Source organism: Pongo pygmaeus, chromosome 18 (assembly GCF_028885625.2).
Source record: "Pongo pygmaeus isolate AG05252 chromosome 18, NHGRI_mPonPyg2-v2.0_pri, whole genome shotgun sequence".
Taxonomy (NCBI): domain Eukaryota; kingdom Metazoa; phylum Chordata; class Mammalia; order Primates; family Hominidae; genus Pongo; species Pongo pygmaeus.
In genome coordinates, this window is record NC_072391.2 from 43,503,560 (window position 1) to 43,628,572 (window position 125,013).

The following is a 125,013-nucleotide window of genomic DNA, read 5'->3' on the forward strand; positions in this document are numbered from 1 at the left end:
GTCTCATCAGCAGAGGTTTATTGAGCCAAGATTTGAGGCTGCACCCAGAAACTTACACAAGTCATAGGAGCATCTGTACTTTTTCAGCTGGGGATGAAATCATGGAGGTGTCTAAAACTGTCTCTGCAAAGTCAGTTCCTGGGAGGGGGTCTTAGGACCAGGTGGCATCTCTTGGTCTGCTGAAACACTAAATCAGAAAAGTATCTCAAAGACCAGTCCTTTAGGTCTCACAATTGTGATGTTATCTATAGGAGTGGTTGGGGAAATTACAAATCTGGTGACCCCCAGTTACATGACCCTGGGGCAGTAAACAACTTATAGAAAACAAGCTAAGCAATGGCAGGCACGGTTTAACCATCCCTGTTCTTTACAAACTTCACACCCTACCATAATTCTCATCTTGTCTTATGAATGCGTCTTCGATCTCTGAATGAGGAGGAGGTCAGCTTTCTTTGCTTCAAAGTTTAACTATACAGTAAATTCTTCTCATGGTTATCTTGGCCTTTATGATAGAATACGCAAAAAACAATTTAACCTGTGAGGTTAGAAGCAAGATGGAGTCAGTTATGTTAGATTGATCTCATGACTTAAAATTCTACAAAGATGGTTTCAACTTCCAACAGGGCTTGGCCACGGGTATGTGGAATTAGACTGAAGATTTCTCCTGGGAAACAGGTGGGAGAATGGACCTTAAAGATGAATGATAAAAACTTGCACAATGGGGCCAGGTGGGGTGGCTCACGCCTGTAATCCCAGTACTTTGGGAGGCCGAGGCAAGCAGGTCACCTGAGGTCAGGAGTTCAAGACGAGCCTGGCTAACTTGGCAAAACCCTGTCTCTATTAAAAATACAAAAATTAGCCGGGCATGCTGGTGCACGTCTATAATCCAGGCTACTCAGGAGGCTGAGGCAGGAGAATTGCTTGAACTCGGGAGGCAGAGGTTGTAGTGAACCAAGATTGCACTACTGCACTCCAGCCTGGGTGACAGAGAGAGACTGTCTCTCTCTCTCTCTCTCACACACACACACACACACACACAAAAAAAATCCTCCACAATGGGAGGGGGTTTGCCCATAACCCAGGGTTGGTAGGTTACAGCCACCCATTGCTAGGCCTTGATCCTCATTCCTCCTTCTTTTGAAATATGAGCTCAAAGACACCAACATAATCTGTGTAGCAACCCCCTTCCTTCACTCAGCCATGCCCAAGAATGACATAAAGTGAGACATCAGCCTCCAAGCCAATAACTGACAAATGGTTTAGTGGGGTTTCCTTGGTTAAAAAAGTAGAGAATTATTTTTGCCTCAGATGGACAAGTGTCTCAGACATGCTCCTTCAGTTTGGAAGTCACAACGTAACAGTGGATGTGTTGAAGAAGCCCTTTAATGAAAAGAAGCTCAAGGCCATGTCAAAAGCTCCAGCTTCCGAAAAGCTTTCTGCATTGGAATAAACAGTTGAATCAAGTGTATTTGAATGCATCGACCTGGCCAGTGGATCTGGGGAGAAAGGCAAGGGGTTTCATTTTAAGGACCGAACTTGTCCCCAGGAAACCATGCATGTGTAGCATTGAATTGATGTCTTGGGCAAAGTGGACACAGTGGCAAGATATTTGAGGATGAGATGAGACTCGTTCTGGGACTGCACTCTTATATACCCCTCTTCACGGGCCTTTCCACTGTGACTCTGCCTGAGGGCAGAAAAGATATGGGTGTGGACATGGGGCTGGGGTGGGGCAGGGACCATGTCAGGGCAATAGCTGACTGGGTTAAAGGCAGATGACTCCCTATTCTGGGACAATTCTGTTACCACTAAGCTACCAGTTGCTATGAGGACTTCCTTTTTCTATCTTTTTTTTTAAAGACCTGAGTCTGAGCTATTATGTATGTACATTTTTATAGCCGTGTTTTCACCCTGTTGCCCAGGCTGGAGTGCAGCAGCTATTCACAGGCATGATCATTGCACACTACGGCCTCAAACTTCTGGCCTCAAGGGATTCTCCACTTCGGCCTCCCCAGTATCTGGGACTACAGGCTGGGACTACAGGTGTGTGACACCATCCCCATCCTGATCTACTGCAGATTCTCTTGATTTCTGGGTAAACAGACTGACTGCACCATCCTATCCTGTCAAATCACTTGCACAAATACTTCTACTTTAAGAGTTCTTCCACCTTGTCCAGAACCATAATCCATCAACCCCATTATTTGATCTCTTAAAAGAATAAACAAATGACACACTGACCCATCAAAACACACATATCCTTTCCCCAAATACCAAACACAAAAAACACAGCTGGTCTTCTTCACTTCACCCACTTGAGAGAGTCACTTTCTTATGAGTATATTTAACTCCCTGATTTACTGCTGTGCTTTTTCTGGCACAATCCCATACCTGGATGAGCCCCACACTATGTTTCTTCAATGATGTCACTCAGCTGAGCCAGATACAATGTAGAAAAGTGGCCAGGTGGTATCAACACAAATTCAAAACTAGCTACACACCAGATTGGCCATAAACACTGTCCAGAACTTAGTAAGTTCACATTTGGCTGATAAAATCCTTTCCTCAGAAACCCAACATCTCTAACAATCTTCTCCATGTCCTTTGAACCTTTACTCATGTGGCTTTTACCTGGTATCTTGCCCAATAATTCATACAAAAATTAGATCCCACGAGGCAAGAACTGCCTCATCTTTCTACCATCTCTAAAGATAATATGCACAGGTCTGTACCTTTCTAGCCTTCTTTATTTCATCATGTCAGTAAAAAGATACACCATAGATAAGAGATTTGAGAAGACATCCAGTCTCATTTGTAAGGTAATATTATAATGAGATTACATTTTTCTTTTTTTTGTTTGTTGTTGTTGTTGTTTGTTTGTTTGTTTTTTGAGGTGAAGTCTCACTCTGTCGCCCAAGCTGGAGTGCAGTGGCATGATCTTGGCTCCCTGCAACCTCTGCCTCCCAGGTTCAAAAGATTCTCCTGCCTCAGCCTCCCGAATAGCTGGGATTACAGGCATCCGCCACCATGCCTGGCTAATTTTTTATTTTTAGTAAAGAGGGGTTTTCACCATGTTGGTCAGGCTGGTCTTGAACTCCTGACCTCAGGTGATCCACCCGCCTCAACCTCCCAAAGTCCTGGGATTACAGGTGTGAGCCACTGCGCCCAGCCCACATCTTTCTTTGTGCCATTATTATTTCTTCATGAAATCAGTGCTTCATTATGCAAACATGGTCCCATGGACTATCTTTTTAAAAAACGGCATTAATATGGTCCGTTCCTTACAAAACTAAACATGCCCTTAGCATACAATTCAGCAATTGTGCTCCTTTTTCTTTGCCGGAAAGAGGTTTTTTTTTTTTTTTAACTTTTAAGTCGGGGGTATATGTGCAGGTTCCTATGTTCCTATTACCTTGTTATATAGGTAAACTTATGTCATGGAGATTTGTTGTACAGATTATTTTATCAGCCAGGTAAAATAATCTGGGAGGCCAAGGCGAGAGGATCACTTGAGGTCAGGAGTTTGAAACCAGCTTGGCCAACATGGTGAAACTTCTTCTCTGCTAAAAATACAAAAATTAGGCTGATGTGGTGGTGCATGCCTGTAATCCCAGCTACTCAGGAGGCTGAGGCAGGAGAATCACTTGAACCCAGGAGGCGGAGGTTGCAGTGAGCCAATATCATGCCACTGCACTTCAGTCTGGGTGAGAGAGTGAGACTGTTTCTCAAACAAATAAATAAATAAATAATAAAAATTAAAAATCTACATATTTATTTTAATTAATTAATTACTGCCGTCATATCTCTCGCAGAACACTGATCCAAGAACAACAAAAATAATAGGGATGATACTCTCTGCTAATTAAGCAAATTTCCTTTTTTTCTTTGTGAAACCAATTGACAAAATTCTTCAGTTTTTGGTTTTTAGGAATAATTTCTACTAATTTATTTTCAGTGGAGTTTTGCAGATGCCCCAAACAAAAACACCAACAATGACCAATTTCACTGGGAAAGTACTAAATTTAACAAACTTTATTTTTTGATCAATGAAGACTCATTTTTAATTTTACTTAAACATTTTAGATTTAGCCTTGGATAATAAAATTAATTAATATAAGGAATGTTTACTAACATATATAAAGACTTGTTAGTTAGGATGTCAATTTAATATTGATCAAAGTTGCCTGACAAAAATAAACTTTAGGTAAACTTAAGTTTGATGCATTCTGTTTATAATCTTTTACCTCTGTTTTCATTCTGATTTGGCATGCTGCATAGTTGGGTTTTTTTTTTAATTTCAGGTGGATTATGGCCACTCTTTTCCTCTCTTAAGTCTTAGTTGATTGTTCTTCCAGAAACAATTTTAAAATTTGCAGAGCTGCATCTGGATCAAGCAGTTGGGTTGGAGGAATTTGAACCCTTAAATCACAGAAGAGCTTATTTTCAATTGTCATAGCTAACATTGAGTCTATGCCTAATTATGTAAGCAATGTGGATATTGGAATGTCTTTGAGTTTTGTATTCATTAATTCTCTAGCTCATCTGTTGATACTTAAGATGAAGAATGAGTAAAAACCATGTCAAACTCTTCCAGAAAATTGAATTTATCTTAGAATTCTTTGTAGAAATAAATTCTGTTAGATGGAACTTGGGAAACTTTTCCTGTAATTTCTTGAAATAAAATTTGACAGTACATTGTAGTCTGATCATTCTGCATTCTTCATTCTGATTTCCCAGCAACTTGCTTTTTGTAAACTGCTTAGATGTTGGATTTCGCAATAAAATAATCACAACAAAATAATCTCCTTTCTTTATAATAAACATCACCATTTCAAATCCAAAGCCAGAAAGCCCCCTTGACATGGCTTGTTGAGAATTATTCAGAATCAAGCATGATTCAAGATACTGATGGATGTGGGGTATTTGAAAAGTTAGTATTCCTCTGGTGGCTAAAATGCTTTGAAGATAATGTTTTTTCAGCAGTCATTCAAGATTCAAGGCTTTCCAGTTAATTGATTGTCCAGTGAGACCACAGTTCCTGTGATAGTAGCAGAACATGTCCAGCAAGGAGTTAGCAGCAGCATAGTTGGCTTGTATTGCATTTTCAATTAAAGCAGAGACTGTTGAATAGTACTCAGAATTATCAAGTTTCTGCCCTCTTGTCAAAAGGTGAAAATGTACTACTCCATCTACTTTGGGGCTTAACACTTCCTCCACTCAAGAAGAGATGTCAAGAGCTTCCAGGGGCCCATCGTTCAAGACTGTGGCACTAAAACAATACATCTAAGATTTTACTCGGGAAAGGTATTTACTATTAAATGCTCTGCCTTTTTCACCTCAGAAAGAAAAATGATATGACACTGTAGCCTGATCACTTTGCATTCTTCACTCTGATTTTCCAGCAATTTGCATTCTTTTCAAATGCTCATAAGTTGGATATCTCAATGAAATAATCACAACAGGCCCATCTCCTTGAACAGTTTGAAGGTTGCTCAAAAAACTAAATATTGATCTGCCATATCAACCATATCATTGAACAATCTCACTGTTTGGTGTATACCCAAAAGAAAGGAAATCACTTTATCAAAGAGATATCTGCACTTTTATGTTTGCTGCAGCACTGTTTATGATAACTAAGATTTGGAAGCAACCTAAGTGTCCATCAACAGATGAATGGATAAAGAAAATGTGGTACAGATATACAATGGAGTACTATTTAGCCATAAAAAATGAAAGCCAGTCATTTGCAAAAACATGAATGGAACTGAACATCATTATGTTAAGTGAAATAAACCAGGCAAAGAAAAGACCAACATCACACATTCTCACTTATTTCTGGAATCTAAAAATCAAAATAATTGAACTCATGGACATAGAGAGTAGAATGGTGTTTACCAGAGTTGGGAAGGGTAGTGAGAGGGTGGGGGGAGGTAGGAATGGTTCATGGCTACCAAAAAATAGAATGAATAAAACTTACTATTTGATAGCACAACTGGGTGAGTAGTGTCAATAATAACTTGATCATATATTTGAAAATAACATAAAGAGTGTAAGTGGATTGTTTGTAACTCAAAGAATAAATGATTGGGGGGATGGATATCCCATTCTCCATGATGTGCTTATTTCACATTGCATGCCTGTATCAAAACCTCTCATGTACCCCACCAATACTATGCATCACAAAAATTAAAAATAAAATAGAAAAAAGAACCATCTCCTTTCTGCACAATAAACATCACAGTTTGAAATCCAAGACTAGAGAGCCCCCCGATACAACATACTCTCCATTTGCCTTGAAGAGTTTCCCCTTTGCTCTATACAAAGGTATTTGTAGAAGTCGACATTCTGGAACATTGACTTCTAACACAGCGAGACGGATAGCCACACATGTGAGATATAATGACAGAGCAAGATTCACCAGTACATTCTGTTGAAACAGTGAGCAAGCCAAATTCAAGTTATTTTCCAAACTCATTGATTGTAGCCACTTAAAGGTCTGTGGGACACCATCAGAGTTTCTGTCAAACCTGGCTAAGACTTAGAATGTGGACTTGAATGTGATTGTGATCATTATGTAATACTTGCTATAAAAACTCAGGTTGGTGTTGGCCACATATGACTGTAACAGTCAGCGGGGGAGAGTCAAAGAGTGTTTCTTTGACAAGTTCCTCTATAGGTGGCAGTAAACTTAATGCCTTTCAGTGTCTCCTTTCTGCCATAGACCCAGAGAGAGCGAGAAACATTTGACAACCCCAGATTACTTCCTTAGCAGCCAAGGCCAGCATTTTACCTAGAATGGATTTTTGCTGTAGGGAGAACACGGCAAGCATGCAGAGATGTTTGGCATTTGGTAATACCTGGGTGAGAGTCTTCCAAGCTCTTATGAAGTATATGATGTACAAGGCCCATTTCTAAATATTGGAAACATCTTGCTGTGAAAGCACATGATGTCAGGAGTTAAGACCTTTGATGACGCCATGCACCATCACCAGTCTTTTCCTCTTGAATGGGCTTGCACATGGCTGCTCCTGTACTGCTGAAGTCCAGTGCCAGTAGTTTATGTTTCCCCATTATTTCATCAGCCCAATATAAGTTATTGTCAAAATTACACCCGGAGGTGCTAACAGGAAAATAATCTTCTGAGTAAATGCATATTTTATGAGTCTCAACTTCCAAAAATTGGTCATCGAACAGTGTGAGTTAGTGTCTTTCTATCTTGGCTGTCACCTTTATTATATTGTAGGGGTCTGAGGTGTGTAGAGTGAACACCTCAGAGTTCCAGTTGCCCTTGTGGGTTTTGCTATCATAAACCCTTTCAAAGCACACATGCCTGATTGCAGAAATGAATATTGTCCCAACAATCAATATAGAATTCTGGATCATTCTTCCCTTTACTTTTCCTAATAGCTTCTGCTAAGCTTGCAATATTCTGTGGGATTATATCACATGTATCTGTCATCTGAAATGTGATGCAAGGCACTTCTATCAAAAAGGCCCTTGTCATGCCAGAGAGAACAAATCCTAGATTGAGGTAATCCACATTTCTTATTGTTCTGTAAGTGAGCACTGTCACAGAATAATCAAGATTTTGGTCTTTTAAGGCCAAAATAAGTTGAAATGCCTCAAGGCCAAAATAAGTTGAAAAATGCCTCATGAAAATGCCTCAAGGCCAAAATAAGTTTAAAAAATGCCTCATGAAGAAGTGTTCCTGGGATCTCTTCATTTAGTTTTTGAATTCTCCACAGAATAAAACATAATGAAAGCCCTTTATTTCCATTCTCATCGTATCACTCATTCTCATCTCAGATGTGGACTTGTTTCTCTTTCCTGAAATCCAATATACTTGGAGTCATAAGGCAAATATTTAGCTATTTCAGATGTGTTGCCTAGAACTATTCATGGAGGCACTTCACCAGGGTTTCCAAGCACCCGAATTGTGATATTTGCTTCCACGTTTCCTAGAAACAAGTTATCATGAGGTTGTGTTTGTTTACTATACATGAACACAAACTGTTCAAGTCTTGATAAAATGGAGCCATATTTGTTTGCAAAGAAGCCACACACTTCACAGTGGCTTTCTGTAGATAGATTTGATGAACTTTATGTATATATTCATTTCCCTCTCCAGATTTTTGGAAACTATCAATTTGCCCATCTTTGGTGGAAAAACAGCTTTTCCTTCTATCTTTCTGCATCTTGTGGCCATGACAAATGCCATTTGCAAAAAACAGTCTAACAGCACTGAATCGATACGATATTCGTACATTACCCTCTGGATATCTTCATTGACCTTGCTTGTCGTTATGCCATCCTTTAGCTCACTGCAGAATAAAAAAGTGGCTTTTAACTGTTTGAAAATGATATCGTAGTAAAATCCAACATGGAAGAGGCATTCAGAAAGTTCATCACTCTTTGAAATCAACTTATACTTTCTAGCAACTCTACAAGGCATCTTCTTTCTTTAACTTAAGAATTTTGTAGATGGCAACTATATTAAAACTCTTTCAAGGTATCTTGTAGTGATTATGGATTCACGTCTTTGTATCTTGAGAGAATCATTTTTAATCTCTTTTATTAAGTCTAACATGATTTGGCAAACCATGTCTCAACAAGGGAACTAAATCTGCCTTGGAACTATACATTAAGTTTAAAATAAACTATTTTTCAACTTATCTAGAAATACTAAAAATAAACACCCCTTGACTCAAAAATCTTCCCTGGCACCACATGTGCATTTATACCGTCTTTCATTGTCATCTTGTGAAATGATATACTACCCGATTTTGCTGGTAAAAACTAATTAGAACATTTATATTTAAATCGTGCTTAACAGTTTACAGAAGTATTTTTCATTTTCTTCTTGTACCCAGTGGCAGAATTTTATGATTCTGAAGCACTTAGACTCTCATCATCTTTTTGCAGAGAAATAAAACAAAACTAACAATATGATTTTTAAAATCAGCAACTAGGATTTTGTAATTTATGTATTAAAACAAGCATTTAATTTGTTCTCTTTTAAGCTATTTGGCTGCAATGCTTTCTTAAAAACTTTATAGTTTTGCTCTTCTGTGATGTGTTGGGACATGAACCCAGATAAAGAAAGAAGGTTAGGCCTCATTTAACATGGGTCTATTATTACTTTTCTGTGCATTAAGATCATAAAAACACCATCAAAACTATAAGCCAAAGTGCATTGACTGAATTTTTAATAACAATGAGACACAAAAAACTAGTTACAATTTACTTATCTATTTTTGTTAAAACAAATATTTTATAATTTTTGTAATCTTTTCAAGAGACAGGGTCACGCTATGTTGCCCAGGCTGCAGTGCACTATCATTTCACACTACAACCTTGAACTCCTGGGCTCAAGCAATCTTCCTGCCTCAGCATCTGGAGCAGCTGGGACTACAGTTGTGTGCCATTGCACCCAGTTTTTGTAATTTTCCAGTGGTTGAAAGATGGTCAAACCTCAGACAAAGTTCTTAAAATAAGTCAAGCATAGTTGAACTATTTTTTTCCTTACCAATTCTATAATTGATACACCTTGTCATTATTGGATTCACTTTGAGATCCCCAGAAATGAACTCCTACTATGAGTGAAGTCACATGTTGATGCTACCTATCTGGCGTGATCCAGAGTGTTCTTGGTTGTCTTCTTCAAAGAAAGAATTCACTCAAAAGACCAATTAGTAAAGCAGGCAAAAGTTTTATTGGGGAAGTAAAAGTACACTCCAACAGAGGAGTGGGCTGACCCTGCTGGAAACAGCCCCAGGACATTCTGCATTTGATATTCTATGGTCTTGCTTCTTTCCTTGCCCAGTTCTCACCAAGGCTTGGGGGGATCATCCCTTACTGTGGTTCATGTACATGCACTGGACGCAGTGATCAATACAAATCCCACCCGATGGGGACGTTGCTCATTACTGCCACCCAGGAGGGTCATATAGCCATCAAATTTGTACTCATTGCACCTGTGTGGCTCTCAAGAATTCTGCTTTTGCCTTTTTTCTCCCTTATCAGGATCTAGTTAACCACATTTTGACAGTTTGACCATAGAATGAGTACTGGGCATCTTAAGAGGTGTTCTGGGCTGTTCCTTCCAACATGGGTACCTCCCCTTCTGCCTGCTAATATCTGACTAACTGCCTCCTTTTACGTTTATCCCTTAAGGAGTTGGGACCCAGAAATATTTTGGGAAATAGGGTGGAGGTCATTCTTCTGTAGCTACTTCCTGCTGAAAAGGGGCGTCAAGGGTCTTCTGGTCCCTCCTCCTTGCTTGCTGTCATGGCAAGAGGGTTTCAGAGGTTGTTGTTGTCTCTCAAAAGGTTTGACCCACAGTGTCCAGAGGAGACATACAGAAACTTGGTTGTCCTCGAGGGAGGAAAGAAGTTGACATCCTTGTCACAAGACCATTTGAAGTCTGATGGCTTCTAGATGGGATGAAATAAACTTAGTTAGTAGATTCAAGAAGCAAGGCCCAGAAAAGAGAAGAAGGAAGACAGAGATCAGGGGTCCCAGGAAGGGGAGGAGCCATGAGAATCAGAACCAGGTGACACCCCAGTAGCCCCTTCCCAAAGGTGAGAAGCCTAGTTTATGAGATCTCAAATGTGCTCCTGAGCCTGCCCTGACCTCTTAACCCAGATCAGCACTCTTCTCCAAGCACAGCCAAGTTCCTCCCTGAGCTGCAGCCAGCATGTCAAGACCTCTACCATGTTTGAGAACTGTAGCTGTGAGAGAACTGACTTGCCACTGTAACTCTGTTATAGCAAGAAGTCATTTCTATCTCTTGAGCCAATTCCAGAGACAGGCTGTGGTAGGTTCAGGAGTAAGTGCCAATGCTGGCTATTCCTATCATGGCACCTGTGGTGATGCCAAGCCCAACGAGAAAGGGAATTAATTAAATTGCTTGGTGGGCCCCAGTGTGAGGTTATAAATAAGAGCAAGGGCAGAGAAGCATCACCTGGGGCAATGAGATGCTAGGGGTGAGGTAAGCCAGCATGCATGTTCTGGTCCAGTTTGCAGACCAGAGGTGGCAGTTTGCAGGCAGAGGTGGGCCTGTGTCCCACATAGAAAACAAAGTTCTGTCATAGGTAGACAGGAATGGATATGGAAGAAGGCAAGGTCAATTCCAAACATTACCAATATCCTTGTTGGCTACACAAGATGTGATATCCTGTCACTAAAGTTGCAGCTGCTAGGGGAGCCAGACATGAGTGAGTAGTTTGAATAGGAGGATGGTTCTTATTTTCCCAGAAGAGCATGTGTCTAGTAATGTCAAGAAGAGCCTCCAAAGGGAGTTAAAGATTTGAAATTTTTGCATGACCCCTACTGGCTTGGTAAGGTAGAGAATCTTACTTGGTATTGGGAGATTTCAGTTGCTAGAAAAAAAGAAGTATGAGAGGTATTGACAATGGTGGTGGTTGTGTTGCAGTGCACAGGGTTGAGAGAACCCACCAAAGTTCCAGAATCTGTGGCAGTACTGATGCCTAGGAGTACCTGACTGATGGTGATGGGGGAAAACAAGGGGCCTAAAATAGTATAAGTGGGCTTAAGAAAAGCCTGAAAGTCCCCTTTGCTTGTGTTAGGTAGTGTATGCATCTCTGGGAAGGTCTTGTATAGAGAAGCCCCAGTGATAGGTGAAGCTAAACTGGGCTTGAGAAGTTGCCTATTCTTGTATCGTGGCTGGGTAGGCTGTTCCTGCCTTGGATAGAAATAATTCATGCGTAGCCCATAGGTTGAGGGATAGGAAGATTTGGTGAACTTCAGTAGTTGTTGAGCTGCTTGTAGATTTTTTTTGATATAGTTGTGGGCTGTTGGGGCCTATGAGGGTGATTTTAGCTAGAAGCATTAGTGAGCATAGAGCATTTGGCCGCATGGTCCCAACAAGAACAGATTAGAGCCAAATCAAGATGTCTGTTGATTATGGAAAAAGAAGCTGTTAACTCAGTGAGTATTAGAGAGAACATCACCCAGATTATGGCTTTGAGATTTAAATCCAGGTAGGGCAGAACAGACCTTTTCCTGGCGGTGGGTGGCGGTTGGTATTGGTTCACAGTAGCAAAGACATATTAGTAAACCTGCAAGGAGTATTATGATTCATGGTATAACAATCCAAAGCATTACTAATTTACTTATCTTTATTCTTTTGGCTTTGCTTGAAGAGGAGTTTGAGACCCTGGAGGGGCTCAGTGGTCCAGGTGTCCAGTGGGACCTTTACGACTTTCTCTGCCAGAGATGAGTCATACAGCTTTACCTTGGAATAGTGGATCCACTTGGTGATCCCTGGCACCATTACTGCTGTAGGAGTGGAGAACAAAACAGTGTAACGACCTCTCCAAATAAGACTCAGATGAGACTTTGGAGTTCCATCCTTCCAAGTCTTGATGAGAACTTGAGTTCTCATCAACTTGGAGAGTATAAAATTCGGTCAGAGTTTTCAGGATGTGAAAATATCTTTTGGCCTAGTTTTTGAGCCCCCTGCTGAGACTGGGATAGGAAAGTAACATAATTAGTGAGTTGGTAAGTTTCAGTATCCAACAGGAAAGCAAAGAAAGGATCTTCCACATAATAACTCGAAAGAACTGAGTTGTAAATTAGAGGTGGGTATGTTTTCAGCCTTAGTAGAGCAATATGTAGTAGCTCTGGTCATGGCTTTGAGGTTTCCTGGCATAATTTTTCCAAGGTTTGCTTGAGAGTTTGGTTAATTCTGTCAACCATTCCAGAGTGTTGTGGATGCCATGAGGAATGTAGAAAGTAACTGATTCCCAAGGCCAAAGAAACAAGTTGAGTAAACTGTGAAGTGAAGGCTGTACTGTTACAACTTTGCAGCTACCTGGGAATGCCAAACCGGGGGATGACCTCCATGAGGAGGGCCTTTACTACCCCCACTGCTTTTTCCATTCACATGGGTAAGCTTCTATCCAACCTAGAAAGGTGTCTACAAAGACCAGAAGATATTTATACAGGCAGGAAGTTGGTTTAAGTCAAACTGCCAGTCCTCCCCAGCATAAGTACTCCTCCATTGGACTGGCTGGAAAAGAAAAGGAGGTTTGGCTCCTTGTGGGATGTTTAATGTGCAAAGGGCACAGGCCCTGCAAACTTGTTCAAGAGTCTTGGAAAGATTTTTTTTTCCCCAAAAGAGCCATTTGCACATTATTGAAAGTTTTTTGTTGCCAAAGTGGCAGGAGTCATGCAAAACATAGCTAACTTTCCATTGAACATTTTAAGGCAGATGTAGGACCTCTCAGTTGATACCAGCCTCCAGGGCCTCGTGTCCCAGTGCCCATTCCTGTTCCTCTGGTGAGTACAAGGGACTGGTGGCTTTGGATCCTCAGTGGGAGGATGAATTAAAGGAGGATGAGGATGCTCTGCTGGGAAATTTCCTAAGCCATTTATAGGAGAATTATCCACTGAGGGGCTCACAAGAGCCAAACTAGCAGGGTCTAGTTTGCATTTTTGGCAGAGATTCTGATCTTCTTTTAAAGCCATAAAGGCCTGGACATAGGGTACCTCTGACCATTTACCCTGTCACCTGCAAAGTAGGTCCAACTGCAAGATGGCATTAAAATTAAGGCTACCATTTTCTGGCCAGCCTTCCTATAGTCACATAACTTTGTATTGAGGCCATGCAGAGTTACAAAAGAAAACTACTATCTTTTTCTTTAACGTCTGGGGATCAATCTTGTCCTAACTTTTGAGAATGCATCCAAGGGGTGAGTCCTACAGCGTGGAGTGTTGAATGTCCATCTGAAAAACAGAGAGAAGTAAAGGCCAGGGGAGAGTGAGCATCCTCGCTCTCTGTCCATTCTCATCCATTATGAAAGGGGAAGAGCATCCTCTCCATCTCTTTTCCACACTAGGCCACGCAACCCTAGCCTGTGAGGAGATTCACACTTCATGCACCCTTACTGCATGCTCCCAACCGAGCGGTGACCTCTTTCTCTCATTTGGTCTGTTGACCCCCCAGGTCCATAGGTCTCACCTCTAATTATAGATGACTGTGCCCAATTATAATTTCGTAGCTTTTTGTGATAACCCTCTGCATATAGGCAAAGCATGTCAAGGACAGTGGGAAGGGCCAGAGACAAGAGGGAAGTTGATTGGTAAATCCCGGAGAATTCAGTGGTAAGGACATGGAAAGAATATTGGGTACTAGCCACATCCAGGAGACCCCTAGACCGAGACCATAGCACCCGGAATTTACCTAAATTCCTTGGAGGTGGAATTAGTGCAGAGGAGACAGTGACAGAGCATTCAAAAAGTCACTCTATTGGAGCCTATCTGGGAAGAGAGAGGACAAAGTGGGTGGCATTGGCTAGCAAGAGAGATGCTGCGATGGCATAGGCAGCAGGACCAACTGTGAAGAAAGACAGGGTGGTGAGTCCCCAAAAGTTGGTTGTGAGAATGTGGAAGTAATCAGAAGCCTTAGGGTCTCTGTCAAGAAGAAAGCCTGGAGGGGCTGTTGGGCATTAGGTGAACGTGCTCCAGCTGAGCACACAAAGCAGCGATGCCAGGGAGCTTGATCTGCATGCTCAGCATTCTCATAGACTATGCTGGATAGGAGCAGACATGTGAAAGGAGACAGCAGGGAGCATAGCCCTTACCTCACAACAGGATGTGAGTCATAACACCGAGAGATGTTGCCAAGCCTGGAGTTCCAGAAAGTGTCCTCCGTTCTTGTCTTCTTGCAAAAAAGAATTCAGCCAAAAGATCAGTTAGTAAATCTAGCAAAAAATGTATTGCAGAAGTGACTGTACGCTTTAAGAGAAGAATGGGCCAACTTGGCTGGGAGCAGCTCCAATACATTCTGCATTTGATCTTTTTCCTCACTTTCTTCTTTGGGTTCCTGCCTGTGTTCTTGTCCAGTTCACACCCAGGCTTGGGGGACCCTCCCTTACTCTTGGTTAATGCACATGTGCAGAACCCAGTGATTAAGACAAATTCTACCCAGTGGTGGCATTGCTCATTACTGCCACCCAGGAAGATTATATAGCCATCACATTTGTACTCACTGTTTCCACGCAGCTCTTAAGAATTCCCCTTTTGCCTTTCCCCTTCTTTATCTGTAGTTAACACATTCTGACAGTTAACCATAGAATGAGTGATTACTGAGCACCTTAAGGGTCGTTTGGGGCGTTCCTTCCCACATAGCAACCTTTCCTCTTGCCTGCTCATAACTGACTAACTGCCTACCCTAACAGTTGGATTGCAAGGTTCTTGTTCAATTGAACCTTGAAACATTGAAAGGGTCATGTCCCAGGGAGATGGGAACCCTGTGCAGTTTTACATGCAATTCTGAGTAGGAAAAACAGAATGGATTCTGTTTGGTCACATTTGCTATTTAACTACTCTTGATATCATTGCCATCTTAGCTATAAATCATTCAAGTGATGGTAAGATAGACATAAGTGAACGTCACTTTACGAATTCAAATATTGCTTTAAGTATTTAAAAACTGCTGTACAATTGCACAGCAACGGGCACATTTTACAACAATTGATATTAAAATGCTAAAAGTACAATAACAATTAAGGATGTATTCATGTAAGAAAATCACAAAACTTTAAACTGAAAAACAGAAGAAATCTTTTTTAGTGTTACAAGTTCATAGAATTCATAAAAAGTATTTATCTTGGATTCCTTTACATAATAATCATCCATATGTGGTTAGGTGTTTGAATACCAATCATTTATATCTGATTAGAAGGGGGAAACTTGAGATGCTACAGGAAAACTTTAAAAACATTATGAACCCAAGCCAAACTAAAATCAATTAGAAAGCAAGCCAAAGCATCTCAAAGTATAGCTTTAGTTGTTAGGCAATACCATTCAATTTCCAAAATCTAACTTAAATGCAATTTTTACGGAAATTTAAAATGTGCCGGTTTAGTTACATTTATTAAATAAAGTTAACAAATGAATATCTCTTGACAATGAGAGCTCCAAGGACTTAAAAAAAAAGCTGTAAAGTTTGTTTCCTTTCCTTAAAAACACAGATAATTATGACCTTTATTTAAAATACATAAGTCAATTAGACAACTCAATATTTTGCCAAAAAAATACAAGAATTATATCAGAAGTCTGAGAAGGAAAGAAAAAATGATGCTATACCTAACCTTTGACAAGTCACTCTCCATTCTGATATTTGAAGACAATGAGCTTAAGGTAGGAATTCTTAAGGCTTCTCTTGGAATATGTATCCTGTTGAGACCTAAATTTTCATTAAGATTTCCATTGCATGCTGACTCTAGGACTGGCCTTGTAGTATGAGAACTAAATAAAGATCCGCTCCACTCTTTTTCTTGAAGAAGTTTGGTACTGACATCTGCTAGAATTTCTTTACGTCTATGAAGATTGCAAAACACAGACACTGAGTATTTTGGGGTTTTTTTACAAATTATGTCTAAATGACTTGCATTGTTTAAAAAGTCACCATGAGTCAATGAAAGATACCATAAACCATGTTTTAACTCTGAAAATGTATGAGAGCATGTGTCTTGTACACAGTTTTAATTTTAAAATTGTTCTAAAGAAGTACATGTACTCCTAGAGGATTTTTAACAAGTAATTCAAACAAAGTAGGGAGGGAAGAGCAAAAGCTATCAATGATGTACAGATTAACAGGTGACATTTGTTGCCTTCTGAAATGGCTCTATTTATAAGATTCTGAAGGATGCCATTAGAAATACTTGCGTTTAGGCTGGGCATGGTGGCTCACGCCTGTAATCCCAACACTTTGGGAGGCCAAAAGGGGTGGATCACTTGAGGTCAGGAGTTCAAAACCAGCCTAGCCAACACAGTGAAACCCTGTCTCTACTAAAAATACAAAACATTAGCCAGGCATGGTGGCGGGCGCCTGTAATCCCAGCTACTTGGGAGGCTGAGGCAGGAGAATCACTTGAACCCAGGAGGCGAGATCGTGCTACTGCATTCCAGCCTGGGACAAGAGCAAAACTCCACCTCAAGACAAAAAAAAAAGTAAAAAAGCAAATAAATACTTTTGTTTAAAGGGTAACTACATGAAATGATAAACATGTTAATTTGCTGGACTAGAATCACCATTTGACTATGTATAAATATATTAAAACATCATGTGGTACTCCTTAAATATATAGGAGTACCAAAATATATCCAAAAATATAAATCCAAAAATATTTTACTCCGGAGAAATAACTAAAAGTAAAATAAAGCTAGAAATACTTGTATTTAGTAAGCCAGTTACAGAAAAAAACTATCTCTCAAAGACACTTTCAAGCATTTCTTTTTACCACCCTTGTAAATTTCACCCATTATTTGAGAAGCATTTGGCACTGGGGAGTCATTCAGAGCAACAATTCCCTAGGGAGAAGGAGATAGCGAGATCAAAGAGAATTCAGTCATCTCCAAAGGCGATTTACTCCTAAAATTGTGACCCAGGCATCAGAAGTGGGGCCTGCCCTTTTGGACTTCCACCCACCACCTCAGGCTGACCAAGGTGTTATTTTTCACCACTTTGTGAATTATATTTCCTTTCAACCCTGTGTTAATTATTCTCTATTTCACAAGTATGCCTTTATGTGGCGTGGAAAAACTATACAAAATACTTTGTTCCAAGGTGGCCTCTAATGATAATACCAAAGATCACAATCAATGACAGTTAATTGACTGAGTGCCAGAATGTGCAGAGGAGTAGGAGTACCTGACCCTTTTTCAGTTTAAGTTGTAATCTTATAAAAAATAATTAAATTCGTTAATATTTCTATATAGGGGAATGCTGACAAACCATTGTGTAACAATATCACTGTCTAAATTATGAAGCTTCAAAGATACTTGGCTGAAAAACTAACAGATCAGGTTAACTAAATAAGAATATTAAGGGGATAAAGAGCCACATAAAACCAAAAAACAGGCCAGGCACGATGGCTCAGGCCTGTGATCCCAGCACTGTGGGAGGCTAAGGTGGGCAGATCACTTGAGGTCAGGAGCTCAAGACCAGCCTGGCCAAGATGGCAAAACTCCAGCTCCACTGAAAATATCAAAATTAGCCAGGAGTGGTGAGAATATGAAAGTTCATACTCAGGAGGCTGAGGCAGGAGAATTGCTTGAACCTGGGAGGCAGAGGTTGCAGTGAGCCGAGATTGTGACACTATACTCCAGCCTAGGCAACAGAGTGAGAATCCATCTCAAAAAAACAACACACAAAACAAACAAAAAAACACATCAAAAACAGGGGAGTGACATGAATTGTCCTGGATTTTTTATTTTTATTTTTATTTTTATTATTATTATTTTTTGAGATGGAGTCTCACTCTGTCACCCAGGCTGGAGTGTAGTGGCATGATCTCGGCTCACTGAGACCTCCGCCTCCTGGGTTCAAGCAATTCTCCTGCCTCAGCCTCCCAAGCAGCAGAGATTACAGGAGCGTGCCACCATGCCCGGCTAATTTTTGTATTTTTAGTAGAGACGGGGTTTCACAATGTTGGATGGACTGGTCTTGAACTCCTGACCTCAGGTGAGCCACCCATGGATTAACATTTTAAAGGCAAGCTCATTTACTAACATCATTTTCCAAAATTGTTTAATCTAGTTAGCTTTCGCTTCCCCCAATCTCATAAACCTGTCTCACTAAAAATTATGCTTTTGAGGCAAATTAATGAGCTTCATTTATTTTCTATGATTCTGTGTTTTGACTTACTTGTTTAGTTCATCTGACAAAGATTCTCTAAGTTTTAATTCTTCTAGATACAGCTCCTTATATTTTTCCAATTCTGTTGTATTACAGTCTGCTTGTGAAGTTTTTGCTTTGTAGAGTTTGAATTCCAGATCTTTAATTCTAAGTTCCATCTGACTTTTCATAGTAGCATTGCTTTCCTCTTTTAACAACTGTAACTTGTTATGAGCTATTTTCTGTGTCTAAAACAAATTGAAAGGGTACATTAAACAAATAATTATAAACTGAATAATTATTGTGTATTTGTTTCTTTTTGTTTTGGGTCGGTGATCTAGAGAGCATTTCTAAGTATGTGAAAAAAGCAACTGAAGTTTAATATATTTATTATGAGTATCAATTAAATTAATAATTTAATCTGAATTGTAAAAAAATGAAATCATGCTTATGGTAGTACTCATGAAATGTAACCCTCCAAAGAATAATAAAATCAATTTAAATTCTGAAAAATTGAGCAATATAACTTAAGAATACTTCAAGAGTATAGTATAATTTATAAACCACATTTTTCTTTCTCTTTTAGTCTTGTTTTATGCCACTTGTCTTAGCAATCAAATGATTCACTAATGAGAATCATTATTATGGAAGATCAATTTAGTTACAATAATGATGGCAAGTGAAATATTTAAAGACAGAAACAGATACCACCTTCCTTCTAGAAATCTACCAAACAAATTGCTATAAGAGAAGTAGAGAAAACACATACAATGTATGTATCCCAAATATAATTTGCACTGAAATGAATGAAGGCACCTTATTGATAATAAACTAACCTGTAAAAGTAGACCAACGTTTTCTAATTGTTCTGCTATCTCCTGCCTTGCTCTTTCTTCAACCTCCTGTTTATAGTGTTCCAATTGACCACATTCTAACATATTCATTTCCATGTGACTTTTGAGGTTTCCTAGTTCTTCTTCCAGCTTCTCCTGATCCTTCTGTAGTGTTTCATGTTTCTCTTGCATTGTTTTCATATATAATAATGCCTGTTGAAGAACTTCAACCTCTGCATCCACATGTAGACCTTCTGAAGATGCAGTTTCCACTGCTTCTGTAAGATCAGGCTGCAAAAGTAAAATAATATGGTTTGATAATGAAGAAAGAAGACAGAATAGTCTAACATAAAACTAATCATTTTTGAAATACATTCAGTTGCAATAAAATGTTATCTATACTGCAGTAGATTCTTAAAACATGAATCCTTGAATTACTTAGAAAATCAAAAACAAATTTAAAACCACCAGGAATCACAAAAATATATGTTTTACACACATCATCTTTGCCACACAACATTTTTACGTGACAGTAGGCTTTCATTTCCCTGATTGTTTAATGTATTTCCTCTTTAAAATTGCTCCAAGTCACTTCTCTTTTTGTTGTTGTTGTTGTTGTTGTTGTTGTTTTGAGGTGGAGTCTCGCTGTTGTTGCCCAGGCTGGAGGGCAGTGGCATGGTCTCAGCTCACTGCAACCTCCGCCTCCTGGGTTCAAGCGATTCTCCTGCCTCAGCTTCCCAAGTATCTGGGATTACAGACAACTGACACCATGCCCAGCTAATTTTTTGTATTTTTAATAGAGACAGGATTTTACCATGTTGGCCAGGCTGGTCTCGAACTCCTGACCTTGTGATCCACCCACCTCGGCCTCCCAAAGTGTTGGGATTACCGGCGTGTGCCACCACACTCTAAGTTACTTCTTAGTACAAAGTCTCTTGCCCCCTCACACCCTTTGTCATTCCCCATAATTTCTAAAAAAGTTTTAGGGACACCATATTAAATTATCCAGACCTAAGCTAATAAATCACTCTGAGAAGGAGACTTGAAAATAAGACTCTAATTAATGAATTTTTATGATGAAAACTCCAACAAATTAGGCATAGAAGGAACATATTTCAACACAATAAAGGCCATATATGGCAAAACCACAGCTAACATTACACTGAAAGAGGAAAAGCTGAAAGTCTTTCCTCTAAGAACTGGCATAAGACAAGGATACCCACATTCAGCACTCATATTCAACACAGTATTAGAAGTCCTAGCCAGAGCAACTGGGTGAAAAAAAATGAAGGGCATCTAAATTGGGAAAGAAAAATTGAAATTTCTCTTTGTACATGACCTGATCCTATATATAAAAAACCTAGACTCCTCAAACAAACTCTTAGAACATTTCATCAACTGGCTACAGAATACACATTCTTCTCATCGGCACATAGAACATTCCCCAGGATAGACCATATATTAGGCCAGAAAACAAGTCTTAGCAAATTTTAAAAACTTAAAATCATATCAAGTATCTTCTCAAACACAATGGAATAAAACTAGAAATCAATACCACTTATGATTGCTAAAAAATAATAAAATACTACTCAGGAACAAATTTAACCAAGGAAGTAATAGAGCTCCCCTGCAAGAAAACTATGAAACACTGATGAAAGAAATGGTAGAGGACAAAAACAAATGGAAATATATCCCATGCTCATGAATTTAAATAATTAATATTGTTAAAATACTACCTGAAGGAGTCTACAGGTTAAATATGATCACTATTAAAATACATATTAGTCTATTTTCACACTGCTATAAAGATACTACCCAAGACTGGGTAAAATGTCTTTAAAAAGAGGTTTAATTGACTCACAGTTCTGCATAGCTGGGGAGGCCTCAGGAAACTTACAATCACAGCAGAAGGGGAAGTAGGCACATCTTACATGGTGGCAGGAGAGAGAGGAGAAAGTGAAGGGGGAAGAGCCCCTTATAAAACCATCAGATCTCGTGAGAACTTACTCACTATCATGAGAACAGCATGGGGGAAACTGTCCCCATGATCCAATCACATCCCTCCCTTGACATGTGGGGATTACAGGTCTCTTCCTCCACACATGTGGATTATAATTTGAGATGAGATTAGGGTTGGGACACAAGAGCCAAACCATATCAAAATATCAATTACATTTTTAACTGGGGAAAAAGATGACCAACCAGATGCAGCCAGAAACACCTCTTCCACAGAGAGAAAACAAAATATTGAGTAAACCATCACACTTGACCAGATTTTGGGGGAAAAAGCACTCAAAGTCAACAGAGAGGCAATGCAGACACTGAGTTTGAAGAGGAAGGAAGCTAGGAAGCCAGATGGAGTCACCAATCACCAGGACCAGCTGTTCGTCCAGAATTGGACCTAAGGCAGGACAGAGTGAAGGAACTAGGGGTCACACAATCCTGCCAGGGACCTCTGAGATCCTAGGTACAAGAGATCACACAGACATTTGAATTGGCAGGGGGAACTGCCAGGAGAGTAGGGAGAGGCAGAGCTTGAACATGCATGGAGCCCAAAGGTTTCATGCATGAGGCAGCTGCAGGAAAATATGAAACTAGGCACCCATCCACCAAGGATCTCCATCTTTCTGAGTCACTTTAGCCCCTGCTGACAGCCTGACCAGGAGAGAGCAGGGCTGCCTTTCCCAAGGGCCTGGAGTGCATCTGATTTGCACACTCCCTTGTTTGCCGGTCCCTTCCCCGGCTCCTGCCTGGTTGCTCCCTCAAGGGTGTACACATAGCAAAGCCTCCACTGCCCCACCTGAGTGTTTTTCTGGCAGCCTGAAAGCAGTTTTCCCACTCCAGTACAGCCAATGCTTGACCCTGAGGTACCAGAGAATATAGCTATGAGACCCATCCCAACTTCCCAGGGTTTGAGTGCACAGTTAAGCAGTATGCAGCTGGTATCTGTGGCCTGAGCTCAAGTCGGGGTGGCACCCCCACTCTCAGAACACTGAGAAGAGTGAGGCACAGATTCATGTGCTGGCATGGGAGCTGGGTGTGCCTCCTTCTGCAAGACTGGTCTGGGAAAAGCATAGCCTGTTGGATGGCCACAGACTCCATCCAAGGGAAACCTATGGCCTGGAACACATATCAGGTGAAAGATTTGGGTTTAAAAGGCTTGGGACAAAACTAGCTGGTCAGGCCTTACCTAAAAGCACACATCACAGAAAACCTGGTCAGGGGAGCATGAGTTGTATGGTCCTCAAAGCCAACTGCTGAGCAAAAAACTCCAGGCTGTGGGTACCACACCAGCTGCACACCCATGGCACCACCCACCCTGCCCAGGGGACCTTCACCCTTGACCCACAGCATGCACAGACACCTGCAGACATACCCCATATCCCATTCAGACTCTTCCAAGCACAGGGAATCAGCAGGTCCCTGGAGATTTGGAGGACTAACCTTTGGCTCAGGCTGCCCCTAAAGCAAGCTTGTCCTGGGCCCATGGGCTGCATGCAGACCAGGAAGACTTTGAACGTGGCCCAACACACATTTGTAAATTTTCTTGAAACATTATGAGATTTTTTTTGCAATTTTTTTTTAGCTCATCAGCTATCGTTAGTGTTAGTGTGTTTTATGTGTGGCCCAAGACAATTCTTCTTCTTCCTATGTGGTCCTGAGAAGCCATAAGATTGGACACCCCTGGCCTTAAAGATGGGGGCTGTGCAGCTGTCCAGGGACTTCTTTGGCCCTAAGAAAGAGGGAGTATAGCACCAGTGATTGAAGGGGATTCTCTGAAGGCTTGGGAACAAACTTTGTGAGAAAGGCATTTCTTGCCTCCCTGCCAACTGCTTCCCCCTCCTCAGAGGCCTGATCCAAACACACTGATATACAAGAGTTATGCAGCCGAGTAAGAGCCTATCCACCAGCCCTTACTCCAAAGCACCATCTATGGGATTGAAGCCAGAATTACACCACCAAACAAAATTAATTCCCTAAACACAGTTAGCCTATGAAAACCAATGCAGGAAACTAGCCACAACTAAGAAATCCATAGAGGCCAGGTGCGGTGGCTCACACCTATAATCCCAGCATGTTGGGAGACCAAGGCAGGTGGATCACCTGAGGTCAGGAGTTCGAGACCAGCCTGGCCAATATGGTGAAACTTCATCTTTTCTAAAAAAAAAAAAAATAGCCTGGTGTAGTGGCAGGCACCTGAATCCCAGCGACTTGGGAAGCTGAGGCAGGAGAATCACTTGAACACAGCAGGCAGATGTTGCAGTGAGCTGAGATCACACCACTGCACTCCACCCCGGGTGACAAGAACAAAACTTCATCTCAAAAAAAAAAGAAAAGAAAAGGAAAAGAAAGAAAGAAATTCATAAAGATCCTTGGCCTTCTGAAAGAACACAGAAACTAAACAAATGAACTGTTCCAACATACACAACAGTCAAACACTCAAGGGAAGAATAGGAATATAGAAACCAGAAGTCATATCCAAATGACAGAAATTTCAAAAAGATAAATAAACACTAGCCCTCTCAGATGAGAAAGCATCTGTGAAAGAAGTCCAGCAATTCAAAAAGTCATTGTGTTTTCTAACCCTCAGAGGATCACACTAGCTCCTCAGCAATTGATCCTAACCAGATTGAAATGCTGAAATGATAGTCTTAAGAATCCAGAATCTGGATGGTAAGGAAGCACAATGAGATCCAAGGGAAAGTTGAAATCTAACCAAGGAAGCCAGAAAAATAATTCAAGAGTGGAAGGATGACATAGCCATTTTAAGAATGAAGAAAACTGGGCTTCTGGGATTGAACAACTCACTCTAAGAATTTCAAAATACAGTTGGAAGCCTCAACAACAGACTAGACCAAGCAGAGGAAGAAATTGTAGAACTTGATGTCTCGTCCTATGAATCAACCCAGTCAGATGAAAATAAAGAAAACAGAATTTTTTAAAGTGAAAAAAACCTCTGAGAAATATGGGATCACATAAAGATACTAAATCTATGACTCATTGGCATTGTGGAGAAAGAGTAAGTAATTTGGAAAACACATTTTAGAATATAGTCCACAAAACTTTCCCCAATCTCATTAGAGAAGCTGACATGCAAATTCAAGAAATTCAGTGATAAGATACTATACAAGATGGTCATTCCAAAGACACATAGTGAAAAGCATCCAAAAGTCAATGTGAAAGTCTTATGGCAGCTAGAGAAAAGGGTCAGATCACATACAAAGGGAACCCCATCAGGCTAACAGCAGACTTGTCAGCAAAACTTTACAAGCCAGAAGAGTGTTGGCCTATTTTAGCATCCTTAAATAAATTCAAACCCCAAATTTTATATCCTGTCAAACTAAACTTCATAAGTGAAAGAGAAAAAAATCTTTTCCAGACAAGCAAATGCTAAGGGAATTTAATACCATTAGACCAGCCAGCCCTACAAGAGATCCTTGAGGGAGTTCTAAACATGGACATGAAAGAACAATACCTGCAACCACAGAAACACACATAAGTACATAGCTCACAGAACTTATAAACAAATACACATTGGAGACTACAAAGCAACCAGATAACAACATCCTGGCAGGATAAAAATCTGACATATAAATATTAGCCTTGGATAAAATTATCTAAATACCCCACTTAGAAGGCACAGAATAGCAAGCTGGATTAAAGAAAATCAAGAATCAACCATCTGCTGTCTTCAAAAGGCCCAACTCACATATAATTACACCCATAGATTCAAAGTAAAGGCATAAACTAAGATCTATCATGCACACAGAAAACAAAAAATCAGGGATCATTATTCTTATATCAGATTAACACATTTTAAACCAACAACAGTTTTTAAAAAGGACAAAGAAGAAGACGATAAAGAATGATACACAATGATAAAAGAACTCAATTCAACAAGAAGGCATAAATATTTTTAAATATATAGGCACCCAACCTTGGAGCATGGGATTTCTAAAACAAGTACTTCTAGATCTATGAAAAGACTTAGTTAGCCACCCAATTATAGTTAAAAATTTCAACACCTCATTGGCAGAATTAGACAAATCGCTGACACAGAAAAGTAACAAAGACATTCTAGAATTAAATTTGACATTTCACCTATTGAACTTCATTGACACAGAATCCTCCACCCAACAACCACAGAATGTACTTTCTTCTGTGTGCACAGGGAACACACTCTGAGATCGACCACATGCTCAGCCATAAAGCAACTCTCAATACATTTTTTAAAAACTGAAAGTATACCAAGCATAATCTCAGACCCTAGTGGAATAAAAACAGAAATCCATACCAAAAATTTCTCTCAATGTCACATAATTATATGAAAATTAAACAACTTGCTCCTGAATGACTTTTGGGTGAACAACAAAATAAAGACAAACATTAAAAACTCTTGAAAATAAATAAAAACAGAGAGAGAACATGCCAAAATTTCTGGGATACAGCAAAACCATTACTAAGAAAAAGGTTGTTGGGGAGGAGCCAAGATGGCCGAATAGGAACAGCTCCGGTCTACAGCTCCCAGCGTGAGCGACGCAGAAGACGGGTGATTTCTGCATTTCCATCTGAGGTACCATGTTCATCTCACTACAGAGTGCCAGACAGTGGGCGCAGGTCAGTGGGTGAGTGCACCGTGCGCCAGCCGAAGCAGGGGCAAGGCATTGCCTCACTCAGGAAGCGCAAGGGGTCAGGGAGTTCCCTTTCCAGGGGTGACAGATGGCACCTGGAAAATCGGGCCACTCCCACCCGAATACTGTGCTTTTCCGACGGGCTTACGAAATGGTGCCCCAGGAGATTATAGCCCGCACCTGGCTCAGAGGGTCCTACGCCCACGGAGTCTCGCTGATTGCTAGCACAGCAGTCTGAGATCAAACTGCAAGGCGGCAGCGAGGCTGGGGGTGGGGCGCCCTCCATTGCCCAGGCTCGCTTAGGTAAACAAAGCAGCCTGGAAGCTTGAACTGGGTGGAGCCCATCACAGCTCAAGGAGGCCTGCCTGCCTCTGTAGGCTCCACCTCTGGGGGCAGGGCACAGACAAACAAAAAGACAGCAGTAACCTCTGCAGACTTAAATGTCCCGTCTGACAGCTTTGAGGAGAGCAGTGGTTCTCCCAGCACGCAGCTGGAGATCTGAGAACGGGCAGACTGCCTCCTCAAGTGGGTCCCTGACCCCTGACCCCAGAGCAGCCTAACTGGGAGGCACCGCCCAGCAGGGGCAGACTGACACCTCACACGGCTGGCCAGGTACTCCAACAGACCTGCAGCTGAAGGTCCTGTCTGTTAGAAGGAAAACTAACAGAAAGGACATCCACACCAAAAACCCATCTGTACATCACCATCATCAAAGACCAAAAGTAGATAAAACCACAAAGATGGGGAAAAAACAGAGCAGAAAAACTGGAAACTCTAAAAAGCAGAGTACCTCTCCTCCTCCAAAGGAACACAGTTCCTCACCAGCAACGGAACAAAGCTGGACGGAGAATGACTTTGACGAGCTGAGAGAAGAAGGCTTCAGACGATCAAATTACTCCAAGCTACGGGAGGATATTCAAACCAAAGGCAAAGAAGTTGAAAACTTTGAAAAAAATTTAGAAGAATGTATAACTAGAATAACCAATACAGAGAAGTGCTTAAAGGAGCTGATGGAGCTGAAAACCAAGGCTCGAGAACTACGTGAAGAATGCAGAAGCCTCAGGAGCCGATGCGATCAAATGAAAGAAAGGGTGTCAGACCTGGAAGATGAAATGAATGAAATGAAGCCAGAAGGGAAGTTTAGAGAAAAAAGAATAAAAAGAAACGAGCAAAGCCTCCAAGAAATGTGGGACTATGTGAAAAGACCAAATCTACGTCTGACTGGTGTACCTGAAAGTGACGGGGAGAATGGAAACAAGTTGGAAAACACTCTGCAGGATATTATCCAGGAGAACTTCCCCAATCTAGTAAGGCAGGCCAACATTCAGATTCAGGAAATACAGAGAACGCCACAAAGATACTCCTCTAGAAGAGCAACTCCAAGACACATAATTGTCAGATTCACCAAAGTTGAAATGAAGGAAAAAATGTTAAGGGCAGCCAGAGAGAAAGGCCGGGTTACCATCAAAGGGAAGCCCATCAGACTAACAGCAGATCTCTTGGCAGAAACCCTACAAGCCAGAAGAGAGTGGGGGCCAATATTCAACATTCTTAAAGAAAAGAATTTTCAACCCAGAATTTCATATCCAGCCAAACTAAGCTTCATAAGTGAAGGAGAAATAAAATACTTTACAGACAAGCAAATGCTGAGAGATTTTGTCACCACCAGGCCTGCCCTAAAAGAGCTCCTGAAGGAAGCGCTAAACATGGAAAGGCACAACTGGTACTAGCCACTGCAAAATCATGCCAAAATGTAAAGACCATTGAGACTAGGAAGAGACTGCATCAACGAATGAGCAAAATAACCAGCTAACATCATAATGACAGGATCAAATTCACACATAACGATATTAACTTTAAATGTAAATGGACTAAATGCTCCAATGAAAAGACACAGACTGGCAAATTGGATAAAGAGTCAAGACCCATCAGTGTGCTGTATTCAGGAAACCCATCTCACGTGCAGAGACACACATAGGCTCAAAATAAAAGGATGGAGGAAGATCTACCAAGCAAATGGAAAACAAAAAAAGGCAGGGGTTGCAATCCTAGTCTCTGATAAAACAGATTTTAAACCAACAAAGATCAAAAGAGACAAAGAAGGCCATTACATAATGGTAAAGGGATTAATTCAACAAGAAGAGCTAACTATCCTAAATATATATGCACCCAATACAGGAGCACCCAGATTCATAAAGCAAGTCCTGAGTGACCTACAAAGAGACTTAGACTCCCACACATTAATAATGGGAGACTTTAACACCCCACTGTCAACATTAGACAGATCAACAAGACAGAAAGTCAACAAGGATATCCAGGAATTGAACTCAGCTCTGCACCAAGCAGACCTAATAGACATCTACAGAACTCTCCACCCCAAATCAACAAAATATACATTTTTTTCAGCACCACACCACACCTATTCCAAAATTGACCACATACTTGGAAGTAAAGCTCTCCTCAATAAATGTAAAAGAACAGAAATTATAACAAACTATCTCTCAGATCACAGTGCAATCAAGCTAGAACTCAGGATTAAGAAACTCACTCAAAACTGCTCAACTACATGAAAACTGAACACCCTGCTCCTGAATGACTACTGGGTACATAACGAAATGAAGGCAGAAATAAAGATGTTCTTTGAAACCAATGAGAACAAAGACACAACATACCAGAATCTCTGGGATGCATTCAAAGCAGTGTGTAGAGGGAAATTTATAGTACTAAATGCCCACAAGAGAAAGCAGGAAACATCCAAAATTGACACCCTAACATCACAATTAAAAGAACTAGAAAAGCAAGAGCAAACACATTCAAAAGCTAGCAGAAGGCAAGAAATAACTAAAATCACAGCAGAACTGAAGGAAATAGAGACACAAAAAACCCTTCAAAAAATTAATGAATCCAGGAGCTGGTTTTTTGAAAGGATCAACAAAATTGATAGACCGCTAGCAAGACTAATAAAGAAAAAAAGAGAGAAGAATCAAATAGATGCAATAAAAAATGATAAAGGGGATATCACCACCGATCCCACAGAAACACAAACTGCCATCAGAGAATATTACAAACACCTCTATGCAAATAAACTAGAAAATCTAGAAGAATGGATAAATTCCTCAACACATACACCCTCCCAAGACTAAACCAGGAAGAAGTTGAATCTCTGAATAGACCAATAACAGGAGCTGAAATTGTGGCAATAATCAATAGCTTACCAACCAAAAAAAGTCCAGGACCAGATGGGTTCACAGCCGAATTCTACCAGAGGTACAAGGAGGAGCTGGTACCATTCCTTCTGAAACTATTCCAATCAATAGAAAAAGAGGGAATCCTCCCTAACTCATTTTATGAGGCCAGCATCATCCTGATACCAAAGCCTGGCAGAGACACAACAAAAAAAGAGAATTTTAGACCCATATCCTTGACGAACATTGATGCAAAAATCCTCAATAAAATACTGGTAAACAGAATCCAGCAGCACATCAAAAAGCTTATCCACCATGATCAACTGGGCTTCATCCCTGGGATGCAAGGCTGGTTCAATATACACAAATCAATAAATGTAATCCAGCATATAAACAGAACCAAAGACAAAAACCACATGATTATCTCAACAGATGCAGAAAAAGCCTTTGAAAAAATTCAACAACCCTTCATGCTAAAAACTCTCAATAAATTAGGTATTGATGGGATGTATCTCAAAATAATAAGAGCTATCTATGACAAACCCACAGCCAATATCATACTGAATGGGCAAAAACTGGAAGCATTCCCTTTGAAAACTGGCACAAGACAGGGAAGCCCTCTCTCACCACTTCTATTCAACATAGTGTTGGAAGTTCTGGCCAGGGCAATTAGGCAGGAGAAGGAAATCAAGGGTATTCAGTTAGGAAAAGAGGAAGTCAAATTGTCCCTGTTTGCAGATGACATGATTGTACATCTAGAAAACCCCACTGTCTCAGCCCAAAATCTCCTTAAGCTGATAAGCAACTTCAGCAAAGTCTCAGGATACAAAATCAATGTGCAAAAATCACAAGCATTCTTATACATCAATAACAGACAAACAGAGAGCCAAATCATGAGTGAACTCCCATTCACAATTGCTTCAAAGAGAATAAAATACCTAGGAATCCAACTTACAAGGGATGTGAAGGACCTCTTCAAGGAGAACTACAAACCACTGCTCAAGGAAATAAAAGAGGATACAAACAAATGGAAGAACATTCCATGCTCATGGGTAGGAAGAATCAATATCGTGAAAATGGCCATCCTTCCCAAGGTAATTTACAGATTCAATGCCATCCCCATCAAGCTACCAATGACTTTCTTCACAGAATTGGAAAAAACTACTTTAAAGTTCATATGGAACCAAAAAAGAGCCCACATCACCAAGTCAATCCTAAGCCAAAAGAACAAAGCTGGAGGCATCACACTACCTGACTTCAAACTATACTACAAGGCTATAGTAACCAAAACAGCATGGTACTGGTACCAAAACAGAGATATAGACCAGTGGAACAGAACAGAGCCGTCAGAAATAATGCCACATATCTACAACTATCTGATCTTTGACAAACCTGACAAAAACAAGAAATGGGGAAAGGATTCCCTATTTAATAAATGGTGCTGGGAAAACTGGCTAGCCATACGTAGAAAGCTGAAACTGGATCCCTTCCTTACACCTTATACAAAAATCAATTCAAGATGGATTAAAGACTTAAATGTTAGACCTAAAACCATAAAAACCCTAGAAGAAAACCTAGGCATTACCATTCAGGACATAGGCATGGGCAAGGACTTCATGTCTAAAACACCAAAAGCACTGGTAACAAAAGCCAAAATTGACAACTGGAATCTAATTAAACTAAAGAGCTTCTGCACAGCAAAGGAAACTACCATCAGAGTGAACAGGCAACCTACAAAATGGGAGAAAAATTTCGCAACCTACTCATCTGACAAAGGGCTAATATCCAGAATCTACAATGAACTCCAACAAATTTACAAGAAAAAAACAAACAACCCCATCAAAAAGTGGACAAAGGACATGAACAGACACTTCTCAAAAGAAGACATTTATGCAGCCAAAAAACACATGAAAAAATGCTCACCATCACTGGCCATCAGAGAAATGCAAATCAAAACCACAATGAGATACCATCTCACACCAGTTAGAATGGCAATCATTAAAAAGTCAGGAAACAACAGGTGCTGGAGAGGATGTGGAGAAATAGGAACACTTTTACACTGTTGGTGGGACTGTAAACTAGTTCAACCCTTGTGGAAGTCAGTGTGGCGATTCCTCAGGGATCTAGAACTAGAAATTCCATTCGACCCAGCCATCCCATTACTGGGTATATACCCAAACGACTATAAATCATGCTGCTATAAAGACACATGCACACGTATGTTTATTGCGGCATTATTCACAATAGCAAAGACTTGAAACCAACCCAAATGTCCAACAATGATAGACTGGATTAAGAAAATGTGGCACATATACACCATGGAATATTATGCAGCCATAAAAAATGATGAGTTCATGTCCTTTGTAGGGACATGGATGAAACTGGAAATCATCATTCTCAGTAAACTATCGCAAGAACAAAAAACCAAACACCGCATATTCTCACTCATAGGTGGGAATTGAACAATGAGAACACATGGACACAGGAAGGGGAACATCACACTTCGGGGACTGTTGTGAGGTGGGGGGAGGGGGGAGGGATAGCATTGGGAGATATACCTAATGCTAGATGACGAGTTAGTGGGTGCAGCACACCAGCATGGCACATGTATACATATGTAACTTACCTGCACATTGTGCACATGTACCATAAAACCTAAAGTATAATAATAATAATAATAAAAGTTTTATAAGAAAACTGAAATAAATAAATAAATAAATAAATAAATAAGAAAACAAAAAAAAAGAAAATGTGGCACATATACACCATGGAATACTATGTAGCCATAAAAAATGATGAGTTCATGTCCTTTGTAGGGACATGGATGAAATTGGAAATCATCATTCTCAGTAAACTATCGCAAGAACAAAAAACCAAACACCGCATATTCTCACTCATAGGTGGGAATTGAACAATGAGAACACATGGACACAGGAAGGGGAACATCACAGTCTGGGGACTGTTGTGGGGTGGAGGGAGGGGGGAGGGATAGCACTGGGAGATATACCTAATGCTAGATGACGAGTTAGTGGGTGCAGCGCACCAGCATGGCACATGTATACCTATGTAACTTACCTGCACATTGCACACATGTACCATAAAACCTAAAGTATAATAATAATAATAATAAAAAGAAAATTAAAAATATATATGTAATTTTGAAGATCCAGTGATAGAATGGATATAAAATAAAAAGATAGTAGATTATCTTGGTAAAAAAAAAAAGTTTATAGCACTAAATGCAGACATCAAGAAGCTAGAAAGGTCTCAAATTAACAACTTAAAATCGCACCTACCAGAACTAGCAAAACAAAAACCAAATAACCTCAAAGCTAGCAGAAGTAAAGAAATAACTAAAACCAGAGCAGAACTGAATAAATTTGTGACACAAAAATCCTTACAAGTAATCAACAAAACCAAAAGTTTGTCCTTTGAAAGGATAAATGAGATCGATAACTAGCTAGCTACATTAACAAAGAAAAAATAGAGAAGATTCAAATAAGCACAATCAGAAATGCCAAAGATGGCATTACAATGGATCCCACAGAAATACAAAATCTCATCAAAGACTATTATGAACACCTCTATGCACAGAAACTAGGAAATCTAGAGGAAATGGATAAATTCCCAGAAATACAAAACCTCCTAAGATTGAACCAAGATGAAATTAAAATCCTTAACAGACAATAACAAGTTCTGAAATGGAATCAATAATTTAGAAACCTAGTAACCAAAGAAAAACCCTGAACCTGATGGATTCAGAGCCAAATTCTACCAGACATACAAAGAAGATCTATTACCAATCCTACTGAAACTATTCCAAAGTATCGAGTTTGAGAGACTCCTCCCTAACTCATTCTATGAATACAGCATCATCTTGATATTAAAAGCTGAAAGAGATGCAGTGAAAAAAGAAAACTGCAGGCCAATATCTCTGATGAACATAGACACAAAAATTCTCAACAAAACATTAACAAACCAAATCCTGCAACACATCAAAAATTCACTTTTTTTTTTTTTTTTTTTTTTGAGACGGAGTCTCGCTCTGTCACCCAGGCTGGAGTGCAGTGGCGTGATCTCAGCTCACTGTAAGCTCTGCCTCCCGGGTTCAAACCATTCTCCTGCCTCAGCCTCCCAAGTAGCTGGGACTACAGGTGTCCACCACCATGCCCGGCTAACTTTTTGTATTTTTAGTAGAGACGGGGTTTCACTGTGTTAGCCAGGATGGTCTTGATCTCCTGACCTCGTGATCCACCCACCTCGGCCTCCCAAAGTGCTGGGATTACAGGTGAGAGCCACCGTGCCTGACCCAAAATTCACTTTTTTACATTCTAACAGGCTTTATTCCTGGGATGCAAAGTTGGTTCAACATATACAAAGTAATAAATGTGATTCACCACATAAACAGAATTCTTAAAAACCACATGATCGTCCCAACAGATGCAGGAAAAACTTTCAGTAGACTCGCAATATTCCTTCATGATCAAAACATTCAACAAATTAGGCATCAAAGTAACATACCTGAAAATAATGAGAGCCACCTATGACAAACACACAGCCAACATCATACTCGATGGGCTAACCTTGGAACCATTTTCCTTCAGAACTGGAACAAGAAAAAGATGCCCACTCTCTCCATTCCTATTCAACATCGTACTAGAAGTCCTAGCCAGGGCAATCAGGCAAGAGAAAGGAATTAAAGGCATCCAAGTAAGAACTGAAGAAGTCAAACTATCTCTCTTTTCAGATGATATGATTGTACACCTAGACAACCCTAAAGACTGTCAAAACGCTCCTAGATCTGACAGCAATTTCAGTAAAGCTTCTAGTTACAAAATCAACATGCAAATATTAGCAGCATTTCTATACAACAATAATGTTTAAGGTGAAAGCCAAATCAAGAACACAATCCCATTTATAAATAGCCACAAAAATATAAAATACCAGGAAATGCATCTGACCAAATAAATGAAAGATTTCTACAAGAAGAACTATACACAACACCAAAAGAAATCAGAAATTAAACAAACAAATGAAAAAAATCCATGCTCATGGACTGGAAGAATGAGTATCATCAAAATGCTTATACTGCCCAATGCAATCTACAAATTCAATCCACACTATTCCTATAAAGCTACCAACATCGTTTTTTCACAGCATTAGGAAAAATGACTCTAAAACTCATGGAACCAAAAAAGAGCCACACTAGCCAAACCAATCCTGAGGGAAAAAAAAGCTGGAGGCATCAGTCTACCTGACTTCAAATTATATTTCAAGGATACAGTAACCAAAACACAAGGTTTTGGTATAAAAACAAATACAAAGACCAACAGAAAGAATAGAGAACCCAGAAATTAATCCACATATTTGCAGCCATCTGATTTTTGATAAAATGTCAAGAACATCCATGGGGGAAAGAACATTCTCATCAACAAATAAGGCTGGGAACCCTGGATATCTGTAGGCAGAAGAATGAAACTAGATCCTTATAGTTCTCCATATACAGAAATCTACTCTAAATGGATTAAAGACAATCTAAGAACCAAAATTATAAAACTACTAGAAGAGAACATAGCAGAAATGCTTCAGTACCTTGGTCTAGGCAAAGCTGTGATGACTAAAACATCAAAAACACAGGAAAAAACAGACCAATGAGACTATATTAAAATTAAAGTTTCTTCATAGCAAAGGAAACAACCAACAGAGTGAAGAGACAACCTGTAGAATGGAAGAAAATATTTGCAATCCATTCATCTGACAAAGGTCTAATATTCAGACTATATAAGGAGCTCAAACAACACAACAGCAAAAACAAAATTAATAATCTGATTAAAAAGTGGGCAAAGGATCTGAATAGACATTTTTCAAAAGAAGATGTACAAATGGCCAATAAATATATGAAAAAATGCTCAACATCAGTAATCATCAGGAAATGAAATAAATCTGCAATGAGATATCATCTCACTACAGTTAGAATGGCTACTATCAAAAAGACAGAAAGTAAAAAATGCTGGTGAGGTTGCAGAAAAAGGAAACTCTTATGCACTGATGGAGGGAATGTAAATTAGTATAGCCATTAAGGAAAACAGTATGGAGGTTTCTTAAAAACTAAAAATAGAACTATAAAACAATCCAACAATCCCACTACTGAGTATTTATCAAAAAGAAAGAAAATAAATGTATCAAAGAAATACCAGCACTGCCATTTTTATTGTATCACTATTTATAATTACTAAGATATGGAATCCACCTAAATGTTTATCAACAGATGAATGCATAAAGAAAATGTGGTATCTGTACACAATGGAAGACTATTCAGCCATAAAATAGAATAAAATTATATCATTCTCAGCCACACAGAAGACCTTAGAGGACATTATTAAGTAGAATAAGTCAGGCACAGAAGAACAAATGCTGTATGTTCTCACTCATGTGGGAGCTAAATTTTTTTTAAAAATGAGTCCTGGTGGTAGAGAACAGAATTGTGGACATTAGAGTCTGGGAAATGAAGGGGAGTGGGGGATGGGGTGAGGTTGGTTAATGGATAAGAAATTATCACTAGATAGAATGAACTCTAGTGTTCTGTGACATTGTAGGGTGAATATGATTAACTATGATTTATTGTATTTTTTTGAAAGCTAGAAGAGAGGATTATGAATGTTCATAAAAAAAAGAATGGTAAATGGTTGAAGTGCTTGATATAATAATTAACCTGATTTGATGATTATACATTGTTTACATATATCAAAATATTACTGTGTATCCTATAAATATGTACAAATATACATAACCACAGAATATAAAAGAAAGCCAGGCATGGTGTAACATGCCTGTAGTCACAGCAATTTGGGAGGCTGAAGCAGGAGGATCCCTTGAGCTCAGGAGTTTAAGGCCAGCCTGAGTAACATAGTGAGATCCAATTTCTAATATACATAAATAGATAAATAATAAAAATAGAAGAAAAAATTTATCCTATAAAGAAGTAGACTGTGGGCCAACCCTACTGACTTGCCTCTAATGAAGAAATGTGGTAAAAATGATACCACATGCCTTCCAATATTAAGTTAGAAAAGGCCCTCTACCTCACACTGCTTGTCCTTGGAACTTAGCCCCCATGTTGTGAGGAAGCTCAGGCCACAAAGATAGCCTAAGAGTTCCAATGAAGGTATTTCAGCTGCCTGCCCCAACTAAAGTTTCAGTCAATGGCCAACATGAACAACCAGACAGTTAGGGAACAAGCCTTCAGAGGATTCCAGTCCTCCAACCTCTGATTTATCCCAAGTGAAGCTCAGGGGAATGGAGACAAGCAGTCCTGGCCAAAGTTTTCCCCAGCCACAGATGGCTGAACTAAATAAATGTTGTTTTCAAGGACTCAACTTTGGGTAATTTGTTAGGAAAAAATAAACAGAAAATTTGATTTAAACAAAGAGACATCAAGAAATAATAACTTACGGGAGCCAAGATGGCCGAATAGGAACAGCTCCAGTCTACAGCTCCCAATGTAAGTGACACAGAAGATGGGTGATTTCTGCATTTCCAGCTGAGGTACCAGGTTCATCTCACTGGGGAGTGCCAGACAGTGGGTGCAGGACAGTGGGTGCAGCGCACTGTGCAGGAGCCGAAGCAAGGCGAGGCATCGCCTCACCCAGGAAGCACAAGGGGTCAGGGAATTCCCTTTCCTAGTCAAAGAAAGGGGTGACAGACGGCACGTGGAAAATCCGGTCACTCCCACCCGAATACTGCGCTTTTCCAACGGGCTTAACAAATGGCACACCAGGAGATTATATCCCACACCTGGCTCAGAGGGTCCTAGGACCACGGAGCCTCACTCATTGCTAGCACAGCAGTCTGAGATGAAACTGCAAGGCAGCAGCAAGGCTGGGGGAGGGGCGCCCGCCACTGCCAAGGCTTGAGTAGGTAAACAAAGCAGCTGGGAAGCTAAAACTTGGTGGAGCCCACTACAGCTCAAGGAGACCTGCCTGCCTCTGTAGGCTCCACATATGGGGGCAGGGCACAGACAAACAAAAGGCAGCAGAAACCTCTGCAGACTTAAATGTCCCTGTCTGACAGCTTTGAAGACAGTAGTGGTTCTCCCAGCATGCAGCTTGAGATCTGAGAACAGGCAGACTGCCTCCTCAAGTGGGTCCCTGACCCCTGAGTAGCCTAACTGGGAGGCACCCCCCAGTAGGGGCGGACTGACACCTCACACGGCCAGGTACTCCTCTGAGATAAAACTTCCAGAGGAACGATCAGGCACCAGCATTTGCGGTTCACCAATATCCACTGTTCTGCAGCCACCGCTGCTGATACCCAGGCAAACAGGGTCTGGAGTGGACCTCCAGCAAACTCCAGCAGACCTGCAGCTGAGGGTCCTGACTCTTAGAAGGAAAACTAACAAACAGAAAGCACATCCACACCAAAAACCCATCTGTACGTCACCATCATCAAAGACCAAACGTAGATAAAACCACAAAGATGGGGGGAAAAAACAGAGCAGAAAAGCTGGAAACTCTAAAAATCAGAGCACCTCTCCTCCAAAGGAATGCAGCTCCTCATCAGCAACGGAACAAAGCTGGATGGAGAATGACTTCGACAAGTTGAGAGAAGAAGGCTTCAGAAGATCAAACTACTCTGAGCTAAAGGAGGAAGTTTGAACCAATGGCAAAGAAGTTAAAAACCTTGAAAAAAATTACATGAAAGGCTAACTAGAATAACCAATGCAGAGAAGTCCTTAAAGGACCTGATGGAGCTGAAAACCACGGCATGAGAACTACGTGACGCATGCACAAGCCTCAGTAGCTGATGCGATCAACTGGAAGAAAGGGTATCAGCAATGGAAGACGAAATGAATGAAATGAAGTGAGAAGAGATGTTCAGAGAAAAAAGAATAAAAAGAAATGAACAAAGCCTCCAAGAAATATGGGACTATGTGAAAAGACTAAATCTACATCTGATTGGTGTACCTGAAAGTGACGGGGAGAATAGAACCAAGTTGGAAAACACTCTGCAGGATATTATCCAGGAGAACTTCCCCAATCTAACAAGGCAGGCCAACATTCAAATTCAGGAAATACAGAGAATGCCACAAAGATACTCCTCGAGAAGAGCAACTCCAAGACACATAATTGTCAGATTCACCAAAGTTGAAATGAAGGAAAAAATATTAAGGGCAGCCAGAGAGAAAGGTCGGGTTACCCACAAAGGGAAGCCCATCAGACTAGGAGCTGATCTCTCGGCAGAAACTCTACAAGCCAGAAGAGAGTAGGGGCCAATATTCAACATTCTTAAAGAAACGAATTTTCAATGCAGAATTTCATATCCAGCCAAACGAAGCTTCATAAGTGAAGGAGAAATAAAATCCTTTACAGACAAGCAAATGCTGAGAGATTTTGTCACCAGGCCTGCCCTAAAAGAGCTCCTGAAGGAAGTGCTAAACATGGAAAGGAACAATTGGTACCAGCCACTGCAAAAACATGCCAAATTGTAAAGACCATCAAGGCTAGGAAGAAACTGCATCAATAACGAGCAAAATAACCAGCTAACATCATAATGACAGGATCAAATTCACACATAACAATATTAACTTTAAATGTAAATGGACTAAATGCTCCAATTAAAAGACACAGACTGGCAAATTGGATAGAGTCAAGACCCATCAGTGTGCTGTATTCAGGAAACCCATCTCATGTGCAGAGACACACATAGGCTCAAAATAAAGGGATGGAGGAAGATCTACCAAGCAAATGGAAAGCAAAAAAAAAGGCAGGGGTTGCAATCCTACTCTCGGATAAAATAGACTTTAAACCAACAAAGATCAAAAGAGACAAAGAAGGCCATTACATAATGGTAAAGGGATCAATTCAACAAGAGGAGCTAACTATCCTAAATATATATGCACCCAATACAGGAGCACCCAGATTCAAAAAGCAAGTCCTGAGTGACCTACAAAGAGACTTAGACTCCCACACAATAATAATGGGAGACTTTAACACCCCACTGTCAACATTAGACAGATCAATGAGACAGAAAGTTGACAAGGATATCCAGGAATTGAACTCAGCTCTGCACCAAGCAGACCTAATAGACTCTGCAGAACTCTCTCCACCCTAAATCAACAGAATATACATTCTTTTCAGCACCACACCACACCTATTCCAAAATTGACCACATACTTGGAAGTAAAGCACTCCTCAGCAAATGTAAAAGAACAGAAATTATAACAAACTATCTCTCAGACCACAGTGCAATCAAACTAGAACTCAGGGTTAAGAAACTCACTCAAAACTGCTCAACTACATGGAAACTGAACAACCTGCTCCTGAATGACTACTGGTTACATAACAAAATGAAGGCAGAAATAAAGATGTTCTTTGAAACCAATGAGAACAAAGACACAACATACCAGAATCTCTGGGACACATTCAAAGCAGTGTGTAGAGGGAAATTTATAGCACTAAATGCCCACAAGAGAAAGCAGCAAAGATCTAAAATTGACACCCTAATATCACAATTAAAAGAACTAGAGAAGCAAGAGCAAACACATTCAAAAGCTAGCAGAAGGCAAGAAATAACTAAGATCGGAGCAGAACTGAAGGAAATAGAGACACAAAAAACCCTTCAAAAAATCAATGAATCCAGGAGCTGGTTTTTTGAAAAGATCAATTTTGAAAATTGATAGACCACTAGCAAGACTAATAAAGAAGAAAAGAGAGAAGAATCAACGAGATGCAATAAAAAATGATAAAGGGGATATCACCACTGATCCCACAGAAATACAAACTACCATCAGAGCATACTATAAACACCTCTACACAAATAAACGAGAAAATCTAGAAGAAATGGATAAATTCCTCGACACATACACCCTCCCAAGACTAAACCAGGAAGAAGTTGAATCTCTGAATAGACCAATAACAGGCGCTGAAATTGAGGCAATAATTAATAGCTTAGCAACCAAAAAAAGTCCAGGACCTGATGGATTCACAGCCGAATTCTACCAGAGGTACAAGGAGGAGCTGGTACCATTCCCTCTGAAACTATTCCAATCAATAGGAAAAGAGGGAATCCTCCCTAACTCATTTTATGAGGCCAGCATCATCCTGATACCAAAGCCTGGCAGAGACACAACAAAAAAAGAGAATTTTAGACCCATATCCTTGATGAACATTGATGCAAAAATCCTCAATAAAATACTGGCAAACTGAATCCAGCAGCACATCAAAAATCTTATCCACCATCATCAAGTGGGCTTCATCCCTGGGATGCAAGGCTGGTTCCACATATGAAAATCAATAAACGTAATCCAGCATATAAACAGAACCAAAGACAAAAACCACATGATTATCTCAATAGATGCAGAAAAGGCCTTTGACAAAATTCAACAGGCCTTCATGCTAAAAACTCTCAATAAATTAGGTATTGATGGGATGTATCTCAAAATAATAAGAGCTATCTATGACAAACCCACAGCCAATATCATACTGAATGGACAAAAACTGGAAGCATTCCCTTTGAAAACTGGCACAAGACAGGGATGCCCTCTCTCACCACTCCTATTCAATATAGTGTTGGAAGTTCTGGCCAGGGCAATCAAACAGGAGAAGGAAATAAAGGGCATTCAGTTAGGAAAAGAGGAAGTCAAATTGTCCCTGTTTGCAGAAGACATGACTGTATATCTAGAAAACCCCCATCATCTCAGCCCAAAATCTCCTTAAGCTGATAAGCAACTTCAGCAAAGTCTCAGGATACAAAATCAATGTGCAAAAATCACAAGCATTCTTATACACCAATAACAGACAAACAGAGAGCCAAATCACGAGTGAACTCCCATTCACAATTGCTTCAAAGAGAATAAAATACCTAGGAATCCAACTTACAAGGGACGTGAAGGACCTCTTCAAGGAGAACTACAAACCACTGCTCAAGGAAATAAAAGAGGATACAAACAAATGGAAGAACATTCCATGCTCATGGGTAGGAAGAATCAATATCGTGAAAATGGCCATACTGCCCAAGGTAATTTATAGATTCAATGCCTTCCCCATCAAGCTACCAAGGACTTTCTTCACAGAATTGGAAAAAACTACTTTAAAGTTCATATGGAACCAAAAAAGAGCCCGCATCGCCAAGTCAATCCTAAACCAAAAGAACAAAGCTGGAGGCATCATGCTACCTGATTTCAAACTATACTACAAGGCTACAGTAACCAAAAGAGCATGGTACTGGTACCAAAACAGAGGTATAGACCAATAGAACAGAACAGAGGCCTCAGAAATAATACCACACATCTACAACCATCTGATCTTTGACAAACCTGACAAAAACAAGCAATGGGGAAAGGATTCCTTATTTAATAAATGGTGCTGGGAAAACTGGTTGGCCATATGTAGAAAGCTGAAACTAGATCCCTTCCTTACACCTTACACAAAAATTAATTCAAGATGGATTAAAGACTTACATGTTAGACCTAAAACCATAAAAACCCTTAGTAGAAAACCTAGGCAATACCATTCAGGACATAGGCATGGGCAAGGACTTCATGTCTAAAACACCAAAAGCAATGGCAACAAAAGCCAAAATTGACAAATGGGATCTCATTAAACTAAAGAGCTTCTGCACAGCAAAAGAAACTACCATCAGAGTGAACAGGCAACCTACAGAATGGGAGAGAATTTTTGCAACCTACTGACAAAGGGCTAATATCCAGAATCTACAATGGGCTAATCTGACAAAGGGCTAATATCCAGAATCCACAATGAACTCCAACAAATTTACAAGAAAAAATAAACAACCCCATCGAAAAGTGGGCGAAGGATATGAACAGACACTTCTCAAAAGAAGACATTCATGCAGCCAAAAAACACATGAAAAAATGCTCATCATTGGCCATCAAAGAAATGCAAATCAAAACCACAATGAGATACCATCTCACACCAGTTAGAATGCCAATCATTAAAAAGTCAGGAAACAACAGGTGCTGGAGAGGATGTGGAGAAATAGGAACACTTTTACACTGTTGGTGGGACTGTAAACTAGTTCAACCCTTGTGGAAGTCAGTGTGGCGATTCCTCAGGGATCTAGAACTAGGAATACCATTTGACGCAGCCATCCCATTACTGGGTGTATACCCAAAGGATTATAAATCATGCTGCTATAAAGACACATGCATACGTCTGTTTATTGCAGCACTATTCACAATAGCAAAGACTTGAAACCAACCCAAATGTCCAACAATGATAGACTGGATGGAGAAAATGTGGCACATATACACCATGGAATCCTATGCAGCCATAAAAAATGATGAGTTCATGTCCTTTGTAGGGACATGGATGAAATTGGAAATCATCATTCTCAGTAAACTATTGCAAGAACAAAAAACCAAACACCGCATATTCTGACTCACAGGTGGGAATTGAAAAATGAGAACACATGGACACAGGAAGGGGAACACCACATTCTGGGGCCTGTTGTGGGGTGGGGAGGCGGGGGGGATAGCATTAAGGATATAACTAATGCTAAATGACGAGTTAATGGGTGCAGCGCACCAACATGGCACATGTATACATATGTAACAAACCTGCATGTTGTGCACATGCACCCTAAAACTTAAAGTATAATAATAATAAAATAAAAAATAAAATAAAAAAGGAAATTAAGTAAAATTTCTCCTTTACCTTACTTTGAGCCTGTTTGTATGAAGAAGGTGAGACCATCTCATCTTTATTTTGTAACAAAATGCTTCTCCATATCATACAAATTGAGCAAGACATGTTAGTGAACAAGGATAGACATAGACCAGCATATTAGAACTGAGAATCCAAAATTAAATCTTTATGTTTTTGTTCAATTGATTTTCAACAAGAGTTCAAAAACAAATGAGAAAAGAATAGTATTTCCAACAAATGGTATCATCTCACCAAATGCCATATCTAAACATTTATTCAAAATAGAACAGCTAAATGTAAGAGCTAAAACTATAAAATTCTTAGATGAAGACACAGGCATAAATCTTTGTGACTGCATTTGCCAGTGGTTTCTTAGACATAACACCAAAAGGAAAAATAGATTAACTGTACTTGATCAAAATTTGGAACTTGAACAGGAACCATCAGGAAAGCAAAGAGTAAGGCCATTGAGTAGAAGTAAATATTTGAAAATCATGCATCTGATAAGGGACTTACACCTAGGATATAAAAACAACTCTTAAAATTTAGAAATAAAAAACCAATTTAAAAATGGGCAAAGGATTTGAATAGGTATTTCTCCAAAGAAGATATACAAATGGTTCATAAGCACATAAAAAGATGCTTAAAGTCATTAGTCATTAGAAGAATGCAAATCAAAACCACAATAAAGTACCACATAGCACTACTAGAATGAAATCTTTTCTCAATCAAAAATATGGAAAATTTTGGCGTGGGTATGAAGACATTAGAACACCCTCACGATGCGGAGAAGAATGTAGAATGGTGCAGTCACTTTGGAAAACAGACTGGCAGCTCCTCAAAGAGTTAACACATGACCCAGCAATTCCACTTATAAGTATAACCCCAACAGAAATGAAAACATATGCAAACACAAGCACTTTTACATAAAAGTTCACAGCAGCTTTGTTAATAACAGTCCAAACTGGAAACAACCCGATGGTCCATCAATTGATGAATGGATAAATAAAATGATTGGTATATTCACACAATGGAATATTACTCAGCAATTAGAAGAAATTAAGTACTGATACCTGCTACCACACAGAAAACCCTTAAAATGTTATGCTAAGTGAAAAAAAAAGTCACAAAAGACCACATATTGTGTGCTTCCACTGATAGAAAACATCCAGAATGGACAAATCTATACAATCAAAGGAGACTGGTGGTTCCCTGGAGCTGAGTAAAAAGGGGGAAACTGGTCGATGATAGCTTAGGGATGCAGAGTTTCTTTTCAGGGTCATAAAAATGTTCTAAAATTGATGGTGGCAATGGTTACACAACTGTGTGAATATACTAAGAAACTGTGAATTGTACACTTTACACAGATGAATTGTATGGTAGGTGAATTGTATCTTAATAAAGTTGTTTTTAAAAATCAAATGGCAGGATTTTGATAAATTTCTTACTTCTCTACTTTGGATTATATACTATACATGATCTGAATATTTCTGTTTTACAATATATTTAAAAGAAACAAAATAGGAAGGAAATGCCTAACATTTCAAGTAGTTTGTAAACTAATCTAAAACGTTTGTATTTTGAAGACCAGTATAACAGTCTTTCCTGTACAAGTCATCCTGAAATACATGAAATAAATATACAGAGATTCTGTACCCATTCACAAAAGTAAAGACAAGAAATAAGACAATTTTCTGAAATAAACATTATCCTCTGATTTAATCTCGTATGCCTCACCATGGCAATAGAGAAAAATCACTAAAAATTACTGTTTCACAGAAAAAAAGTCTCTCAACTTTCGTGAGAAATGATGTCTAATTCTCAACTTTTCCTGAAGGTAAATATTATAAGAAAAATATGTACATACTTAAGAGGAAAAAATGACAGAATAAAAGTCAAGAGGTTAAGAAATAAGTACATTATAATGATAATAAAATTGTAATAAAATTAATTATAATGAAAATAAAAAAGAAAGCTGTTCACTGAAATTAGTATACTAAAACACTTGATATTATTTAACCAGCTATAGACTAACTGTTGACATGTTACATTTTATACATACTTGACTTCTGATTTGACCTGATTTCCTCTTTGAGTCCTGTGTTTCATCTAAATTAACATAACATGGTGTAGCCTCTAGTGGAGGCTCTGATATAGGTTGTTTTTTTATAGTATCAGCCAGTTCTTGTTGAAGTTGTCTCACAATTTCCTGTAAACATATTTTTGTTATTGATTTTATATCACCTTATTATTAAATGATGGTCATAGAATTTAACTCTAACATATATACTTTGAAAAATATTACCACATACATTGATTCACCTACTTTTCCACATGTGTAATGAACATTCCTGTTCAATACTGAATTCAGTTAAGGACAGAAAAGTGTTATTTTCCCGCCAAATCAGTATTCTGTAACTTAGACAACGGATACAGCCCATTATACATTCATCACCTAAGTTTGCAATGCTTAATCATCTACTGAAGTCTCAGAAAGAAATGGGTATGTGAGTGAGACTAGTGGTGGTAAATTCTATACTCTGAAATGTTTTCTCTCTTCTTTATTAGAAGTTCAAATCAACTTCACAATTCCTCATTTATTCAATTGCCTGCTCAAATCCTTCCAATAGATTGCTGTATCAAAATAAAACTAAAATTTCAATGGCCTTTGAGGCCCTTGATAATCTTGCCTCCACCTCCCTGATCTCAGCTCCTACACTCTCTCCCCTACTCACTCCATTCCCACTATGTGTGAACCCTGTCACCCCTCGTTAGTTTGAACCTGGGGACCCAATGCCAAACAAAGAAATCTCAGATTGCTACAATTATCTTTGTACTGAACAAAGTTATATCCTAATGAAATTAGTCATTGAGTCTTGAAATAAAAATTATGCACAAATTACTTGTAAAAACATTCAAAATAAATTACAAATGCCAGTGGTAAGAGTAAATCAAATATGGTTTTACTGATATTCACATCTGTCCCAGATTATATTTAATTAAAAGTGAATCCCGTCAAAGAGTTCAGAGGTCATGACAATAATGAAATAGTTTCAGATTTAAGTCAAACTGACATGAATAAAAATAAAATTACACCAGCTTCAATATATAAGAAGCTCCTGAGGGAAAGTCTTATGAAATACAGCAGTACGCTTCAGTTCACCTGGGAAATCTGGACCTAACTGTCGAAATCACCCACCAAATTGAATCTTAATTTCAAAATATTCATTTCAGGTATGGGCATTTCCATTTATCTGTTTCATCATGGTCTCAAAATGTGGCCACATAAAGACATTAAAATTATTATTTCAGGCCCGTTGCGGTGGCTTATGCCTGTAATCCCAGCATTTTGGGAGGTCCAGGTGGGTGGATCACCTGAGGTCAGGAGTTCGAGAGCAGCCTGGCCAACATGGCAAAACCCCGTCTCTACTAAAAATACAAAAATTAGCCGGGTGTGGTGGTACGCACCTGTAATCCCAGCTACTCGGTAGGCTGAGGCAGGAGAATCACTTGAACCCAGGAAGCGGAGGTTGCAGTGAGCAAAGATCGTGCCACGGCACTCCAGCCTGGGCAACAGAATGAGACTCTGTCTCAAATTTTAAAAAAAGGTATTATTTCAGCAGTGTAAGACTACATTATTGATATTAGTCTCTATCTATTAACTTGTAACTTAACCTCTCAATGTTTCATATGTGACACTATTTCTTTACTCAAAGTAAAGCATCTTTCCAGTCTAACTTTCTTTGCTGGCATGCTTCTAAGCTGATAAAGCAAATATGTTTATAATACATATATTTTTATATTCAATGAGACTCATCATTTAGCAAAAACCAAATATTACATTACATTTTCTTTCAAGAAGTTTAAAAAATATTTTCTTTCTCAATACTTACATTTCTTTCTGCTTTCTCTTTTTCATATTTGTACAATCTTTTTTTTATGAAATCGCATTTATTGATTAAGTTGTTGTTTTTCTGCTCTAGTAGAAGACTTTGCTCTTCACTCTGAGCTTGATTTTTGACAATGGCATTAAATTGCTCTTGGATATTAATTATTGTCTCTTCTTGATTGTCAGCTTTCTTGTAAGCCTCATCCAGTTGCTGTCGAAGTAACAGATTTTCGTTTTGTATTTGAGATAATCTCTCCTCTAGAGATTCTTGCTTTTGAATGTATTTACTCACTTTGTCTTCTTCATTCTGAAACATTTGTTCAATTTCTTTCCTCTGACATTGTGATTGGGTTAGGTCTCTTTGGACATCTTCTAAAACCAATGTCTTTTCCCTTAGAGCATCTTTTGTCTGGTGCCACTTCATTTTGAGGCTTCTGATTTTATTTTCAGCATTAGAAAGTTTTTCAGAAAGCAGCTCATTCTTATCTTTTAGGTTACTCATATCAAAATTCATTTTTTCCTTTAAATGAAACCACTCTTGTCTTGTTCTCTGGAAATCACGTTCTACATCTCTTTTTGATGCCTGACTTTGATCACAGTCTTGTATAGCAGTGGCCAGTCTACAACGATATGATTTAATTTCTCTTTCCAGTCTCTCCTGGTTTTGATTTTTATCCTCCAATTTAAAACTGGGCATTTTATTCTCAGCTATCAAAACTTCAGGCTGTATACTGTCCTGGAATATCATTGTTGCGAATGTTTCCTCTTTCAGCTTCAAAGCATTTTGAAGGAAATCATTCTTTTCTTTCACAATTTTAATGTCCTCAAGATAGTTCTTTTCCTTTTGCTGGTTCCAATTTTTCACTGTGTCTATTTCCAGTCTTAGCCTGGCAACTTCTTCCTGCAACATGCAATTTTTATGCAACAGATCTTTTTCTTTCTTATGCCCATGAGAAATCTAAATAAACAAAGGAAACTTTTAGCTAGCATTCAATACAATGACATTTCATTACTTTCTCTGAAATTAAAGAATATCCTGCACATTTATACAATGAAAGCATTGCCATGAATGAATATCTAACTGGGAAAAAAAAGTTGAATTAAAACTTCAAACCTCATAGAGCATAAATTCTCCAAAGGTCAAAGATTTATTTAAAGACGATGAATCCATAAAAGTAAAAGAGAAACCACTAGAGGATGTGTAAGGTTCCCAGAAATGGAAAAACCTTTCTCAGAACAACAACAAACCCAAAGGCATAAAATAAAAGATTTTAAAAAATTTACTACATTAAATATTGGGTTTATACTCTGATATCTAACCTATATACCACCATATACTAAGAGCCTTAGCTCTGCATATATTTGGACAGATGAAGTTTCCCAATGTCCTTTAAGCTCCTTTTTCCTGAGAATATTCTACAGATATACTATTTTTGTACCATTTTTATAGTCAGTTCTAAGAATGACATACATGCATAAATGCTAAATATAAGCATCTCACTAAGCACTTCTACATATGTCACTGAACTCAATTATCACAATTCTGCAAAGGAGTGGTCAAAAAATAAGCAAGCTGCAGAATTTTCCCCAGGTTTTCTAACTCTACTTCTAGTGCGCCTCCACCAAATCACATTTATTTCTTTAGTATAAATAAATACAAAAAGAAGCTTTTTTATTTCAAAACACCAATAGTAAATAAGATAAAATTATAGAGTTTTGCTTAGAGAGTCATAAAATCATTTGCCGTTGCAATAACTTCTATTTCCTCTTTATAATGTTTGAAAGAGTAATAAATGTGAAATGGGGGAAATATACTGAACTATTTTACTAGGAACGAAATACATACTAGCAAATTATCACTAGTTTATATTGTGGCATACCATTGTGTTCAAACTCTTTGTACTCAAATTAGACACTATTGGAGCAGACTGTTAATCTTCTCAAAAGTAAAAAGAAGAACATCCAAAATATGGTCTCTGAACTGTCTATACATTTTCTTCTTACCAATCAGTGGAAGTAATAAACTAACCCCTCCATTAATATAAAAATAAGATTAAATAACTTTCAACAACTAGAACATGTTTTGTTAGTAGCAAGGGTTTTGACATTATAGAAAGATCATTAATTCCTATGGAAAGTATCAAATGCTTCTGCTTTTCATGAGGCCAATATGAATATCACTACTTGACTATTGCAGACAAATGGCATTAAATTAAGAACATCATTTTATTCAGTGGGCCAAAGGCCAGAACCACAACCACCACCTCATAAAAGACAAAGACAAAAATTGTCTTCTTCCTTCTTTACAACTTGGATTTTAAACAGCCAGATTTAGAGGATGTGACATTGTGGGGCTTCAGGAACAGAAAAGAAGCTTCACCCTTTGTGCAGTAAGCTATTCTTTTCCCCATTGCCTTGTATCTTTCTTTTTTATCTGTCTAGAACTCAGCTTTCTACTTTAAAGTCATATACTAATTTTTTGGCTGAGGATTTATGCTACTTATATAAAAATATCATATATGCCATAACTCACCATACTCTTCAAACAATAGAATGTAGAGGTCTGACTCAACAGAAACATTTGAGAGTTATATAAAAATATGTGAAAGTATATATACTTCTCAAAAATATTTAAAGTGGTTATAATATAATTATATGTTGCAAGAGTTGCAGTTAAACAGATACACTACAAAACATGAAAGCACAAGAAACAGTTTCATTGGCCAGGAATACTTCTTACAACTCTCAAGACTAATATATTTTTATCTCTCTTTTCAGTCATTTCTTCCTTCCCATTTTATTCCCATTTTATTGGGAATGTATTCCATTTTATTCCTAAAATGGGAATAAAATGTATTCCCATTTTATTCCTAAAATGGGAATAAAATATATTGCCATTTTATTGCTAAACACATCTCATCTTTACGTAAATAGAAGGGAAAACCCTGGGGCTATAATTTTAAGCAATGTTCTTTATGCTTATCCTGGTTCTGAAGGTCATAGGCATATGGATAAATTAGTTTATGATTTCTTATACCACTTGGAAAACTTAATAGACTTTGCTTGATCAAGGTACAAAGATTAGAGAAAGTTTTTCTGAACTTCTATCATTTAGATAGCAGAAATAATCTATTTTTATGTACAATTACAGATTTAGATAACCCTATTTTACACGAGTTTCTCATCAGTAGTAACTCAGAATGGATCAGATAATTGATAAAGAGAAAAAACAAAGAGTAGCAACAAGTAAACCTCCAGGAACTCTACTTGTAATATGTCTACTTCATTCTTAAACCTTTGCATATCTTGCTGTAATTTTCCTTGTAGATATACTTTTGATGTTCTGTCATGATGTAGTGGTAAAGAACTCACATTTTCTAATTCAGGCACCATGATTTTATAGTTACTAGCACTGAGACTGTCACAGAATGGCTTCTGGAACAAGTCCTGTATTGCTTTTATTTTCTTCTAAGTGTCTATATCTGCAGAAATACTGCGGCTCTTTTTTTTTTAGATGGAGTCTCGCTCTGTTGCCCAGGCTGGAGTGCAGTGTTGCGATCATGGCTCACTCCTTTAATTTGAATCATGTTTTATCTCTCTGGAGGGGGTACCCCATGAATCTAAAAAACCTTTTGGATCACTAGGTAGAGGCATATGCCTGATGTCTAATTTGGTGCTTCATATTTTTTTGTCATTTGCATATCAAACTCTTGACTTTCTTTCATTTCCATTGTAACAACTTCTGGGTCCCTTTCTTTCTTTTTTTTTTTTTTTTTTTTTTTTTTGAGAAGGAGTCTCGCTCTGTTGCCCAGGCTGGAGTGCAATGGCACGATCTCGGCTCATGGTTCCTTGCTTTCTTAGAGTCTCTATGATTATAAAAATTCTCCTCATCTATGTTAAAAACATGTTCATTATCTGGTTTGTTATTTTCACAGTCTAATTTATTTTCATTTAAATAAAGCTTAGAAGATGCCTGGCAAACATGTACCAAAAACCCAGAACATGAATGAGATATGCACACATTTTTGAGACTGGGTTCCATGTGTTCAACAAAATGCCTGGAAGGCTACAAAGACAGACACTCCAGATGCATCTTTTTCCCTCACAAGTATATTATTTGTCAAATTAGAAGGAATTTCCTTTATGTTTGTTTCTCTTTTTGAGCTATCATAGAGTGGCTTCAGAAAAAGCAGTAATTTGTATTTTTCACAGATTTCACCAAACCTCTGATTTAACTCATTTGTGAGAAGTTTTAATTTATTTTCCCACTCTAATTTGCCTCATTTAATACACATTTCCTCAGACTTTTACACAAAACAGTCCTGAATATACAGACATATCCTCTCTATCCAATCCTTATTTTATTCTTGTTCTTGAGATATTTTTGGCAGATGCAAAAGGGGAAGATTAATTTGCTTGTTTTGTTTCTCAGAAGTTATCTTTGTCAGAGTGCATGTTTTTGTTTTTATTTTTTTGTCATACATATAATCTGGTTTATTTTCATGAATATCTTTCTAAGGCAATGGGTAATTTCTCCAAGGTCATAATTAATGATTATATACAATTTTGCTCATATACTCTATTTTATCGGACTATCATTTACTTAGTTGCCTACTATTGGGCATGCTATTGTTTCTAACATTTCATTATTATTAACAGCACAAAGCAAAACTGAATTGTAAAAATTGGTTGTAAATAAAAATGAAATGCATTTTGAACTGTAAAAAAAAACAAAACCTTCCAACATTTAAACACAGACAAAATAGACTCAGAACAATTTTGAAAAAATTCCCCCAGGTGCACCAGTTACCAACACCACCTGCTATACATATTCATTTTCAAACAATTAATTGTCATGGTTTCACTCTGTTGCATAAGTTAAGAGTGCAGTGGTGCAAACATGGCTCATTGCAGCCTCAACCTCCTGGGCTCAAGTGATCCTCTCATCTCAGCCTCCCATGTAGCTGGAAACACATGCACACACTACTATGCTTGGCTAATTTTTTAAAAAATTTTTGTAGAGATGGGGTGTCACCATGTTGCCCAGGCTGGTCTTGAACTTCTGGGCTGAAGCAATCCTCCCACCTCAGCCTCCCAAAATACTAAGATTACAGGCATTAGCCACTGCGCCCAGCAGGGAGCATGTTTTTAAAATAACTTTATTCTCAATAAAGTATAAAGAAAAAAATTTAAACTAATTAAAATTAAAATTTAATTGTTAAACTTCTTAATGTATGTTTAGCTTCTCCCAAATCACAGGGAGAAGTAAAAAGTAATTTGCCTTAGCTAAAACTGCAAGAAAAAAACAAACCAGCAAACTTAACTTTGGCACTGTTGTTTGGACTAAATTCATTTTGTGTTATATCTACCAAAACATGAATTAGCAGATGATTAGTAGTGTTACAAAAGTGTCCTCACTTGAAAAGATTTTACCTCAGCATACACTAATTAGTGAGCACATGTGGTGCATTTAAGTACTTTTTCTAAAGATTACTAACTGGACTGTAGGCAAACTTTGTTAGAAGCCAAAATCAATACAAATCAGAAAGAAAAGCAAATTCTCAAATTATAATTCAAATTATATTCTGTAATATGACACTCTGATATATCCAGTTAAGCCTGCTTAAGTCCAGTTCTCATATATTCTAATATCCACCAATGATGATGGATTAAAAATTTTATACTATTTACTGACTTCCTGCATTGAAATAAGTTAGAAAGTTATTGTTCATATCCTAATACCAAAGGTCCCATTCTGCAGAGTATGGTTCTCTTAATAAACAGTTAGGTTGATTTTATGACCCAGTTTTCTTCCTAAACATGACCTGAAGTCAATGAGAGACCGTGAGGCAGAATACATCTTTAACCTTGGCATTAGTGACTGGCAATATAAAACTGCACATTTTGAACCACTGGCCATCATGACCCCTTTAACATGAATCCAACTCAATGGCCATCACTCTTAAATTGTTCATAACTTCTGTTGCTCAATAATATGATTTAATAATTCATGTTACTTCCTTCATCATGCAAACATGTTAATAAAGATGAAAGAGTAAAGAAAATTTTGAAAATGTTTTCTCTCTATTCCAAGGGTAAAGATGAGCCATAAGTTACTATAGATTTTAAAAATCTGTTAAGTTTTATAACTAGTTAAAATATATTTAAAATTCAATACTAAATATTAAATTAGAATCTATTGTTATCAAATGCTAATCTGAAAGGTAATTTCATTTGGACTACCCTACATTATTAAAGCAAAGAACATAATAGTCAACAAGAAATTTAAATGAAATTGTTGTATACTTGTAGCTCGTTGTTTTCACTTTCTTCAAGTCTTTCTTGCTCTTCTTCCGATATCACTGCTAAGACTTGTTCTGCTGAAAAAATTATACATTTAGTTAAAATGAACTACTTACAACAGTTAGATTAAACTATAGTCTTTATGAAATAGATTAAAACTAATACTTCATTTTATTTTATAAGTTGTGAATTTAAAGGAAGCTTAATCTTTAGCAGGATATTTACTTCTTTAATAAATACTCCTAAGTCTTAAAACTTCAAGAAACCACCTGGGAGACACTAGATGTCACCAGGTTGAAGATAAACACACATGTCAAACATTCACTCACAAATGTATCTACCAAACATAAATAAAGAAAACCATCACAAAGAAAATATAATTTTAAAATGTGAGCCCTGGGGCCTTAAGTGAACATTGGTGGTACCCCGGCAGGACTCCTCCTAGGTCTGTGGTGGTGGTGGACATGGGAAGAGATTCCTCTGCCTGGGGAAACGGGAGGGAGGAGTGGAAAGGACTTTGTCTTGTGGTTTCAGTGCCAGCTTAACTGCAGTAGAATACAGCACCAGGTAGATTTCTAAGGTTTCCAACTTCAGGCCCTGGCTCCCGAACAGTATCTGTAGCCCCACCTGGGGCCTGAAGGGACTCTCACTGCCCTGAATGGAAGGACATAAGACTGGCTGACTTCACCACCAGCTGATTGTAGAGTCCTACAGGCTTGAGCAGTCTGATGCAGTGAAATCCCAGTGGTGGTGGACACAGAGGTGTTTATATAAATCCTCCCCCAGCCCCAGGTAGCACAGAGACAGACTCCATTTGTTTGGGAGATAGTAAGGGAAGAGAACGAGAGTTTATGTCTGGTAATTCAGTGACTTCTTCCAGCTCTTATTGAACAACCACCAAAAGCATGTCTCTATGAGGCTGCAAACATGATAGAATTACTGGGCTTAGGGTCCCTGACCCCTAATGCAGATATGGGTGCAGTGACCAAAAGCATAGATACTATACCCAAGTCCCTTTGAGTACCTGGAAAGCCTTCCCAAGAAGGATGAGTAAAAACAAGTCCAGACTGTGAAGATTACAATAAATACAAAGCTCTTCAATGCCCAGACACAAACAATCATCCACAAACATGAAGACCATCCAGGAAAAGATGACCTCACCAAGTGAACTAAATAAGGCACCAGGGGCCAATTCTAGAGAGACAGAGACATATGACCTTTCAGACAGGTAATTCAAAACGGCTGTGTTGAGGAAACTCAAAAACATTCAAGATAAGACAAAGAAAAAAATTCCAGAACTCTATCAGATAAATTTAGCAAAGAGATTGAAATAATTAAAAAGAATCAAGAAGAAATTCTGAAGGTGAAAAATGCAATTGATGTACTGAAGGATGCATGAGTCCCTTAATAGCAGAACTGATCAAGTAGAAGACAGAATCAGTGAGCTTGAAGATAGGCTACTTGAGAAAACACAGTCAGAAGATACAAAAGAAAAAGGTATAGAAAAGAATGAAGCATGCCTACAAGATCTAGAAAATAGCCTAATAAAGCAATTCCAAGAGTTAATGGCCTTAGAGAGGAGGAAGTGAGATAGATGGGAGAAGAAAGTTTATTCAAAGAAATACAAAGTTCTTCCTACACCTCAAGAAATATATCAATATTCAAGTGCAAGAAGGTTAGAGAAAACCAAGCAGATTTAACCCAAAGAAGGCTACCTCAAGGAACTTAATAATCAAACTTACAATGATCAAAAATAAAGAAAGGGTCATTTATCCCTGCAGCAAGCAAAGAGAAACAAATAACATACGATGGAGCTGCGATACAACTGGAAGTAGACTTTTTGGTGGAAAGCTTACAGGCCAGGAGAGAGTGGCATGACATATTATGACACATATTTAAAGTGCTGAAGGAAAAACACTTTTATCTTAGAATAGTATATCCAGTACAAATGTCTTTTAAATATGAAGGAGAAATAAAGATTTTCCCAGACAAACAAAGGCTGAGAAATTTAATCAATACCAGACCTGTCCCACAAGGAATGCTAAAGAGAGTTCTTCAATCTGAAACAAAAGAATGTTAATGAACAATAAGAAACAACCTGAAATCAATGAATCTTACAAAACTCACTGATAATTGTAAGTACACAGACAAACATAGAACATTAGAACACTGTAATTATGGTGTGTAAACTACTCCTATCTTAAGTAGATTTGAATTCCTCATAGTAACCTTAAATCTAAAAACATACAATGGATACACACACACACAAGCAGGAAATTAAAACACACCAACAGAGAAAATCACCTTTACTAAAAGGAAGACAAGAAGGAAGAGAAGACTACAGAATGATTAGAAAATAAATTACAAACTAACAGGTGTAAGTCCTCACTTATCAATAACAACATTGAATATAAATAACTCTCCAATCAAAATACATAAATAGAATGAATGAATTAAAAATAAACAAGACCCAGTGATCTTTTGCCTACACATAGACTGAAAATAAAAACATGACATATGATATTCCCTGCCAATGAAAACTAAAAAAGAGAATCAGTAGCTATATACTTATATCAGACAAAATAGACTTCAAGAAAAAAACTACAAGAGACAAAAAAGGGAACTGTATCAGGATAAAGGGGTCATTTTAGCAAAAGGATATAACAATTTTAAATACATATGCACTCAACACTGGAGAACCCAGATAAATAAAGCAAACGTTACTAGAGCTAAAGAGAGAGAGAGAACACACCCTCAATACAATATTAGCTGAAGGCTTCAATACCCCACTTTCAGAATTTCACAGATCATCCAGATAGAAAATCAACAAAGAAACATCAGACTTAATCTGCCCTATAGGCCAAATGGACCAAATAAATGTTTACAGAACATTTCATCCAACGGCTGCAAAATACACATTCTTATTCTCAGTACGTGGATTATTCTCAAGAACAGGCCATATGTTAGGCCACAAAACAAGTCTTAAAACCCTCAAAAAATAGAAACTATCAAGTATCTTCTGGGACTGCAATGGACTCAAACTAAAAATCAATAACAAGAGGAATTGTGGAAACTACAGAAGCATATGGAAATTAAATAACATGCTGCTGAATAACCTGTGAGTCAATGAAGAGATTAAGAAAATAAATTGAAACTTTTTCTTAATAATGGAACAAGAACCAAAACCTATATGATACTGTGAAAGCAGTGCTAACAGAGATGCGTACAGCTATGAGTGCCTGCATCAAAAAGGAGACAAAACATTAAGTAAACAACCTAACATTGCATCTTAAAGAATTAGAAAAGCAAGATCCAACCAAACTCAAAGGTAGCAGAAGAAAAGAAATAACAAAGATCAGAACAGAAATAAATGAAATTGAAGCAACAAAACAATACAAAAATCAACATAACAAAAACTTGATTTTTTGAAAAGTTACATAAAATTGACAAACCTTTAGTCAGAATAAGAAAAAAGAGAGAAGACCCAAATAAATAAAATCAGAGATGAAAAAACAGTCATTCAAAAACAAGCAATCGGGAAAGGATTTCCTATTTAATAAAAGGTGCTAGGAAAACTGGCTAACCATATGCAGAAAACTGAAACTGGACCCCTTTCCTTACCTTATACAAAAATCAACTGAAGATGGATTAAACACTTAAATGTAAAACCCAAAACTATAAAAACCCTAGAAGAAAACCCAGGCAATACCATTCAGAAAGTAGGTATGGGCAAGAATTTTATGATGAAATGACCAAAAGCAATTGCAACAAAAGCTAAAAGTGACAAATGAGCTTCTGCATAGCAAAAGAAACTATCATCAGAGTGAACAGGCAACCTACAGAATAGCAGAAAATTTTTGCAATCTACCCATCTGACAAAGGTCTAATATCCAGAATTTACAAGGAACTTAAACAAACTTACAAGAAAAAAACAACCCCATCAAAAAGTAGGCAAAGAACATGAACACACACTTCTCAAAAGAAGACATTTATGCAGCCAACAAACATATGAAACAAAAGCTCAACATCACTGATCATTAGAGAAATGCAAATCAAAACCACAATGAGATACCATCTCATGCCAGTCAGAATGGTGATTATTAAAAAGTCAAGAAACAACAGATGCTGGCAAGGCTGTGGAGAAATAGGAACACTTTTACACTGTTGATGGGAATGTAAATTAGTTCAGCCCTTGTGGAAGACAGTGTGGTGATTCCTCAAGGATCTCGAACCAGAAATACCACTTGACCCAGCAATCCCGTTACTGGGTATATACTCAAAGGAATATAAATCATTCTTTTATAAAGCTACATGCACATGTATGTTTATTGCAGCATTATTCACAATAGCAAAGACATAAAATCTACCCAAATGCCCATCAATGATAGACTGGATAAAGAAAATGTGGTATATATATGCCACGAAATATTATGCAGCCAGAAAAAGGAATGAGATCGTGTCCTTTGCAGGGACATGGATGAAACTGGAAGCCATCATCCTCAGCAAACTAACACAGACACAGAAAACCAGATATCTCATGTTCTCACTCATAAGTGGGAGTTAAACAATGAGAACACATGGACACAGGGAGGGGAATAACACACACTGGGGCCTCTCAGCAGGAGGACAGGAGGGAGTGCATCAGGACAAATGGCTAATGCATGCAGGGCTTAATACTTAGGTGACAGCTTGATAGGTGCAGTAAACCACTGTAGCACACATTTACCTATGTAACAAACCTGCACATTCTCCACATATATCCCAGAACTTAAAGTAAAATTTAAAAAAAAATAATAAAGGAAAAGCAGTCATTACAACTGACTCTGCAGAAATTCAAAGAGTGTTAGAGGCTACTGTGAAAAACTATATGCCAATAAATTGGAAAACCTATAATAAATGATTAAATCCCTAGACACACATGACCCACTGAGATTAAACCATGAATAAATCCAAAACCTGAACAGACTAAGAACAAATAATGAGATTGAAGCCAGCAAAATTTAGGGGACCCAGTGAAGTCTCCCAGCAAAGCCTAGGACCTGATGGCTTCACTGCTAAATTTTACTAAACATTTGAAGAAGAAGTAATACCAATGCTACTCAAACTATTCTGAAAGACAGAAGAGAAGGGAATAATTCCAAACTCATTATACAATGCCAGTATTACCCTGATACCAAAATGAGACAAAGACACATCAAAAAAAGAAAACTACACACCAATATCTCTGATAAACATTGATGCAAAAAATCCTCAACCAATACTAGCAAAACAAATTCAACAACACATTTCAAAAATTATTCCTCATAACCATGTAAAATGTATCTCAGGAATGAAAAGATGATTCAATATATGCAAATCAATCAATGTGATATAGCATATCAATAGAATGAAGAATAACAATCATATGATCATTTCAACTGATACCAAAAAAAGCATTGGGTAAAAATGCAATATCCCCTTATAATAAAAACCCTCAAAAAACTGGGTATAGAAAGAACATACCTCAACACAACAAAAGTCATATACAACAGGCCCATAGCTAGTATCATAATGGGGAAATCCTGAAAGTCTTTCCTCTAAGATCTGGAATATGACAAGAATGCCCACTGTCACCAATGTTATTCAACATAGTACTGGAAGTTCTAGCTAGAGCAACTAGACAAAAGATAGAAATGAAGAACATCTAAATAGGAAAGGAAGAAGTCAAATGATATAATGATATAACCTTATGTTTGGAAAACCTAAACACTTCATTAAAAAACTATTAGAACTGATAAATTCAATAAAGTGGCAGGATGCAAAGTCAACATACACAAATCAGTAGCATTTTTAGACGCCAAAAGTGAACAATCTGAAAATAAAATCAAGGAAGTAATCTATCTCATTTACAAGAGCTAAAAATAAAATTAAATACCTAAAAATTAACATAATCAAAGAAGTGCAAGATCTCTACAATGAAAACTGTAAGTCTTTGGTGAAAGAAAATGAACAGGACACCAAATAATGAAAAGATCTTTCATTTTCATAAACTGGAAGAATCAGTATTTTTAAAATGTTCATACTACCCAAAGCAATCTATGGATTCAATGCAATCCCTATCAAAATACCAATGACATTCCTCATAGCAATAGAAAAAAACTGTCCTAAAATGTATATGGAACCGCAAAAGACCCAGGATTGCCAAAGCTATCTAGAGCAAAAAGGAAGAAACCGGAGGAATCACATTACCTGACTCCAAATTATACTGCAGAGCTATAGTAACCAAAACAGTATGGTACTGGCATAAAAACAGACATATAGACTAACACAATAGAATAAAGAAGCCAGAAAAAAATCCACATACCTACAGTGAACTCATGTTTGAGTTCATACACTGTGGAAGAAGAACATACACACTAGGGAAAAAGATAGGCTCTTCAATAAACGGTGCTGGGAAAACTGGATATCCATATGCAGAAAAATGAAACTAGACCTCTATCCCTCACCATATACAAAAAGCAAATCAAAATAGATTAAAGACTTAAAACTAAGTGCTCGAGCTATAAAACTACTAGAAGAAAGCATTGGGGAAACTCTCCAGGACATCATTGTGGGCAATAATTTTTTGAGTAATATCCTACAAGCACAGGCAACAAAAGCAAAAACAGACAAATGGGATCACATCAAGTTAAAATGCTTCTGTACAGCAAAGGATACAATCAACAAAGGGAATAGACAACCCACAGAATAGGAGAAAATATTTGCAAGCTACCCATCTGACAAGGGATTAATAACCAGAATACACAAAGAGCTCAAATGACTATATGGGAAAAAATCTAATAATTCAACTTAAAAATGGGCAAAAGATCTGAATAGACATTTCTCAAAAGAAGACATACAAATGGCAAACATGCATGTGAAAAGGTTCTCAACATCACTGATCATTAGAGAGATGCAAATCAAAACTATAATGAGATGTCATCTCACCCCAGTTATCATGGCTTATAGCCAAAAGACAGGCAATAACAAATGCTGATGAGGATGTGGAGAAAAGGGAAACCTTGTATGCTGTTGGTGGGGATGTAAATTAGTACAACGACTATGAACAATAGTTTGGAGGTTCCTCAGAGTACTAAAAATAGAGCTACCATAAGATCCAGCCATCTCACTGCTGGGTATATACCCAAAAGAAAGGAAATTAATATATCAAAGAGATATCTGCACTCCCATGTTTATTGCAGCACCATTCACAATAGCCAAGATTTGGAAGCAACCTATGCCTTTCACAACAGACAAATGGATAAAGAAATTGTGCTACATATACACAATAGAGTACTAATCAGCCATGAAAAACAATTACATCCTGTCATTTGCAACAGCATAGATGGAACTGGTGGTCATTATGCTGACTGAAATAAGCAAGGCACAGAAGAACCAACTTTGCATATTCTCATTTATTTTTGAAAACTAAAAATTAAAACAATTGAACTAATGGAGATAGAGTATAATAATGATTACCACAGGCTGGGAAGGGTGGTGGGGCAGTGTTGGGAGAGGATGAGGGGATGGTTAATGGGTGCCAAAAAATAGAATGAATAAGATCTAGTATTTGACAGCTCAACAGTGTGACTAAAGTCAATAATAACTTAATTGTACATTTAAAAATAACTAAAACAGTATAATTATATTGTTTTTAACACAAAGGATAAATCCTTGAAGTGATGGATAGCCTATTTACTGTGATATGATTACGATACATTGTATGCCTGTATCAAAATATCTCATGTACTCCATATATACACCTACCTTGTACCCAAAAAATTAAAAATTAAAAATATACTTAAAAATTTAGTAGAAACATCCCTACATAGTAATGCAGTATACTATTCTCTGCTTCATGATAGTAACTTATTGATGATTTCCAAAATGACTGTTTACACTTTTATCGATGTGCACCCTGTTCCTAATATCTGAAATATTTTCCTTTATTATTCTGACAAATTTATTTTCCTCTTTTAAAACAGGTGGCTATGTGAAGTCTTCCTTGATTCTGGTGATTTTTTTAATTAAGATCTTTATTCCCCAGATAACCAGGTGTCTCCTTCCTTGGGGCTGCCTTAGTATTTTATTAACTTTTCTACTGAACCTTTACCACCTGAACTGTACATTATTGCTTTACATGAATGTCCCCTTTGCTTCTACACAATAGGGGACAATTTGCAAATCATCTTTGTATAAATAGCCTTTATATATTTTACTCAGCAATTATTTATGGAGTCCTGCTATGTGTCAGGCACTAGGGCTTAAAGAATGAAAATGAAGCATATAGAAAAAATACAAAAAATTAGCCAGGCATGGTGGTGTGTGCCTGTAATCCCAACTACTTGGGAGGCTGAGAACGGACAATCGCTTGAACCTGGGAGGCAGAGGTGGCAGTGAGCCGAGATTGCACCATTGCACTCCAGCCTGGGCAACAAGAGTGAAATTCCATCTCAAAAAAATAAAAAAAAAAGAAGTCATTTTAAGAAGTTTTCTCTGGCTATTAGAATATACTAGTGCTCGTGTTTTTAAAGAGACATACTGTCAATTGACTTATTCTATGACTACAGTTTTTACCTTCTTCTTGCCCATTTATTACATATTTTGTCTTACAGTCTGTAGCCCCAGATACATGACTGCTACCATTCTCTGCGTGATTCTTGGAGATCTTCTGTAAAAATTAATAACAGCAATGAGTTTCAAGAAGATGAAAAAGAAGTAGTAGTTATATAAAGATTTCCCAAACATTTTCTTTTAAAGAAGGTGTTTTTCATTCAGATAACTTCAAAATAAGAAAAGCATGTGTTGGGAACCTAAATTATTCAATAGAGAAGCTTACATAGATAGGCTGTCTAAATCAAACTTATTTTTTATCTTCAAAGGGCTACTGCCTCTGCACACCCAGACTAAAAGGCTACAAGAAATATATTCACAGACCAAATAATAACTTACGTGCATATTGCAGCAAGAGACTAACTTCAAAATTCCTAACTCCACCCTACATTCCCAACCGAAAGTAAGAGACCATTTAAAATACTACGTAACACACTTGGTGTTACACTTAAAGTATTAAATATTTAAAAGACTTCTAGTTACAGAAAATGTAAATGTTAAGACAGCACAATAAGAAACTGTGGCGTACATCATGTTGCGTTTAAACAGAACATGGTAGAAGCTCCTTCACTTAGGTAAACAAGGGCTTGGAGAAATCTACAGTCTTTGATATCATTTTTACTGATAGAAAAAATGGTTGAATACAACTACAAAGCAATGAGAAACCCTTTAGTTTATGTCTACATATAAGTAAGCAAATATTAGATATAGTAAGCAACACTTTCCCAATAAAAAAAAACTTCAACAAAATATATCAAGCCTTAGTATAAAAAGCAGAACAAGGCTGGGCACGGTGGCTCACGCCTGTAATCTCAGCACTTTGGGAGGCCGAGGCGGATGGATCACCTGCGGTCTCAAACTCCTGTTCGAGACCCACTAGGCCAACATGGCAAAACCCCACCTCTACTAAAAATATAAAAATTAGCTGGGTGTGGTGGCATGCTCCTGTAATCCCAGCTACTCTGGAGGCTGAGGTAGGAGAATCCCCTGAACCCGGGAGGCAAAGATTGCAGTGAGCCAATATCACACCGTTGCACTCCAGCCTGGGCAAGAAGAGTGAAACTCCATCTCAAAAAAAAAAAAGCAGAACAAGAACATTCAGAACATTCATTTGTGAAGCATTTAAAATGTGCCAGGCAACTTAATTTCACATTTTCTTTTCTATATATTATACTAATAAAAATAATGATAATGATGAAGATGATGATGGTAACCCCACTTTCTGGTCATTCCAGGATGTTAACAAGAAAATGATGAACAGATGAGATCCATTGTTTCCTCTCTGTCCAGAATGTCCTCCTCCTAGACTTTCCTATGGCTGGCTCCTTTCATCCTTTAGTTGACAGTTTCAATGTCACATGCAGAAACATCTCCTCTGACTATAGAACTTTACTGCCACTCCCATTCCCATGCTAACTACAAACCTCTCCAATAATCTCTGTCTTCTCTGTTTTCTTTATAGGAAGCACATTCAACTTATAAGACTAGGTTATTTACTTGTTTTTCTCTTCTTGCTGCTGTAACCTAAGCCCCCATCATCGATATTCAGTCTCTAGTTGCCTAGCAGAGTTGGTACTCAACAGCAGAAATTCACTCAAGGTCAAAACACTTAAATTTCCATGGGAATGTCTCAAGCACCAAACCACTAGATTCCTAGAAGAGTTCTCTAGCAATAGTTTGCTGAAACTCCATGTTCCCCAAACGAGAAATCCACATGCCCACTCTGACTTTCCCAAACTTTTCTTGATGCTATTGTCATTTTATTGTCCTCCGAGTTTACATGAAGCATCCTCAATACTTATTGAGCCACCGAATACCCCTGTGGATCACTTTATTATACATTAGTGTACACACTTTCAAGTTTACAAAATACTTTCCAATTTTTTAGCGCATTTGTTCATTACACATGCCTAAGAGGTACATACTAGTACCCTTTTTATGAAGGGCATCACTCGACATTCAAATAGGTTAAATAATTTTTACCAGAAATTCATAGCTAGTAAGTAAAAGCACCAGGATAACAACATGTCTTTTGACCAACTTGGTGCTGGTATCACACTACAGCAACTGCTTCTAAGAAGCCAGGCCCCTTCATCTCTTTCTACTGTTGTCACCTTAGAATAGTCTTCATTTACCATAAAGGTACTCAATGTTTTCTTTTTTAAAATATGATTTCTACTTAATAAAACACCACTAAACCAAACTACTGTGTTTATAGCTTCACTTATTTACAACTCCCCATGCTTTTGCTTCTTCTGAAATTTTTTTGCAGATCTATACTAGTCAATCCAAATACAGTAGTATTCTAAGTCCCACGCATTGTCTTTTCAGGTTTCAAGTTGTACAAAACTATGGTCCAAACTCTTTCTCTCTGAATCTCGTTAGTACTTTTACACATCCAGGTAGAACACAGAATCATGCATTCAGCCATATATCGACATGGAACAATTTTTTAGTTTCTAGATAAACTTAACTTCAGAGTCCAAACTGATTCCTTGTGACTTCTAACCCTGATATTTTTTGCACTATATGACACCGGCTTTTTACATGAATCCTCCAAATTAACAGAATTGTACCATGCAGCAGTGATATACTTTGTACATAACTACTGTACTAATTATGGGCTGATAATGTAACAAAATAAATTTTTTGAGATGGAGTCTTGCTTTGTTGACCAGGCTGTAGTACAGTGGCACGATCTCAGCTCACTGCAACCTCCATCTCCTGGGTTCAAGTGATTCTTCTGCCTCAGCTTCCCAACTAGCTAGGATTACAGGTGCGCACCACCACATCTGGCTAATTTTTGTATTTTTTTTAGTAGAGACTGGGTTTTGCCATCTTGACCAGGCTGGTCTTGAACTTCTGACCTCTGGTGATCCACCCGCCTCAGCCTCCCAAAGTGCTGGGATTACATGGTGTGAACCACCATGCCTGACCAGAAAATAATTATTTATGGGCATATGCAGAGGTGCAAAAGTGAAGTGAAAGCATTCTCTTTTATGTTGTAATATCACTGAATGCTTATTTTCTAAAATAATAACTGCAGCAATAACAATAGATAATACCTTGCTGTCCAAATGTGATTGTATATCTTCCTTTTGCCCTGATTTTACTGTGAATGGCGTATCTATAAAATGTTATACACAGATACATTCATGAGAAAATTTATCACTATGAATTTTATATACCTATACAAGTTTGTCTTCACCCATAAATATTTCAGTGAAACAAAAGTAATAACAAAAAGAAAAAGAAAAAGAATTTCAGGGAATTGAGGAATTGAAGTAGTTGTAGGAAAAAGTTGGTAGTATAAAGAAAGAGAGAAAAAAATTGTGGAAAAGAAATGAATATTATGTTTGGATCTACACAGTTTGGTGGTTTTTCTATTGAAAATACTTAATATATACTGTTTTTCAGAGATATTCACTAACTTACCACCTAGAACATTTTTGAATCAAAATTAAATTTTCATTATTTGTGTGCTCTTGTGGAGCACTCTCAATAATACCCATACCATTTTGTCTTTTTCCATTTGCTGGCTCTGTTGCTTTCTCCTATTAAAAAGAAAAGAACAGCAACTTCAGAAAACATTGTATTTACTCACTCACCCACTCTGTCAGTAAGACAACAAAAATGTGCTGTTTATCAAATCATAAGCAATATTTGGGGAGAAGCTAAAAATATAAATAAAAGTCAGATCCTGCCTTATATTTCAGTGAGGGTAGAGATATATAAAAGGTAATAAAAACAGAAAAGTGTAATCCATGAGTTCTACAACTAAAGTGAATAAAGTAAGTACAGGCACAAGGAAGAGAACAATCAGTTCTACTTGGGAAGCTCAGGAAATGCTGCAAAGATAAAGCCATATTTTGAAACACAGACCAAGTACACAGTGAGGGTAGGAAGGGTTTCTAGACAGAGAAGCATGCTCAAAAGAAGCATGCATGAAATGACAGGGCAAATGAAGGGTACCAAAATAATGCGGTAAAAGTGGAACATAGTCAGAGGGACTGGAATGGAGAGATAAAATGGGAGAATCAGGCCAAACCACAAGATATGGGCCATACTAGAGTGTGAACTTTCCCCATCATGCAATGGGGAACCATTCAAAAGCAGATGAGTTATATATCATTGTAAATATATTTTATAAAAGTCACCTTGGCAGCAACAAAAAGATAGAGATGAACATGGTGTGGGGAAAATTAAACAAGAGTATTTCAAAATTATGAGTCAGAGAGTGAATTATGATAATGAGATATAAAAAATGCTAAGCAGGTAGAAAATATAGAATTTGCAAGGGACTGAACTGATGATTTGAGAAAGGGCTGAAATGTAGAAATTTTCCTGCTTCATTGTTTCAGTGCTACTTACTAGGTGTTATTTCCTAGGATGATGAAACCAGATGACAGAGTAGATTACAAAACATCAGGAAAGGGTCAAGGACAATGTCTTCAGTGTGGGACATAACAAATTTGAGGCACCCAGAAAGCAAGAGTGGATGACCTTACTCAGGAAAAGCACATAATGTGAAGAGGAGGAATATTTTTAAATTATACTAAACTCGGAATTAAATCATGCAAAACTATACACTTTTCTGAAATTTTGAAAATGAAAACAAGAGGAGAAAAAATCTTGAGATTCAAAATTTCAATTATATATTTCAACAGTTGTTTCAAGGACATAAAATATACTTTTACTAATATACACAAATATTTATTTCTGAAATATTATGGTAATATGCATTTTAAATTGAACAAAAAGATGTAATTCTAAAACATCAACTCAAGATGCTGCTCAAACAGGACACCATATTCACATGAGGAGAGAAAATGGGGACTAAAAAATCAAGTCAGGCCAGGCATGGTGGCTCACACCTGCAATCCCAACACTTATGGAGGCAGAGGCGAGAGGATAGCTTGAGTCCAGGTGTTTGAGACCTCCCTGGGCAATATAGTAAGACCCCATTCTCCACACACAAAAATCAAGTCAGCAGAATTCCTGAGTTTTAGAGATGCAAGAATTTATGTATAAGGTTTAACAACTATGAATATTAAAGTTAATAAAGCTTCCTGACAATAATATAAAGTGTCTTTATTGCCAGAGATATTTTTAAAATTAGAAAATCATCTTCTAGAGATAACTGTTCATACTTTCTTGGAAATCTTAACTTTCTTATAATCCTATGATAACAGGTAGTTTATTTTAGAAAATCATAAATTTTGATTGCATTTTGATGTGTGCATGTGTGTCGATTATATACCAATATTATTAGAAATCAGAATACCTCCAGAAATAATTTCTGAATTTATCTCATTTACTTTAATATTTTTATTTATTTTTGTGGGTACATAATAGGTGCATCATGCAATATCAATACATATTTATAAGATACATGAGATGTTTTGATATAGGCACGCAATATGAAATAAGCACATCATGGAGAACGGAGTAACCATCCTCTCAAGCATCTATCTTGTGAGTTATAGGCAATCCAATTACATTCTTTAAGTTATTTAAAAATATACAATTATTATTGACTATACTCACCTTATTGTGCTAACAATAGTAGGTCATATACATCCTTTCTATTTTTTGTACCCATTAACCATCCCCAACTCCTGCTAAACCCCACTACCCTTCCCAGCCTCTGGTAACCATCCTTCTACTCTATGCCCACAAGTTCAATTGTTTTGATTTTTAGAACCCAGAAACAAATGAAAACATGCAATGTTTGTCATTCTGTGTCAGGCTTATTTGACTTAACGATCTCCAGTTCCATCCACGATGTTGCAAATGATTGGATCTCATTCTTTTTTATGGCTAAATAGTACTCCATTGTATATCTGTACCATATTTTCTTTATCCATTCATCTGTTGATGGAACCTTAGGTTGCTTCCAAATCTTAGCTATTGTGAATGGTGCTGCAACAAACATAGGAGTGTAGTTATTTCTTTGATATATTGATTCCTTTTCTTTTGGATATATACACAGCAGTGGGATTGCTGGATCATATTGTAGCTCAATTTTTAGTTTTTTGAGGCATATCTGAACTGTTCTCCATAGTGGTTGTACTAATTTACATTCCCATCTGTAGTGCACAAGGGTTCCCTTTTCTTCACATCCTCACCAGCATTTGTTGTTGCCTGTCTTTAGGATATAAGCCATTTGAGCTGAGGTGAGATAATATCTCATTGTAGTTTTGATTTGCATTTCTCTGATGATCAGTTATTTTGAGTACGTTTTAATACGTTTGTTTTCCATTTGTGTGTCTTCCTTTGAGAAATGTCTGTTCAAATCTTTTGCCCATTTTTTGATTGGATTATTAGATTTTTTTTCTATAGAGTTGTTTGAGCTTCTTACATATTCTGGTTATTAATCCCTTGTCAGATGGGTAGTTTGCAAACATTTTCTCCCATTCCATGGATTGTCTCTTCATTTTGTTGACTGTATCCTTTGCTGTGCAGAAGTTGTTTAACTTGATGTGATCTCATTTGTCCATTTTTGCTTTTGTTGCCTGTGCTTGTGGGGTATTGCTCAAGAAATTTTTACTTAGATTATTGTCCTAGAGATTTCCCCAAAGTTTTCTTATACCAATTTCATAGTTTGAGGTCTTAGATTTAAGTCTTTAATCCATTTTGATTTGGCTTTTGTATAGTGAGAGATAGGGGTCTAGGCAAGGTGCGGTGGCTCACGCCTATAATCCCAGCACTTTGGGAGGCTGAGGCGGGCAGATTACCTGAGGTCAGGAGTTTGAGAACAGCCTGCCCAACATGGTGAAACCCGTTCTCTACTAAAATAGAAAAATTAGCCAGGCATAGTGGTGGGTGCCTGTAATCCCAGCTATTTGGGAGGCTGAGGCAAGAGAATCACTTGAACCCGGGAGGCAGAGTTGCAGTGAGCCAAGATCGTGCCACTGCACTTCAGCCTGGGTGGCAGATTCAGACTCCATCTCAAAAACAAACAAACAAACAAACAAAACAAAACAAAACAAAAAACAAAACAAACAAAAAAAAAATAGTGGTCTAGTTTCATTCTTCTGCTTATAGATACCCAGTTTTCCCAGCACCATTTATTGAAGAGACTGTCTTTTTCCCCCAGTGTATGTTCTTGGTGCCCTTTTCAAATATATGTTCACTGTAGGTATGTGGCTTTGTTTCTGGGTTCTCTATTCTGTTGCATTTATCTGCTTTTATGACAATACCGTGTGTCTGCTTTTATGACAGTACCATGATGTTTTGATTACTATAGCTTTGTAGTATAATTTAAAGTCAGGTAATGTGATTTCTCCAGATTTCTTATTTTTGCATAGAATAGCTTTGTCTACTCTGGGTCTTTTGTGGTCCCATATAAATTTTAGGACAGTTTTTTCTATTTCTATGAGGAATGTAATTGATATTTTGATGAGAATTGCATTGAATCTGTAGACTCTTTGAGGTAGTATGAAACTTTTAACAATATTGATTCTTCCAATTCATGAACATAGAATATTTTCCATTTTTTGGTATTCTATTCCATTTCTTTACCAATGTTTTATAGTTTTCATTGTAGAGATATTTCACTTCTTGGGTTAAGTTAGTTCCTAGGTATTTAATTTTACATGTAGCTGTTGTCAATAAGATTACTTTCTTATTTCTTTTTCATATTGTTCACTGTTGGCATCTAGAAATGCTACCAATTTTTGTATGTTAATCTTGTATCTTGCAACTTTACTGAATTCATTTATCAGTTCTAATAGTTTACTTGTGGAGTCTTTAGGTTTTGTCACATATAAGATCATATCATCTATAAACAAGGATAATTTGACTTTCTCCTTTCCAATTGGATGTCCCTTATATCTTTCTCTTGTCTGATTGTGCTGGCTAGAACTTCCAGTACTATTTTGAATAACAGTGATGACAGTGAACATTCTTGTCGGTTCCACATCTTAAAGGAAACCCAAATTTGGGTTCCCCATTCAGTACAATACTAGCTGTGGGTCTGTCATACATGGCTTTTATTGTTGAGGTATGCTCCTTCCATATCCAGTTGAGGGTTTTTATCATGAAGGGATGTTGAATTTTATCAAATGCTTTTCTGGCATCAATTAAAATTATCATATGCTTTTTATCCTTCATTCTGTTGATATGATGTATCATGCTGATTGATTTGCATACATTGAACCATCCTTGCATCTCAGAGATGAATCCCACTTGGTTGTGATAAATGATCTTTCTAATATATTGTTGAATTCAGTTTGCAAATATTCCATTGAGGATTTTTGCACTTTAAATATGTCATGCCACTCTCTCATGGCCTGTAAGGAGGTTTCCACTGAAAAATCAGATTCCAGATGCATTGCAGCTCCATTGTCTGTTGTTTCTTTTCTCTTCCTGCTTTTAGAATCCTTTCTTTATCCTTGACCTTTGGCAGTTTGATTAATAAATGCTCTGAGGTAGTCTTCTTTGGGTTAAATCTGCTTGATGCTCTATGACCTTCTTGTACTTGGATATTAATATCTTTCTCCAGATTTAAGAAGTTCTCTGTTGTTATCCCTTTGAAAAAAATTTCTTTCTTTCTTTTCTTTTTTTTTTGAGATGGAGTCTCACTCTGTTGCCCAGACTGGATTGCAGTGGTGTGATCTCAGCTCACTGCAATCTCCACCTCCCAGATTCAAGTGATTCTTATACCTCAGCCTCCCAAGTAGCTGAGACTACAGGCATGTGTCACCACACCTGGCTAATTTTTGTATTTTTAGTAGAGACGCGGTTTCACCATGTTGGCCAGGCTGGCCTCAAACTCTTGACCTCAGGTGATCCACCTTCCTTGGCCTACAAAAGTGCCAGGATGACAGGCTTAAGCCACCACGTCCAGCCTATATTTCTTGAAAAAGATGAAATTCTGTTTTTATAAGACTGGCTCTAATAAAGATGAACATTAGTGGTTTATTAGGGATATGGGCAGATCTGTCAAATTGCCACATCTCTGACAGCTGCTGTGTGAGGCTCATGAGTAGTGACCACTGAGTGGCCAGGACAGCAGCAGGTGCTGCAGGAACAGGTGCTTCTTCACTGGTCACTGTTTCTTGAAAACCCATGGCCCATGTCCCAAGGCATGGAAAGAGTTGGGGGGAGCCTCACCCCATAGCCACCATCACCTCAGGCCATGAGAAAGAAGTATTGCTAGACTACTGTCTATGTTCTCTTAAGGCCCAAGGTCTCTCAAGTCAGCTTGTCATAAATGCTGCCTGGCCTGGGACTCACCCTTCAAGGCTGTGGGCTCCCCTCTGGACCAGAGCATGTCCAAAAATGCCATCCAAGAGTCAAGTCTTAGAAGCAGGGAACTTCAAGAGCCCACTTGGTGCTCTACCCCCCACCCCCATGGCCGTGCTGGTGCCTAAGGTGCAAGACAAAGTCCCCTTTATTTTTCCTTCTGCTTTTCTTAAGCAGAAAATATTTTGCCCTATAGCCACCACAGCTGGTTATACGCTGAGTCTCACCTCAGGCCAGCAAGTCACAGAGGCTCACCCAAGGCCTTCAGTGTAGTACCTGGGTGTCACCATTGTTTATTAAGGGCCTAAGGGACCTTCAGTCAGCAGGTGAAGAATACTGCCAGTCCAGGACTGGGTCCTTTCCTTCAAGGCAGAGGGCTCCCTTCTGGCCCAGGGTGTGTCTAGAAATGTCATCAGAGAGCCAGGGCCTGGAATGGGGGCCTCCCAACTCTGACCAGTGCCCTATCTTGCTGCTGTGGCTCAGCTGGTATCTTAGATGTAAAACAAAGTGCTCTCCACTCTTTCCTCTCTTCTCCTCAAGCAGAAGGAAGGGGCCTTTATCGGAGCTGTGAGCTGTGCAGCCTGAGGTTAGGGGAGGGTTGATGCCAACACTCCCTTGGCTACCCCAGCTGGTATTTCAATATGGCATATCTTCCCCACCCAGCTTGTTGTCTCTTGGCCTAGTTCAGCACTAGGACTCATCTGTGAGTTGCAGTCCTTATGGCCTAGACTGTCTTTTGACATTACTTGGAGACACAGAGTGCTGTAGCCCTCGGTGGCAAGGTTTACAGGCACTTAAATTCAGACCACTGGGACTGGTGATTTTCCTCTGGCTAGGGCTGGTTTAAATGCTCCCTCCATGGGTGGACATCAGCTGAGTTTGGTCTAATTTTCCTTTTTGCTCTAACAGAACAGCACTGAGTTCACAGCCTCACACTTGCTGTGTTCTCCCTCCCCCAGCCCTCAGAGACACTATCCACACTATGTCAGGCTGCTAGGGATGGGCGAGGGGTGATGTCAGCCATTCAGGACTTAAATCTCTTCAGTGCCTCTTTCAGTGACATTAAGTTAAAACTAGCTACTGTGAGTGTTCACCTTACTTTTGGTTCTTATGAAGTTGTTTTTTCCTGTGTAGATAGTTGTTAACTTGGTGTCCTTGTGGTGGTGGGGAACAGTGGAATTTCTATTCCTCCATCTTCTTCCCTGAATTTATTTAAGAGGATTTTACCTTGAAATTTATTTTCTCACTGAATGGATAAAATTAAGAACCTCCTTTATATAACCAGAAATTTTAACTAATGAAAAGATTAAATATAATGTATTTATTTATTTTCTTTATTCTCAGAAACATCTAAAATGGCTCTCAAGATTATATGAAAGAGTAAGATAAATTAGTTAAGTCATGGATATGCCAAACACTAAGTTAGAAAACTTAAGCAAGAAGCAAGAGTCAAAAATTAAGAATTCATAGTAAATCTGACAAGGCCTAAAACAGATTTCACTGTGCATTATTTATAAACAAGGTTTTACTAGATCAAATATATGCTATAACTTCGCTAAATTCAAAGATGTGAGGATACAAATTTCCTTTTTAAAAACTGATACATAATAGATGTGCGTATTTTTGAAGGAAATGTGATAATTTGATACATTCATATAATCAAATCAGGGTAATTGGGGTACCCATCACCTTAGTTATCTTTTCTTTCAAATGTATAGTAGATTAATGTTAACTATAGTCACCCTTATATTTTCTTTCAGTTCTTCATAAAAATCAGCTATAAGACATTCAGAGGAATCTCAGCAATTTTTTTATTACATGTCTTTCTTTTCTTAATTTGCATTTAAAATAAGTTCTATCATATTTTATAATGTAAAGAGTTCCTGTGCTCATTAAATCCCACAGTTTCTGGTGTGTTTTTACAATAATCTGACTCAACTTGACTCTGTTACTCAATCTTTACATTTATCTTGCCTCTCTTTAATAAATTCTTTCCCTTCATCCCCCTCTTCAGCTCCATATTTGTTAAGCTGCTGTTGTGGGTTGCTTTCTAATTCTTTAGTATAAGTTGTTTCTATTCTGTTTCTCAAAAAGCTAAGCACAAATGATTGTATAAATTCAGCTCCTTCCAAGAAACAGAGAAAGAAAGAATAAATCTTGTATGGCAATGATAGATGAATAAAAGTCTCACATAGCTACTACGTAGAAAGCTACACTAAGTATGCTGGCAGTAAAGACACACATGGATTGAAAGAAGAGACGTTGTAAAGAATGTGTTCTAGGAGGAAAAACATAGGTTGGGATAAATCATTTTTAAAAGATTGGGAAGGAGGGAGAAAGAAAGAAACAAACAAACAAAAAGACATAACTTGACCAGTCAATCAAGTATGAGCTTGAAAGAAAGCCAAGGAATAAAGCCAAAGCCAAGGAAAAGGAGAAAAACATCACATACAGTAAGGTACATGGAGAAATATAGATGTAGAGACTTTGGTTCATAGTATATTTCCAATAATACTGAGTAGTATTTATAACTAGCTTTTGGTAAACATTTCTGTGATATAGAATTGAATTGTATACTGTAAAACGAGACATTCAATTAGTTAAATATGGTCATATACCACTACCTAAAAGCTGGAACATTACTATCTCAGAGAGAGAAAAATGGAAAAAGAAATATTCCATCAACTTTCTACTTGGAGGAAAAATACTAATCAGAATTCTAAGCAGTAATATATGGATTGAAAACATATATTTAGCAGAACATGGGTTGGGGCTTTTAAAAGTTTAAATATTTTAAATCTAAAATCTTAATTTATGCTTATAGTTGGAAGACACTAGAAAATATATTAACACTTTAACCCTCTTTCCTATTGATGATCTATTTCTAATTTATTTTCTTATTTATGACACACTTTTTCAGTATAACTCATCTGAATTTATACGTCCTAAATATTAAAAGGGAACATAAATTTAGGCTATATCTTATAAATGAATGGATTTATTTATTAGATATGTTAGGCATATTATATTATTACTGACATTCCATTATATAGAAATGCATTTGTCTGTTCATTCGTAGTACTCCAGGATACAAAAAAAAAAAATTCCCTAACCTCCAGTAGCTCATAGTAATAAAGGAGTTTTTAAAGGATTACTAAATAAATACAAAAACTTCTGAAATTTGAAATTTTAGCATGTGATGTAAGGATTTAGTTTGGATGTTTTTAAGAACTACAATACAAATAACTCTGAAATTAGGTCCCACCATATGGTTATTAAGAGTCTCTGCTTCTAGAACTGGTTGTTATTTTGGACAAAGCAACTATTCTTCAATTAGGTGAAGAGTTTTAAATATAGTCTTAATGAAATGACATAGAAAACACAGTGGAATCTCATTGTAATAAAGATTTTGAGAAAGAAAATGTAAATTTCTGAATTTCCACAATTTTTTAAAAATCAGAGGCAGGTTCTTGCCATGTTGCCCAGGCTGGTCTCAGACTCCTGGGTTCAAGCAATTCTGCCACCTCAGCCTCCTGAATAGCTTGGACTGCAGGCATGCACCACCATACCCAGCTAAATTTTCACAATTTCTAATATTATTTTAGTCTAGTTACATAACCAAGGATAGAAATAGGAAAAAATCTCACACCTAATAACTATATATATCATACTAAAATAATGTGTCTAAGAGAGAAAAGTATATGCTATCTGCTGTACAGTTTTTGAACCAAAAGGCATCAAGGAGATTCCATGATTATTATAATAAGTAATTAGATCCATTAAAGATTTATTTAGGCATAAGTATTATAAAAGCCATCTTAGTATAATTTAAAAATCACACACAGTATGAATACTTACTCAAATCAACCTTGACTAAATTTCAAATTTGCTCTATTATGAGAAAGCTTTGCCTAATATAATTTTCCTGTCACTATGTATTTTCCAGCCCATTCTTTTTTCACCCTCACTCCCTCTACATATTTGTCAAGTCTTTGTTATTTATCAAAGTAAAAAATGTTTGAAAATGTTTAGTCATGTTTCTATAAAATGGTTTTCTCTAATGAACTTTCCATAACCAACATAATACAATTATAAGTAGATTACTACTAAATTTCAAGAGTAAATGTTATAGAAAATTAGATTCAGAATGAGAAAATTAATTTTGCAAGAGACCTCTTTACCTCAGTATCAAAATCAAAGTCTTCATTAGCTGACATAGGTCGTGAGTCGTCAACAGATGGTTTGTTGAAAAGCCTTTAGAATAAAAATATACAACAAAAATGAGTGTGTTCATTTCTTTAAGCAATTTGAAGGTTCATACCTGGGTGCCCTCCCAAAACAAAACAAAAATAATAGTAAATCTTGTGGAAGGTCAGCTATCTGTATTTAAAATAATGTCTCTTAACATAATTAAAATTTGTCCTCTGTTGTGGGAAAGATCTTAATTACCTATTTCTACTTCCTCCTCTCCAAAGCTATGGAATAGTCCATGAAGATTCACCCTTAGTTCCATAACAAATCGTGACAGCTAATATATTGGTAGAGCCTAAGAATAATTGGGCTTCACAAATTATTTGTCCTGGAGGCAGAACTTAAAATCCAAGTAATGGCTGACATAACTTTTGTTACCTGAAATGGAAGAAACCTGATAACTTAAAATAAGGTAAAAAGATCCACTGTCCCTTCTCCATGATCTATCTCTGGTTCAAAGACCAATCTGTGTCACTTGAAAATGGCAGTCCTGGTTCTTTTGCTTGGAAACCTCTTAAGAAGGCCCCCATTGCTTCCCTTTTCCTTAAAATAGTACAGAATCTTCCCTGACACATCTAAAATACTTGAAAGCTAAATGTATGAATGTCAAAGGACAAATGTATATATTGTTATTAAAAATACTCTTCCCAGAGATACTAAAACTTAATTATAAAATCTAATTATTTTCCCTATATAGACTCTGCCAAATTCAGGGCCACATAAAGTACTAAGCTCTTAAAAACCTCCATAGGCGCTCAGATACCAAAGGAGAGAGACTCCTGGAAAAACAGAGTCCTGGTAGTTGTATCTCTATTTCCCTAGGAACTATCTAAATATCTCCCTTCCTATGGGCTCCCACTTCCAGATCCCTCTTCTGCAGGGCTCTATGGCAGTCTCCAACCTTTAAATCTTCAGCCAATAAAAACACAAATTCCTAAAAGAGTGAGCTCAAATTACCAAAAGACAGAGCTTTCAATTTTACTGCTGCTAGAAAACAAGCTAAATGGAATTTCAGTCATCTTCCCCCGGCATAGGCATGTTATCAACTACCAAACTGAAGGTCCATGACTGATTTGCCAGACAATCTGACCGCAGCCTTACCCTACATGGAAATGGGAAGGACAATTGGTGAATTGGGAAAAGAGGCAGAGGTAAGAGGATACATGCTCTGGGGCACAGATCTATATAGTTCGGGAAACTTCAGTCCTCTAGTAGTGGAGGGACTCTGAGCCATCCCTCTATAAGTTGGGGTGAAAGTAGATAATACTACAATTCAATCTGCTATAGAGACTCTTCTCAGTGGCTCAAATTCTTTTAACATCTTTCAATAGAAACTTCGAAGTTGGGTCAGTCACTCTAATTAAACAAACAAAAGAGCAGCAACCTGTTCAGGACTCCCTTGAACCACCTACTTAAACATGCCTTTCTAGATAACTCCCAACATCCTGTATTCTTCATTACTATAATTTATCTTTATAAAACTTGTCATAAACCCCAATATTCACTTCTCTTTTCTAAAAACCTTATTCCTATCCAATCCAGTGTTATTTCTCTTCAAACATGGCCTTACCCTACTAATTTAATTCTTCTCCTCTTCCATTGGGTTCCCCAGCTAATTCCCTTCCTAGGCTCATCCACTGTGTTCACTAGACCCACTTTCCCTTTCTATTATTAAAACACTTACTAACAGGATGATAAAGAAGGAAGAGTAATGGGCTTTGAAATGCATTCAAATCTCATTTCTGCCACTTCCTGTATCCAAATAAATCATCTTAATCTCTTTGAGTTTCAGATATTCCATCTGAACAACCACTTCACCAGAATGTTAAACACAGGTTGAAGTACTAGAGGGTATTTTGATTAGTCACTAAGATTCCTTAAAATCCTGAAGTTGTGTGTGCTTTTGATTCTGTCTATATAAAAATGGGGAATACTTAGTTGGCAGAAATGGAAAAATAAAACAAAAGAAACACCACAGAAAGCAGAGAAGAAAGTTAACAACTAAAGAAAAGATTATAGAAAAGTAATGGAAGAAGAAAAAAGGACTCTTTAAAAAAAGCCCATGGAATTAGGCAGGGTAGTGGCCTAAACGGAAAACTAAACTAAGGAGTCAATAAGTAGAGAAATCAATTTGAAATAGGCTCTATTTAGATGCTAAATATAACTAACATCATAAATAAATGTAACATAAATAGCCTTTACTTACAACAAAATAATTCCTCTCTAGGATATGACTGGTCTTGTCTATGTAAAACCCATGCTCCTGTGGCCATAGCTAAGTGAGATCTGCCCTAAAATATTTGATGGTAAAAACAAGATACTGATTACCACTGAAATTGCCAAATATATTAAAACAAACTCAGACTAACCAGACTTCTAAGAAAAACTATAAATGAGAGTTAACTAAATTTGACTTTCTGAATTGATCTGGTTTGGACCTGTATCTTGATTCCAGTGCTGTACAGGTCTCTGCCAATCTATGCAGAGGGGCAAAAGAAGGGATTTGGGAGCCAGGCAGACTGCCGGTCAAATCATGCGCCACCTACTTGTTAACTATGGGGACATGGGGCAATTAATCAACCTCTCTGAACCACAGTTAGCTAATTAGGAAAAAGTAGGTTATAATAACAGAGAACCTTTCAAAGCTGCTTTGATAACTATATGAGATGAGACAAGCACATAAAATAGTGTCTACCCCAGAGTACAACACTCAACAGATGTTAGTTTCTTTTCTCTATATTCCCTCAGGTAACATATAATATTTTAAAATCTGTAAGTCGTACCTTTTTACAGGATTTCCAGGAATCTCATTCACTATTAAAGAAAAAAATGCATTTTAAGTCAACAATAGAAAAACACAGAATATTGAAAGTATAAGAGGGCCCAGTGGCACATGCATGTAATCCCAACTACTCAGGAGGCTGAGGCCAGAGGATCACTTGAGAAGCCCAGGAGTTTAAGACCAGCCTGGGCAACATAGTGAGACTCTGCCTTTGTTAAAAGAAATCATGTACACTTTTGTGCATGCTTTAGACCTTTCTTTTTTTTTTTCACAAAGTATTCCTTTAGGACCATACCTTGAGACTATACTAGAATTAATATTGATTATACTACTGGTAGGCAATTACTACATGAAGAATCCTTACTTTTCCTCCTTTGTATCAGTCAAAGCAAAAGAGAATGGGATTTGCCAAAATGTCATACCTACAAATGAATTGCTGTGTACAATAATCATAATCCTAACCAAACCCTATCAGACTGACTAGCATCACTAGCAAACTGAGTCAAACTTCAAGAACATGCTTTCTGGACTAATTAACTAGTAGTAGTTAGAACAGAGTATACAGTAATGCTCCCATATCCATGATATGGGTGAAAAAAACACACTCAACATATTTTTCCTCTGCTCTCACACCACAGCAACAATCACCAACACAGAAGACATCTTTGACCAAATGTTGGCAGGCAGGGGGGATTTATCCCCACCAACAAGCAAGCAATCAGTTCCGCAGCAGACACCAGCTGGGTGTCCTCTAATTCCATTCCCACGTTGTCTAGCTGGAGATAGTGTCAGATCCCACAGCTGAAAGCTCAGTCCCCAAGGCTGCCCCCTCCCCAAACCAGTCACAAGCCTGGGCCTTCAGAACCTCTGACTAACTATCTTCAAGATTCTCACAACCCCCACCTTGGGTTTGATTAATTTGCTACAGTAGTTCACAGAACTTAGGGAAACACTTACTTACATTTCCTGCTTATTGTAAAGGATATTAGAAAGAATGTAAATGAGGAAGTGCTAAGGGCAAGGCATGGGAGAAGGGGTGCAGAGTTCCATACTCTCTGAGGGTATACCACCCTCCAGGAACCTCCACATATTCAGCTATCTAGAAGCTCTCTGAACCCAGTCCTTTTGGGTTTTTATAGAAGTTTCATTACATAGGCATGACTGATTAAATCAATCATCATTGGTGATCAACTTAAACTTCGGCCCCCCTCCCTTCCCACGAGATTGGAGGGTTGGAGGACAGGTCTGGAAGTCCTAACCCTCTAATCATGCCTTGGTCTTTCTGGTGACCAGCCCCCATCCTGAAGCTCATTAGGGGCTGCCAGCCATAATGAATCATTCACATACAAAGGGACATCACTTTGGGGATTCTAAGGATTTTAGGAGTTGTAGGCCAAGAAAAGGCTTCAAAGATCGAATACATATTTCAGAGTATCACATCTGTGGTTTTGCTTTCTGTGGTTTTAGTCACCCACGGTCACCTGATACAGTTTTGCTGTGTCCCCACCCAAATCTCATTGAGAATTGTAGTTCCCATAATCCCCATGTGTCGTGGGAGAGACCCTGTGGGAGGTAATTGAATCATGGGGGCAGTTATCTGCTGTCCTCATGACAGTGCGTGAGTTCTCACAAGATCCGATGGTTCTATAAGGGGCTTTTTCTACCCTTTGCTCTGCACTTCTCCTTGCTCTTGCCATATGAAAGAGGATGTGTTTGCTTCCCCTTCCACCATGATTGTAAGTTTCCTGAAGCCTCCCCAGCCCTGCGGAACTGTGAGTCAATTAAACTCCTTTCTTTATAAATTATCCAGTCTTGGGTATGTCTTTATTAGCAGTGTGAGAAATACTAATAACATCACCCATGGTTCAAAAATGTCAAATGGTAAATTCCAGCAATAAGCAATTCATAAGTTTTATATTGTGTGCTGTTTTCAGTAGCATGATAGACTCTCCAGCCATCCCATTCCATCCCATCTACAACATGAATCATCCCTTTGTCTAGTGTATCTACACTGTATATGCTATGTGCCCATTAGTCACTGACTTCATCTCCTCCTGACATCCAACCAACATCAACAAGGCTCATTAATCCAGGATTACTGGAAGCAGATGATCCTCCTTCTGAAGGTTAATGGTAGCCTAACACTACTTCACAATGCCTATATCATTCACTTCACTTCATCCCATTACAGAGGCATTGTATTACCTCACATCATCTTCATAAGAAGAAGCGTGAGTACAGTACAAGAAGATATTTTGAGGGAATATATATACACATATATGTATAAACTTTTTTATAGCATATGTGAAGTCCTAATTAGAAAAAACAAAAAAAGAGTCAGGCTGGCAGGGCCAGAAGAAAGCAAAGAGATAAAGCAAATAAGCTATGTCTTCCTTTCTTCATGGTCCAGAAACTATTTTTAAAAAGAGGAACCAATTAAGTTATAGGTCTCATTTTCTTTCTGGCCCAGGACATATGGCCCTCCAGCACAGATAATGTATATAAGTCACAAACTTCCTGCTCACTGTCAAACACTTTAATGTATCAAACCCCTCAGCTGACTGAAGAATGCAAGTCAGATCCCTGCTACCTTGGCATTATCAGTCAGCCTAAGAACCATCCTATAAAAGTTCCAGCAAGGCTTTGATCCCTGGCAGTAGGCTTTTCTTTTGCAGGCTGCCCATTGCCTTCTTGCAACATATTTTCATATCTTCTGTAATGAATCTGCCTTTCTCTAACTGTCTTGGTAAATTATTTTACCGCCACGCCACTGGCCCAGATAGTTGGTACTCCCCTATGACAGTATATTGTTATCATTGTTCTATTTGATTATTAGTTATTGTTGTTAAGCTCAGACTGTGCCTAAATCTTATATTAAACTTTATCACAGATATATATGTATAGAAACAACTTTGCATATATAGGGTTTGGTACTATGCAAACTCTCAGGCATTCACTGTGGGTCTTGGAACATATCCCCCATGGATAAAGGGAGACAACTGTACTTATTTTGTTGTCATACAACATAGCTTCTCCAGCTCTTCAGTTAAAATGCTTTAGTTTAGAATAAAATGCCCTATCACAAGGAAGCTAGGTCTATGGGCATCATACTATGTTTTATGGCAAAACATAGAAAATAGACCAGAGACAAAGATTCTTGCAAATCACTTTCAGCTGCCAGTGGAGAAGAGCTCAAGACAAATCAATGTACTCATTCTCACTAATCCTCTTCTGGGAAAGAGGCTAGTTAAATTTACTTAGTTCTAGCTAATTTCTCTGCCCTATGTGTGATACAAATAAGGTTCCTCCCATGGAAAGAACTACTGAAAAGATCACTTCCTTAAGAGTTTGCCCACTCTGAACCCTACCACTTATTCAGAGAGAAGCTTAAGAAGGAACAGTGCGGAAGGAGTGCCAAATGTCCAGAGAGTACTATCTGATATAAAAAAATATAAAAACAAAATTATCAACTCACTCAAGCTACCCGAATTTGCCAAGAGTTATCACTGTCTCTAGTGAAAGAAAAAAAAAATTCTCTCTCAGTTAATGTAAACCAAAACATTTTGATTCTCTTGGCATTTCTCATAACAGAGAATCTGGGTGTAGATGAGCCATGCTATAATAATATAGACTGTATTCAAACTAATTCCCGAAAGGAAGGGAATCAGTGACGAACATATTTGTTCACCTGTGGTATTCACTACCTGGTCTTATATTCCATTGCAAGGGATGTATGAAAGACTTTGTGATTTTAGTTCTATAAAGTACAACTTCTTGAGATTGTCCCTTCCTACTGCTAATGAATCTATCGGGACCCACCTCATGGAGCAAAATGATCCAGTTAGTGCTGTGTAGCACTGTATAGTACCGCATGATGCCATTTTCCCCAACCCTCCCCATTATGTGGCAAGTGTCTATAGAAATCACACTTTCTCAGCATGTAAAGCATATGTCATCAGATCCTATGCTTATGAATAAAAGGAAAACAAAAGCAACAACAAAGAACATCTTAAATGACTACATTCAATTACCACAGAACTTTAATTTTTTTAATATTCAAAAGGATACCCACTGATATAGTTTGGTTCTGTGTCCCCATCCAAATCTCATCTTGAATTGTACTCCCATAATCCCCATGTGTTGTGGGAGGGACCTGGTGGGAGATAACTGAATTATGGGGGTGGTTTGTAAGTCTGATGAACTCTGTGGGAGATATTAAAAATGCAGAAGGCTATGCACGTCAGGGGGTCGTGGGGTATATGGGAGATCTCTGTACCTTACTCTCAATTTGCTGTGAATCTAAAACTATGTTAAATAATACAGTTATTAATTTAAAAAAAGATATTTCCTGAACTTGCTATTATCCTATATTATAAAAAGACATAGTCAGCTTGAAAATTGCAAATAAAGATCAAAGTAATATAATATGAATATTATCTCCCAAATTGAAATATACAAAAACACATAAAGCAAATAATTTTAATCGCATACTTGGGTAAAAAAATGGATAAAAATGATTGAATATTTTATCTTATTTCATAATTACAAGCAGGGATTTAACACAACATGAATCAAAACTGGTCCATCCATATAATTAGGATAAATGATAATTTTTACTTTAATTTTGAACCAAAAATTATTATGCTTATTTTATCCAACAATTTTACTGAAAGTTTAATGAGATAAGGACAGATCATAATGACCTAATATTGCCATAGTAACTTTTGTACAAATATCTGCCAACTTGTCACCAAATGTCAAAACTGTAAGCAGCACGGCAACTTAATATGAATAATGCAACTGAAACCAGTACCATGTTATGTTATATCATATTATTTGCTGTTAAAATAAAATTTTAAGACAACACCAAAAATTATGCCAGGGCCATAGCTACCACACAGCAAAGATTTTATACAGTAGGCATGAGATGAGACCACCATCCTTAGAAAGGCCTTATTACAAGAATGGCCCTGGGCTGGTGTTGGAACCTTGGATTTGGGAGGGCTCTCACCATTCCCTTACTGAGAAGAGTGGCTTGCTGTGCCTAAACTGTTTGTGCAAATGTAGCTTACTCTGAACAGCTGATTTTATTCTGGGAGTCTAGAATTTTGGTATATATGAGGAAGAGGATGCCTATGTGACTAGCCTCCATCAAAAACATGGATACTGGGACTTCAGTGAGAATCCGCTACTGGTAGACAATTTGTGTTGTCAGAATCTGAGGCTGGGGGAATTAAGCACATCCTGGTAACTGCACAGGAGAAGATTCCTAGAGCCTTGTGTTTGCTTTCCTCCAGACTTCACCACGTGCACCTTTTCCCTTTGCAAATTTTTCTCTGTACCATTTTATTGTATTAAATGTAATAAATCAAAGCCCTGAATATGAATATTTGCTAAGAGCTGTGAGTCCTTCTCAGTTAATCACCAAACCTGAGGTGGTCTTGGGAGTCTCTGAAACAACTGCATCATAGAAAATTTTTATTATTTGATGTGTTATATGTAACTACAATCAGAAGGTTGTTTTGTAGAGCATCTGTCCCTAATTTTTTTTTATTTTATTTTTTCATATTTGCCTTTCAGATTCTATTTCTATAAACATTTGATGAAAGGTATCAACAAATACATAAAACAATGATGGAAGAGCTCTCCCTCTCCATCTCCCCCGCCCCCTCCCCCTCCCCGCCCCCTCCCCTTCCCCCTCCCCCTCCCCTTCCCCCTCCCCCTCCCTCCCCCTCCCCCTCCCCTCCCTCCCCCTCCCCCTCCCCTCCCTCCCCCTCCCCTCCCCTCCCCCTCCCCCTCCCCTCCCCCTCCCTCTCCCCTCCCCCTCCCCTCCCCCTCCCCTCGCCCTCCCCCTCCCTCTCCCCTCTTCTTTCTTCTGTCTCCCTCTACTTCTTTCTTCAGTCCCCCTCTGTTGCCGAGGCTGGACTGTACTGCCGTGATAGCTCGCTGCAACCTCCCTGCCTCGGGCTCCTGTGATTCTCCTGCCTCGGCCTGCCGAGTGCCTGGGATTGCAGGCGCGTGCCGCCACGCCTGACTGGTTTTTGTATTTTTGGTGGAGACGGGGTTTCGCCCTGTTGACCGGGCTGGTCTCCAGCTCCTGGCCTCGAGTGATTTGCCCGCCTCGGCCTCCCGAGGTGCTGGGATTGCAGACGGAGTCTCGCTCACTCAATGCTCAATGTTGCCCAGGCTGGAGTGCAGAGGCTGATCTCGGCTGGCTACAACCTCCACCTCCCAGCCGCCTGCCTTGGCCTCCCAAAGTGCTAAGATTACAGCCTCTGCCCGGCCGCCACCCCGTCTAGGAAGTGAGGAGCGTCTCTGCCTGGCTGCCCATCCTCTGGGATGTGAGGAGCCCCTCTGCCCGGCTGCCCCGTCTGGGAAGTGAGGAGCACCTCTGCCCTGCCGCCATCCCCTATAGGTAGTGAGGAGCGTGTCTGCCTGGCCGCCCATCATCTGGGATGTGAGGAGCGCCTCTGCCCTGCCGCCACCCCATCTGGGAGGAAGTGAGGAGCGCCTCTGCCTGGCTGCCCCTTCTGGGAAGTGAGGAGCGCCTCTGCCCTGCCGCCCTGTCTGGGAGGTGAGAAGCGCCTCTGCCCGGCCGCTCCCTCTGGGAAGTGAGGAGCGCCTCGGCCTGGCCGCCCCGTCTGGGAGGAAGTGAGGCGCGCCTCTGCCCTGCTGCCCATCGTCTGGGATGTGAGGAGCGCCTCTGCCCGGCCGCCTTTCCTCTGGGAGGTGAGGAGCGCCTCTTCCCGGCCGCCCATCGTCTGGGAAGTGAGGAGCGCCTCTGCCTGGCTGCCCCGTCTGGGAGGAGAGGAGCGCATCTGCCTGGCCGCCACCCCCTCTGGGAGGAAGTGAGGAGCACCTCTGCCCGGCCGCCCCGTCTGGGAAGTGAGGAGCGCCTCTGCCCGGCCGCCCCGTCTGGGAGGTGAGGAGCGCCTCTGCCCGGCCGCCCCGTCTGGGAGGTGAGGAGCGCCTCTGCCCGGCCGCCCCGTCTGGGAGGTGAGGAGCGCCTCTGCCCGGCCGCCCCGTCTGGGAAGTGAGGAGCGCCTCTGCCTGGCCGCCCCATCTGGGAGGTGTACCCAACAGCTCTGAAGAGACAGTGACCATGGAGAATGGGCCATGATGACCTTGGCAGTTTTGTTGAAAAGAAAAGGGGGAAAAGTGGGGAAAAGAAAGGGAGATCAGATTGTTACTGTGTCTGTGTAGAAAGAAGTAGGCATAGGAGACTCCATTTTGTTCTGTACTAGGAGAAATTCTTCTGCCTTGGGATGCTGTTGATCTATGGCCTTGCCCCCAGCCCCCTGCTCTCTGAAACATGTGCTGTGTCAACTCAGGGTTAAATGGATTAAGGGTGGTGCAAGATGTGCTTTGTTAAACAGATGCTTGAAGGCAGCATGCTCCTTAAGGGTCATCACCACTCCCTAATCTCAAGTACCCAGGGACACAAACACTGCGGAAGGCCGCAGGGACCTCTGCTGAGGAAAACCAGAGACCTTTGTTCACGTGTTTATCTGCTGACCTTCTCTCCACTATTATCCTATGACCCTGCCACATCCCCCTCTCTGAGAAACACCCAAGAATGATCAATAAATACTTAAAAAAAAAAAAATCGATAGGCCACATTGACACATCATCACCCATGGTCCGCCATTTACATTAGGATTCACTCCTGATTTTCTCTATTGAGTTCTTCTTTTCAGTTATTTTCATTTCTGCTCTCATTTTTTTTTTTTTTTTTTTGAGATGGAGTCTTGCTCTGTCACCCAGTCTGGAGCACAGTGGCACGATCCCGGCTCACTGCAAGCTCCACCTCCTGGGTTCATGCCATTCTCCTGCCTCAGCCTCCCCAGCAGCTGGGACTACAGGCGCACGCCGCCATGCCTGGTTAATGTTTTTGTATTTTTAGTAGAGTCGGGGTTTCACCATGTTGGCCAGGATGGTCTCAATCTCCTGACCTTGTGATCCGCCCGCCTTGGCCTCCCAAAGTGCTGGGATTACAGGCATTAGCCACCGCGCCCAGCCTCTGCTCTGATTTTTTTAATTTTTTCTTTTATTCTGCTTAATTTGGATTTAATTTGCTCTTACTTTTCTAGTTTCCTGAGGTAGAAGCTTAGATTATTGATTTTATGTCATTTTTCTTTTCTAACATATGCGCTAAATACTATAAATTTCCCTCTAAGCACTGCTTTTGATGTATCCTACAAATTTTGATAAGTTGTATCTTCATTATCATTTAGCTTAAAATATTTTAAATCTCTCTTGAAGTTTCTCTTTTCAAGAAAAAAAAAAAAAATGATGGAAGAAAGTAATGTGAAACAAGCAACAATCCTATTTTGACCAGAATAAATTTAGAAACCTTGATGATTCACAATATGTTCTACAATATAAAAGTTTCTAGAAAAAGTGTTTAAAAGATCATCGTAATTTTCTCTAACTCAGCAGGGCTTCATTCATTTTTATAATGATCATGCATCTGGTTGGGTGCAGTGGCACATGCCTGTAGTCCTGGCTGCTCCTTTGGCTGTGGCAGGAGGACTGCTTGAGGCCAGGAATTCAAGGCCACAGTCATGCTTGTCAATAGCTACTGCATGCCAGCCTGGGCAACATAGCGAGATCCCATCTCTTAAAAAAAACTTAATAAATAAATAAAAGATTGTGTATCATTCAGGTAACTGTGATAATTGTAGAATAATATATAGCCATCAGATATACTGTAATACTGTACTACTGATCGTAGAGTTATGTTTTGTTTTCAATCTTTTTCTTAATTTTTTATAAAACAAAAAAAAATTTTACCTATTAAAGTCAGTTATTAATAGAACAAGTCAAAATGCCCAAAAAATGCATCCAAAGTGCAGTACGAGTTTTTCATTGTTCCTGCCAAATAGTGAATTTGATTATTAAGGATCAACAGGACTTTTAACTTATTGAAGGGGAAAGAAAGTTATCTTGTATATAGATGACTAAAATGGTGATAGTCTGATTGCCCACATAATCTAATTAAATCACAGTTACTAATTTCTGAAGAAATGTAATTCCAGAAAAGCATTTTACATTTAAACAGTGTGAAATAAAACAATTTGTATTTGACAATGCAGGACGCACTTAAAATCTCGGCAGACCATCATCGGTCACCTTGTCACTGTGGTGCAGATATAAAGAAGTTTATTTAGCATTAGAAAGTAACAGAATACCATATCTACTTTAGGATAGGTAGCCAATTCTTTTAAAATCAAATAATAGACATTTGTCGAATATACATATGTTAGAAATGTGTTCTAATAGTACTTTGTTTAGGGATGAAATTCAAAGGGAAGCAGTGAAAGCAGAGATATCACAAGAGGGCAGATGAAAATGAAATTACACTAATAAATAGAGTCAGGTACTGACTTCCCTACTGATGTCACCAGAATTCCAAAAATGCTGAGAACTACTATGTACAGCATATCACCTCATTTTTTTTGTGATATTACATTAGTGTTCTGCAATAAAATATTTAAAAGAAATCCAAACTGCTGATCTGTAAACTATTTCTGATCAAAACTTAAAATTTTGTCAAAGCATGGCTGTATTTTGATTCCATGTCAGAGGAAGGATATGAGTATCTGATAATGGCTTCCAGCTGTTGCTGTCAGGTTTTTGTTTGGGAACACATCCAGAAGAGCTTATCTAGGGTTTCAGTACAAAACAAGCATTTCCCCAAAAACCAGATAAAGAAAGATTACACTTTTCCTCATGTGGACCCTTAGGTTCTGACAATTCTGAGAAAATGTTGGCACAGGAACTCACCAGTCTAGGCCTGACTCTGTGTAGGTAGCTGCTGCAGTTACAAAAGAATTAGGTAGGATTGTGGTAGGTGTATTCTTCCATACTTGAACACCGGAAGTATCATGTACCTAAATTGTAGACCTTACAACTCTAAAAGTGTTTATTTGAAGAGGGTACTACCAAAGAGCTTTTAAAATATTAATTTAACTTACTTTTTAGTAATCTCACTTGTTAGAATTTATATTCCCCCTCCTTGAAATTCTCACATTTTTAAAATTTTTGCAACACCTCATCCTCTGATAACCTCTCCTACTTTTCTCTAGCCACTGCTCACCCTTCTTTACTAACTTCTTTTCCTCTGGGAAATGTTGATATTCCCAGGATCTTGCCACTGGCCTTCTGTTTATTCCACATCTTTCCTATCATGGACAAGCTCATTCAGATCTATGACCTTATCTACATTATTCCAAGTCTACAGCTCCAACCTCAGTTCTACCTCCAACTAGAAATGCCTAAAATCCAATTACCTACTGAAAATATCCTACGTGAATATTCCATTTAACTCAACATGCACAGAAAGAGGTTAGTCATTCCTGCGGATCTGCTGCTCTTCTCCATTCACCTGCAAATCTCCTACTCCTTCCTCATGTCCAGGTTAAATGCTAGTTCATGACCTGGAAACCCGTAAATCATCTGAGATTTCTCTCTGTGCCCTAAATTTGTACATCCAATAATCACTAACTCATATTATATCTGTCTCTTCTCTGTCTCTGCTTTATATTTCCACTACCACTGGTTCTTAACTACTGGCTTTTACAGGCTACCAACTATTAATATTATTTCTTAAATAAAAAAACAAGCAAAACCCAAGAGAAAGACCAACATTTTAAAATTACTAAGTAGCTTTCTAACATCATTTATTTCACCATGGATGGGTGAAACCCTCATAATGGATTGATGCTAGTCCAAGGATTGGTGACAAGGAAGCTATAGCTTTGGCTACTGCAAAAGCTTCCTTTGTCTTCCAGTCTCTTTGTGTGGTACTCTCCATCTATCCTCCATATGAGGAGTCATCCAACTGCAGGCCGCAGGTCCAACCCAGCCTGCCTAATGGTTTTGTAAATAGTTTTATGGGAGCTCAGTCCTGCCTTTTGCTTACATATTATCTATGACTGCTTTCACACTACCATGGCAGGGTTGAGTAGATATGGCAGAGACCACATGGCCTCAAATATTTCCCACCTGGTTCTTTACATTAAAACTTATTAATACCATAATCAGAATGTCCTAATACTCAAATCTAATCTTGTGACTTTTCTGCTTACAATTCTATAATGAATTCCTACAGAAAACATTGCTGCCTCCCTACCCGATGACCATTCCTTATTCTTTCTTGCTGGAGAACCACAAGTCTATTTGAATATTTATGATCCTAATACCCCTCCCCATCCCCAACAAGAGAAATAATTATTCTAATTTAATCACGGTCATTACATTTGTTTTCCCAGTGCCTGGTTTAGGAATGAGATTTGGTGTAACAAAGCCAATAAACTGTGAAAGGAAGCCCACTGCAAGCTTCTGAGTTTTCTCCCTATTTCAAAGAAATATGAGAAGAAAAGCAGCCCTTCCAGCCTTCAGAAATTGTGTTGTGAGAACATGATGTTTGGAGCTCCTGCTAATTAGCCAGCCATGAAAGGAGACATGTACAAAACAGCACAGCTGAAACAGGGACACCAAGTGGGACCCAGTGTTATCACTGAACCACCCACCAAAGCAACTCTGCTTCCTATTGTTTTAGTCACTGTTAGTTAGGTCCTTTAGTATTTGCAGCCCAAAGCACTCCACCTGGTAAATTTCCCATAGCCTGCAGGATAAGATCTACTCAGTTTAATACTATAAAGTATTTAAAAGTCTATCATGAGCTTGCCTTACCTAGGTTTTTCCCTATTCCCAACCACTCCCATCTCAGTTTTTGCAACAGCAAAATAGAACTGCTCATAAACCCTGCAAAGTTCACTCAAAAATTTTACCTTTTGCACCTGCTGCTCCTTCTCCCAAGTATGCCATCTTGTTAGATGTTCCTTCTGCCAAACATAAAAACTTGTCAGATGTTCCTTCTGCCCACATCATCCTTCTGCCTCTTTACCTAGAAAAGTTCTACCCCTTCTGCATGCTTACCTGAAATCCTACCCACTTTTTAACAGCTTTCATTCCTCACCACATACTTCCAAGTGTCTGGCACATATTTAACATAATAAGTGAAAATTATACACTTCCAGATGGCATCCAGCACATAGTAGTAGGCACTGAATGAAGTAGCAAATAATATAAATGAAAATGATTGTAACAAGCTCCGGACTGTTTTGTTTTTTGAGATGGTCTTGCTCCATTGCCCAGGCTGGAGTGCAGCCTCCCAAGTAGCTGGGACTACAGGTGCATGCCACCACGCCCAGCTAACTTTTTCATTCTTTGATTTTTATTTTTAGTAGAGTTGAGGTATCCCTGTGTTACCCAAGCTGGTCTCAAATTCCTAGGCTCAAGCAATTATTTTGCCTCAGCCTTCCAAAGTGCTGGGATTATAGGTATGAGTGAGCATGCCCAGCCCTGACTGTATTTTTTTTTTTTTTTTGAGACAGAGTCTCTCTGTTGCACAGGCTGGAATGCAGTGGTGCGATCTCAGCTCACTGCAACCTCCATCTCCTGGGTTCAAGCAATTCTCCTGCCTCAACCTCCCAAGTAGCTGGGATTACAGGCGTGTACCACCACACCTGGCTAATTTTTGTATTTTTAGTAGAGACAGGGTTTCACCATGTTGGCCAGGCTGGTCTACAACTCCTGACCTCAGGTGATCCGCCCGCCTCAGCCTCCCAAAGTGCTGGGATTACAGGCCTGAGCCACCACATCCAGCCCCTGACTGTATTTTTAAATGTTTGTATTCTGTAACATGAAAAAAAAAGAAGCTTACTCCCTAAAACACTCTTGATAGTTTATTCATTAAATGGACAAGTGTATAAATGAATAAAAATATTTTATTTGAAAATTATTGGCCGGGCGCGGTGGCTCACACCTGTAATCCCAGCCCTTTGGGAGGCCGAGGCGGGTGAATCACCTGAGGTCAGGAGTTCGAGATGTCTGGCCAACATGGTGAAACCTCATCTCTACTAGAAATACAAAAAAAAAGTAGCCGGACATGGTGGTGGGTGCCTATAATCCCAGCTACTCGGGAGGCTGAGGCAGGGAGAATTGCTTGAATCCAGGAGGCAGAGGTTGCAGTGAACCAAGATGGCATCCAGCCTGGGTGACAGCGCAAGACTCCGTCTCAAAAAAAAAAAAAAAAAAACCATTCCATTTGACCCAGCCATCCCATTACTGGGTATATACCCAAACGACTATAAATCATGCTGCTATAAAGACACATGCACACGTATGTTTATTGCAGCATTATTCACAATAGCAAAGACTTGGAACCAACCCAAATGTCCAACAATCATAGACTGGATTAAGAAAATGTGGCACATATACACCATGGAATACTATGCAGCCATAAAAAATGATGAGTTCATGTCGTTTGTAGGGACATGGATGAAATTGGAAATCATCATTCTCAGTAAACTATCGCAAGAACAAAAAACCAAACACCGCATATTCTCACTCATAGGTGGGAATTGAACAGTGAGAACACATGGACACAGGAAGGGGAACATCACACTTCGGGGACTGTTGTGGGGTGGGGGGAGGGGGGAGGGATAGCATTGGGAGATATACCTAATGCTAGATGACGAGTTGGTGGGTGCAGCGCACCAGCATGGCACATGTATACATATGTAACTTACCTGCACGTTGCGCACATGTACCATAGAGCCTAAAGTATAATAATAATAATAATAATAATAATAATAAAAAGAAAAAAAAAATAACTTGTTAACTATTATATAGTATTTGTTTCCAAACATTTAAAAAACTCTAATAAAGATTCTAACACAAAAAAAAAAAAAAACCTTGAAAAAACACACAGATATGAAATAAGGACAGCTGTAGTCTATTATGAGCACCTTAAAGACCAAGACTATGTGTTTCTCACCTGTAGCTTGCAAAATCTAAGTTGTAAAAGTTCTTCGATTAGACCAGTCGCGGTGGCTCATGCCTGTAATCTGAGCACTTTGGGAGGCCGAGGTGGGCGGATCACGAGGTCAGGAGATCCAGACCATTCTGGCCAACACAGTGAAACCCCATCTCTACTAAAAATACAAAAAAAAATAGCCAGGCGTCGTGGCGGGCGCCTGTAGTCCCAGCTACTTGGGAGGCAGGGGCAGGAGAATGGAGTGAACCCCGGAGGCACAGCTTGCAGTGAGCTGAGATCGCGCCACTGCACTCCAGCCTGGGCAACAGAGCGAGACGCCGTCTCAAAAAAAAAAAAAAAAAAAAAAAGTTCTTCGATTAATATGTACTAAATTAAAAGTGTCCTCATACAGTTCAGACTGTACAATGTATTTGGTGTCACATCTAGGTAGCATAGTAGCATTTTTGCTATTGCGAAGCACTTTTATACTTTTATTATAATTTGTTGAGCCTAGAGTTGGACTATTTCTGGTATTCATTACAATAACCTTTTGGCTACTGGTAAAAGTGTTTTGTTATAACAAAATTACTGTTATCATGACAATTAACTAGTGGAGAGAAGAACTTATCTTGTTCTAATGAAGTAAATGTATCTCATTCGATTTCAAATTAGGAAGAATGAAGTCAATAAGTGAGACCTTGTTGGTATAAGAATATGTAACATGACCTGTGCTTTTCAACAAGAAAATGCTTTTCTGACTTCTACACTTGGTATCTTCAAAAAAATAATTTTCTATTAGTATTAGTGCACACTGGATAAGTTTTATAGTTCTTATTGACATTTGTTTACAGTACCAGAAAGGTATTGTTGAGCTCCCAGTTTTAAAAAGTTACTTTTTTTAGTGACATAAATCACTGTGTAATACAGTTGACCTTTGAACAACAGGAGTTTAACCTGCAGTGGTCTAATTATATGCAGATTTTCTTCCACCTCTGCCACCTGAGACAGCAAGACCAATCTCCTTCTTCCTCCTTCTCCTCAGCCTACTCAACTTGGAGACCATGAGGATGACCCACTTCCACTTAATAAATAGTAAATATATTTTTATTCCTTATGATTTTCTTAATAGCCATTTTTCTCTAGCTTGCTTTCTTGTAAGAATATAGTATAGTAACACACGTAACATACCAAATGTCTTAACTGACTGTTTATGTTATGAATAAGGCTCCTGGTCAATAGTTATCTAATTCGTAGCTAATTTTGGGGGGAATCAAAAGTTACACACAGGTTTTCAGCTGCACACAGGGTCAGTACCGCTAAATCCTATGTTATTCAAAGGTCAACTGTAATTGACATTTATTTACTAAATAAAAGCCTTTTTTTTTTTTGAGATGGAATTTTGCTCTTGTTGCCCAGGCTGGAGTGCAATGGCGTGATCTTGGCTCACGGTAACCTCCGCCTCCCAGGTTCAAGCGATTCTCCTGCCTCAGCCTCCCGAGTAGCTGGGATTACAGACATGTGCCACCATGCCCAGCTAACCTTGTATTGTTAGCAGAGATGGGGTTTCTCCATGTAGGTCAGGCTGGTCTCGAACTCCTGACCTCAGGTGACCCACCCGCCTCAGCCTCCCAAAGTGCTGGGATTATAGGCATGAGCCACACCACACCCAGCAATAAAAACCATTTATTTTAAAATTTAAATAGAAGCTCCAATTTCATAACATATCCAGTTTGTTATAATGAGACTATAAATAAAACATACCACATACTAACTTAAAAATCTTTTTTCTTATTTATACAAAAAAAATCATACAAGATTTTAGGGACTACAATTAAAGAAATGATTCCTTTCAGATAATACTGTTTGAGATTATAAATTATCTACACATAACTTTTTAAATCTGAAATCTAACCTACTAAGAAGAAATTTAAAACACACACATATGTGTATATGTGTGTGTATATACATATCTATATGTGTGTGTGTATGTATATATGCTGTTTACATAGTGAGCTTTTAAACTACTCTTTGGTGATTAAAACTTCCTTACTCTTATTTGTTAATCTATGGTAACACCACCAAGAGTAATTTACTACCAGAAGTCTTACCTGGATTGCTATTTTGAGGATTTCTAGGTGTCTCATTTTCTTTGTATTCAGACATTACTTGGTGAATGCTATGTGTAAAAACGAAATAAGTAAAATTACTATTTTACAACTGATATAAAAATAATTACCAAAAATATTAAATTATTAGAGTATTTCAAATGATATCAGTGTTAATTTTAGAATTTTAATTATCCCATACACTTCCCATTTGTAAGCTCTACAAACTTCTCTTTAAGCAAAAATAACATGAAGTACTCATGAACTGAAGGCAGTATAATTCAGTAAGTTAACTTGCATTAGCCTTGTGGGCAGCAAGCCATCCAGGTGCCAAGGCAAGAGACCGAGGGCACGAGCTGTTCCAGTATAATAAAATATATAAAATAAGAATAGTTATACTAGATATAGATCATAGATATGATTATGTATCAATATCATTCATCATTAGTTCGCAGCAATTACTCTTTATTCCAATATTATAATAATCCTCGCCCTACAATCATAACCTAGGAAAAACCAGGCCATACAGAGATAGGAGCTGAGGGGACATAGTGAGAAGTGACCAGAAGACAAGAGTGTGAGCCTTCTGTTATGCCCAGACAGGGCCACCAGAGGGCTCCGTGATCTAGCTGTAGCTCCAGCATCTGGGAAGACACCCGTTGCCAAGCGGACCGTGGTCTAGTGGTAGCGTCAGTGTTAAGGAAAAACACCCGCTACTTAGCAGACAGGGAAAGGGAGTCTCCCTTTCCCCGGAGTTTAGAGAAGACTCTACTCCTCCACCTCTTGTGGAGGGCCTGACATCAGTCAGGCCCACCTGCAGTTATCCGGAGGCCTAACCGTCTCCCTGTGATGCTGTGCTTCAGTGGTCATGCTCCTAGTACGCCTTCATGTTCCATCCTGTACACTGGCTCTGCCTTTTAGATAGTAGTAGCAAGTTAGTGAAAGTACTAAAAGTCTCTGATAAGCAGAAATAATGGCATAAGCTGTCTCTCTCCTCTCTCTCTCTGCCTCGGCTGACAGGCAGGGAAGGGCCCACTGTCCAGTGGACACATGACCCACGTGACCTTACCTATCATTGGAGATGGCTCCCACTCCTTACCCTGCCCCTTTGTCTTGTATCCAATAAATATCAGCACAGTCTGTCATTCCAGGCCACTACCGGTCTCCGCGTCTTGGTGGTAGTGGTCCCCCGGGCCCAGCTGTCTTTTCTTTTATCTCTTTGTCTTGTGTCTTTATTTCTACACTCTCTTGTCTCCACACACGGGGAGAAAACCCACCGACGCTGTGGGGCTGGACCTTACAAGCCTGACATAATGGAAAGTGTCTTAACTCAGAATAAGTCCTAGCTCCATAACCAAAAGCTACTAGTTCTTGGATAAGTTGCTTTTGTTAGGTTCAATGTCTTCTTCTAAAAAGTGAGAATTTTACTGTCTTATTTTACTAGGTTGTTATAAAAACTTAATGAGATAACATATTTTGAATGTTCAGAAAAATAGTGAAGTAATGAAATAATTTGTTCTTGAACTTCATTGGTGAAACTATCTTGGAACTGCAAATAAAATCCAATGCGTATTTTTTGTAGGTTCTAATATTGAAATGTTGTGGTACTTGGGAAATGTTATGAAGTCCTAATTTTGTTTATTAGGTGTTCTACTCTTTGTGGCTTATAATTTAGGGCATCTCATATATTTCATAGTTTGTAACTACATTTATTTATAAACCTATTATCTCATTAAATTAGATAACATTAATTGTCTACTGTTACTGAGCTCATCAATCATACCAAAGGCAAAAAACTAATAGATATCAAGACCTGCCTTGGACTACTATTCCTTCTTTACAGACTCAAACTCTGAACCAGTAGATCTTTGTTAGAATGATGCTTAATCTCCATGTTCACCTGCAACTGACATAAAACTCTTTTTGTAAGTTCCATGAAGGAGATGCAAGTTGACGTTTTCTCATTTCTGAGACACATACTAACAATATATTTGCACACAACATCCCATGTTTTACTCAGCTCCATTCTCATTCCATAGATCACTGTATGTGAATATTTTTGTAATGAAAATCACAATTTCAATGTTAACTGCCAACCATTTTGCTTTGATTCATGCTGTTTCCTCGGAGCTAGTCAGAAAATTGTCAAATGACCTTCCAGGGACTGCACAAAATATGAACCACTTCATGAACTTGTGTGTCATCCTTATGCAGGAGCAATGCTAATTTTCTCTGTATTATTCCAGTGTTAGTATGTGTGCTGCTGAAGCAAAGACAAAACCTACTTTACACATGAATACTCATGCGTCATGGATGAGACTTAGCTCTGATAAACCCAATAAACCTACTTGAGATTCAGATAATTCTGTTGAATGGCTTCCTGTGAGGTAGAATATGAAAATATTTTTAAAACTTGAGGTAGAAATGCAAGTAATTAGGCCAGGCACGGTGGCTCATGCCTGTAATCCCAGCACTTTGGGAGGCTGAGGCAGGCGGATCACCTGAGGTCAGGAGTTCGAGACCAGCCCGGCAAACATGGTGAAACATCGTCTCTACTAAAAATACAAAAATTACCCAGGTGTGGTGGCGCATGCCTGTAATCCCAGCTACCTGGGAGGCTGAGGTGGGATAATTGCTTGAACCCAGGAAGTGGAGGTTGCAGTGAGCTGAGATCACACCATTGCATTCCAGCCTGGGCAACAGAGCAAGACTCCATCTCAAAAAAAAAAATTGATGCAAGTAACTTGGGAGATTTTCATTATTATGGAAAACAGATTGCTTGAGGATAAAACCACAAATTGAAAAGAAAGAAAAAGAAAACACACAAATTGGCACCCACTGCTCTAGGGAAGGATAATATAGAACCTTCCACTCCCTAAGAAAATGTGCTAAACAGCATGTAAAGGCGCCTCAGAGTACAGATCTGGTAACAATGGAGTAAGAAAACACTGATCTCTTTCTGCAACATTATTTAACCTCTTTGACAATTTAGAACAATCTCAACTAATATTTGATAGAAAAAAGACAAACAAGGGCCTCAAAGGATAACTTACCATGAATGCCTCAGCTGAGTCTAGGCTAAGATGTGGGCTCCACAGAAGGTTTCAAGTGTGGGGGAAGGTTGGTCAATTTTCTCACTATGTGTGGCTAAAGCTAGGATGCCCAGCTGTCAGAGCAGGATGCTAGTGCTTTGGGAACAATGGCTGAGCATATATGTATGTGAACTAAAAAAAGTTATAGCTATGAAGTCTATGTATGAATCACCATGAAAACTGAGGGCTCCGAATTAGTAAGCGAATCATGATGGGAAAAGTCAAGCATTAACAGACTGCAGAACCACTTTTAATGGCAATAATGCAGGAAAAGAATCAATGGAAACAACAGAATGATTAGAATGTCCTTTTCTTCCCTTCCTTCTGACCGGTAAAAGATTGTCATTTTTATCCTTCTTGGACTTAGGAAACCCCTTAGGTTCTTGAAAAATTGAAAGAGAAGGGTATAGGAGATAGCCCTCAAAAGACCATATGAGATTTTCTGCTAAACTGAACATTTCAAGACCCAAATAATTAATTAGAGAAATCAGAGATGTGGCACTATTTTTATCCTACGCATATGGCTATACTTGGAGTAAAAGGGACAATGTTGGGATCTCTAAGGTAAAGATCTCAAAAGTCCTGAGATAAAGAATTCTGCACCCATTGATACTTCTAACCAGTCCAGACTTTTGCCTGATTTCTGGCTGATAAAGTGGACTAACTCACTGTCACTCCAAAACGACATGAATTAAACTATAAAATCTCACCTGATGTATATAGGATGCAATAGCTATAATTATTTTAAGCCTCAATTTAGTGTAAACTAGCCTTCTAATGTAAAAACTTGCCTAGTAAAAGGACTAAAAATGGCATAATCTTCTGCAGCCCATCTAGACATATCTTGGGAAAACACATCAGCATTTTGCTGAAGAAGAATGCTGACTATTCTTGCTGATTCACAATGTACAGCAAGAATGAGGGCTGTTTTAAAACACCAGAGAGATAAATTCTTTCTTACGAACTTTAAGAAAGTTATTTAAAAAGCTAATTTGATATAATTTACCAATTTAATATCTTGCCTGTCCATGTAGAATTAAACATTTACATGTACTAACAAACATAAGCATCTTGGGTGCTCAAGTGTTCATCTTCATAAATTACCACCAATGCTTAAAAAAAAAAAAAAAAAGCCTCTTGTCCCATTAGGGTATTACATCATAGAAGTTGCTAACTTAAAGTCCTTTGATGAGCAAGAAACTATGCTGAGATCCCTTATCTAATGTAGGCAAAGATTTAAAGACAGATACATTGTAATTCAAAATCAGCTAGGGGTCAGATAAGTAAGAGCCATCTGCAGGCAGGAAACAATAATACTAATACTAACGGTAATAATAATAATCATAGTAGTTTCAGTTAATGATGCCGATACACATGTGCTAGGCACTGAACTACATTATATATATATATATATATATATATATATACACACATATATAAATCTTTCTTCCACACAACCACCCTTGAAGGATATATTATTATCCTCCTTTTCATATAGAAAAACATATTTGGTGATAAGTAATGTTCCCAGGTCACATTTCTAGCAAGTGAGAAAGCTAGGACTTAAACCCAGTCTTGTGTGAATCTAAAGCCTAGCTCTTTTCTCTTTTTCACCCACCTATGGCTTGTCTTCATTAGAAGAAAAAGCTATTCATTTAAAGCTATATTTTCTTCCTCTGCCCATAGCAATTACAAATAAAAACATCAGGGCTGGGTGCGGTGGCTCACACCTGTAACCCCAGCGCTTTGGGAGGCCGAGGTGGGTGGATCACCTGAGGTCAGGAGTTCAAGACCATCCTTTGCTAACATGGTAAAACCCCATCTCTACTAAAAATACAAAAAATTAGCTGGGCATGGTGGCATGTGCCTTTAGTCCCAGCTACTCGGGAGGCTAAAGCAGGAGAATCGCTTGAACCCTGGAGGTGGAGGTTACAGTGAGCTGAGATTGCACCACTGCACTCCAGCCTGGGTGACAGAGCGAGACTCTGCCAAAAAAAATAAATTAAATTAAACAAAAACATCAAAATACACTAGAAATGAAATAGAAAAAACTAATGAACCCACGGTATCTGGTAATAGCAATTAACAACCACATAGGGATAACTTAACATTACTATTTTTCAAAGAAAGCAACTTAAAGAGTCATCTAGAAGAAAAAATGATTTTCAACTCCTATTTATGTCTAATATAGCACGTTTAAAGGAAGAGCATATAAGAAGTAGAGGTTAAAAACTACTATAAAAGGGTTAAGAAGTTCAATATTTATTAAATCTTAAAGTATACTAAAAGTTAAAATCTACATTTCATACAACTAACAAAACCAATATAAAAACACTTTGGTCAGGTCACATGACCAAAAACATCACATTACAAATAACAAACACCAGTCAATATAATAAGAGAAGATGAATCCTACTATATACTCTTCTCTATGTTGCCCAGTCCAAATAATTGTTTTTCTACTTAACTGATGATTTGTGTTGATATTTTTTACTATATCACAATAATTACAAGTTAATCTTCTTATTAATCTGGTATTTCTAACTAGAGAGACTGTTATCACTCTAGAATATCAGTCAGGTTTTAAAAAAAGAACTAATTACTGTACCTTTCAAGCTTAACTGCAGTTAAATTTTCTTTTTGCTTTCTTAAAAAGTCTTCCATTTGCTGTTTTTGTTCATGTACAGCTAGCAAAAATGGTGTGAGTTCATCCTGTAAAACAGCAAGAGCAACTGATAATTCACAACATTACATATTTCTCAACTGAACTGGAAACTTTATATTTATGTAAGTAAGTAAGTCCCTTCCTTTTTATTCTTCTTTGCTTTCCCGTGTGCTGTTCCTTCCCTCGGAACAACCCCTCCTCCTCCACCTCACCACATGAACTCTGGTCATCTCCAAAACTCACTTCAATACCAGCTCCAATAATCTTCGCTTCTGTCACAGCACTTAGCATAGTACATTGTAATTATTTTATTGTTTTCAATGTAAACCAAGAGCTTCTTGAGGGCAGGGGCTCTATCTTTTATCTCTATATTCCCAAATCTTAAGACATATTAGTAAAAGCTTCAAGCGTTTTTATTAATGATCTAAATTATCACGTCTAGACTAGTGTTTCTTAAGCTGCATTGCAAAGAATGTTTACTTTACCAGATGTGTAACACATCCAGCTACAGCTAAGAATAACCTAGAAAGGCTTATAGGCACGCTAATGAGAAGGTGGTTATTTATGGCAAATATAAAAAATGAGAGTTAAATATAAAGAATATTTACCATAAATAAAAAGAATATAGAATTTAGCAGTTTTTTTTAAAACTTCTAAATTTTAAAATTCAACTCTGGTGCTAAGGGATTTATATAAAATATAGGTTATATAATATCAACAAATAGAAACTGTCTTGAAAGCCTTGACATCTTTATCAAAATATACTGTAAGACGAGAGTTGTCAAATGCTTACAAGGGCAAAGGGGGTGACCTAAGTGAGGTACCTAGGTGGGCACCACAGCAAACTAGAGAACACAGGCCTCATAGAAAGGGGTAACCTCTGCACATCAGACCAAACAGTGATGTGGCCTCAAGGGACACCAGATTTGATTCTTAAGAGAAGCCTAAAATCCAGATTTGTATATGAGTCTCCTAAATTTTACCTGTTGACACAATTTATGAAGGCAAGTGAAACATACCTGTGGGCCACATTTAGACCGCAGCCCTTGCATTTTTAAACTTGCCGTGGATGTGTTGCCAAATGGTTGTGCGTAAAGTAAGTGTTTGCATGTAAAATATTTTCTTTCTTTAGTTTCAGATGTTTTACCAAAAAAACAGTCCCCAACATGTAATAAAATTTGCTACTAAGACTCACACTACCCACTTCAATAATTTTTCTAGCATTTATTCATTTAAAATCTATTAGTAAGTAGTTTTCTGAGATTGTTAGCCAAATAGATATTTAGTTCATAGGAATGCTGAAACGAAATGATTAAAAGAATTTATGGCCGAGTGCGGTGGCCCACGCCTGTAATCCCACCACGTTGGGAGGCCGAGGCGGGCGGAACACCTGAGGTCAGGAGTTCAAGACCAGCCTGTCCAACATGGTGAAACCCTGTCTCTACTGAAAATACAAAAAATTAGCTCCGCGTGGTGGCAGGTGCCTGCAATCCCAGCTATTCAGGAGAATGACGCAGGAGAATCTCTTGAACCTGGGTGGCAGAGGTTGCAGTGAGCCGAGATTAAGCCACTGCACTCCAGCCTGGGGGACAAGAGTGAAACTCCATCTCAAAAAAAAAAAAAGAATTTATATCTGCACTCTTAGTAACTTCATGGTTTTCAGGGTTTAAAACTGTCATCTTGATTATGCCAAAACTCTATGAACAGACATACTGATATAGCCCATAATACAGCTTCAACAACAACAACAAAATGTTTAGAATTTGCTACAATTCTATTTAAGGAAACTCCACTTGTAATAAAGATTTATTGGCCTAATTACCTGAATGGTAACAAAGAGATGTGAAGTCCTGAAAGGGTCAGCCTCCACTTAGTGAAATACTGCCCAGGCTGAGTGTACTAGCTCATGCCTGTAATCCCAGCACTTTTGGAAGCTGAGGCAGAAGGGCTGCTTGAAGCAACCCAGAGTTTGAGACCAGCCTGGACAATATAGTGAAACCCTGTATGTACAAAAAATTTAAAAATTGGCTGGGCATGATGGTGCATGTCTGTAGTCTCAGCTACTCAGGAGGCTGAGGTAGGAGGATCTCTTGAGTTCTAGAAGGTTGAGGCTGCACTGAGCTGTGATTGTGCCACTGCACTCCAGCCTAGGTGACAGAGCAAGATCCTGTCTCAAAAAAATTTTAAAAAAGAAAGACTACCCCTAGCAAATTTACAAAGACCCGCTGAATGGCAGTAAATAATTAATGGTGGGAAGGAAAAGGTGTTATTCTGTAAGCTGATAGATATTGCCAACAATATTTCTTTTAGCTTCCCAACCACAAAGGTAAAGAAAAATGGGCTAATATTATTGAAAAGGAGAGATTTTAAGGAAGTAGTACCCATCAAACTCCAACTCTTCTAGAGATTTCTTAACTCTAGAAGAGCAATTTATATATTACACTTATCTATTTAGTGATTCTTAACCAGGCATGTATCAGAATTTGCTGTTATTTAGTCAGCAACGGGGTCTTACTATGTTGCCCAGGCTAGGCTCAAACTCCTGGGCTCAAGCAATAGCCCCACCTCAGCCTTCTGAGTAGCTGGGACTGTAGCTATGTTTCACCATGCCTGGCTCCAAGGAAATATTTGTAAACATGTATGTCTAGGCTTTATTAGATTTACTGTATCAAAATTGTCAGAGGAGAGGTTAGCTTTGTAGAATTTTTTATATTTCCCTAGGTTACGGTGATGCACAATTCTAGCTGAGAACTAGTGCAATCGACAATTACTTCCATCGTCTCTCACCACATGACCAGTTACCTTTATCTTTGAGGATTTGGCCAAAAAGAGGAAAGCGTAAAAGAGAGTTTTTACTCTCTGTTTTACATTTACTGAGAGTTTTTTCTCTCTCTTTTACATTTACTGAAAACTCCACATAATTTGTTTGGGTAGGAATAGAATAGGGACTAGTAAACTCAAAATCCAACTTGACTTTGCTATTTATAAGCTCCTTATCTTCCACCTTCCCCTCAAGACGGTCTAGATTTGAGAGCAGCGTTTAGACATTTATCTAAGCGGCTGTTTCTGCCAGCACAGGATAAGTCAGTTAACTACTTGCTTAAGGGTTTCCCACTTTATCACCACCTATTCACAGCCAAACTGGTTTCCTCATGGTCCTCCTAAAATTGATCTCTAGATGAGTGAACAACTCATTAACTCTCTCCCAAACTGAAAACTATTATACCCCAAACTGAAAAGAATCTTGTCTAGACACATAAACTGGAAACAAACAAACAAAATCAAACAACAACAAAAAAAACTCTTCTCGGTATTTTCCCTCAATTACCTAATTTCCAAATTGGTCTGCATATTTCTGGTTGCTCTCCTTTCCCTTTCCATTTTTCGCTTTTAAGCCCTGCCACTGAGAGTTAAATCATTTTCATATATATTACTCTATGTAGGAACTTATCAACAGCATCAAGATTTCTGTTTATTTAAAATGTGTTAGCTTTGCCGGCATTTTAAGATAAAGCCTATTTCCAGAGCAAATTTCACTTTCCAGGGTAATTGTATAATAATTAGAAAAAAAAACTTGGAAGGAAAAAATTTAAAAGTATTACCTTTTCAAATTCAGTGTTTTCAAAAATTTTACCATAAATACATTTAAAAAGATATACCCTCTAATGCTTCTTTAAAAGTATCAATATTTAAAGTAACATTTTATAATTAAGTTATTTCCAAATATTTTTATTCAGGTTATGCTTGAGCTTCCAAATTTGGAAAACTGACCTGTACATAAGTCAATGTTAAAACAAATGCATTTCAAATATTTTGAAAATAAAGTTGGTTGATCTATACCTTGTTTGCTGATTCAATATTGGCATGGTATAAAAGCAGTTTTTTTGTCATTGGGATATCCTCATTGTAGATGGCATAGTGTAAGGTAGTATTGCCATAGACATCTGGAAGGTCTGGGTCAGCTCCGTGTTCTAGCAAAATAGTCGCACATTCCTCTTCCTGGCATTGTACCGCCTGTCAGTATTAGACCAAGCAATAGACTGTAAATTCTAGGAGTTCAAAATAAGCATTCCACAAGTTTCACCAATGAGTTCTGTTTAAATGAGATGAATTTTATTTTATTCTATGTATTTGTATCAAATCCATCTCATGCTGAAATCGTTGACTACTATGTACCTTTAACAGAGCAGTCCTGTTTTTGTTGTCAAAGACATCAAGTTGACATCCTCTGTCCACCAGAAGAGCTACCACTTCTGGATGGCCGTTGGCACAGGCCAAATGCAGAGCAGTCCTATGAGAGGGAGACGACATTTTTAGGAAACTATTGGAAAACATAAAATCATAAAATCATCTGAAAACATAAAATCATCTATATAATTATAAACATTGAGTAGCATGTGATTTCTCTGCCTTCCAAACAAATATTTAATTTTTTGTGAAGAAATAACACTTTTTACTCTCTCTTATTACTCACTACATTAATGAAAGAGCAGCCTATTTCAACAGAAAGACCTTGGCCTTTGGATTCAGTTCAACTTGGACCGGAATCCTACTTTAAACTCTGTCACTTCCTACTTATTGCTTAGCTTTTTTTGCCTCAATTTCCTCATTAATAAAATGGGGTTAAAAATACTGGCTGTCTCACAGGACACTGTTGTGATGCTTGCATGAGACTCTGTACAAAGTATTTAGACAGTTCCTAGCACAAATAACAGCTCAGTATTTGTTAGGTATTACAATTATTACTAATACTACTACTTAACAAATACAAGATTTTAGTTAAGTAAAATGATACAATTATATCTTCTTTGAGATATGTTTAAAGATTAGAGGTAACATTGTATTTTGATCATTCTAAGTTGCTCACTTGCTTGTATTTTAACATCTCTGACATTGGAATCCCACTTACAATTCTTGACTTATTACAACTAAAATTGGCAACATTTAAATAATTCTCTTATTGAGACATAAAATGATGGGGCATCACAGAATCCACAGTGCCTTGCAATAAGTAGAATTGGTATATACAACACATCTAGGGCTGTTCTAGTCATATAAATGGCATTTAAATAAATTTTAGTTCTTAAAAGTACTATGGAACGAGACGACTGAAAATAAAGATGACAACAAATGTTTAAGACAAACTCATTCTTACTTTGATTTTCAAAAAAAAAACACTTTAAGCCAAAAGAAATTCAGAATTCAAATGAAAGTATATGGCTTATTTTATTTTCTATTTAGATCTATAGAATGGATGTAAATCAGGCACTTTCAATGATTAATATTCACATTTAAGACTGTTATAAACTTTCAAAAGAGTAGTTAGAAGTTATATTTTGCGGCCGGGCACAATGGCTCATGCCTGTAATCCCAGCACTTTGGGAGGCCGAGGCAGGCAGATCACCTGAGGTCAGGAGTTCAAGACCAACCTGGCCAACATGGTGAAACCCTGTCTCTTCTAAAAATACAAAAATTACCCAGGTGTGGTGGCGCACGCCTGTAATCCCAGATACTCAGGAGGCTGAGGCAAGAGAATCACTTGAATCCAGAAGGCGGAGGCTGTGGTGAGCCAAGATCAGCCAAGATTGTGCCATTGCACTCCAGCCTGGGCAACAGAGACTCGGTCTCAAAAAAAAAAAAAGTTCTATTTTGCTATTTTCCACCTTCAGAAATACTTAAAGGAGGAAGGAAAAGCTTCAGTTGAGATTAAGTTATAATACTCCAATTTTAAATATCTCAGTTTGCTCAAGCTAGGCAGGTAAATATGAAGTTTTTAAGGATGAAAGCGTCCTGAAAGATAGTAGAATATGTGTACTACATAACAGGTGTCCAGCCTCTGTTTGATGAATAAATTGATTGGAAGGATGGAGGCTGTGCATGGTGCCTCATGTGTGTAATTGCAGCTCTTTGGGAGGCCGAGGTGGGAGGATTACTTGGGACCAGGAGTTTAAGACTAACCTGGACAACATGGCGACACTCTGTCTCTACAAAAAGTACAAAAATTAGCCAGGCATGGTGCGCACGCCAGCAGTCCCAGCTACTCAGAAGCTGAGGAGAGGATCACTTGAGCACAGGAGGTCGAGGCTGCAGTGAACCATAATTGCGCCACTGCATTCCAACCTGGGTGAGATCCTGTCTCAAAAAGAAAATTATTTTTATTTAAAAAAAAATGGAAAAATACAGTTGGGGAGTTCAACATTTTTAAGGAAAACTCCCACAAGATAAAGCAATCCTTTTGTGATAGTAATAATCACTTATATTTGCTATTTTTTATTTTCATAAGAACACAACTAAACTAAAATTTTTAATCTATTTTTTTCACATATATAGTAAATCTGTATATAATAAAAACATATGTATGTAATGAAAATGTACTCGTAATAAAACCTTTAAGCAGAGATAAAAGGATTCCCCCTTCTCCAAAAGAGGCTAAAAGTTAACTGAAGAGACCAAACCACAAAAATAAAATAATAGAAAGTGAGAAATTATTTTTATCTAGGCAAGTTTCATGTATTCTTCTTTTCCCAAGGATTATTTCATTAATAATAAGCCTTTACTATAACTTTTATACAAGCTCATTGCAGAAATCACAGACAAGAAAAAAAAAGGTACTTATAGTACAAATGCCCAGAAATAAATGTATTCATATTTGGTACATATTTTCAGCTAAAACAAGAGCATTTTTCCTCAATTTGTATAGCAAAGTACATCTTCACATGTCAAAATAAGTCTGTATCTAGTCACACCTTCAACGGCTACTATTCCATCCTATGGATGCACTGAAATTTAGTTCTAAAATCCACCATAGGAGTTTTTCTTAATACATTGAGGTTTTAAGCAGTACTGAGAAAAACAAATTGGATGTATCTCTACTTTTTACAAATATTTCAGTATAATGGAATTGATGAGTGAAGGGCATATATGTTTTTTTTAAATGTGGTGCTTATCACCAAATTCTCTACTTGAAAAGTCATCAGCAACTTAAACTTTAAGCAGCCGTATAAGTACCACTGTCTTCATCTTCACAAACTTTGTGGATAGAAAACAGTATTTTATTTCTTTTTTAACATGAATTACTTCTCTTACAAGAAACACTAAATATTTTTTCCTAGGTCACTTATAGATCTACAAAAGAAGTACTTTGCCCAAATTTAGAATTATTTTCTTGTTGATTTGAATTATCTGTAATATGAAGATACATTTTTCACCTGATGTGTATGTATTATATGTATGTGTGTTATATGTATGTAGTGTAAATATTTTGCAAGTAGGTTGTCTTTTTTTCTTATTTACAGAGTGTTTTAAGTTTTATTTTGCTAAATCAACCTGCAGAATGCTTGCTTGTGAAGTTCTTAAGAAGGTCTTTGTCAACATAAAAATGTATGTGTATAAAAAGGCATGTGTGTCTTCTTCTGGTACTTTCCTTATTTTGTATACTTAAAATGTTTGATCTATATTTCATCAGGAACTTATTTTTGTGACATAAAAATCTAGTTCGTTTTCTCCAAACAGCAGGCATTTCGTTTATGAAAAATTCACCCTTCCTACTAATCTAAAATGTCAACATTATCAAGTTCTAAATTCTTACATATATTTGGGCAATTCTAGATCTTTTATTCTGTTTCATTCATTTATCTGTCTTTTCAGCTGTTAATGAACAACTTGTGGAAATTAATAGCACATTTTGATATATAGAAAGGCCAGTCTTTCTCACCTCATTACAAAAAACATTTTCATGTCATCATAATAGTAAAACACAGACAACAAGTTTAATTTTAAAATGTTAAAACTTTGATATTTTTAACTGGTTTATGTAAAGTTGATAGACAAAGAGCTCACATCTTAAGAAAAACGAATCTTCCTACTCAAGAACAGGAACGACTTCCCACTTCAAAGTTTCCTTCTAAGGTTCCTCAGTAAAGAACGTATTTACGTAGATGCACATTTATATAAAAATAAATATTAGATATAATCTGAACAATTTTTAGCCCAGAAGTTGAAATGTCATGGGAATTATTGCTCTCCTTATACACCTGTCTATAGCGTATATAACATTATGTTGGCCAGGCGCAGTGGCTCATGCCTGTAATCCCAGCACTCTGGGAGGCCTAGGCGGATGGATCATCTGAAGTCAGGAGTTCGAGACAAGCCTGGCCAACACGGTGAAACTCCGTCTCTACTAAAAATACAAAAATCAGCCGGGAGTGGTAGCGTGCACCTACAATCCCAGCTGCTCAGGAGGCTCAGGCAGGAGAATTGCTGGAACCCGGGAGGCAGAGGCGGCAGTAAGCCAAGATCGCGCCACTGCACTCCAGCCTGGGCAAAAAGAGCGAAACTACGTCTCATAAAAACAAAAAAAAATATGTTTTGAAATGTGTCCATTCAAGATAAAGTGCTGTATAGATTTAATTAACCCCTCCAAGGTTTCCCCAGGTCCGGTGCTGTGGAGCCTGCAGAGGCAGGAAAGCCAGGACCCCGGGGTCAGGAGGGTTCGCTCCCCACCCTGCATCACCCCGCCAAAAAGGGGGCGCTTCTCCCACACACTGGCCTCCTCCTAGTCCCTGCCCCCAGGCCCAGCTCCTGTCACCTTTTCTTCTTGTCTCTCTCATCCAAGTCAGCGTTCCCGCGCGAAAGGATGCGCTCCACCTTGGAGACTTCACCCCGGCTGGCAGCTCTGTGGAGCTTGCCGAGGTGTTTCTCTCGGATATTGTACCTGCACTGGGTGAAGGGGTTGTCATCGTGCTCAGCGACATCGTCTCCCCTGCAACACCACCAGCAGGTGAAGGAGCCAGAGGGCCCCTGGCCCTTCTGGCCCCCAAAGCCAGAGCTCCTCTTCATGGTGGAGGCTATCAGAGACACCTCAGCACCAGTCCGCCTATCACAGCCTCAGGGGCCCAATAAGACCAAGCCACTCTGGTCAGCCACCACCTCCAACTAGGAAACTTCGCGGTTTCCAAAGTCAGAGCCAGTAACAAGCGAAGCCAACCAGCCAAGCTGCGCCAAGAGAAGCCGGTAAGCCCGACCGCGCATGCGCACCTCTGACAGCTCGGTCACTGCGCGTGCGCACAACCGACAGGTGGCCAACGGTTCTCAGCGCGCATGTGAGTGGCTCACGTGTCAGAAACATCGATGACAGCTTGTCACCAGCCCTGCGTTCCCGCCCCACGTCAGTGAGAGTTGGCAGAGTTTTAAGGACATTCCCCGGAAGGGGAAGGCATCCTGAAGTTCCAGCTACTCTAGCCCCAGTCACGTGTGAAGACGGCATTCCCACGTGGGAACACAGGACTGAGGCTAGAGCTGCTAGAGAACCTTGGGATGCTGAAGGCCTCGCCCGGGTAAACCCCCATGACGACACTCTCTGGCGGGCAGAGCTCCTTGCAAATCGCGGCTGCAGCTCGGGTGCCAGCGAAGGCTGCTGAGCTCAGAACCGAGGACGTCAGAGTAGGCAGCGCACCACTCACCGCCCAGCCAGCAGACCCTCCCAGCGCAGCTTCTGGTGCCTGCCTGCGCCCGCTCCCCTGGCTTGTGCCCAGAGCCACCTGGATGGAGCCCAGCGGCTGGTTCCGCCCCTACGCAGCCACTGCCGCCAAAGTCCGGCCTGGCCGCCTTGGTTGAAACTGACCCCGAGGCCCGCGCTGCTGGAGGAAAGACAGTCAGAGGAGATGCTGTGTTGCATTCATCTGTGTCATATTAGAGGCTTTCCTCAGCTGTCTGGAGATCCTGCGCGGTCTGCTCTATTTAAAAAGTCAGGACACTACCACACTGATTGGAGGCTCAATCCCCTGATGCTTAGCAACTGTGAACTTTACCAGAGATCAATCATGGGGCATTCCCTTAAAAAAATCCAGTATTTATACAGTATCTCTGGGGAAATGACCACGAAGAGAGACCTAAAAAACATTTCTATAAACCTCTGCCCATACATAGAGTACAGACCTGGCAGTTGGCATCCTGGAAGTTGAGCATGAGAAGAAAACTAGGCACAGTGGCTCAGGCCCATAATCCCTGCACTGTGGGAGGCCAAGGCAGGAGGATCGCTTGAGCTCAGGAGTTCGAGACCAGCCTGGGCAACATGGAGGAACCCTGTCTCTACAAAAATTAGCCGGGTGTGATGGCAGGCACCTGTAGTCCCAGCTTCTCAGGAGGCTGAGCCACGAGAATCATTTGAACCCGGGAGGCGGAGGTTGCAGTGAGCCAAGATGGCACCACTGCACTCCAGCCTGGGTGACAGGATGAGACCTTGTCTAACAAAAAAGAAAAAAAAGAAAGAAAGGAAAAGAAGAAAGAGAAGAAAACTAGGAGCCATTCACATAACCCCGTTTTCAGTACAGCACTCCAGTGGCCTACTATGCCTAGTGTCTGCCAGGCCAGAGACCCTCTTTTTTTTTTTTTTTTTTTTTTTTTGAGATGGAGTTGTGCTCTTGTTGCCCAGGCTAGAGTGCAGTGGCTAGACCTCAGCTCACTGCAACCTCTGCCACCCACGTTCAAGCGATTCTCCTGCCTCAGCCTGCCGATTAGCTGGGATTACAGGCGTCTACCACCACACCCAGCTAATTTTTTGTATTTTTAGTAGAGACGGGGTTTCATCATGTTGGCCAGGCTGGTCTGGAACTCCTGACCTTAGGTGATCCACCCCCTCCTCGGCCTCCCAAAGTGTTGGGATTACAGGCCTGAGCCACCATGCCCTGCCAATTTTCTGCTTTTTCAAATCTCGCCTTTACCTCTACTTCCAGAAGTACCTGAAAGTGCCAATTCCTGCACCAGGCACTTCCCAGCAGAGAAAACTGACTCCTAAGCCAGCAGTAGGGAGAATCAGTTCCCACTTGTCCATGCGCTTTTCAACTTCCAAATTTTGCATATTTTATTTCCTTTCTCTTTCTTTTTTTTTTTTTTGAGTTTACATATTCTTTTAATCTTCTTACTTTTCGTTACTCTCAAAGCTTCGCTAACATGCTATGTGATGCATACATTGAATCAGCCATCTCTACCTAGAACTAAAGCTGACTTTCAATCCCCAAAGAAATCCCAGTCCTAAGTTAACAAGAAGAAACACAGAAAACCCTACTCCCCTTTTAGTCTAATGAGACAAACCAAATGTCCTCCCTATGGAACTATGAAACAGGAAAGTTCCCACGATCTTGCAATCCAGGCTGTAGTGGATTATAACAGCTATTGTTTGGGACTGCCCAGTGCCTCTCCTTTTGGTGCACCTGATGCAGACATAACCAGTCATAGCATCTCATTACCTGGGGCAGAGGGATTCATATGCTTCAACCACGACCAATCAGAGTCCTTCCCTGGGATAAATATGTGGCTGTTGGAAAAAGCAACTGCAGTAGAAAAAGGGCTTTGAAGATGAAAAGTTGGGCAGCATCAGCGAGGGCCCAGGCGGGAGATGCTGATGGGGCTGGGAGGATGCTGCTGAGCCCCTGCCAGCCTGACAGCCAGCACATGATGGCAATAGAGGAGCTCAAAGTGTGCCTTCTCAGGGACACTGGGGTTGGGAAATCAAGCATTGTGTATCGATTTGCCCGGGATCACTTTGACTGCAACATAAGCCCTACCATTGAGGTATCTTTTGTGACCAAAACTGCACCTTGTAGAAATGACCTTCACAAGTTCCTCATCTGGGACACTGCTGGCCAGGAACGGTTTCATTCATTGCCTCATGTGCTATGGAGGATCGGCTGCAGCTGATACAGTGCATGATGTTACCCAAACAGGATTCATTTCATACCTTGAAGAAGTGGGATAAAGAGCTGAAAGAACATGGTCCAGAAAACATTGTAATGACTATTACTGAAACAAGTGCCATCTTTCAGATATTAGGGAGTTTCCCCTGAAGGATGCTGAGGAATATGCTGAATCCATGGGTGCCATCATGGTTGAGACAAGGGCAAAAAATGCTACTAATATCAAGGTATCAGCCACCAGATCTCATCCTTGGACCCCCACAAAAATGGAAACAGTGGAGCAATCAAACTTGGGAAGCAAACCATGCAAGCCAGCCACAGATGCTGTTGACCCAAGGGCAGCTGTCCCTGGCACTTGAAGAAGCCAGACCCCATGCCCTGAGTGCCACTGAAAGACCCCATGCTCGGTGGCCTGGCACCTCACTTTCAGAAGACCGAGTGAGCTGGCTTTACATCCTGGAAGACCTACAGAGTGGGGCAGGAAATGTCCCTAAAACAGATTTTAGAAAACTCTGGAAAAACCCACCACACCACCACAAAATGGCCATTAGTATGTGAAATGCACATGGGAGGGATGATACTTATTAGGTAATAAGTGTAGTTACATTTTTGCTAAAAACGTTTAAAAATTCTTGGATTTGTATAAAAGCCTACTGCCTTATGATGGTATGGGATTCTACAGTGGTGTTCCACTAGGATTTCCTGTGCTATCTATCCAAATTTCAGTAACTTCTTCAGTGCCATTGCCTTTGTTACCTAACCAACCTTCACTGAAAGGCAGATTTAATTCGGGAGGTTACTTTTTAGCTAGCTTTGGAAGTAAGCCTTTATTTATTACTTTTCTGAAGGAAATCAGAGAAGTGTCAATGAACCATCACTCAGACTGAGACTTGAGCTATTATAGAACCTGGGAAATATGTATTAGAAACTGTTGTCTACACCTCTTTTAATTGGTGAACATTTTTCTAAGTTGTGGTCATATATAAACAAAAAAACAAATCAGACTAAATCACTGCATATAATTTTGGGATTGGGAGGCCTAGTTCCTCAAAAAGCGAAACGGAATTAACGTATGATAATTACCATAACAGCTGCATTCACAATAGCCAAAAAGGGAAAATAATCCAAATGTCCATCAACAGATGAATGGATAAACAAAGTGGTCCATGCATACAATGCAATATTCAAATATAAAAAGCCATGAAGCACTGCTGCATGCTGCAACTTGAATGAGCCTTGAAAATATTATGCTAAGAGATCGACCAAGAAGTAAAAGACCATATATTGTATGATTCCATTTCTATTACATGTCCAGAAGAGGCAAATCCAAAGATGCATAAAGTAGATTAGCCATTGCCAGAGCCGGAAGAAGAACGGATGGAGAGAGAGTAACTGCAAGGGACACAGATTACTTTTGCGGGTGAGGGACATGTTCTGGGGTTAGATCATGCTGATAGTGGTACGACTTTGAGAATATATTAAAAACCACTGAACTGTACACTTTAAAGATTAAATTTTATGATGTATAAATTATATTGCAACACAAAGAAAATAAAGGCAGACTCCGTGTGGCAGGAAGTGGTTAACCTACTTGACGGATTTATTTTCTCATCATCTTAAATATAAACAGTGGGGAGGGCCGAGTGCTAGCGGGCCTGGGGGAGTCGGCAGGGCTGGGTCCCCCCTGTTCTCAGAGCCGCCCCAGCCTGCGCCCGAGGCCTGATTACAGAAGGAAATGTGGCCCTTTCGTGCCTGTATCTGGGGCGGGGAGCTTCTGTCTAGGGAGGGAGGCAAACGGCCTCGGGCATGCCCCCACCTCCAGGGACCAGGGAAATGAGGGCGAGGGCCCCACATGCCCTGACGGAGATGCTGCTGAGCCTCGGGAGGATGATCTGAAAGAAGCTAGGATCAGGATGATGGCACTTGTGATGACTCAGAACAAAGGCACCACACCCCGGGGCGGGAGACCGGCAAGTCACCCACGACCACACTCAGGTTCAAAACGCAGTTCTGAAAGAGCAAGAAAGTTCAGAAAGTCCATTGCTACGGCCAGGAAGTAGAAACCATAGAGACCCCAGGCTCAAAGATTGGTGGTTCCAGACCCCTCGAGCCTTCACGTGTGACTACGGGATGAGTGCGGGGTAAGCAGACACTAGGCTGGACAACAGCCACCAGTGTCCTGAGGTCTGAGCCTTTGCTGCACGGTCACCTAGGGAGCGACGTCGGCCAGGAGTGCGGGAAGAAGTTTCCTGTGAAGGCAGTGGAGAAAGCTGAGAAATGCCACACAGCGGACAAGCCGTTTACGAAATGTGCACAAAAGCTTTCACCACAGAGGCCCACCTGAAAGAACGCCTTAAAATCCACTTAGGGGCCGGGCGTGATGGCTCATGTCTGTAATCCCAGCACTTTGGGAGGCTAAGGTGGGTGGATCATTTGAGGTCAGGAGTTCAAGACCAGGCTGGTGAAACCCCGTCTCTACTAAAAATATAAAAAGTAGCCAGGCATAGTGGTGCAAGTCTGAAATACCAGCTACTTGGGAGGCTAAGGCAGGAGAATCACTTGAGCCCAGGAGGTGGAGGTTGCAGTGAGAAGAGATCCTGCCACTGCACTTCAGCCTGGGTGACAGAGCGAGACTCCGTCTCAAAACATACACAGGGCTGGGTGTGGTGTGTCACACCTATAATCACAGCACTTTGGGAGGCCGAAGCAGGCGGATCACGAGGTCAGGAAATCGAGACCAGCCTGACCAACATGGAGAAACCCTATCTCTACTAAAAATACAAAAATTAGCCAGGCGTGGTGGTGGGTGCCTGTAATCCCAGCTACTCGGGAGGCTGAGGCAGGAGAATCGTTTGAACCCAGGAGGCAGAGGTTGCAGTGAGCCGAGATTGCGCCACTGCACTCCAGCCTGGGTGACAGAGGGAGACTCCATCTCAAAAAAATAAAGATACACACACACACACACACACAACGCACACACACTGGATGTAAGCCCTACAGTTGTGAGCTGCGTGGAAAATTATTTATTCGTGCCCCAGACTTAAAGCACTGTCAGAGAGTTCACAGTAACAAAAGAGTTTGCATGCCACATGAGTGACAAAGCCTTCAAACCCAAGTCCCACCTCAAGATCACGAAAGAGGACACAGAAGGGAAATGCCTTGCGTGTGGCTCCTGCACTGAGGCATTTATTTGCCAAGGCGTCTGCTCCATAAAGGCATGAGAACCATGTGCACAGTAGGATGCAGGTTACCCACAGTGCCATCCAGCGGGGGACCCAGCTGCTGCAGGTGGCATCGATGGCGGAAGCAGAGCAGCAGCTGGAAACACAGCCTGAAGCCAGGGGTGAGGGACAGGGACACTGCCTGGGAAGTAGAGACAGAGATGACATAGATCATAATGAATGGGTGCCAGTTACCCATTTCTGTGGAAGTGTATGGAGCAAGGTACTCAGTCGACTTCAGGCAGTGCTTAGATATTTGTAAGACTTTCCAAGGAAATGATGTTCCTCAGTTCTGACCACGCCGTTTCACTGCCTTGTCTGGTGATTTTGAGAACTCCTGTGTCCAGTTCAGAGGCCAGAGACTTCTATCCCATCTTTAATTGCACTACACTCACCACACTGGCAAGTGCCCTGCACAGAGTACTAAATGAATTTTCTAATCATCACAATTCTGTGATTTATGGTCAAAAGATCAGGTTTAGTAACTTAATAATTAAGTTCTTCAGATAGATGCAGAAAATATTCGTGGGTGACCAAGAACATTGTGCAAATATCAAACCAAGTTCTAGAAATGCAGAATGGTGTTAGATTTATGTTTGGTTTATTAATTTTACATTACAGTTTTTCACTGTTTTGTGGACAAATCATGGGTTTTTTTTGCTGAAGTGTTTCTTCATCCATTTTGGTTGCCCTGTACCTACCCCAGAAGCTGAAGTCACACGGACCAAAGGCTGAGCAAACCCATGATGGTGGTAATCTTGGGGCTGAGCTCTCAAGTTCCTATGACTGGGGGCAATGCTGTGCCACACCAGCTAAGATTTGTGGAGTGGTGCAGTGGTGAGGAGAAAAGGCTGTCAGAGACAAGGCTTTATGTGTGTAACAATTCCAAGGTTTCCTAGATTAAAATCATTCTAATTGATTTTGAAATTGGATTTTTATTTAGAATTTAAATCAGAACAAGAACAGATATGTTTCTTTAGATACATTTGTATAACTTCACAGAATGTCATCAAGATTTTGGGGTCTCTGGGGCACATGATTTATCCATAAAGGAGATGCAATATGCTTATTGATTTCATTTAAAATCTGTTAAGTGTGTAAAAAAATAAACAATGCTGTAATCACAAATAAAATATCTATTTAATAAAGCATGCCGTATTTAGCAACATCTTAAAGTAGGTAGCTCAAGGTTAACTATATAGACCTGAAAATTATTAAAATGTTACTTTTGAAATATTTTCAGTATCAATTTTTCATAAATTTCATCTGGCTTCCAATAACTGTCCACATTAGGAAGGTGTTACGAGCTAATTATGTCTCTCACAAAATTCATAGATTGAAGTTATGTTGAAGCCTTAACCCATGTGCCTTAAAATATGACTGTATTTCGAAACAGGTCTTGTATATTAAAAGTAAAATGAGGTCTTATGGGTGGGCCCTAATCCAATGTGACTGGCATCCTTATAAGAGATTAGGACACAAACAGGCACAGAGTAGAGACCTTGTGAAGGCACATGGAGAAGACGACCATCTACAAGCTAGACACATGCATATTGGTACTCAGGTGATACCACAGGGGACCCTCTGCAGGTTTCTGGTGCTGTCTGTGCATCTCCCTCCCTTCCAGTGATCTGCCTTGCAAATTCTGGCTGCCTTGGCCTCTAAACTCTGACTCTGTCTCCCTGACTTAGTGAATTAACCAGGCTTTATTTCCCCTCCCTGTGTTGAGGCCTGGAATTTGCCCTTAGGCACTAAGCTGATGTAATTGTAGAACTTACTTTTTCAGTTTCTCTTCTTAGGTATTACCGTCCTGTGTTGCCTGTTATGTAACATCTGGAAAACCATTGTCTCAGGTATCTTGTCCAGTCTTCTAGGTAAGGCATGGGGGTAAACCTGAGACCTATTACTCCATCTTGGCTAAAAGCTGGTCTTGAATCTTCCAGATTGGAAGCATTTCCAAAGGAAGTGGGGGACTCTATATTAGTAGCCAATTGGTAAGCAGGTCAAATTTCTAAGAGTTTCTCTAGCTCGTTTTTGTTGAAATTTGACTAAAACGGTTGATGTTTGACTGTGGACACATTTGAGAACACTTAGATAAAGGGGAGTCTGGGTGGAATGGATCCAGGACATTAACCCTTTTAGCTGAACACATTCACATCCCAGAATCTCAGACATTTCTGGTTCCATTTGCTTACATCCAAAATTAAGAGTTTTCTGCACTCAGGCCTATTTGTTTGGATGATGTCAAGGGTGGGTGGAAATAAAATCCTCCCTCACTAAGAAGCCTGTACACTTGTGGAGTTCAGCTTCTACTACTTTCAGGCCAGGTGGACTGGCAACTTTCTCATTGAAATAGTGCGAATAATCTTGGTGTGTAGCTTTTTAAAACCCATTTGGAATAAAATTGGAACGATTTAGCAAGCAGTTAAGAACTAATTAAATCTTTGCATTGTTTTCATGGGAAACATAATACATTATAGTTATTTGTGATTTTTTTTTTTTTTTAGATGGAGTTTTGCCCTTGTCACCCAGGCTGGATTTCAATGACGCGATCTTGGCTCACTGCAACTTCCACCTCCTGGGTTCAAGTGATCCTCTTGCCACAGCCTCCCTACTAGCTGGGATTATAGGCACCTGCCACCATACCTGGCTAATTTTTTTTTTCTATTATTATTATACTTAAGGTTTTAGGGTACATGTGCGCAATGTGCAGGTTAGTTACATATGTATACATGTGCCATGCTGGTGCACTGCATCCACTAACTCGTCATCTAGCATTAGGTGTATCTCCCAATGCTATCCCTCCCCCCTCCCCCCACCCCACAACAGGCCCCAGAATGTGATGTTCTCCTTCCTGTGTCCATGTGTTCTCATTTTTCAATTCCCACCTGAGAGTGAGAATATGCGGTGTTTGGTTTTCTGTCCTTGCGATAGTTTGCTCAGAATGATGGTTTCCAGCTTCGTCCATGTCCCTACAAAGGACGTGAACTCATCCTTTTTTATGGCTGCATAGTATTCCATGGTATATATGTGCCACATTTTCTTAATCCAGTCTATCATTGTTGGACATTTGGGTTGGTTCCAAGTCTTTGCTATTGTGAATAATGCAGCAATAAACATACGTGTGCATGTGTCTTTATAGCAGCATGATTTATAGTCCTTTGGGTATATACCCAGTAATGGGATGGTTGGGTCAAATGGTATTTCTAGTTCTAGATCCCTGAGGAATCGCCACACTGACTTCCACAAGGGTTGAACTAGTTTACAGTCCCACCAACAGTGTAAAAGTATTCCTATTTCTCCACATCCTCTCCAGCACCTGTTGTTTCCTGACTTTTTAATGATTGCCATTCTAACTGGTGTGAGATGGTATCTCATTGTGGTTTTGATTTGCATTTCTCTGATGGTCAGTGATGGTGAGCATTTTTTCATGTGTTTTTTGGCTGCATAAATGTCTTCTTTTGAGAAGTGTCTGTTCATGTCCTTCACCCACTTTTTGATGGGGTTGTTGGTTTTTTTCTTGTAAATTTCTTTGAGTTCATTGTAGATTCTAGATATTAGCCCTTTGTCAGATGAGTAGGTTGCGAAAATTTTCTCCCATTCTGTAGGTTGCCTGTTCACTCTGATGGTAGTTTCTTTTGCTGTGCAGAAGCTCTTTAGTTTAATGAGATCCCATTTGTCAATTTTGGATTTTGTTGCCATTGCTTTTGGTGTTTTAGACATGAAGTCCTTGCCCATGCCTATGTCCTGAATGGTAATGCCTCGGTTTTCTTCTAGGGTTTTTATGGTTTTAGGTCTAACGTTTAAGTCTTTAATCCATCTTGAATAAATTTTTGTATAAGGTGTAAGGAAGGGATCCAGTTTCAGCTTTCTCCATATGGCTAGCCAGTTTTCCCAGCACCATTTATTAAATAGGGAATCCTTTCCCCATTTCTTGTTTTTCTCACATTTGTCAAAGATCAGATAGTTGCAGATATGCAACGTTATGTCTGAGGGCTCTGTTCTGTTCCACTGATCTATACCTCTGTTTTGGTACCAGTACCATGCTGTTTTGGTTACTGTAGCCTTGTAGTATAGTTTGAAGTCAGGTAGTGTGATGCCTCCAGCTTTGTTCTTTTGGCTTAGGATTGACTTGGCGATGTGGGCTCTTTTTTGGTTCCATATGAACTTTAAAGTACTTTTTTCCAATTCTGTGAAGAAAGTCATTGGTAGCTTGATGGGGATGGCATTGAATCTGTAAATTACCTTGGGCAGTATGGCCATTTTCACGATATTGATTCTTCCTACCCATGAGCATGGAATGTTCTTCCATTTGTTTGTATCCTCTTTTATTTCCTTGAGAAGTGGTTTGTAGTTCTCCTTGAAGAGGTCCTTCACGTCCCTTGTAAGTTGGATTCCTAGGTATTTTATTCTCTTTGAAGCAATTGTGAATGGGACTTCACTCATGATTTGGCTCTCTGTTTGTCTATTGTTGGTGTATAAGAATGCTTGTGATTTTTGTACATTGATTTTGTATCCTGAGACTTTGCTGAAGTTGCTTATTAGCTTAAGGAGATTTTGGGCTGAGACAATGGGATTTTCTAGATATACAATATGTCATCTGCAAACAGGGACAATTTGACTTTCTCTTTTCCTAATTGAATACCCATTATTTCCTTCTCCTGCCTAATTGCCCTGGCCAGAACTTCCAACACTATGTTGAATAGGAGTGGTGAGAGAGGGCATCCCTGTCTTGTGCCAGTTTTCAAAGGGAATGCTTCCAGTTTTTGCCCACTCAGTATGATATTGGCTGTGGGTTTGTCATAGATAGCTCTTATTATTTTGAGATACGTCCCATCAGTACCTAATTTATTGAGAGTTTTTAGCATGAAATGCTGTTGAATTTTGTCAAAGGCCTTTTCTGCATCTATTGAGATAATCATGTGGTTTTTGTCTTTGGTTCTGTTTATATGCTGGATTACATTTATTGATTTGCATATATTGAACCAGCCTTGCATCCCAGGGATGAAGCCCACTTGATCATGGTGGATAAGCTTTTTGATGTGCTGCTGGATTCTGTTTGCCAGTATTTTATTGAGGATTTTTGCATCAATGTTCATCAAGGATATTGGTCTAAAATTCTCTTTTTTGGTTGTGTCTCTGCCCGGCTTTGGTATCAAGATGATGCTGGCCTCATAAAATGAATTAGGGAGGATTCCCTCTTTTTCTATTGATTGGAATAGTTTCACAAGGAATGGTACCAGTTCCTCCTTGTACCTCTGGTAGAATTCGGCTGTGAATCCATCTGGTCTTGGACTCTTTTTGGTTGGTAAGCTATTGATTATTGCCACAATTTCAGCTCCTGTTATTGGTCTATTCAGAGATTCAACTTCTTCCTGGTTTAGTCTTGGGAGAGTGTATGTGTCGAGGAATTTATCCATTTCTTCTAGATTTTCTAGTTTATTTGCATAGAGGTGTTTGTAGTATTCTCTGATGGTAGTTTGTATTTCTGTGGGATCAGTGGTGATATCCCTTTATCATTTTTTATTGCATCTATTTGATTCTTCTCACTTTTTTTCTTTATTAGTCTTGCTAGCGGTCTATCAATTTTGTTGATTCTTTCAAAAAACCAGCTCCTGGATTCATTAATTTTTTGAAGGGTCTTTTGTGTCTCTACTTCCTTCAGTTCTGCTCTGATTTTAGTTATTTCTTGCCTTCTGCTAGCTTTTGAATGTGTTTGCTCTTGCTTTTCTAGTTCTTTTAATTGTGATGTTAGGGTGTCAATTTTACATCTTTCCTGCTTTCTCTTGTGGGCATTTAGTGCTATAAATTTCCTTCTACACACTGCTTTGAATGCATCCCAGAGATTCTGGTATGTTGTGTCTTGGTTCTCATTGGTTTCAAAGAACGTCTTTATTTCTGCCTTCATTTCGTTATGTACCCAGTAGTCATTCAGGAGCAGGTTGTTCAGTTTCCATGTAGTTGAGCAGTTTTGAGTGAGATTCTTAATCCTGAGTTCTAGCTTGATTGCACTGTGATCTGAGAGATAGTTTGTTATAATTTCTGTTCTTTTACATTTGTTGAGGAGAGCTTTACTTCCAAGTATGTGGTCAATTTTGGAATAGGTGTGGTGTGGTGCTGAAAAAAATGTACATTCTGTTGATTTGGGGTGGAGAGTTCTGTAGATGTCTATTAGGTCCACTTGGTGCAGAGCTGAGTTCAATTCCTGGGTATCCTTGTTGACTTTCTGTCTCATTGATCTGTCTAATGTTGACAGTGGGGTGTTAAAGTTTCCCATTATTAATGTGTGGGAGTCTAAGTCTCTTTGTAGGTCACTCAGGACTTGCTTTATGAATCTGGGTGCTCCTGTATTGGGTGCATATATATTTAGGATAGTTAGCTCTTCTTGTTGAATTGATCCCTTTACCATTATGTAATGGCCTTCTTTGTCTCTTTTGATCTTTGTTGGTTTAAAGTCTGTTTTATCCGAGAGTAGGATTGCAACCCCTGCCTTTTTTTGCTTTCCATTTGCTTGGTAGATCTTCCTCCATCCTTTTATTTTGAGCCTATGTGTGTCTCGGCACGTGAGATGGGTTTCCTGAATACAGCACACTGATGGGTCTTGACTCTTTATCCAATTTGCCAGTCTGTGTCTTTTAATTGGAGCATTTAGTCCATTTACATTTAAAGTTAATATTGTTATGTGTGAATTTGATCCTGTCACTATGATGTTAGCTGGTTATTTTGCTCATTCGTTGATGCAGTCTCTTCCTAGTCTCAATGGTCTTTACATTTTGGCATGATTTTGCAGCAGCTGGTACCAGTTGTTCCTTTCCATGTTTAGCACTTCCTTCAGGAGCTCTTTTAGGGCAGGCCTGGTGGTGACAAAATCTCTCAGCATTTGCTTGTCTGTAAAGGATTTTATTTCTCCTTCACTTATGAAGCTTAGTTTAGCTGGATATGAAATTCTGGGTTGAAAATTCTTTTCTTTAAGAATGTTGACTATTGGCCCCCACTCTCTTCTGGCTTGTAGAGTTTCTGCCGAGAGATCCACTGTTAGTCTGATGGGCTTCCCTTTGAGGGTAACCCGACCTTTCTCTCTGGCTGCCCTTAACATTTTTTCCTTCATTTCAACTTTGGTGAATCTGACAATTATGTGTCTTGGAGTTGCTCTTCTCAAGGAATATCTTTGTGGCATTCTCTGTATTTCCTGAATCTGAATGTTGGCCTGCCTTACTAGATTGGGGAAGTTCTCTTGGATAATATCCTGCAGAGTGTTTTCCAACTTGGTTCTATTTTCCCCGTCACTTTCAGGTACACCAATCAGACGTAGATTTGGTCTTTTCACATAGTCCCATACTTCTTGGAGGCTTTGCTCGTTTCTCTTTATTCTTTTTTCTCTAAACTTCCCTTCTTGCTTCATTTCATTCATTTCATCTTCCATCGCTGATACCCTTTCTTCCAGTTGATCGCATCGGCTCCTGAGGCTTCTGCATTCTTCACGTAGTTCTCGAGCCTTGGTTTTCAGCTCCATCAGCTCCTTTAAGCACTTCTCTGTATTGGTTATTCTAGTTATACATTCTTCTAAATTTTTTTCAAAGTTTTCAACTTCTTTGCCTTTGGTTTGAATATCCTCCTGTAGTTCAGAGTAATTTGATCGTCTGAAGCCTTCTTCTCTCAGCTCGTCAGTCATTCTCCATCCAGCTTTGTTCCATTGCTGGTGAGGAACTGCGTTCCTTTGGAGGAGGAAAGGCATTCTGCTTTTTAGAGTTTCCAGTTTTTCTGCTGTTTTTTCCCCATCTTTGTGGTTTTATCTACTTTTGGTCTTTGATGATGGTGATGTACAGATGGGTTTTTTGGTGTGGATGTCCTTTCTGTTTGTTAGTTTTCTTTCTAACAGACAGGACCCTCAGCTGCAGGTCTGTTGGAGTACCCGGCCGTGTGAGGTGTCAGTCTGCCCCTGCTGGGAGTGCCTCCCAGTTAGGCTGCTCAGGGGTCAGGGGTCAGGGGTCAGGGGTCAGGGACCACTTGAGGAGGCAGTCAGCCCGTTCTCAGATCTCCAGCTGCGTGCTCGGAGAACCACTGCTCTCTTCAAAGCTGTCAAACAGGGACATTTAAGTCTGCAGAGGTTACTGCTGTCTTTTTGTTTGTCTGTGCCCTGCCCCCAGAGGTGAAGCCTACAGAGGCAGGCAGGCCTCCTTGAGCTGTGGTGGGCTCCACCCATTTCGAGCTTCCAGGCTGCTTTGTTTACCTAAGCAAGCCTGGGCAATGGCGGGCGCCCCTCCCCCAGCCTCGCTGCTGCCTTGCAGTTTGATCTCAGACTGCTGTGCTAGCAATCAGCGAGACTCCGTGGGCCTAGGACCCTCTGAGCCAGGTGTGGGATATAATCTCCTGGTGCACCATTTTTTAAGCCCGTCGGAAAAGCACAGTATTCGGGTGGGAGTGACCCGATTTTCCAGGTGCCCTCTGTCACCCCTTTCTTTGACTAGGAAAGGGAACTCCCTGTCCTCTTGCACTTCCCAAGTGAGGCAATGCCTCGCCCTTCTTCGGCTCACACACGGTGCGCACACCCACTGACCTGCACCCACTGTCTGGCACTCCCTAGTGAGATGAACCCGGTACCTCAGATGGAAATGCAGAAATCACCCGTCTTCTGCGTCGCTCACGCTGGGAGCTGTAGACCAGAGCTGTTCCTATTCGGCCATCTTGGCTCAGCAAAACTAATTTTTGTATTTTTACTAGAGACAGGGTTTCACCATGTTGGCCAGTCTGGTCTCGACCTCCTGATCTTAGGTGATCCACCTGCCTTGGCCTCCCAAAGTACTGGGATTATAGGCATAAGCCACCTTGCCCGGTCTGTGATTTTTTTTTTTAAGAGACAGGGCTTCACTCTGTCACCCAGGCTGGAGTGCAGTGGTACAATCATAGCTCACTGCAGCCTCTAACTCCTGGGTTCTAGCAATCCTCCTACTTCTACCTCCTGAGTAGCTGGAACCACAGATGCATGCCACCATGCCTTCCTAATTTTTAAAATTTTTTAGAGATGTGGTCTTGCTGTGTTGCCCTGGCTGGTCTCAAACTCCTAGCCCCAAGCATTCTTCCCACCTCAGCCTCCCAAAGTGCTGGGATTACAGGCATCCAGCCTAAAATAAATTTTTAAGAAGCAGCTTACAACTTCCATTAATGCATGGAAAGTAAACATTGGAAATATGGCTGCCCAGAATTCTGCAGATGTGATAGTGGCTAAAGGCTATTCTGTCTAGCAAATTTGAAGCTAAGAAATTTTGTGGGATTGCAACTACTGTGATAATGCATGAGAGGATCATTTGCCTCATAAGAGACGTTTAAAATCAAGAGGTTCATAATCAATACCTTAAAAGTTAATGGGTGCAGCACACCAACATGGCACATGTATACATATGTAACAAACCTGCATGTTGTGCACATGTACCCTAAAACTTAAAGTATAATAATAATAAAATAAAAAAAAAATCAAACTCAGATTTCTTGTACCCCATGCAATTCTGGAGAATAAATGGTTCTGGAGCAGGCTAGCAAATTTGAGGCTAAGAAATTCTGTGGGATTTCACCACTGTGATAATGCATGAGAGGATCATTTACCTCATAAGAGATGTTTAAAAATCAAGAGGTTCATAATCAATAGCTTAAAAACAAACTCATATTTCTTGTACCCCATGCAATTCTGCAGAATAAATGATTCTGGAGCAGGGGCAATGGGTGGGGTAAAGTAATAAACAACTCTTCTTTATGCTTCTTTTGGAAGTCCCACCATCTACAGCACTTAACACAGGATCAGACCAAAACTTCCCAGCACATATTTAGATGCACTGGTTGATGGCCATCATCAAAATGGCTGCTCTTGTCCACATCAAGGAATCTGAGTATCCATGAACATATTCACTGGTGACTGGCACAAATAATAAATCTTATAACAATCAAAGAAATTTAAAATACAAATGTTTTTAATCTTTGGAAATTTTAATCAGTTGGAAAGGCAGAAAACTTTAAAATTATACTCCCTAAAGCAGCCTTTTTCATAACAGCCAAAAGATGAAAACAACCCAAATATCTATCAAGTTATAAAGATAAATTTATTTATCTATTTATAGATAAATAAACTGTTGTATGTACATAAGTGGAATAGTACTAGGCCATAAAAAGAAAGTACTCACGCTTGGCTATAGAATCAATGTAGGTTGCTACAACTTGGAAGAACCTCAAATATATTATGCTAACTCAAAGAAGCCAGACACAAAGGGGTACATATTGCATGATTCCTGTTATATGCTATATCAAGAATAGGCAAATCCATAGAGATAGAAAGCAGATTAGGTCCCTACTGACTTC

General features: G+C 39.1%; 1 protein-coding gene, 1 non-coding gene and 1 pseudogene across 5 annotated transcripts; 1 reads left to right on the top strand and 2 right to left on the bottom strand.

Moving 5' to 3' along the window:
- Window positions 1-9,691: 9,691 nt before the first annotated feature.
- Window positions 9,692-108,806, bottom strand: LOC129015246 (ankyrin repeat domain-containing protein 26-like). Of its 4 annotated transcripts, none has more exons than XM_054452872.1 (19): window positions 108,466-108,806; window positions 103,929-104,043; window positions 103,593-103,766; window positions 99,696-99,799; window positions 93,999-94,066; window positions 89,861-89,914; window positions 78,067-78,097; window positions 75,214-75,286; window positions 65,298-65,337; window positions 64,849-64,910; window positions 61,748-61,841; window positions 53,156-53,229; window positions 46,854-47,807; window positions 45,023-45,169; window positions 19,483-19,770; window positions 18,677-18,894; window positions 16,119-16,347; window positions 14,607-14,686; window positions 9,698-12,300 (listed from the first exon to the last, which is right to left on the bottom strand). In XM_054452872.1, the coding sequence occupies exons 1-19, from the start codon at window positions 108,588-108,590 to the stop codon at window positions 12,243-12,245; spliced, it is 2,988 nt and encodes a 995-aa protein (XP_054308847.1). In that variant the 5' UTR covers window positions 108,591-108,806; the 3' UTR covers window positions 9,698-12,242. The 4 variants fall into 4 exon arrangements, with proteins under 4 accessions (XP_054308848.1, XP_054308847.1, XP_054308846.1 ...); XM_054452871.1 differs by having other exon boundaries at window positions 53,156-53,226; window positions 108,340-108,792; XM_054452873.1 differs by lacking the exon at window positions 89,861-89,914 and having other exon boundaries at window positions 9,692-12,300; window positions 14,607-14,683; window positions 53,156-53,226; window positions 108,466-108,780.
- LOC129016457 (U6 spliceosomal RNA) lies at window positions 96,165-96,267 on the bottom strand. Its single transcript, XR_008494845.1, has one exon. It is a non-coding gene; the product is annotated as a U6 spliceosomal RNA (small nuclear RNA).
- A 2,397-nt stretch (window positions 108,807-111,203) lies between the features above and the next one.
- Window positions 111,204-111,776, top strand: LOC129015247 (ras-related protein Rab-31-like; annotated as a pseudogene).
- The last annotated feature ends 13,237 nt before the right edge of the window (window positions 111,777-125,013 follow it).

Bases quoted from the DNA above. Each gene is read 5' to 3' on its own strand.
- LOC129015246 (XM_054452871.1), bottom strand. From the start codon at position 108,590: ATGAAGAGGAGCTCTGGCTTTGGGGGCCAGAAGGGCCAGGGGCCCTCT. The intron at 104,044-108,339 runs GTGACAGGAGCT...TCCCTCTCATAG, and splicing joins GAGAGAGACAAGAAGAAAAG to GACTGCTCTGCATTTGGCCT. The intron at 45,170-46,853 runs GTAAGTATTGAG...ATATGTTTACAG, and splicing joins AAGAGAAAGCAGAAAGAAAT to GAAATTGTGAGACAACTTCA.